Source organism: Nesoenas mayeri, assembly GCF_963082525.1.
Source record: "Nesoenas mayeri genome assembly, chromosome: 3".
In the NCBI taxonomy this organism is placed as follows: domain Eukaryota; kingdom Metazoa; phylum Chordata; class Aves; order Columbiformes; family Columbidae; genus Nesoenas; species Nesoenas mayeri.
The window spans coordinates 107,712,345-107,834,240 of NC_137544.1; the positions used below are offsets into that span (position 1 = coordinate 107,712,345).

At 45.3% G+C, this 121,896-nt stretch overlaps 4 protein-coding genes across 15 annotated transcripts; 2 read left to right on the forward strand and 2 right to left on the reverse strand.

Moving 5' to 3' along the window:
- The first annotated feature begins 46,362 nt into the window (after window positions 1-46,362).
- Window positions 46,363-82,551, forward strand: ATL2 (atlastin GTPase 2). 4 transcript variants are annotated; one of them, XM_080341244.1, is made up of 14 exons: window positions 46,458-46,532; window positions 51,609-51,699; window positions 61,378-61,658; window positions 66,239-66,373; window positions 67,819-67,923; window positions 68,781-68,831; window positions 70,934-70,990; window positions 72,041-72,133; window positions 72,414-72,552; window positions 73,462-73,589; window positions 75,729-75,785; window positions 77,052-77,123; window positions 79,681-80,112; window positions 82,217-82,551. In XM_080341244.1, exons 2-14 carry the CDS (start codon window positions 51,672-51,674, stop codon window positions 82,334-82,336), a joined length of 1,698 nt encoding a protein of 565 aa, XP_080197370.1. In that variant the 5' UTR covers window positions 46,458-46,532; window positions 51,609-51,671; the 3' UTR covers window positions 82,337-82,551. The 4 variants fall into 4 exon arrangements, with proteins under 4 accessions (XP_080197369.1, XP_080197371.1, XP_080197368.1 ...); XM_080341243.1 differs by lacking the exon at window positions 51,609-51,699 and having other exon boundaries at window positions 46,363-46,532; window positions 81,693-82,551; XM_080341242.1 differs by lacking the exon at window positions 51,609-51,699 and having other exon boundaries at window positions 46,366-46,532.
- Window positions 82,552-86,287: 3,736 nt separating this feature from the next.
- EIF4A3 (eukaryotic translation initiation factor 4A3) lies at window positions 86,288-94,204 on the reverse strand. The gene is made up of 12 exons (XM_080342028.1): window positions 93,984-94,204; window positions 93,373-93,445; window positions 92,551-92,617; window positions 91,475-91,537; window positions 90,884-91,016; window positions 89,719-89,799; window positions 89,159-89,300; window positions 88,192-88,330; window positions 87,575-87,690; window positions 86,922-87,029; window positions 86,712-86,839; window positions 86,288-86,484 (listed from the first exon to the last, which is right to left on the reverse strand). The coding sequence occupies exons 1-12, from the start codon at window positions 94,153-94,155 to the stop codon at window positions 86,468-86,470; spliced, it is 1,239 nt and encodes a 412-aa protein (XP_080198154.1). The 5' UTR covers window positions 94,156-94,204; the 3' UTR covers window positions 86,288-86,467.
- Window positions 94,205-94,357: 153 nt separating this feature from the next.
- Window positions 94,358-116,083, forward strand: LOC308038788 (ninein-like protein). 9 transcript variants are annotated; one of them, XR_013921963.1, is made up of 12 exons: window positions 94,532-94,890; window positions 97,893-98,065; window positions 98,329-98,465; window positions 98,549-98,686; window positions 98,985-99,123; window positions 99,804-99,914; window positions 110,339-110,581; window positions 111,498-111,710; window positions 112,504-112,620; window positions 112,714-112,948; window positions 113,433-113,619; window positions 115,651-116,083. XR_013921963.1 is itself a non-coding variant. In XM_080341634.1 (10 exons), the coding sequence occupies exons 2-10, from the start codon at window positions 98,006-98,008 to the stop codon at window positions 112,900-112,902; spliced, it is 1,347 nt and encodes a 448-aa protein (XP_080197760.1). In that variant the 5' UTR covers window positions 94,358-94,389; window positions 97,893-98,005; the 3' UTR covers window positions 112,903-113,358. The 9 variants fall into 9 exon arrangements, 8 of the variants coding, with proteins under 8 accessions (XP_080197760.1, XP_080197759.1, XP_080197762.1 ...); XM_080341634.1 differs by lacking the exons at window positions 94,532-94,890; window positions 113,433-113,619; window positions 115,651-116,083 and adding an exon at window positions 94,358-94,389 and having other exon boundaries at window positions 112,714-113,358; XM_080341633.1 differs by lacking the exons at window positions 113,433-113,619; window positions 115,651-116,083 and having other exon boundaries at window positions 112,714-113,358.
- On the reverse strand, window positions 115,298-118,143 carry GINS1 (GINS complex subunit 1; the record flags this gene model as incomplete). The annotated part of the gene is made up of 7 exons (XM_080341642.1): window positions 115,298-115,366; window positions 115,630-115,704; window positions 116,596-116,712; window positions 117,237-117,327; window positions 117,728-117,823; window positions 117,924-117,988; window positions 118,069-118,143. 7 exons carry the CDS (start codon window positions 118,141-118,143, stop codon window positions 115,298-115,300), a joined length of 588 nt encoding a protein of 195 aa, XP_080197768.1.
- Window positions 118,144-121,896: the final 3,753 nt, after the last annotated feature.

Consider the following 121,896-nt stretch of genomic DNA (forward strand, 5'->3'; position numbering starts at 1 on the left):
AAGAAAACATACAGAAAGCTCAAGCAAATGAGAAAATGGCATGGGATAAGTATGGGTGTTAGAAGAAAGTTGTGACATGGAGGTGTTACTGCATAAGTATGGTATTTCCAGTGGAGTTACAGTCTTCCTTCCAAATACTGATTTCTGTAGGTACATCTACCCTGCCTGAGGCTCCCTTAATCTTGGATTCACCCTTCTGTAAGCAACCCCAGACAGTGCAAGCCCTGACAGGGTAGGTGGTGCTGGCCGAAGCTCATAGGACCTGGCCTGGTGGGTCTGTGTGCCGCAAGATGTGCTCAGGCACAGTCGTGCCACAGAGCATCCTGATGGGTAGAGGGATGGAGATGGAGAGGGCAACACACCCTCCTTGAGAAGATTCAGCGTAGGCATGACTGGTCGCTTCCCACAGTCATTCTTGAATTTAAATTTATTTTGATTTGCTGCAAGAATATGAGTGAACAGCACACTTTACTGCCCAGCCAGAATTTTTACCTGCAATTTGTTGATCAGTTTTATTTTTAAAAAACCCACTGGACATTGCCAGAAATATGACTGAATTTACCAGTAGCCTAATCTTATTTGGCAGTTCTTCTCTTGTCAAGTACAGAAACCAGTGTGTGCACAGGCATGTCGCAAGAAGAGCCAGAGGCCATGAATACAATTGCAAAGAGCAAGCTTTATTTTAGTTACCTCTCTACTGGAGGATCTCCAAAGTGGCACCTAAGCTCCCATGCAGAGGTGAGACAAGCAGGGATGCAGGCGCAGCAGTGATTCAGCCCAGCTAGAAGATCACTAGGCCGACTGTGCTTGCCTATATTTCAAGGCTGAGAGCAGACGCAGCCTCTTGCTGTGCTCTGCTCTTTCTCAAAACAAAGCAGGAATCTCAGACATTATAAGGTGCTGTAGGGTTTCTCTCAGGCCTATGTTATCTAATACAGAGGTTCTACTGGTCAAGCACAGAAGATCACCAAAACAATTAGCGTGATGTATGTGCTTTCTTTATACCCCAGCTGCAGGTCACTTGAGTGTGTTTACATTTCTCCTCCTCGCTCCATCTTCCGCAATTCCCATACACCAGAAAGAGCAGGGCTTTGCCTTTCTCAAAGCGACATGAGAAGTCTCCTTGAGTAGACTCTGCTCTGATGTTATTTTTTCCATGCTCAGTAGGGACTTAAATAGAACAGCAGATTCCAGAGAAAATGGAGTTTGTGAAAGAAGTAGATTTAAAATCAGTAAATTTAATAACTTTTAGTTCGTAGTCTCCAAAACACTGGTGTTCACTTCTCCTGATAAATTTTAAGGAATGAAAATTTCTGTTGTTTTATTTTTTAAAAATCCATTTTTATTTTCACTAGCGAGAAAAGGCAACAAACTCTAAGCTGACCCTTAGACAAAAACAATGACTAGCTGATAAGTTGCTCCATACATAAAATTTAAAGGGCAGTAATCTAATGCTACTCATTGTGTCTATATATAAAACTGTTCTTGCCAAGTAAACTTGAAACTCTTCTAAGTTTGAAAGTCTGATTGATAAAGATGGTTGATTTATATTGACTTCACTAAGACTTTCTTCTAGTTAAAGTTATTAATAAATTGAAAACCAACTAACCAAACAAAATATGTTTATATGTTGCTATCTCTCAGAAGTGGTGATGTTTCTCATTAGGATTCCTGATCTCCTGCCCTTAGCTCAGCACTATTCTGTGCCTTTAATGGTTGTCAAGAAGAGAAAAGAAATCACTAAGGAGAAAGTTCGCAGTGGCAGGAAAATGGGTGACTTCATAAAATAATGCAGGCCAACTCTGCATAAAGGTCTGGATCATTTGATGAGTTGCATGCATTCAAATTAATTATTGCATTTAGCTAGGGACAAGGTCGTGTTTTGAATACAAAGAATATGGGCCACATGCTCAGAGTGGGAGAAACTGTGCCCTGAGAGGTACTGTCTCCCAAAATCAAGTGGGAGTTACTGGAAAAAATTACCTGCATATAAGTTCTCATTATGTTGCTAAAGCAAAAACAAAACAAAACAAAACAAAACAAAACAAATATATATATATATATGTATAAGCAGGAAAATTAAGATATGAGCAGAGAGGAGATCTTTTATACTGGTGACCTCTCTACCAGGCATCGTATCCAAGTCTTGTATGGAAATTTTTTAAAAAATATTTTCAAAACCTAAAAACGGAAAAGTGATGCAAAAATGTTTTGATTCTGTAAAACCTGCCTTGTAGAATGAGCGTGAAGAAATGCAGTCTGTCATTAAAGACAAAACTAGAAAGTGACATGACTGGTGTTAAGAGTTACCTGAAGAGAGCAAGACCATTTTTTAATCTACCAGGCAAAGATATGGGTCTAGTTGCTGGAAGATAAAGTAACAAAGGTCAAACTAGAATTAGGACGCTTGTTTTAAAGATGTAAGTGGGTGGTAAACAGCTGAAATACATTATTAAAAGACACTGAATTCTTTGCCGTTCAGATTCTGTAAGGTGGGATATTGATTTCTAAAGCAATCCTGTTAAACTATCCAATTTGGGCTGTATACCAGAATAACTGGACATGTTGCTGTCACCTAGGTTTTATGGAAAGTTTTATTTCATGGTCAATATGGCTTTCACAATTCAGTTCTGAACAAATTAATTGGTGCTAAGGGCTGGAATCCTGATGTTACAATAGTCAATTTGTAGACTTTTTTAACATCTTCCTCTAATATTGTAATGATTACTATGGAATCCACATATTGTTGAGGAACATTTGGCAAATTAAATAAATGTGAAAATAGCTATCTTTCTTATAGATATGGAAAAGTAATAAATTAAAACTAGTTACAGTGCAATTCTAAATGAACTCTGTAGATTACATTTATATTGCATTTATTTATTCTGTTTCATTTATAATGACTGCAAATATAAATGTAAATATCTCCAAAATCAGTTGTAAAAAAAAAAAAAAAAAAAAAAAAGGAAGTAGCAATCAGTCATTTCCCATTGAAGGCTATGCTTTCGTGGTTAAGTTAGGAGAACAAAATTGTTGGTTGTCTAAGAGGTGCCCTCCTACCTCCACCCCATCCCATCCAGCCCTTTCCCCTGTGCCAGTGTTCATATGACTGCATGGACCTGCACAGGGAGAAGGAAAGTTGTTTTCAGCTTTGATTCATTTCCTGCTTTGGTTCATCCTCCATTTGCACAACCAAAAGCACTGGCAAGCCAGGGTCAGCAGGGAATGCTGCAGCAGGGTCAGCCATGGATGGCTGTCAACAGGAAAAATTGTCATGGGGTTATGGGCTGAAACATTAGTTGCACTAGTTCCTTTTATGTTTGGGAAGGTTCCTGAAGTGCTTCTGCTGGGGTAAGTTAGTGTAAATCAATACTAGTGAAATAAAATTTCAGCATCAGACTTGTAGACAAATTGTGTTTATCAGAAGGGTCCAAGAACAGGGTTTGTATACTGAAAGAGAGGTTCCTGTCTTTACTTCCCATTGTACATAGCACTTGTTCTTGTCAGAATGTAAAATGAGGATTGAAATGAGCATCTGCCACTTCTTTATGATACAGAGATCATTAGCATCAGCACAGGTATCTGTTGCTGAGATCTCCCGTTCTACTTCAGTGAGCAAATGCATATCAGTTGTATATACATACAAAAGCCATATTTTTATATCTTGGTCTCTTGGCTCCTTTCACTTTCTTTGCAGAATGGGAGAAGTTTCCAATGTACCACTCTCTCCCTGGCCTCCTTTCCACAGGAAGCAGCTACAGAGAGGTGATTTCTGTGAAAATGTGGATTAAGCTGGCATGGATGGGGTAAATGTAGTTACGCTAGCACACATTCACTTTCAGTATAGAACATTTTGGTGGGAGGAGGATGGGTGAAAATAGGCTATAATGACAAAGGTGCAATTTTGCAGATGCCAGCGCATCTGCATTAGGAGTATCCTGCTGATATACCCATGTTGACGAAGTCCCTAGTATGAACCTGACTTTGTCTGCCATTCTCATACTTTTTTGCCAGTTTTGAGGGGCAGGTAAGTGGAAGAGTTTTGTTGCTTCTCCTCTTTCACTGTGTGAAGTCATTTTTGATGACAAAATAGAATAGAAATGCCCTGTCAGACAGCCATATAGGTGACATAATCCCAGCCCTGCGCTACCTCTTCATAATGAAAAGCTTCTCTTGCTCTTCCACTCTTTCTCTTGGTTGTGAGTCTCAATCTGGACATTGTGGTGGTCAAGGCTGCTGCAGTTCTGTTGCTCTGAAGGGGATGAACTGGTTCAAAGGTTGTATTTGTTGGGCTAAGTCTTGGTGGTTCCTAGAGGCTTCCAACCTGGACTGTGGCTTTCCTTTCATGTGACAGATTTTGACTCCCAGATCTGTCCTTCAGCTGTTTCCCTGTAGTTCATGTGGTGATTCTTGAAGAGTCCCCAAGAACAGAGGCAGATCAACCCACTTCTCAAATCCTGTGTCCAAATGGCTTTTGAGGAGTATATAGGAAGCTTCTCTAGCTGCTTTTCAGTTACTAGGTACTCAGCTGAGGGTAGGAGTTTAAGGGCAGCTTTCCCCTTCCAGTGCATTGAGGCAGTAGGCACAACCTGAGCTGTCTTATCCCTCACATCCTTATTGCATCCCTCGGTACCCGCATTACCTCCTGCCTTTGCTGTTTCCAAGAATACACGAGGCTTGCTTCCTGCACCAGTTTCCTATGCATTGCATATCTCACGTTCATAGACTCATAGAACGTCCTGAGTTGGAAGGGACCCATAAGGATCATTGAGTCCAACTCCTGTCCCTGCATAGGACAACCCCACAGTTCACACCATGTGTCTGAGGGTGTTGTCCAGCCTCTTCTTGAACACTGTCAGGCTTGGGGCCATAACACCTCCCTGAAGAGCCTGCCACAGTGCTCCACCACCCTCTGGGTGAAGAACCTTTTCCTAATGTCCATTCTAAATCTCCCCTGGCACATCTTCCTTTCATTCCCTTGGGTTCTGTCACTGGTCACTAAAGAGAAGAGTTCAGTGCCTGCTCCTCCTCCTCCCCTTGTGAGGAAGCTGTAGACAGTGATGAGGTCTCCTCTTAGACTTCTCTTCTGCAGGCTGAACAAAGTGACTTCAGCTGTTCCTCATATGGCTTCCCCTCCAAAACCTTCACCAACTTCATAGCCATTTATTGCACCATACAGTCCCTGTAGAACTTTGATCAGCCTCTTGCTTTCCCTCCCTCTGATTTCCTTGGAGGAAACAGTGGAAAATGGCACATTTTGGCACTTGGAGCAGTCTCAGCTCTACATGGAGTCTGTGTGAGGAATAGTGATCATGTTGTTTAAAGGCAGTTTGGTTTCAAAGATGACAGTGGAATATACCATCGATTTTCAGGACAGTTTCACAAGTTTCAAATCCTGGAATCCTTAGGACTCATCAAACTCCTCAAAATTATTGTGTCCATGAGCAGCTGAATGTAGAGAACTAGCACTACCCCTGATCTATAGCTGAGGGCAAACACTTGTGTGCTTGTGGGAGATCATCTGTCTTTCCTGTAAGTGTTAGAGAGTTTCGCTTAGGTCTAGTGTGCTCAAGCCAGATAATCAAGGTCTAGAATACCTGCAGACCGGTCCCTGCTTGTATGGAGACAGTGTGCCTGAAAGTCTGTGTTCGTTAGCGCCTGCTGTATCTATCTGTTGCAGCATTCGCTTGCGAGTCCATGTCTTTCTCTCCAAAATCATGTGGGTGCATTTCCTCGCACATGTGCATCTTGCGCTAGTGTTGAGCTCAGCCGAGTGTGTCTCTTGACGCTTGGTGTGCGTTGGCTGTGCCTGTGTGTAACACAGCACAATCATGAGTGCGCAAGTGAACAGAGAAAAGGAAAATCGCCTAGGTAGAAGCAACGAAGCAAAACCGATTCAGGGTTGACGTTTGCTCGACAGAGACGGATTCCCCGCGCTGACATTTCACAGTTACACCAGAAGAAAGCTGAGCGGTACATCTACCGGAGAAATGTTTCCGCGGAGGTGATGTAGCGAATGAACAGCAGTGTGCGCGGCAGTCAGGACTGTGTCTGAAAAGTGCCCAAACCAGCAGAGCCTGTGTTCAAAAGCTGGTGGCGATGTGACTGCAATAAGGCACGTTCCCAAGTCTGTGACTGTGTAGACAGCTGTTTCATGTTCACACAAAGGCTCACAGTTCACTTTTTCTTCTGTGCGTGCACAAGCGATATCGTTATCTCTTCCGAACACCGCTACCTCTGTGCATGCAGAACGACGTGGTCAAATGCATCTGCCTGTGTTTTGGTAAACAACAGCGTGTACATGTTCAGACAGCGGCTTCTCCGCAGACGTCTCCACAGACCCAGTTCTGAAAGCCCTGCACCTTTGGACTGAACGTAGAAACAACCAATTGCATCGGTGTGCGCAACCACGTATTCAAGGCGGACATCTTTAATCTCACAGAAGCACGAACGTATTTGCGTTCAAGCATGTATCCGAAACGATGTGTGATCAGATGAGCTGCTGGTATTTGCTCTGTTCGGCATGCTTCGTTGTAGCTCTCTTGACGGTCGCAGGCTTATCAGCTTGCTTTGCACAACTATGTATAGGGATAGCATGGGAAAGCTTGCCTTTTGCCTACTTCAGCGCTGGAACCTAGTTGCTACGCCTTCCGTTTGTCTACGTGCACACAAACGATTCCTCACTGAGAACCACGCAGAATCCTTTCCACAATCACCGAGCTGTGTGCACACTTTGCCACGTACATGCACACGCAGCTAGAGAAAAGCACCTACCTTTTCACACACTGATGCGTAAAGCAAACGCCTGGCCACACACATGCACACTTCCGCAAGCGCGCCCACTCCCATCTCTTGACAGAAAGACGTACGTGAATCGTAGTGACATGCTCGGGGGTATACACGTTTGTTGATGTGTAGCGGACTGCACACATGCATACGCGGCTGCACGAGAATACACCTTTGGAGGATATCTGCAGATATGCGCCTGTTCCTGGACCACCCTGTGCGTGAAAGCACCTGTACCTACAGTCGTTTTTCTGTCCACATGTGTGTGCCTTGCTGCAGGCTCCATTCATGCTTAAAAGCTGGAGGGAGTGTAGAGCTGTGCTGTTTCTTGTCAAGGTTCCGCGTGTTGCGCAGTCCTGCATTTCTCATGCGGACAGATGCAAGGGAGCTCTGCTAGGAAAGGAAAAAAGACAGTGGCAGGCAGTACTGAATGCCGCTCCGTGGTACCTCTACATCTCCTATGGCAAATGCTTCACAGTCGCCCCAGGAAAGACGCTTAGCAATCGATTTGCAAGAGAAACGAAACAGATCACGCCATGACGTGAAAGAACAGCACGGCGTCTCTTCCAAGATTACCCCTTATCTATAGCTGAGGGCAAACACTTGTGTGCTTGTGGGAGATCATCTGTCTTTCCTGTAAGTGTTGGAGAGTTTCGCTCAGGTCTAGTGTGCTCAAGTCGGATAATCAAGGTCTAGGATACCTGCAGACCGGTTCCTGCTTGTGTGGAGACAGTGTGCCTGAAAGTCTGTGTTCGTTAGCGCCTGCTGTATCTATCCGTCGCAGCATTCGCTTGCGAGTCCATGTCTTTCTCTCCAAAATCATGTGGGTGCATTTCCTCGCACATGCGCATCTTGCGCTAGTGTTGAGCTCAGCTGAGTGTGTCTCTTGACGCTTGATGTGCGTTGGCTGTGCCTGTGTGTAACACAGCACAATCATGAGTGCGCAAGTGAACAGAGAAAAGGAAAATCGCCTAGGTAGAAGCAACGAAGCAAAACCGATTCAGGATTGACGTGTGCTCGACAGAGACGGATTCCCCGCGCCGACATTTCACAGTTACACCAGAAGAAAGCTGAGCCTGTACGTCGACCGGAGAAATGTTTCTGCGGAGGTGATGTAGCAAATGAACAGCAGTGTGCGCGGCAGTCAGGACTGTGCCTGAAAAGTGCCCAAACCAGCAGAGCCTGTGTTCAAAAGCTGGTGGCGATGACCACGCTTCTCCAGGCAAATGTCTCAGTCTGCTAAGTGGGACTCAACAGTGGTATCGAGACTACTGTATGTGATCCTTCCGCATCCCAAACAAACCGAGACTTTTTACCATGTTCAGCAGAGTATACTCCCACCCCTCTGGGGATCCTCAGATGTTTTTTCAGGAAAATATTATGTGTTATTTTTCCTTCCATGACATCCATCTGTGTCAGGCAAGCAACCATCCACCAGAATGACCAGAATTAAGACTGACCTTCTCAGAGTCATGCATCCTAACAAAGACTCACCTCACCCACACCAGCCCAAGCAGGACACAGCTTGTGAGACACAGCTGAAGAATATTTTGTTCTGAAAAATACTAAGGCTGGACGTCGTGCTGTTTCCAAAAACAGAGCCTGGGAGTACTCTCTAAGGATGGAGCAAAGTAAAAGCAAACTTTAAATTCGTAGGAAAAAGGAACTGAAGAGAGGATCCAAAAGAAGGAACATCTGGAAAAATGAATTTCTTTCATTTTAAAGAAAGAACAGGACTTGAAATGCAGACTTAAAACATAATTGCTTCACTGAAGCAATTATTTAAGTTTGCAGAAATCCAAATGCCAGGTTCAATCCACTTGAATTCTGACTGTAGGAAAAGGAAACGAGTGGGGCTGCATTTCGAAAAGGGCAATATGAAGAAGGGTTATCCCCAAACTAAACAGCATTGACAAGGAAGACCAGTACACAGTGTGTGTCTTTTTAAATGGAAGATGCAGACACAACCTGTGGACCTGCTTCCATCTACAGCTAAAAAGAAAAGGCTTGCAATGTCCAACTGAAAAGACTTATAAAAAAGAGGAAAAAATAGAAGAAAAATCCAGCAGTTGTTTTCATCTGCTAAAGACGCAAAATCTGCTCACTGATCTTTGCTTTCTTCCCACTCTCCAATGATAATCTGCACTACAGAGACTTCGAATCTAGCTCTCACATTGTTAACATTTCTCGTGACAGCAATTAAGCAATTATCTTGCAGATGGAAAAGATGTGCGGACCAAAATGTGTAAGCCTATGATGATAAACATATGATTGTCTAAGCCCTCCTTGCTTGCTCTGGGTTCCAAAATAAGTCTAGAAATGCTCTGACCAAGAGCATGGAAAGCTTAACATGTCCTTATGAGTGACCCCAGATAACACAGTGCTGGTAGAAGGACTGAATATAACATGTCATATAGTGCCTGTTATGTCTCCTGCTCTCACCTGCCCTCCAAGCAGGCCTGCTGAAATAATTGTACCAAGAAACCTGGACAGGGGGCAATATACACAAAACCAAAGCCAGGCAAGGGTGAGAACAGCATTACAGGTTGCAGTTCACAGTAAGCTCAGCATCAGAGACCAGGTCAGCTTCCAACTTGTAGCACTTTATTCATAAAAAGCTTTAAGAATGCACCAAACTGGTTCCCCAGATTCCAGAGAACTGAACTAGACCAGTCCTCTAGAACTACAGAGCTTACATGGCCAGCATTGGGCTCAGCCTCTTTGCTCAGTCAGCCGTAATGCACTCAGTAAGTATTCCAAGCCTGTGGAAAACAGGATTATCCTAAAGGCAAAGAGAAAAAAAAGCAAAAAAAAGCCACACACTTTCACACCTTCTCAGACCAAAGCAAACCTTCTTTCTTAGATTCCCAACTCAGTTGAAGCCACCTGTTGCTTCTCACCTTGCAGAAAATGCAGTCCAAAATAATGACCAAACATAACAACCACAACACGAACAAAAATCACAAAACCTTTCCATGCCTAAGCAGTTGCAGAAGTGAAAAAAAATGACATAAAATTTACTTACTGGCCGAACTTCACCAGTAGTGTTGGTATACTGACGGGCCAGACCAAAGTCTAACATGTAACACTTCCTGTATGTTGAAGGTAAGTCGCCCATGGCAAAATTGGACTAGACAGAGAAAGAATTAAAGAAAGAAAGCACTAAAGAAAGAAAGAAATAAAAAAGTCAGTTTGATACCAGCAACTTGGGTAAGAGTGGCCATTTGTTAACAAAACCTTGTCATATAGCCCCACATGCCTCTAGTGGAAACATAAGTCAAAAAGCAGCATCTTAAGATGCATCCTAAACATCATAATTAGAGAATCACTGCCATTTTAATAAGTTCACCTTGCAGGTAAGTGACTATGGAGTCTCAAAATAACTAAAATTCACATTAGCTTAGCTACATTTCAGCTGCTATAAGAAAGAACTACACTTAACACTACTAGCTTTGCAGTGAGAGCTCCATCACCTGCAAAACAGACTAGAGTTATCGTAGACAAAAGTTTCTGTTCACGGTTCAGCTGCTAGTATGCAGTATTCTGCCCTAACTCCCAGAATTTCCATCCACTGTATTGCATTACCTAAATTAATCTGAACATTCAGACATCCAAAGCACACTGGATTTGCTTCTTAGTTAATAAACTGACACAAACAGAGCAGCTCTTTTTTTACGCCCATGTTGAAGTTATATCCTTTACCATAATGGACAGCTGCTAAAGGATTTGTGGCCAGTCACATTAGTGACTGATTTTCAGCTGAATCTGATCAGCCAAAATCAGTTGATTTTAAAAGCAGCAAATTATTTTACTGGAAGGAAGATGGTCTCAGGGATGGTGTAGCAACAAGTGTTCAGCTGCAGGAAAAAGACTGGATCTTATAGTGAGACTTGAAATTATCATGCCTCACCTAGGCAGATGACAAACACGGTGTGTTTCTGACACTGGAAACTGTGCTCCATTTTTTTTTTGCAATTGCTCAGAAAAGAATAAGAGAATTATTTAACTCAGTCAAATACATTAAATAGCATTTATTCGAGTGATGTGTCATAGAGCATGGCATCCTTTCTGAACTCCTTTTATATTAATAATTGGTTGAACTCCAAATGGTTGTTCAAAATTAGATTGCTTTGGCAGGTACAAGTATGACTGACAGCTACTAACCCACCATGGAGTAGCCTCTTCTGATAAAAACTAGCTTGCACTTAAAGGAATGACAATATGACCACTCTCAGTGGGAGTGTGCAAAGAGGCCTAAATGCCTCCACTGAGATCTGCCCATATTCAGGCTGTCTTTATTGACTCAAGCAGAACAGACAGACATACAACTAAAAGCAAAATTTCCAAAACAACATACAGGTTTGATGTCACGATGCACAGAATCCCACAGAGTGAATGGCTTCTATTGATTCCATAATCTGTTTGCCTAATCGCAGCGTTGTGCTCAGCGTGAAAGTCCCTCGAGGCTGACTCCTTCTGAGATCTGCAAGATTTCGGCCCTGAAACAATCAACAAAACACTTAAACCATCACACTAAAGCATAGCATTTCACAGCTGCAAGTTCTAATACGCATTCCCAAAAAAGCAGAAATGCAAATCAGGCAGGTGCTCACCTTATGTCTGCTTTATTTCTTGTGTATGATCTTCCAATACTTCATTTTAACTTTTAAGTGATGTATTTGCTGATAAAAAGGTACAAGACTGTTATCTTGGGAAGTCAGCTGATGTACTGTTTAGGAAATAGGCTTTGCATAGACAGCAGTGCCTCAGACAGTATGAGCCCAGCATCTCCTTACTGTTAAACCAAGACCATATATTAATAGAAGCAGATTTAAGAACAACTTTTGACTGTTCTCTGAGCCACCTAAAAATTAAAGCAGTACAAATACAAGTGGGTCATGAAGCCACTATGAAGCTCACAGAAGCAGTTTCATCAAAAACTCCCTAGCTCACAACTGTGTGACTCAAGCTCAAGTCAGCATGGTTGTCACAACAGTACAATGGAAAAAGTTGTCTATCAAGAGAATCATACCCAAAATCAGGAGAGGAGGATTTTTTCCATTGACTTAAAAAATACTTACTAAAAAAAGTGGTAATCTACTTACAGTTAATTAAATTTCTGGGGGGAAAAAAAATCTGCCAGTTGTGCATGAAAATAAAGACAATTTAGAAAACATAAAAAAAAGAGGACAGACTAAATACCAGAAGAATCACAGTGTTATTTGATCTCTGTCATCTCAGTTTCGTCTATACCTCTTTAGATTTGTAAAGAGAAAGAAGGTGTTAAAATGAGTATATTCTATAGCAGACTATCCCTCTAATCCACAGAACTAACACATTTATCAACTAATCAGAAACATTAGGAATAAGAGTCCACTTTCAGAGAACATGCATCAAGAGCAAAAGCTATAGGAACATGCTGATTATCACGATGTTACAGAATCTCTTAATTCTGCTTCTGCAAAGACATATATGCTTATAATACAAGTCCAGATGTATTCAAACAAAATTCACAACAGAAGATACATAAAACATTCCAAACATTTGATGAGAAAACAGAGATTGATCTCCAAACTAGTGGAATTCCATCTATTCATCCACTCATTTTCAGTTCTCCATTTACAGACACTACAGGGCCAATGGTAACTGGTTCTTTTAGCATATGACTCAAATTGGCTTGACCTACGTTTCACTTCAGGACTCTAGTCGCTTCTCTTTTTTAATTTTTGTGACAGTTTACTAGAGGCAGCACAGACTTGACATTGCTATCCTGAAAGATGCAAGATACTGAATTGACAGCAGATCTTTCTTTCCACTGTAAAGTGTTTCCTTGGGCACCAACTCTCTTACCCAATGGTAAAAGGGAAAGGCAGATGTTTTTTCAGAGCTGCACACTGAAATGTACCATAATTTTCCCCAACTAGTTTGGGAGCCTATCCAGAAACAACCCAAGGCATGTGAATATCCAGTACTACCCCCAGGGAAAGAGAGAAAATTAGCATTATTTTCCAAACAAACACCATCAGGCTGGCTATGAAACGAAGCAGATGCAGTGAGTTGCAAAGCTTAGAGCTGAAGCCTCAGTCCCAGTGACTGAAGAGAAAGAGAAAATTGCAGTACCCAACAGTCACATGATAAACCATGTTTCAGCAGACCTTGAAGCTGAATTAAAATTTTAGCCTGAAGAGTGATGATGCAAAACTAGTTAATGCTTTAAGTATCAAAGTCTTCATTTGCAAATAGTGAAATGATTTTTAGCTCTGCCTACTCTACGAGCTCAGCTACGTAGTCAAGAACATGCCAGAAAGTAAGAGATTCTGTGCAGAGAAGTTTTTTTCTAAGGAACAGTCATCTTCATCAGGCACATTAAGGACAGGACTGAGGGTTAGAAGCCCTGTTGTTCCATGAGCTCCAAATTAGCTCATTCAAGAACCATATTCACACCCACACTGCAGCAATAGCCAGGGTTGGTTAGAGAACAAAAGCTTTTTTTCTATCCATAACAGCAGTCAGGATGCCAAGCATCAGGAATTTACTGGTTTTATATATCAGCCTTGCAAAATGGAAGTACACTTCAAAAGAATCAGAAGTTTATTTTAAAGAAGTACTGGGCTCTGCTGGTGGCTATTCTACTTCATTCACATTCACTAATTAAAAATAACCTTCCAGTTTATGCGGCAGCTTACTTCTCTTTACTTAGTGTTCCAACCTTCTCACTTTCCTTCAGCATGTTCTGTCACCCAAATTATACATAAGGAAACATGACATGTGCTGTAAGCTCTTCAGGGAAGGGTAGGCTTGTCTAATCATACAGTGCTTTGCACAGTAAAGCCCTGATCATACAAGCTGCAAGAGGGATAGGACAAGTTCCCTGTCAACTCTGGTATCAGGTGCTGAAACAGAACAGCTTTCAAGGCAGCTGTGCCAAAAAGAAGCACCTTTAGTTTGAAAGTATATGAAGAGAAGCTGCTAAAGCAATGTAGACTGTGGATAAGGTACAAAGGACTTACTCATCCTTAACCAATGCCATGAGAAATGCTTTCTAAACACCTGCATAATGAAGGGATATTTTTCAAATGTTATGTCCTCCAACAGGACGAGCTGGAGACAGAAGATTAAGTTGCATAGGAGCAGGGAGCTTAGCTTATGTTTGACTAGAAATTAATAGATGTATTGTAAGTAAGAAACTAATCTTTTACTTAATGTATGTGTGTACCAGTTGCGCGTCAGAGGAGTGCTGACAACATGTAGAGGTCGATCATCAGACAGATGAAAAGACCCTCAGAATCTCCGATAGAGCCTGAAAAATCCTGACAGAGACCTATAAAGCCCCAAAGAACTTGACAGAGCCTGAAAGTGCCTAAATGAGCTGACAAAGCACAACATAGCTCAAAAAAGCCTTACAAAGACTGAAAGAGCCTGACAAAGATAGACAGAGCCTCACAAGGCCCGACAGAGATTGACAAAGCATGACAGAGCCCAACAAAGCCTGACAAAGGAGGACAAAGTCCGGCAAAGCCCAAAAGCCCAAAAGAGCCTGTCAGAGCCTGACTGGGACTGAAAAAGCAAGACAGAGCCTGACAGAATCTGGCAGAGCCTGACAGGGCCTGACAAGGCATGACAGGGCTTTACAGAGCCTGAAAGAGCCTGGTAGGGCAGAAACTGCTCAAAGGAGCTTGACAGAACCCAACAGATCCTGATCCCAAAAAAGCCCGACAGTGCTTGAAAGGGCCTGACAAGGTCCGACAGAGCCTGAAAAATCCTGACAGAGACCTACAAAGCCCTAAAGAACTTGACAGAGCCTGAAAGGTCCTGAAGGAGCTGACAAAGCACAAAAGAGATCAACAAAGCCTTACAAAGACTGACAGAGCCTGACACAGATAGGGAGAGCCCAAAAAAGCCTCACAAAGCCCAACAGAGCCTGACAGAAGCTCACAGAGCCTGACAGGGCCTGGCAAGGCATGACAGGGCTTTAAAGAACCTGAAAAGGTGTGGTAGGGCAGAAAGAGCACAAAGGAGCTTGACAGAGCTCAGCGGAGCCTGACAGAGTCCAAGAGAATCCAACAGATTTCTTGATTTCGGGCTAGGAGTTAGTATGGGTAAGATTTGTTTCCTTATCTTGGTGTGCATATGTGCTCTTGGCACGTCTGTGAGACCTTGGGATTTTGTGGCTCTGTCTATATGTATAGGAAACAGTATGTGTCTAATGGTGTTAGATCCCAACTGTGCATGTGTGTTCAGCTGGATTTGTGATTGCAACTATTGAATGAGCGTGTGTGAAATTTCTTTATACAAGAGCTGTAGCAGGTGCACAAGTGTGAGTATCCCAGAAGGACTGATGAGCGGGTTGGAAGGGAGAGGAGCATGGGCACGTCCTAGACAATTACAAAGGAAAGAAGAAGGAACATAGTCAACACACAGAAATAAAGAGGAAGCAGAGGTGCTGAAGTTGGAAGCCTTTCCTTGCTAGCAGGAATTAGCGCAAGGTCCTTCAGATATGATTTTTGCCTGATACCACGCTCTGCTCTTCTTTGGCTAAATGACCTATTTAGAAACATTCTATATCACTGTGTGCAGAGGTAGGTGCTTTCCGTAGCTGCGTAAGCAAGCAGGTGGTAGCTTTTGCACATTGCTGTGTGTTTGTGGAAAAATATTTGAATAATATCCCTTCATTAGGCAGGTGGTTAGAAGGCATTTATCATGGCATTGGTTGAGGATGAGTAAGTCCTTTGTACCTTATCCACAGTCTACATTGCTTCAGCAGCTTCCATTCATATCGCTTCTGTGTCCACATGCAAGCAGGGGAGAGGTCAGCTCCATATATGCAGAAACTCTTCCCCAAACACTCACAGTTGTGCACATGTTACAGCTCGATTCCAAATAAATACACGAGCCTGTACACCCCATTGGACGGTCTCACAAGTGTGCACAAATACAGGACCATGTCCAAAATTTTGCACCATTACCAACGTGTATAAATGTACAAGCATGTGTATGCCTGTGCAGACTGTGCATTCAGTTCTGCCTATGTCTCTCGCTTATTCTTCATAAACAGAGCTGCCTTGCATCTGTCCACATGAGAAATGCAGGACTGTGCAACTGGATATACAGGGAAGAGTCCCAACAAACATTGCAGCTGTATACTTACTCAAGCTTAAACATGAATTGAGCCCACAACAAGGCACACGCATGTGGACAGACAAGCATTTATAAGCACAACTCCTTTCACACATAGTTTCATCCCAAAACAGGCACCTTTCTGTGGGTACCCTCCAAATGTGAAGCCATGTGTACATGTGTGTAGTGTCTCAATCTTAAACAGACGTGTTTACCCTCCAGCATGAAAGTGCATTTGCCGTACATCCTCCTGTAAACAGAAGTAAGAGGGCGTGCTTGCAGAAGTGTGCATGTGTGTTGCCATGCGTTTGCTTATTTTGTCAGTGTGTGAAAAGGTAGGTGCTTTTCTCTAGCTGCGTATGCGTGCACCTTGTGGTGGGCGCATACACCTAGATGCTTGTGGAAAGGATTCTGCGTGTTTTTTGGTGAGGAATCCTATGTGTGCACGTGGAAAATGAGAAGGGATAGGAACCAGGTTCCAGCACTGAAGAAGGCAGATGGCAAATTTTCCTACGCTATCTCTGTCTTTCAGTAGACCTAGTAGGACAAAGAAAACTGCTAAGCCTGCGATCAAAAAGAGAAACACAACAAAACACACCGCACAGTGAAAAAACAGCAGAGCATCTGTTCATAACCTTGTTTGTGAAGGCAAACACTTTGATGCTACAGTGAGATTAAACGCTTCCTTCTTTGGGGCTTTGTAGGTTTCTGTCAGGCTTTTCTGGTATCTGTCGGGCCCTGTCGGGCTTTTTTGTGTGTTTTCCAACCCTGTCAGTCATTGTTGGGTCCTATCAAGTACTGTTGGGCTTTTGTGAGCCATTTGTGGATCTGTCTATCTGTGTCGAGCTCTGTAGGGCTTTGCCTGATTTATCAAAAATTATCAGGTTTTGACGATCTCTGTTGGGTATGCTGGGCTGTGTCAGGCTTTGTTAGGTTCCATCTGTCTCAGTCAGGCATTGTCTGGCTCTGTCAGACTCTGTCAGGCTCTGTCAGGCTCTGTCCAAGTCTGTAAGGTTCTGTCAGGACGTGTTGTGCTCTCTCAGGCTCCGTTTGGCAACACGGGACTCTGTCCAGATTTGTTGGGCTCTGTCATACTCTGTCCGGCCCTGTCATGCTGTAGCAGTATTTCTCTGGCTCTGTGTGGCTTTGAGGACATCTGTTGGGCTTTGTCAGGCTCATTCTATCCCTCTTGGGTTCTGCAGGCTTTGCTGAGCTTTGTCAGAGACTGTTGTGCTCCGTTGGGCTGTGGCAGGCCCATTTGTACTGTCAAGTCCTGTTAGGTTCTGTCAATCTTTGTGGATCTCTGTTAGTCTCTGTCATGATTTGCCTGGCTCTGTCGGCACCTGTCAAGCTTTGTCAGGCACTGTTGGACTTAATCAGTCTATGTCAATACCTGTCAGACTCTACCAGGCTTTGTTGGGCTCTTTTGATCCGTGTCAGACTCTGTCAGGCTTTGTTGGGCTCTGTGGGGCTTTCTTGCCCTTATTCAGGATTTGTAGGGCTCTGTTGGGCTTTGTTGGGCTTTCTTGCCCTTATGCAGGCTTTGTCGGGCTCTCTCAGGCTCTGTCTATTTGTGTCGGGCTCTGTCAGACTTTGTCAGGCTTTGTCAAGCTCTATTGTGCTTTGTCAGCTCATTCAGGCCCTTTCAGGCTCTGTTAAGCTCTTTCTGGCTTTGTAGGTCTCTGTCAGGATTTTTCAGGCTCTGTCAGACTCTGTCAGACCCTGTTGAGCACTGTTGGGCTTTTTCAGGCTCTGTGTGGCCCTATCGATCTTTGTTGAGCACTGTTGGACTCCTTCAGGCTCTATCAGGCTTTGTCAGGCTCATTCTGTCCCTGTCAGGTTCCGTGGGCTTTGGCGAGCCTTGTCAGACACCGTTGCACTCCGTCAGGCTGTGTCAAGCCCTGTTGTGGTCTGTCAAGCCTTGTTGGGTTCTGTCTATCTCTGTCGAACTCTGTTGGACCTGGCTGCACAGAGCGGGGGGAGTAAAGCTCTCCTTTCTCTGCTTAGCAGCGGGAAAACAGGTTTTTTCTTTTTTTTTTTTCTTTCTTCTTCTTTCTCTTCTCGCCACAGTTCAGATATAGTCAAGGCCATGCAGCTGGTATAATCACTGGTACAAAGTGGGAGGCTCTGGCAAACTCCTCAGTTACAATGAGCTGCACATAGGCCTGGGATATTTTGCTGTTTTGTTTTCCCATTTCATTCCAACTACACTTTATATGCAATTTCAAGTAGCTCAGAAATAGTTACATTCCTTAGCTCCATTTACCTTTTACAATCTAGAGATGTCAAAAACCAGTATAAACCAGTATAATAAACATAAATCCTTTATTCTGTTTTCCTAGATCCAAATCAGTTAATATTCTAGCAAATTTAAATACAACCTCTTCCAAATTCACAGCTATCATAGCATTTTAACAATTTAAATGCTTTTCTAACAATATAAGCAATTACTCTAATGTGTAAGGATGCATCCCTAAGGGGAGCAAGGTGGAATTTTAGCAGTGGAACCGGTTCCCATTTTGTAATTATCCCCAAACAAGATTCTTTTGGTACCAAATATGAATATGCAAACTAAAATACTGAGCTCAGATATGAAAATCATATATCAAGGTCAAATATGCAGATGGATCACAGTTACACCAATTTAAGACAATATCTCAATTTTTTGCATTGCACCTTTGGGCCGCTTACTGTTCAGCCAGGTGGAGGTACCTCTGGGTCTCCCTGACAAAAAAAGTCAGTGCGCGCTGGACCCCCATCGGCACCCGCCCCCATGCCGCAGTGAGCTGGACTGGGCAAGGCCTTTTTTTGTTTTGGTTTGGTTTGGTTTTTGTTTAGTGTCTCATCTGGTGCGCTACAGCTGTTATTCCAAAACCAGGATTCTTTACATGATGTGCATACGGAAAAACCAAATCCAGCACACCGAGATGAGACACAGCCTGTCACATAGTTGCGCAAGTCTGAATGCTGGAATAAAGCTAGCATGCTAGAGAAAAAAATAACAGCTACTACACACAAAATTTTACCATCACATTCATGCAGTAAAGAACTAAATTACTTATGATCATCTGTATTATCATAAAACGCACATTTTGAGTCAATAAATTCTCATGATTTAACAGACTGTGAACTTATTGTACCATATAACAAAGACCTACCAAAATTGCAACATGCTTAAACCGATACCCACAAAGAAAACAGGTTAATGAGGAAAGCATCTTGCAGACTTTAACAAGTTTTCTGTGGCCTGTGTGTTATCAGTTAACTCTCTCTCAGCTTGTTGACGTTCAAATCCTTCCAGCTGTAAAACTGTCTGTAATGATCTAATGATCTCTTGTAGAGATTTATTTTGTCCTGCTCTTCTCACCTTAAAAACAACATTAATTGCAACAAAATTCTATTCTCCAGACATTTTTCCCAATCATTTAATTTAAACAGCAGCGAACACTGATTTCAATATTTAACAAGATCTTCCTTCTTTATAATTCCGAGTGCTTTCCTAAGTTTTAAAACACCTCCCAATACTGATTTTTCAGGAACACAACTGAAAACAATTATTCCTGACCCCATCTTGCAAGTAAAAACCTTGAGAAGGGGGAGGGAGGGAGGGGTGCTACTTGCAGCACGACTGGGAAAAATGGGGAGAGAGTTTTACGGTGCACTTATACCACAAAGAAACAATTCTAACAACAACCAGTAAAACAATTAACTCACATTCCTGACAAGCTGCTTGATTTTCAGAGAGGCAATACACAGAAACACATAATATGTACTGTAATACTTGCAGATAACATGTTGATAGCAAACATTAGCATTCTCTACTGCTAATTTCAACACCAATGCTTCCTTAGCTTCTAAGTTTTCAACCTGCTTATTGATGGCCTCTTGAAGATGGTCAATAAATTGCATGTAATTCTCACTGAGACCCTGATTAATAGTTGCAAATGATTTGGCTGCATTGTTGGTTTCAGACACCTTTATCATAGCTTGATATGCAAGGTCTGTTGACTGCCTGAGGATTTCAGAAAGTTATTGTGCCTGTAGTTGTGATGTGTCAATTAGTGTCTCTTCCAGAAACGCGCAGGGTCCCATGGTTTAACTGTAATCGAAACTGGGGGTAAATCCCAGCTTTTTGGTAAGTTCGGTTTACACTCTGAAACTCTACCCTCACCCTCAGGAATTTGCTCTGCAGCAGCGTGGGAGGGAGGCGGGGGCAGGTTGGGGGGACCCAAATCTGTAGGAATTATGTTATTTGGCTCAGTCTGGCTCACCACGGGGGGGTCCTTCCCACCTAAATCTCCAGGCAAGGGGGGATAGGAAAAAAAAATGTCCATTTTTTTCTTCCGCGACTGATAGTGGCGGGGCAGAGGGTTGAACTGTGATTAATGGCGGTGACGCAGATGGTGGAACTGCGGTTGATGATGGTAGAGGAGAGGTTCGAGCCGTGATTGATGACAGCGGAGCAGTTGGCCGAATGCACTGCTCTGACCGGTGCTCCGACCGGTGCTCTGAGGGCCCCTCCCAAGACCATGCACAACCCAACGCTGTTTTTTCATGTGAGTCTTTCATAGCTTTTATCTGACCTTGGGGCCACACATATGTATACGACTCTTTCATAGTTTTTTTCTGATCTCGGGGCCACACATACGTACGCTCCTCCTTTATTCCTTTTAACTTTCCAAGAAAGTGCCGCGGATCCTTGTCCGTGTCAGATAATATGGACTTGGGCAGTTTTGACGAATCCTTAGTAACACGGGGAGTCGGAGCAGTACTTAATCTTGCTTTTTTCTCCGAATCTGGCCCAGGAGAGCCAGGAAGACCATCCCCCTCCGCCACCTCTGCCTGTTGCTGTTTTAACTCTTTCAGAGTATCTAATAACAAGCGCCACATTGTTAACAGTTCAGTTGCTTCCTTGGACCCTTGGGTAGCACTATCAAACAATTTATCTCCCAAGTCCATCCATTGTGACACACTAAATGCTGTCACAGGATTAACCTCTAAACCTTGTGCTTTGCCCCATAGTAATGTTTTTCTTTAAGTCAGTTCCGGAAGGCTAACACCCTGCTTCTTCAGAAGCAGCTTCCATGTAGATAATATAGTACCCTCTTCTTTAGATAAGTTTCACCCCCCATGTTCCCGGTAGCTCACCTACTCCTTAGCAAGGTGTCTTTTCAATTGATCCGGATCTACGGCAGCTCCTTTGACTGCTCTCATCAGATGTACCAGGCTCCATCCCCACAGCTCTTCTTCAGCTGTTCACAGCTTTCCGCTGTCACCTTGTTATGCGAGATCCTCTTCAGGCAGGATCACGTCGGGGTCACCATATGTCACGGTTGAGATGGACAAACGACATGGACCAAGTTCTTTCAAGATGAAAGTAATAGAGTGCCATTTATTGCTACAAGTGCGTTTTTATACAATTCTACCAGTTCATGTGTCTTTTCACTATTGGTTACAAGTTACAGCACTAACATCTCATTGGTTAATTTTTCTATCATCCATGTTATTCTTCTATCCCCTTCTCTCTCATGGGTACATCTCTCCTCTCTCCGGATACTCCTTTACTCCCTTCCTTCTCAAGGGTAAATCTTAATATCTCAAGGCTGATCTCTACTCTCATATTTTCTGTCAAGGATTCCACAGACCCGCTGCAGTTTCCCACACCCCACTCACCCCACAACCCAGCACAGACAGAGGCAGGTGAAAGGCAGCCATTCTCACCTCTGTCTGGCTCTCCACCAGCCTCTCCAGGCTCCTGGCACTCAATGTCCCACACTGGGCAAGAGAGAAAGAGGGGGAGAAGGTGAGCAGCCATGCCTCTGCTTCTTGGCTGGAGAAGCAGTGCTTGCAGACAGAGCCCAGACCAGAGAGACAGGGCACGATGATGGCTCAGATCCTTCTGCAGGTGTTTGATGGGTGGAAGATGACTCTCTTGGGGTCTCCTGGCTCCTCCTGCTGTTGTGCACACCAGGAAGGGACAGGGAGAGAGCTGGGTGAGCCCCAAGCTGCCTCTTCTCTCTTGTCAGGCAGCTCTGCCTGAGAGCTGCCCACAGCCATGGGGACACTTACTGGGGAGCTGTGTTCCCCCACTCAGGGAAACTGGCTGCAAAAGGCATGTCAAGGAGAAAAAGGTACTGCACTAACTCTGCTCCCTCCACACCTTTCTTCTTCGGGCCACCCACTTATGTGGGCACCTAACAGCAAGTCACTCACTGCAGTTAGGTTTATAGTTAGGGTTCTGAGAGCCACAAAGCCTACATCTCCAGAGACACTGGGGCTGTAAAAGGCATGCTATGGAGGGGCACAGCACTGAAATGACAGTGGTGTCTCCACACCTTTCTCATCTGAAATACCTGTGCATGTGGGGACCTTGCACAAATTGCTGAGTGCAATTAGGATTAGGATTCCAAGAGCCACAAAGACAAAAGCCACAGCTCCAGGAACACTGGGGCTGCAAAAGGCATGCCAAGGAGGGCACAGCACTGCACCAACATTGCTTTCTCCACACCTTTCTCAGCTGGGCAACTCAAGCCTGTGTGGAGCTGAGCCCCAGTCACGGGATGCAATGCACAGTTTTCAAGCTGCTGTACCTAACGTTAGTCACAAGGAGGCAGCACAGATCACGTTCACAGAGGGCCAGGAGCCATGTGCCGTTCCTGCGCTGCAGTATGATGTCTCGTCACCAGGGGGCAGCACATGGCACGTTTCGGAGTGCCACTGCGCTTGAGCCGTGTTCCTGGTGCAGTACCCGAATTTAATGCAACGAGCGGCAGCACAGAGCACGGAAATCGGTGCAGTTGTGCGCGGGCCGTTCTTGAGCTGCAGCAACAAAGTTTTCGTCCAGGCGGCAGCACACAGCGTGTTCAACGATCTCCACTGAGCATGCGCGGCTTTCGAGCTCCAGCACCTAATTTTAATCACCAGACAGCAGCACATAGCATGTTCAAAGAGTGGCGTTGTGCATACACAGGCATTGAGCAGCCCTAAAGAATTTAGTACTATGCAGGTGGCATCACAGAGCATGCTCACCTTAGCATGCCTTTTGCAGCCCGTGTACCTGGAGCTGTAGGCTTTGTGGCTCTGGGGACCCTAACTCTAACCCTAATTGCACTCAGCGACAGGGACTCAGGTACCCACATGCATGGGTGGCCCACATGAGAAAGGTGTGGAGGAAGCAATGTTGGTACAGTGCCATGCTCACCTTAGCATGCCTTTTGCAGCTCTGGTGTCCTCAGAGCTGTAGGATTTGTGGCTCTTAGAACTCTAACACTAAACTTAACCATTTAGCTAATAGCAGCTGGTCACCTTCTCCCCCTCTTTCTCTCTTGCCCAGTGTGGGACATTGAGTGCCAGGAGCCTGGAGAGGCTGGTGGAGAGCCAGACAGAGGTGAGAATGGCTGCCTTTCACCTGCCTCTGTCTGTGCTGGGTTGTGGGGTGAGTGGGGTGTGGGAAACTGCAGCTGGCATGGGTAGCCCAGACGAGAAAGGTGTGGGGAGAGCAATGTTGCTGCAATGCTGTGATCTCTTTAGCACGCTTTTTGCAGCCCAAATGTCCCTGGAGCTGTATGATTTGTGGCTCTCAGAACCCTTTACCTAACCTCACTCCTAACTTCACCGAGAGACTGGGACTGAGGTGCCCATATGCATGGGTGTCCCAAATGAGTCCCCACTGCTGGGCCGGAGCCTGGGAGCCCATGTGCCACCAAGACAGCCTGGGACAGCCCTTGCCCTGCCCTCCTCCAAGCTGTGGGCAGCAGCAGAGGCTCCATGCCTCCACAGAACCACATCCAGCAGCCACTGCCCAGCAGGTGTCCTTACTCTTCCAGCAGATGTCCTTCCTTGGGGTGCCACACCTGCATGGGGACATTCACAGGACAGGTAAGCACAGCTTCTCAAAGCTCTGGCCCAGGAGAGGGGACCCATCTGTCCAGCCCTTGAGACAGAACTGAGGCAGCAGCACCTTAAGCGCTCAGCACTGTCAAAAGGGTCCCAAGGCCTCTGCTGCTCAGGAGTGTCTGAGCCAGAGCCACTGAGCTGGAGCCATGACTCCAGCTGCAAGCTCCCTGCCTGTCCTGCTGCACTGCTCAGCACCACACTGCTCAGCACCACACTGCAGACAGAGCAGGGCAGGGTGTGGGAGAGCTGGCCTGAATGCTCTGCACTGTCAGAACATGCTTCTGGTCCCAGCCCCTTTTGGGCATCTCCACAGCCAAGCAACTGTCCTCCTGCATCTCCTGACAGTGTTCTGCACAGCAATGGCACAGCAGTACCAAAGCCACCACTTGAGGTGTGTGTGTTTGTGTGCACCGACAGCTTGCACCTGAGTGTCCCCCTGTCTTGAGCTTTTGGATCTCTCAGGTTGTGTTGACACAAAGTCATTGGACAAAGGTGTGAATGTGGCACAAGGCACAGCTGTTGAAATAATCTTACCAGTTCTTCTCTTGGTAGGAAGGTGGGAAGGTGTTGGTGGTGAGAGTATCGACTTCATTTCCTTCTTTTAATTACCACGTGCGGCTTTCTACATGAGTGCTCCTATTTTGCCCCAGAGGGTAGTTTCTTTTTAGCTAATGACAAAGGCAAGATGTTTTCTTTCTGGGCAGAAGAGTTGTCAGGACAGGGGATACAATCCTGATGGATAGAGATAGGTCCTCTTTCACTGGGATGTGAGCCGTGACAAAAATCTGGAAGCTCTGAGATGGCTTATCCCATCCCTGTACCCCCTGGTCACATTTTGGTCCACAGAAATGAAGGGCACTAGCATCTGCTCTGGCAGGACAGAAGGAGCCAGGGCTTGGGCAGCAACTCTGTTCAGCCCCACCAGGCTTCATCCTGCCCCTGTGTCCTTCCCCGTGGGGCAGGGTTGTGCTAGTGCCTGCCTATGCCCATGGGCTATGGAGGCAGCTGGCCCCTGATGCTGTTTTCTCCTGTCTTTCTGCAACTCACGGGTGATGAAGGAACTGTGGGTGGGCACACTACTGGGGCAAGCAGGGGGATGCTTCAGGCACAGCCAGCTGGGGGAACGCAGCTCCCCAACTGGAAAGAAGTGCCCCTGTGGCTGTGGGCAGCTCTCAGGCAGAGCTGCCTGACAAGAAAGAAGAGGCAGCTTGGGGCTCACCCAGCTCTCTCCCTGTCCCTTCCTGGTGCACATGACAGCAGAAGGAGCCAGGAGACCCAAAAAGAGTTGTCTCCCACCCATCAAACACTTGCAGAAGGATCTGAGCCATCACCATGCCCTGTATCTCTGATCTGGGCTCTGTCCGCAAGCACTGCTCCCCCAGCCGAGAAGCAAAGGCATGGCTGCTCACCTTCTCCCCCTCTTTCTCTCTTGCCCAGTGTGGGACATTGAGTGCCAGGAGCCTGGAGAGGCTGGTGGAGAGCCAGACAGAGGTGAGAATGGCTGCCTTTCACCTGCCTCTGTCTGTGCTGGGTTGTGGGGTGAGCTAGTGTGGAAGGAGAGGGAGGGTCCCGCAGTGCAACTTGGGGGGTGGAGAGGGTTGGGGAGCTGTGGGAAACTGCAGCGGGTCTGTGGAATCCTTGACAGAAAATATGAGAACAGAGATCAGCCTTGAGATACTAAGATTTACCCTTGAGGAGGATGGGAGTAAAGGAGTATCCGGAGAGAGGAGAGATGTACCCGTGAGAGAGAAGGGGATAGAAGAATAACATGGATGATAGCAAGTTTAACCAATGAGATGTTAGTGCTGTAACTTGTAACCAATAGTGAAAAGACACATGAACTGGCAGAATTGTATAAAAATGCACTTGTAGCAATAAATGGCATCTATTACTTTCATCTTGAAAGAATTTGGTCCATGTCGCCTGTCCGTCTCAACCGCGACATGTGGTGACCCCGACGTGATCCTACCTGAAGAGGATCTCGCCTAACAAGGTGACAGCGAAAAGCTGTGAACAGCCGAAGAGCTGTGGAGATGGAGCCCGGTACAGCTGATAAGAACAGCCCTGGAGAGCTGCCGAAGATCCGGATCGATTGAAAAGACACCTCGCGAAGGAGGAGGTGAGCTACCGGGAACATGGGGGGAAACTTATCTGAAGAAGAGGGTACTATATTATCTACATGGAAGCTGCTTCTGAAGAAGCAGGGTGTTAGCCTTCTGGAACTGACTTTAAGAAAAATGTTACTATGGGGCAAAGCACAAGGTTTAGAGGTTAATCCTGTGACAGCATTTAGTGTGTCACAATGGATGGACTTGGGAGATAAATTGTTTGATAGTGCTACCCAAGGGTCCAAGGAAGCAACTGAACTGTTAACGACGTGGTGCTTATTATTAGATACTCTGAAAGAGTTAAAACAGCAACAGGCAGAGGCGGCCGAGGGGGATGGTCTTCTTGGCTCTTCTGGGCCAGATTCGGAGGAAAAAGCAAGATTAAGTACTACCCCGACCCCCCCTGTTACTAAAGATTCATCAAAACCGCCCAAATCCATGTTATCTGACACGGACAAGGATCCGTGGCACTTTCTTGGAAAGTTAAAAGGAATAGAGGAGGAGCGCACGTATATGTGGCCCCGAGATCAGAAAAAAATTATGAAAGAGTCGTATACATATGTGTGGCCCCGAGATCGGTTAAAAGTTATGAAAGACTCACATGAAAAAACAGCGTTATGGTCTCGGGAGGGGCCTTCAGAGAACCAGTCGGAGCACCGGTCGGAGCAGTGCGTTCGGCCGACCGCTCCGCTGTCATCAATTACGGCTCAAACCTCTCCTATATCATCAGCAACTGCGGTTCTGCCGTCTGCGTCACCGCCATTGATCACAGTTCAACCCTCTGCCCTGCCGCTATCAGTTGCGGAAGGAAAAAATGGACATTTTTTTTTCCTATCCCCCCTTGCCTGGAGATTTAGGTGGGGAGGACCCCTCCGTGGTGAGCCAGACCGAGCCAAATAACGTAATTCCTACAGATTTGGGGCCCTCCAACCTGCCCCCGCCTCCCTCCCACACTGAATTCCTGAGGGTGAGGGTAGAGTTTCAGAGCGTAAACCGAACTTACCAAAAAGCTGGGATTTACCCCCAGTTTCGATTACAGTTAAACCACGGGACCCTGTGCGTTTCTGGAAGAGACACTATACAGGCACGATAACTTTCTGAAATCCTGAAGCAGTCAACAGACCTCACATATCAAGCTGTGATGGGGGTGACTGGGATCAGCAGTGCAGCCAAATCATTTACAACTGTTAATCGGGGTCCCAGTGAGAATTACATGCAATTTATTGACCATCTTCAAGAGGCTATCAGTAAGCAGGTTGAAAACTTATGAGCGAAGGAAGCATTGGTGTTGAAATTAGCAGTAGAGAATGCTCATGTTTGCTATCTGCGAGTTTTACAGTACATATTATGTGTTTCTGTGTATTGCCTCTCTGAAAATCAAGCACCTTGTCAGGAATGTGAGTTAAGTGCGCCGCAAAACTCTCTCCCTACTTTTCCCAGTCATGCTGCAAGCAGCACCCCTCTCTCCCTCCCCCTTCTCAAGGTTTTTACTTGTAAGATGGGGTCAGGAATAATTGTTTTCAGTTGTGTTCCTAAAAATCAGTATTGGGAGGTGTTTTAAAACTTAGGAAAGCACTCAGAATTATAAGGAAGGAATATCTTGTTAAATATTGAAATCAGTGTTCGCTGCTGTTTACGTTAAATGATTGGTAAAAGTGTCTGGAGAATAGAATTTTGTTACAATTAATGTTGGTTTTAAGGTGAGAAGAGCAGGACAAAATAAATCTCTCCAAGAGATCATTAGATCATTACAGACAGTTTTACAGCTGGAAGGATTTGAACGTCAACAAGTTGAGAGAGAGTTAACTGATAACACACAGGTCACAGTAAACTTGCTAAAGTCTGCAAGATGCTTTCCTCATTAACCTGTTTTCTTTGTGGGTATTGGTTTACGCATGTTGTCATTTTGGTAGGTCTTTGTTATATGGTACGATAAGTTCACAGTCTGTTAAATCATGAGAATTCCTTGACTCAAAATGTGCGTTCTGTGATAATACAGAAGATCATGAGTAATTTAGTTCTTTACTGTGTGAATGTGATGGTAAATTTTGTGTGTAGTAGCTGTTATTTTTTTATTTTTCTCTCTAGCATGCTAGCTTTATTCCAGCATTCAGACTTGCGCAACTCTGACAGGCTATGTCTCATCTTGGTGTGCTGGATTTGGTTTTTCCGTATGCACATCATGTAAAGAATCCTGGTTTTGGAATGGCAGCTGTAGCGCACCAGACAAGACATTAAAACAAAAGAAAAAACAAAACAAAACAAAACAAAAGAAGGCCTTGCTCAGTCTGGGTCGGCGGGTGCGGATGGGTTTCAGCGCGCAACTGACCTTTTTTGTCAGGGAGACCCAGAGGTACCTCCACCTGGCTGAGCAGTGAGCGGCCCAAAGGTGCAATATAAAAAATTGAGATATTGTCTTAAATTGGTGTAACTGTGATCCATCTACATATTTGAACTTGGTATATGGTTTTCATATCTGAGCTCAGTATTTTAGTTTGCATATTCATATTTGGTACCAAAAGAATCTTGTTTGGGGAGATAATTACAAAATGGGAATCGGTTCCACTGCAAAAATTCCACCTTGCTCCCCCTTAGGATGCATCCTTACACATTAGAGTAATCGCTTATATTGTTAGAAAAGCATTTAAATTGTTAAAATGCTATGATAGCTGTGAATTTGGAAGAGGTTGTATTTAAAAGTTGCTAGAATATTAACTGATTTAGATTTAGGAAAATAGAATAATGGATTTATGTTTATTATACTGGTTTATACTGGTTTTTGACATCTCTAAATTGTAACAGGTAAATGGAGCTAAGGAATGTAACTATTGCTGAGCTACTTGAAATTGCATATAAAGTGTATTATAGTTGGAATGAAATGGGAAAACAAACCAGCAAAATATTCCAGGCCTATGTGCAGCTCATTGTAACTGAGGAGTTTACCAGAGCCTCCGACCTCGTACCAGCTGCGTGACCTTGACTATATCTGAACTTCAGGAAGAAGAGAACGAAAAAAAATGGAGAAACCTGTTTTCCCGCTGCTAAGCGGAGAAAGGGGGGCTTTATTCACCCTGCTCTGTCCTTTTTTTTTTTTTTTTCCCTGAAATATTGTCATCCATTTTTGTTGTGGCACTGTGTTGTTTTTCGGCTTTGAATCAGGGGTTGTTGGTGTTGTTTATTTTTGCTTCTGTCTTGTTTCCTAGGTTTTGGCACATTTGGGAAAAAGAGCTCATAATTTTACCTCCTTGCTGAAGTCAGTCTTTTCACACTGGTCGGCTTTGGGGGGTCACAGTGTTCAGTGCTTCTCTGGGTCAGACTGGTACTGATTTGGGTGTGGAGTGGAGCCAGATTGGTTTGATGTGGAGTTCAACCTGATGTGTTTTCATGCTGGGCTGGACATCTTGCCATCTCAGATGGGGGCGAGAGGGAAGTTTTATTCCCTCCCGCGCCCCTCCCCCAAGCAATGTTACTGCTAGAGAGCTGTGATACTGCATGAAGGAGTCTGAGGGTGAAATTTAAAGGCATCGCCAGTGGATCCATAGTTCTAATGAAACTGGAAAATTAAACAAAAATTTTTTTTTAATAGACTTATTCTGTGGTAATTAGTTGTAAGTGACTTCTTAGTAAATTCACCATGCTAGTTTTTGAGGTCATGAGAGAGAACAAAAGAAAGGCCATTTTTTGAGACCAATGGAATGCCAAATTTGGAACAAAGTTTAAATACATGAATTCTTATAGTTGTTAGAAACTCCTATACCTCTCTTAGGTTAAGATTTGTTAAGTAAATTGTAAGCTCAAATAATGTTTTCTGAGACTTCTGTTTAGTTGCATGGCCTACAAGAAGCTGCTGGGATGCTGCAGATCTGCTTGCTGCAAGTGAGAAATCTCCAAGGAAATTTCAAATGCTGTATTTCCACTAGTATTAACAGCCAATGTTTTGATAAAGCAAATACTACACTGATTGATCTGAAACAGGACTTCGATCTGGTAAGGGAAAACAATATCCAATAAATATGACAGCCAAAACGGAGTTGGAAACTTTAAGGAATAAATTTATGACAACGTTACAGGCTGACTGCGTTCGATTGGACTTGCAGATTTGTCTATTTATGGCTACAACATAGAAACAACCTGTGGCTATTGTGGGACAGTATGATGAGATTGCTAGCAAACTGATATACTGACTGTTATATACCAATTGTCACTCTACTCAAGAAAATGCAGGGAATTAATTTAAGTTTCAATAGGCCATGATCCTTTTGTCATATGTGTACCATTTGTGAAATTTAATTTTGATTTTTTTTATTTGTAATCTATGTCTCTATAAATTGCACTAGCTGGTTTTCTTAACACCACAGCTTTTGGCATGCATAAATGTAAAATGTAAATTACTGCAGAACCTGCAAGCCTTTAACATCAGGTCATAGGCCATACTTGTATTTGGTCTGATCCTACATACTTGCAAAGTTTTTGTCGATGGTTTTGGGAAGTCTCATAAAGCTGTAGTGGTTTAGTGTGAAGATGGCAATTGGCATCATTCTGAAAGGATTTTTGAGGGTTCGGCCCAATTAGCAGAACTTGGCACAGCTTTGAATTACTTGGAGCTTTTTGGGGAGGAACCTCTGGATTTGATTTGTGGTTCTGGGTGCATGGTCAAGGTTCAATGCACATATCTGCTTCTGAACTGTGTTTTTTTGTTTTGGTTTTGTTCCTTTTTAAAACAAAAAGGAGGGAGAAGTAGGGAAAGTACCACAAAACCAATTGTCAAAAGCATTGTATGTGATGAAATACTTTGCAAGTATGACCCAAAATCATGCTAAATCAGAAAGAACCTACACTAGTTATGGTCAAATCACTAGTCAATGGAAAAGGCCACATTAATTGATAACCTGGGGGAGAGGTTCTGCTTGTGTCTTTACAGATCAAGGGCCGCAATGGTTGCTGGCACGAAACGTGAAACCTGTGTTATCTTCCTGACAATGATTGTTGCAGCTGCTGTGTTTTGGATGCCCGCACAGACAAAGACTAACATGTGGAGTACTTTAGCCAACATGACTGACCAGGACTCCATATGCCTGGCTATGGCATCTCCGGAAAACCCGTTCCACACATGCTTGGTTGGCATCCTCCTTGATGACTACAGCAGCATCACACAATTGTTTCAAAATAATGGTCGATGCAGAGGCATTGCAACAAACTGTAATAATACTAACATGGCACTTTGGATTAACTGTCTCCCGGAAATAGACATTGAACTACAGGAACTGGAATTGCTGGGATCTGTGCCCATAGACGCTTGTATCCAGCTGGTTTGTGAAAAGTGCCAGGACAATATGCTAAAGCATGAATGGATAAGACTGCAAAATGTTAATGCTACCATTGGTGACTATAGAAATGAAACTCGATGGTGTAATGCCTCGCAGAAGAATCCAAGGGTTGTCATTGATAATGTGGAACAGCGACCCCAAAACCTCCTGTATGGTGTATTCTTGATCTGTGGAGATAGAGCCTGACCAGGAATTCCTTCTAATGCTGTTGGAGGACTGTGTATTTTGGGACTATTAACTCTCTTAACGCCCAATGTATCTATGATAATAGATCACAGAAGAGTAAGATGAGAAAAACAGCTTTTGCGTGTATAAGAGTCAAAATGTGATGATAATGTAGATTTTTGGGGATCAAGGTTAAGGGTTTTAGAATCTCTTGTATCTGGTGTTGGCACAGCTAAAAGCTTTAAATATTTTAGAAAATTAGGATGCTGGCTAGTTAAGCAAACTAACAGAACTTAAAAGGCTTTAAGTGGACTTTTGTTAGATGTAAATTCTGTAAGACACGCCACACGGCAGAGTAGGGCCACGATAGATTTTTGTTATTAGCTCAAGGACATGGGTGTGAAGATTTTGATGGGATTTGTTAAATAAATTGCTTAGTGGTTGAGAATTTTTAGGATGGTTGTTATCAGTAGTGAAAACAGGACTGATCATTTTGATGATTGTTGTGGTTGTGTTACTAATGTTGCCATGTATGATTTCTCTGCTGCAAAGGGCCCTGCAGTGGACAATGAGGGCAGCATTTTTAGCACAAATAAAAAAAGGGGGAATTGTGGGAAACTGCAGCGGGTCTGTGGAATCCTTGACAGAAAATATGAGAGTAGAGATCAGCCTTGAGATACTAAGATTTACCCTTGAGGAGGATGAGAGTAAAGGAGTATCCGGAGAGAGGAGAGATGTACCCGTGAGAGAGAAGGGGATAGAAGAATAACATGGATGATAGCAAGTTTAACCAATGAGATGTTAGTGCTGTAACTTGTAACCAATAGTGAAAAGACACATGAACTGGCAGAATTGTATAAAAATGCACTTGTAGCAATAAATGGCATCTATTACTTTCATCTTGAAAGAATTTGGTCCATGTCGCCTGTCCGTCTCAACCGCGACATGGAGCCAACAAGGAAAGCCAGGGCATCCTCACTCATGGTGCTGGGAGGAAACCTTGGGGCAGAGAGCCCAGAGGGGCAGAGGGTCTCAGCTCTGACATGCATAGGGTGCTGGTGCTGGTGGCAGCTCACTGGTGGCCCTTTCTGCTGTAGGGCTGCTCTCTCAGTGAAGCCTGGTTCTTGTGGGCTCATCCCAAGCAAGGGCCTGAGACAGCCCCATTTGGAAATGGAGGGGAACTTGACTGCTTGCCAAGTGAGTTTTAGAGAGAAAGGCAAGTTGGGCCTTCTTCTGATCCAGCATGTCTGCAGAACCAAGTATGCTTCTGCTGCCCTTTGCCCAGAGGACATAGGTGCCCATCATGCTTCAGCAGGAGAGAGCTGAGCCTTCGGGACCCTTTTGACAGTGCTGAGCACTCGAGGTGCTGCTGCCTCAGTTCTGTCTCAAGGGCCAAGCACATGAGTCCCCTCTCTTGGGCTGGAGCCTGGAGAAGCTGTGCTTACCTGTCTGTCGAGTGTCCCCATGCAGGTGTGGCACCCCAAGGGAGGACATCTGCTGGAGGAGCAAGGACACCCTCTCAGTAGCAGCTGCTGGACATGGTTGCCCATGATGCTTGAGTTTGGACTCTTATTCACCAAGATGTCTGCTCCAGCTTGTGTGGGGCAATTTGCCAAGACATCTGTGAGAGAGGGGAGAGACTGTAGAGCATGCCAAGGCCAGCAAGCATGTATGTTGCTGAACACAGCTATGCTTTGGAGAGGGTAGTGTATAAGGTTGTTTCTGCAGAAACCTATCCTTGCCTTGGGAATCCTCCCTGCGTTAGCCAGAAATGTCCAAGTTGGTAAACTTGATGTGTGAATCCCTCCTGCAGTCTTGCAAGCTCTGAGGCGTGAGCTAAGGCATTTCTGCAACCCCTCTCCTAAGAGCAGCATTGCAAAAGAGCTCTACTGAATAACCCAGAAACCTGGATTTATTTCCACTTGTGCAAGCAATTTAATTTATCAGGCAGGGGAGGATATTTCATCCCTCTTCCTTGAGGGAGCTGATGTGCTTCCAAACATGCACAAATGCCCTTGATACTTCAATAATAATGGATAAATGGCAGTCTGGCTAAGGAAGAACAAATCTTGCAAGAGAAATGTGATTGCTTCCACTGGGAAGAGATGGAAAAGGATCCAACAACCAAGGAATGAGCAGTGCCTACAGCGGCCTGGGACCTCTGAGGAGTGTATGTTAAATAAATGCAAAGAGGCGTAGTGAGGGACATGAGAAAACTACCTGTCATAGTGGTACAAGCAGAGACCAGAATAGATCAGGGTCCCCTGTGGGGCAAGACATCTGCCTCAAAGGGTGACAAAAGGGATGCAGGGAACCTGCAGGTTTACCTGGAGGTGGTGGGACAGAGTCCCATCCCCTTTCCCTCTGGTTGCATGCCTGAGGAGCTCTCTGGTGGCTTTTTTCAAGGAGATCTGTGTCGTAATGATGGGCTGCAGAAGGAAGGTGCAGGTGAGGGAGAAGCATTAACAAGTGGAGGCTGCCTTGGGCCAGAGCAGAAGCCAAAGGCTTGATCCCACCAGCGTGTGCTGTCAAGCTCTGTCTGCTTTTCAGGGTTCCCTGGCACTGCCTTCACTCCTGGCAAAGAACAGGGCCAGCTTCACATTTGGAGACAGATTGCTTATACCCAAAATAAAACAGTTGTTTTGATACAAAGTAAATCATGTTGGTGAATCTGGGGGAATTTCCACCTTCTTTTTGTTTTCCATCCTCATTACATGTAACAAAAATAGGCTTTAAACAGGGTTTCAGAACAAGAATGGTGCATCAGTCATACAGCAGCTGCATAGTGCTGTGAATAACTGCATCCATTGGAAAGCTGTTCCTTTGCCCTCCCTTCTTGGCTTCAGCCTGAGCTCGCTCCTGATTTGCTTTCCTTCTGGATTTGCTATTTTTTGGTTTTCCTTTCGTCTGTGTTCCTTTCAGGCCTGGGCATATGTTTTTCAAAGGTCAGCCCAGAGCCAAGAGGTCACAGTCTCTTCAGTGTTTAACCTTGGCCTTGGATTTTTTAACTCTCAGGGGAAAAGAACCAGCCTCTGTTTGGCATCTCTAGCAACCCTCTGCCTCTGCCCCACAAGAGGCCCTGGCTCTGTCTCTCTTGCACAAGTGTTGCGGGGCTGCTGGCAGCATCCCTGCTCTCCAGTCAGCTGTAACAAGTGGGGAACACCCTGACATTTGTCCTGCTGATCTGGGTGAGACACAGGGTCTGGGGGCTCGATCTTTTCTGTGTCAGCACTCCTCTAATACTTGTGACCCTTGGAACACCCCCTGCCATGCAGTATGGCAGGTTGTCCTTAAGGGCCGAAGCATTGCTGGATCAGCATGATGAGATGGCAAAAGCAACGGTGAGCTTCTGCCCTTTGAACAGGGTAGAAATGCCAGCTCACAGAAAGCCTGAGAAGCAGCCTGATAAACACAACCATGTGAATATATGCTAAGGCAGCACTCACACCAGACATGGCTCTTGGGAAAACCCTTTGCCCAGGGCTGTTAAATATCCTGCCATATGGTAAGCATGCTGCCATCCCGAACCCCCATCCTCCTGTGCTTGCCATGTGACCCCAAGCCGCCTTCCTTAGGGGTCTGCTGCCAGCTCTGGTTTGCTATGGAGGCAAAGTGCAAACGCATTTCTTACATCATATTGGAGGGGCTGACAGGGTGACAGCAAGGCAGGGGCTGTCCCTGACAGCAGGAGCACTGCCAGCCCCAGGAGCATAGAATCATAGAATAGTTTGGGTTGGAAGGGATCTTCGAAGCTCATTTAGTCCAATCCCCCTGCAATGAGCAGAGACATCTTCACCTAGATCATGTTGCTCAGAGCCACATCCAGTCTGGCCTTGAATGTCTCCAGCGATGGGGCATCTACCACCTCTCTGGAAAACCTGTGCCAGTGTTTCATCACCCTAATTGTAAAAAATTTCTTCCTCATGTCTAGCCTGGATTTCACCTCCTTTAATTTAAAACCATCACCCCTTGTCCTATCGGAACAGACCCTGCTAAAAAGCCTGTCCCCATCTTTCTTATAGGCTCATTTTAAGTATTGAAAGGCTGCAATAAGGTCTCCCTGGAGCCTTCTCCAGGCTGAACAACCCTAACTCTCAGCATGAGCAGGTGCTGCAGCACTACTTTACTTGCTTGCAGCAAAACCAGGCATAGCCATGGCAGCTTCAGCCACAGTGAGTGTGTTCCTGTAGCGTTACTGCATTCAAACCATGTCCTTGCTTGGTCTGGCTCTTTTGGAAGCTGATCTGAGCCAGAGACCTTGCCTCCCAGCTGGAGCAGAGCTCTTGCACCTCAGGGAGGCTGTGCAGCCTCCAGGTCCACAACACGATACAGCCCAAACCCGCTTTGATCTGTAAAGCACCAGGCATGCATGCAAGATGTATAAGATTCAAGGACCAGCTCCAAAGAAATTCTCCATTGTCTGTAAATGAAGCAGACTAGCTTTGCAAAATCAAAATATTCCTAACAAGTCAAAGCTGCTTTCTCCTGATGAGATTTGACTCACTCAAGGGGAGGGCAGTTTGCCTTTGAAACAGTCAAAATGTTTTCTGCACTAAAGGCCCAGCTTATCCCTCAGTGAAAGCACTGACAGCTTGTGCCACGTATTTATAAGGCAGCTTTGGAGTTCATTGTTTATGTAGCCTATTAAAAAGACATCCATTTATCCTTGTGTTCTTTTCTGCAAAAGAAATTGGTAAGATGTGGTTTCAGGTGAGCTCTGACAGCCGGTTGCTGCTGCAGGGTGCAGAGGAGCCAGGCATGGTAGCAGCTCACAGAGTGAGCATCCCTCTGTGCTGCTCTCTGGGCATTGCAGGAGCATCCCTGTGCCTCGCTGCATGTCACCTTTCAGCTCTGCTACACACAAACCTCAGGCTCAGTAAAGTGGCACCCTGCTGCTCAGAGAGCATCACACCTCTGTAGCTCCCTGGTTAATGGTTAGACTTAATTACATTGCAGCAGCTGGCTTTCTGACCCAGCTGTGGAAAGAGTCATGGATTTATACATTATATTTTCTGATCTTGACCTTTGAACTTGTTTTTGCTGAGGCTGTTGATAAACTGTGCATTCCTGAGCTCAGGATGCTGCAAAATCCTCTATGGGCTGCTGTATCCCTAAGCAGGTACCTCTTTGTAGATTGCACAGCGCGATGTTTGATTTAAGTCAGCATGTATGGCTGAAGGCAGGAGGCTGATTTCAGCTCAGTTTGGTGTAGAATTGCCACCCAAGTTATCATGGACTCATAAAAGTGCTGGTGGGAAGTGGCCTCTGGAGGTCTGAACAGGACTGTTGCCAATGCAACAATGCTCCACAGAGCTAAGGCTGAAAAACTTCCATGGATGGAGACCCCTCTTGTCTGGGTACCTGTCACATGGCTGCACCACTCTTCTGGGGAAGGAGTTTTTCCCAGCACCCTACCCGAACCAGCCAGGCTGCAATCTCTGCCTCTTGCTTCATGTTAAATTATCTTGACCTACTGGACGGACTTTGGCTGCATCCTCCCTGTATCTGCCTTCTGAGTCACTGTAGGCTGCTGCTAAATCACCCCAATCTCCTCTCCTTCCCATCTAACCCAGGCAGCTATCTCCACCTCTCCCTGTAGGCAGCGACTCCTGATTTCAACCAGTGAGGTGGCCCTGCTGGGTCCTTTCCAGCTTCCCAGCAGATCCATGCTCATCCTGGAGGGGTTGTTCATAGCCACTGAGACTGGCTGAAAGGGGATCCTTAGAGCCAGGGCAGGATGAAGTCAAGCTCAGAAACAAGCTCTTTGTTGCATCTGCTCAATCAATGCTTCAGGAAAACTTGGTTTTGATTGATTTCTGAATGAGATGGATCTGAACAAGGTGGCAATTGCCCAGCGGTGATAAGCAAGGCCTGCCCATGTCTGTCTCCTTGCAACATTGCAGCATCCTTCTGAAGGCCATAGGGCACTGCCCTGAGCCATCTCCTCTGCTCAACCACGTGAAAGAGCATCTTCCTGGGAGAAACACAGTTTGGGGACAATACCAGCACAAGGCTGACATACCCTGAGCCTCAGACTATGTGGGGCTTTGCAGAGCAGCGGGCACTCCTCCACTGTCACCTGGACACTGCCCACCTCTGCTGGGGCAGACTCAGGGGGCTCAGCTGCTCCCAGACCCCAGAGACAGTGTGGCTGGACCCAGGGGAGCTGTTGGAGCTGGCTCGCCCTGCCCAAGGCCATCTCATCCATCTCCACCTTACCAGCACAGCTCATCCTGAGAGGGAGAGGTGAGTGTGGTGCTTTATTTAGATGGATACCAGGGAGCGAAGGGGCTTTGCAGGGTCAACCTGGGCATTTCAGCAAGGTCTGGGCTCCAGACCTGATCCCTTGGTGGGGCATTAGGGTCTCTCCTCTTTTTGCCTCTGCAGGACTGGAATGTGTTGGGCAGCACATTCCTGCCCAGAGCTACCTAGTCTCCACTGATCACTCCTCTCTGAAGGATAGCGTCAGATGCCCAAGGCGGCTGCCTCAAGGTCTGAAAGATTAGACTGGAAGTTTTCCGGGTGGGAGATGTCCCAGGGCTGAGGTCAGGGACAGAAATGTAACGGCTGCCCCGTTCTGTTATACAATCCGCTGTTAAATGATCACTTGGGGTCACTGCATCTGCCAGGTGGCTGCGGCTGGTGGTGGGGCTGTCTGGAAAACAGGTTGTAGTTTGCAAGACCACTGTCCCCTGGACAAGAAGAACAAGAAAGAAAAGCTCTTATGTGCTTTTGGGCAGTTGGACCCTTCACAGCAGCTGCTTTGGGGTTCCTTGTTGCAAGATGCTTTTTGGTGACAGAAACACCAGCCTTGCAAGGGCACAACTTATTTGTAAAGCTGGTGGCCTGATGTTCACAGTGGGGAGGTGGCTTTGGCCACTGTGAGAAAAAGAGGAATGCTGTGGCTTGATGGGAACAAGCCTGTCACTGGGGTGTTGAGTCTCCACTGGGTCTGGGCAAGGTGCAGCAGGAGCTGATGGCTGCCAGTTCCTGAGGTACCTTGCCCAGACCTGGTGGAGACCTGGTGTCCAACCAGCACAGTTCTGTGTCCTTCAGCCTCACAGCTGTTCTCTGCATTCCATAAAGCCACAGTGGAGCAAAAGATGGAGCTGAGATCCCATGCAGCAGCTACCAGCACATAGGGGTCGGGTTAGTGCCACAGTAACCAGGCAATAATTTTGGGTGGTTCTCCCTATCTCGGACTGACACCCATTTAACAGGTGCTGCAGAATCAAGTAGCCAAAATAGGCATGTGGAGGATATTGGGAGACCTTTGGTAAGGGCTAGTGATGAACAGTGCTGGCTGCAAATGAGCAGTTGCTGGCGGGAGCTGGGTGATTTGTCCTAGGAAATACAGGCTGAGTCCAGGAAAAGAAACTGTGAGGGTGAGGAAAGCTCCCAAAAGCTCCCAAAGCAAGGCTAGGAAGTAGCCACACTGCGCTCAGAGCCCACGCCTTGCTGCCCTGGGGTTGGCATCCTCAAGTACTCATTTATAGCTAGCTCACCTATTTATACTGCGTAAGTTCTTCCTAAAAAGGATTTTTGACAGGTGGCCATGTTCCCCTTAATGTAAGGGAGAGCTACAAACTGATGTGGGGCAGGGCAAGTTCCTGTTGTTTTCCACTCAGAGGGTGAGTGGGAAATAGAAAAGCTGGGGAATGGCTGACAGCACTGAAGAAGCTCAAGTTATCCCTCCCCGAATGCTGTGCTGGCAGAGCAGGCAGGACGTCAGCATGGCCCTGTGGTGGTGGAGGAAATATGTCTTGGGCTTCTAGGGTTTGCTCTGCATCTCCTGCACACAGGTCAAGGTACCGCAAACAGTGAGGCTGTGGCAAGAACTCGCAGTCAGAGGCCAGTGCTGGTGTGGGAGCACTGGGGGCCTGGGATGATGTGAAACGCTTCATGCACCTGCCACATGTCCCTCATCTGGAGTGACAGCCACATGGCAGCCCTGGTGCTTCTCTCCTCACAAAATGCTGTTTGTAAAGCCAGCAGGAGTCATGAGACAGGTCCCCTGTGGTCTCTTCTGCTCCATCTCTGAGGCTGCTCAAGGACAGTGGGGACTCCAAGCTGTCCTTGTGCCATCCCGAGAGAGCCCTGAATGGGACTGGTAAGGCTGGGGTGGGATGCCAGCTCTGCCAGATCACACACACAGCTCACCTGCCCCAGATGGGACCCTGCCCTGCTCTTCCCATACTCAGTCGCTCAATCCCCAGATGCTGCAGAGCCCTGGCACTGAGTGTGCTTGCCTGTCCCTGCCGGCAGGCTCTTCGGTGCCTGGCTTCCTGGGATCTGGGGAAGCATTCTAGCTTAATGCAGCTATTTTGTGATTTAATCCTGCTTGATTTTCCTTAACACCTTTCCAAATGTTTTAATCTATCCTTTGTGGTGCTCATCCACTTTTTAATCTGAGATCAAATGATGGTATGATGATGATCCCTGGATGTCAAATGAATTTGCCTTTGGTTTGGGCAGCTAACCCTCCAGCCCTCTGCTACAGCCAGGCTGTGTTTGTCCAGGGCAGGGAAAATCAGGAAAGGAATAAAATGCCTTCTCCCTCTCCTTCTCTTGCTATTTCTTTCTTTCTTTCTTGCAAGTTAATGTTACTTGAACTGCACAAAATAGGTGATATCCTCCTGATAAACATTTCCAAATCATTTTATGTTTTGCTTTGTGATGAGCCACTTGCGCCTTCTTTTGTCAAACTATCTAGATGTAGTCAAAGCTAGTGCAACACTGTACTTTTCCTGTCTGTACATTCTTCCTGGAGGACCTAGCCATGCTCACAATGAGCAGTCCCCAGCAGCAACCTGTCACCCTGCTTTTCCCAAAGGATACATGCGCTTCACTTTGGTGGCATCAGAGTGGCTGCCTTTATTTTGATGCACTTGCCTGGCCCACAGGGGAGACCTGCAGTTGCTGGAGCTGCCCTGGAGCCTGCAGAGCAGCATAGGCCTCTACATTCCCTGAGGACACTGAGGTGAACATGAGGACATCATCAACATCAGCCCTGCTGCCTCTCGAGCAAGGCCAGAAGCAGGGCTGCGGCTGGCAGGTATCAGCCCCTGTGACCATTCCTTCCTCACTTTCTTCTGCCTTTGCCATGCTCATCTCTGTCACACAGAGAAGTTTTGTGGCAGAAGAATCTCTGAATCATACTGGTGCAAATCTGAAGAAGACAGAACACTGATCTTAGCCCCATCCTCCAGGTGCTGCTAAAAGGTGGATTCTCATTTTGTTGCAATTGCCCATGGCTAAGCTGCAGGACCCCTGCTCAGATGAATAGGTAGAGGCTTGGAGAAAGATTAAACATGATTTTTCTAAAGTGTGTTTTACATTTTATTGGGAGTAGATTAAATCTAATTAAATTCACATGTTAATCCAGCCAGATTAAATAGCACATTCTTCTTTGTGTCCTTAGCTTGGCCCAGGGGCCTGACTGAATCTGAAAATACAGGCAGTGGAGCTGGTCCAGTCCTTTACGCCCAGACTCAGTCCCAGGCTTCAATTTGATGCCAGAGATTGGATTCAGACAGTTTCATCAGGGTGTTAAGAATCATGCCCCAGACCTGGTTCACAGCAGAGCGTAGCAGTCATCCTGACCCTGCAGGGTGCGGCTGGCACTGGTGCCCTCTTGTAAACCCACAGCACTGGTGGGAGAAGCTCAGGTCCACATCTGACCTGGGGCTTCCTGCAAGTGCTGCTATCAGTGGGTCTCACATCAGCTCCTGCTGACAGCTGTCATGTCTTTGAGGTACTGACTCCTTGGCAAGGTAGCCTGCAATAGTCCAAAACTTCTTCTGAGCTAGGCAGGGTGGGCTGTGACTGTGTGGCTAAATTGCATCCAAACCCATCCTGATGGAGATATGCACTGATGCAGCCTCATCCAAGGGTGTGTGGGGGACGCTGTGTTGGAGGGGGTTTGCCTTCCAGGAAAGGACAATGACAGCTGCAACTCATCTTCTCTGATGCTGTGGGAATTCACAGCAGAATCCCTCTTTTAAGCACAACTCATCCCTCGGCAGCTAGTCTGGACTTGAATGGGAAGAAGTCATGTGAAACCATGGTCATAAACCACCTGCCTCCTTGTGAGGGCCTGTAAATCCCAGAAGACCCAGAGTCATGTAGGATGTAAATAAACTCCACTGTGTAATTAGCACCCTTGGTATGCCAGGGTAATCATACTTAATTCCCATGCTGCCAGGAGTCAGGTCTGCCTGCACAGGGCTCAATGCAAAATATCCTCCCCAGGTGTAAAGCTGCACAGCTTCACTCAAATCAGTATCACACAGCGATGCTTTGCCCTGTAGAGGAGGAGTTAGCTTGCAATATGAAAGATCAGTTAAGCTGCAAGGACAAATGTTCTCTTCTGAAAGCTGCAGCCAGTGCTGATAGGGGTGTTTCCTGGTAGATACCCATAGTACACTAAGCAATGTTTTGTTTTGTTACATTAAAGAGTAAAATGTTTACACAGCATTTTTCCAAGTGAGACTCTGAATTGACGCTTATCACCCTGATAAGGGAAGACAGGGCAGCATGGGGTAGAATGCTCCCATTCACACCGGCAAGACTGCAACTTCCACAGGCAGGCTGCGTATCCTAGAGAGCCCCACTCAGACATACAGCACAGGCAAGCATGCCTCCAGAATCTGCCCACTGCCACCCAATTTAAATCCTGGGGAGATTGTGCAATAGCTCCTTCAGGCTGAGAATAGATTATGCTGGTTTCAAAGGTATTTGGCACTGGGGCTGCACTGGGAGAGCCCAGTAAATTGGCCCAACCCCTCCTGCAAAAGCACCTGCAGGCAATTCCTGCAGCTGGTGCCTAGCAACATGCTTTGAGCCGCTCTGACAACAGCTAAAACTCAACGTTATTTCATCCTTCCTCCCCAGAGGAGCAGCTCTTGAGTCATCACGAGGGGAGAATAGAACGTCTCCCGCTGAGCTTGCTCTAAATGAGTGGTATGCAAGGGGACGCTCTCTTGAGCATGCATGCTGCCAGCTGAAAAGACATCTCCCCTCAGCATGTGGGACAGCTGTAAGTTCAGGAGATTGGTAAATTGTTTTTTCTTTTCATTTACAACTTGCTTTTTGCTCCCAACAGCTTCTCTGCTTCCAATTCTCTGCAGGAAAGCCTGCAGGAGAAGCAGGTTTGGATCCATGCTGAGTCCCACGTTGGATTTGCTTGAGTGAGCCCCAGGTTGTGGAAACACACACAGATGGCTAGAAACTCAGGGCGGTGCTGGGCACTCTCTCATGACACATGGTAACTTTTAGATCACCTATGCGACAAGAAGGCACCCCTGAATCTGAGGAAGATGCTCTTGGGGAATGGCAAACATCAGAAAATATGCCTAGGAAAGCAAGCTTGCCTGCTTATGGGGCTGAGATCCTCGCAGAGGTGGTGAGGCAACAACAGCCAGCCCAGGCAGGGCCAAGTAGCATGTTTCTGCATGTGGGCAGTGTGTGGGGATTAGTGGTGAGAAGGTGGAATAAAGGAGAGGATCCAGCTGCAGAGAATGCAGGGGCTGGGTGGGAAGCACAGCCTCCAACACCTACTGGTACTGTGCAGGGGGGAGAACGGCTCCAGCTGGCAAAGGTGGGAAGCTGTGAATAGATGAAGCCCATGGTGCCTGAGTGCTTCTCAGAGAAAAACAAAATCAGGTGCCTCTGGGAGGGCATAAGTTTGCATCTGGGAGCAAGCCTGAGATCCAGGCAGATTTCCCCATGAGAGGCTGTTAGGAAATCTCAGGCTTGTTTGAGTGATGGAGTTCCCATGGTGATGTGTGGTGGGAGGGCAGCTGACAGCCCTCTGCCCTGGCTGGTCCCAGTGCTCATGCTGGTTCACCACTGCAGGGCTGATCCCTTGGGAAGCAGGGGGCCCTGAGGACTGCATCCAGGAGTCAGAGGCACCTCAGTGCTGTGGACAGTGGGGGCTGCCAGAACTGCCTTTATCTCATGGCTGTCTGTCCTCGTCTCTCAGCTACCTGCAATGCCGCATAGCCTGAAGGGAAGACTTGAGAATCACTGTCACTAGTTTGAACTCTTCAGCCTGAAGCAGATGAGAAAAGACATTGGTAAGCGTGGTACCACCAAGAGACACCTCTCCAGCTCACCCCAGCACCCTCAGCCCTTGAGGATGGGAGACTGCTCTGTTCCCCAGGCCAGGAGTGGTATTCAGCTTGCATTCATATTCAGTGGAGGGTGTTTGCCTCATGGATTTCGCTCATGAAGGTCACCTTAAATAAACACAGCAGCACCACACAGGTTAGATGACAGGGAAGCATTTTACACAGGAAGGCACAAAGAGTCTGTGCCTGACCTGGCCTAGTGTCTAGTGGGAGCCTCTGCCTGCGTGGATCAGAAGCTGTCCTGTCCCCTGCTGTGCCATGCTGCCTGAAAGCCAGGGAACATTGTGGTGGATCTGACTCCCAGCTGCAGGAGGGGACAGCTCTCCCAGCAGAGTGGCTGGGCCGCCCCTGCCATGGGCAGAGCTGGCTCAGTGCAATGACGATACTGGTTGTGTTGCCTGGCCCAAGGTGGGTTTGAGATAAGCTTGGGACAGCAGACTTTTTTTAAACCAGCATGACCAAATGCAGGAGAAGATGCTGTCTGTAGCACAAAACTGTGCCTTTGCTGGATGAGGGGACTACTGACCCAACATGCACTTGCGAGTAAGACATTTCCTCCTGCTCCAGTGGTTTCTTCCCAGCACAGCCTGCCAGTGCAGCTGCTCCCAAGCTCCTTTCAGAGCCACAGCTGGCTTAAGCAGTCTCAGTGCTAACTCCTTCCTTAGCCTGTCTCAGAGGAAAGTGTGGTGGAGATGGGGGACCTTTGCAGCCAGGAGACAACATGTTGATAGCAAAATCCTCAACTCAGAAAACATCTCCTTCCTTCCTGCAAACATATGAAAGACAGAATTAAGGTTGAGCAGCTTTCTGACCTCTAAGTTCTCAACTTCTGTTGTCACATTACAGCAGCAGCAAATCCTGTTGCATGGAGCACAAATCTGTTTGTATATGCACTACTTTAAATGCTTTTCCTTGTAAACTGTTCCAGATTTGGTCAGAAATAAGGCTGGTTACTAACAACAGAACTAGGAAACTTCTTTAGAACTTTTTTTCCCCAGTTTTTTAGTTTTCATATTGAGCTGCTAAAGCTTCAGTCTGTCAGTTAACAGTGTTTCAATTAATTTTACTTCAAGGTATTTTCCTTTGCCTCATTTTCTGTGTATCTCTGAAATACCTCCACACGTAGAGTGTGGTCTGGCTTCTTTCTGATGGTAGGAAAGGTTTTCCTCTTGAGTTGGGCTGAGGTTAGAAGGACAGGCAATGACACGCTCATATTTTCCCCAAATAAGTAGAGGGTATTACATTGCAAAAAGCCAATGGCAGTGTTTTTCCTAGCATTCATACCAACACTTCTGTACAAAGGGGTTGAATCCTGCTTCCATTTATGCTGATGTAAATCAAGAATAATAAAGTTCTTGATAGTTTTACAACTTTGCATATTTTACTATGACAAGTGGCATAACTAGAATTGAATATATAATATTAGTTTTGTCATTGTATCTTTGTGCAGTTCTCACTTGCTGTGATTATGGCATTTTTTAGACATTTAAATGTATTTTTAATGTGTTTTTAACATTGCACTCTCTGTGGCAAGGACTGCCACTGTAAGCATAGCACCAATGTTAGGAAGACTTTTATGTGCCACCTCAGTACTAAAGGACAGGAAGTGGGGTTTGGAGAAGGTTTGGAAACCACTTCCAGGTGCTAAGACAGACCAATGGTTTTTGCTTTCAAGATCTCTTCTGACCTTTTCCTCCACCTCTGTTTAGGCAGAACCAAACTCTGCTTGTTTTTAAGATTGTTGTCACTCAAATGTTGCACCTCCAGAACCGAGTTAGTTAGCATAGCTCAAGACTTTGAGAAAAATGGTTTCTAAAGAGAGCATTACCACGCTGAGGTAGGTTTTTGCAAAGGTGTTGCCTGCATTACATGCTGATTTATCAGACAGATGTGTTGTTATAACAAGCTGGCACCAAACAATTTAATTGTGAAGGCTTACATGATCTTTAGCAATAGGAAACCTCAGAGACCTAAACCCCTTGTGCAGCAAAGGCAGAGAGCTTTAACAGTTGGCCTTTTAAAAGGACTGTAAGGTCTGTTTGGGTTTAGAGAAAAAAGACTTACAAAACCCAGAAACAGCAGGAATGTTTGGTCCCTTGGGAATTTGTGTGGCTTGTTCTGATTCAGAACTGTCCTTTTGTGTGTTTCCAGCCCAAATGCAGCACCAGTGGCACATCGAGTGAGAATTTGAGAGTGAGGAGCTGGTGTTACTCCCAGAAATGCAGAGTGCTTGGGTTGCTTTCCTGGCTCTCCCTGTGGCAAAGGGAAGCAAGGCTCCAGCGGGGTGACAGTGCAGTGCAGGTATATCTGGACGCCATCAGGTGGCCTTAAGGGCTGGGCCGGGTGGCACTGGTGCGGGGCTGGCTGCTGTGGCGGGACAGGTGAGCTGAGGGCGTGCAGGCTCCCGAAGGATACCCACCCTGAGGCATTTCGTGCCACTGGCCTCACCTGCCGCGCCACCTTCATCCCCTCGCCCCAAACACCCTGCTGCCCTCCCAGCCCCCGAGGCCGCCCTCGCCCAGCGCGCCGAAGCCCCGCGCGCTCCGTGTCACTTCGACAGCGGCGTGCGAAGCCTTGAGACACCTGCCCCCTGGTCCGCCGGGGAACGGGTGGGGGATACGTCTGCCTCCCGCAGCAGCGACACGCCTCAGGCGCAGGGGCGGATCCTCCCGCTGTCCCAGGAACTGTGTTTCCCCCCGCCGTGGGGGGGGCCGTGAAGCAGCCGTTGATTCTCGCGCCGCGGGTGGCGAATGGCCGCGCATGCGCCGCCCCGACGGGCAGCGGGGCGCGGACTCCGCCTGCGCAGCCCCACCCGTCTCCGGGCGGGCAGCCAGGGGCGCTAGGACCCGCCCCTGCCCGCGCGTCGCCGCCGCCGGCGGGCGATAAAGGTCCCGCGGCGGAGCTCTGACGTCACAGCGAGTTAATTTTAAACCCGGACAAGATGGCGGAAAGGGACGCGGCGCGGCGCGCGGGTCCGGCCCGCCAACGGCCCGACCCGGCAGGTAACGCGCCCCCCGGGGCGGGCGGCGGCGCTGCCCGCGGGAGGCGCGGGGCTGTGCGGTGGGACCTGGCGACAGGCGGCGTGGGGGGAGGTCCCGGTGTCTCCCCCCTCGTCAAAATGGCGGGGGCGGCCGCCAGCCCCGACGCTTGCCCTCGAGGGGTGGCGGGGGAACCGGCGCGGCGGCCCTTCCGCTCGGGCTGCTCCTCGCTCCCGAGCGGGGTCACCCCGATCTCCCTGCACGGCCAGGGCATCTCGCCGTGCGGACGGCGGCCCAGACGGGAGCGGGGGGCGACGTGAGTGTGGCTCTGGAGCCGGCGGTCGGTGACCTTATTCCCCGCTGCGGCGTGTCCGGGCCGCCCGCCCCCGTGTACGTCACGTGAGGAGCGGGGGCTGTAGGCCCCGGAATGCGGCTGGTGCCGCCCGGCGGGCTGCGGGGCGCTGGCCTGGCCCAGCCCGCTCCCGAGGTCGGAGCGAGGCGGCCCGAAGGGCTTCTGCGTCCTCGGAGCCACGTCTGGCTGCGGAGGGAGCAGCCGCGGGCGGCGCGGGAAGGAGGTGGATGGTCCACGTTGGCCCGTCCTCCACATGGACCCCAGCGCACTCCACTGTCAGCGCTGGTCTTGGGTGTGATAGATCCTCTGATGGTGACGGGACATGGCTCTGGCTTGATGTTTAGCCTCCTATGTGCTGGAGTCTGCGCACTACGTGGTGGTTTTTTTTAAATTTTTTTATTTTTTTAAATACGGTTGTTTCTCAATAATAGTTTAAAAGCTGAGAACTTCTAACCCTCTCTCTGCTGTAGTCTGTGAGGGGGGAACCTGAGACTTGTGAGTACTGTACTGACTTGAACACTCAGTTGAATCCTGTGAGGTTTTTAGCGTTGCACTAGAATACTGAACTATTTTAACATCTTTGTTGTATAACTCTTGCTTGATTTGGAAGCAGAATGGTTGGACTGGGCACGATTAAACAAAATCTAGCAGATGTCATGTGCCCTGTTGATTTCATTGCTTCATTTGCAAGCTAACTAAAGACTGGGAAATCTAACCGCTATAAACTGGTAGGTGCAGAGTGGAAAGGCAGGAAAGGCAAGCTTCTGAGCATGTGGAAATGTTTGATTGTGTTTGGTAGCATTATGATTTTAATAACTTAAGAGTCCAGAGATTGAAATTGAGGAAATGATACTGTTTTACTGTTTGGGTACTGGTTTCCCCCTGCCCTCCAGTACTGCCAAATTTTCTTTGATGGTTCTTTGTGTTTTCAGCACTATGTAGCTGAATAATCTCAAAGCATTAGGCTATTGCGTAACTTTTTCAGGGTCATAAAAGTGCCAGCACTCTTCTTATAAACGGCCTTTAAGGTAGCTGTGTCATCATTAGTAGTGGAAACATGCCCATGTCACTGTTAAGTTGCTTGCGTGCTTTAGGATGGAACAACTTAATTGATAGGGCCTGCATGTGCAGCCATGGATGGTCTGTGCCTGCCCGCAGATGAGCTTTCTGTACAATGAAATGCAAAAGAGTCATACATTAGAATAATTACAAGAAAAGAGATGTAACGGGACAGTCTGATAACTCCTTCTGTACCATTACTAAGTGTTCCTTAAGAGCTGTTATGTTCTAGCTTACCCTACAGTCACTAATGATGTTCCTCCTCAAATAATAGCAATAGCTCTGCAGTGTTTCAACTAGTAATCCTTGAAAGTATGGAGGGGGTTGAGTAAGGCTGTATTCTTTCTTTTCCATGTTCACCTGCCTGCAACTTAAAGACATTGCTGAAATACTTGTAGCACAGAACCATTTTGCTTGAACTATTGTAAAAACATTTATTTAAATATGGTAGTCTCTCCTCATTTAGGAGGCCAAGCTGCTGTTGTTCATATTGGATGGACAGGCGTGCTTGAACCAGGTCTTGCAGGAATGCTGATACTTCTCAAGTACCTTTTGCCAACTACAGTCCCTGTGTTTTGGTTATATATCAGTAATTGTTGTTTGCTTGCTGACTAGACTAATAAAAGTACCACTGACTGGAGCAAGATACTGTGATGGATGAGGGATTGTTTTTCCTTCTTGTCCTAATAAGAATAAGGATGCTACCTCAAGCTGGCTAGACTGGATAAGAGTGGGTCTGTTGGGAGGAGGTCTGGGGATTTTCCTCCAATGCGATAGAGGAGCACTTATCTCCTCGTGGTGGTATCACATCCTTTGCAACTTTGAGTTTTGCTCAGCTGCAAAACCAGACGTAATAAGCAGATAGAAATGCAGGTAAGTTAAATTCTGTGTTCTTCTTGCTTTGGTAGTGAACTGCAGCATTGTTAGTCTCCAGTGCAAGCTGGATTGCAGGTTTCACTTCAGCGCTATGATAAAACTAGTTTTAACTTTGTGCGTGTTGTTAGTAGACTGTTGTACATCTCGGCACAGTCTGTGAAAGTCTCTAACTATTTCAAGGACATTCATAAGGAAAACTGCCAACTCTCACTTAAATCTGACTTTTCTATGTAAGGCAAAGTTTGAAGTTGCTTTTGTTACTGCACTGCAGTCATGAACAGGCCTTTTCCTGGGGATGATTTTTGATATCCTGGCATGGCAGTCTTCAAATGGGAGGTTTTAAACTTTAAAACCAGACTGCATTGTGTTCTTGTTTTTACTGTTGCTGCATACTTTGCCTGCAATGTGATCTGCAGGCTGCCAGTTTGAGTGCAGTTTTCTAACTTTTTTTCTAAGTCCTGCATTCACTTCTCAAACTTACTATACTAATAATTAGTATTTTCAAGTTTTGTCGTTAATCTCAATTATCTAAGGTGAACAAGGCACAAAAATATTTTCTAAGCTTCTGCATAGGCAGAGCGGCTGCATTTGTCATTTGTGAACAACTGGAAGTTTTCAGAAGTACTTATATATGTACTCTTACTGTAGTATGACTGGGTCTCTTTATCAAAACATATTCAGCACCTTGAACTTCTTGAGATGTCCATGAGGAAAGATGAAAGTAGCTTTCTTTGGTTTTGGAAGGTTGTTCTTGACATGAAAGTTATTATCTCATCCTATATCTCATTTTGAGGTAATAGTGCTGTGTAGGGACTGGATTTACATGAATACATTTGTGGGGCTGGGATTTGTATCTGAAACAAGAGAACAAACAGATAAACAAGTTTGAAATATATGTGAAAACTTTGTTCAGATTGCATTTAACTGAAACTGCAGACTTAAAAAAAAATGACTGATATGAAATGAATGATTTCTATTAGGTTAAGGGTCATAATAAAGTCATTTCTAGCAGTGAATTAATACATAATAGGAACCAATGATCTGAGAGCATTGGTAGCTAACTTGTCTGACCTTTTAGCTTCTGTTAATTTCTGAAATAAATTAATATATTTTGTGTAGAGCTTATTCCCGGGAAAGCAAGATTTTGTGCTTGCTAAGCATACTTTTTGAAACAAAAGCGATGTAAAAATCAGAGGAAGTAAGAAGGCATTTAAATTAGGAAGTTGATCCTCTGCTCTTTTAAGAAGCCTGGAATGAAATCTGAGGCATTTGAAGACACATCTTTCCTCCCCCACTGTTAATTCTTATTTGACTGAATATATCTCCTAAGACTTGAAGGTAGCACTGATTGTATTCTGTAGCTGTACAAATGAGTTACTTGGAGAAAATCTAGACTATAAATTAGTGCTAGGCAAGTAACTACCTGTTGATGTTTAACTTGAGTTCTCATTCTGCAACAAAGCAAGTAGCTTACCCTCCCTCTTTGTGTTTGTGAGGGAGTGTACATATGTTATTATAGTGCCATAGCTGGTAAATTCACTTAATGAAATACTTCTGTAGAAGGTTGGTTGTGCACTTAGATATACTAAAGCTATCTAGTTAGTTTGCCTGGAGTCTGTCACTGACACTTCCAGCTCTTCCATGGGGATGTTATTCTTGGAGGAGTGTGAGAGTAGTAGATCTTTGTGCTCAGTGTGATCTGTGAAGCTAAATAAATATATTCTGCCTTTCCCATTAATTAAATAGAAAAAAAATACCTGTAGTAATTTTATAATGCTTAGTATTTGGCTCCTCTTTAAGATTGGAAAAATGTAAAGCAGGATGTTTGCCATCAAACCTGGCATTACTGAGCCATATATCATCCAAGGCGGTCTTACAAAAGTTAACTAAGTTAATGCAGGTAAACTAGGCATTGGAAGTGCCGTTTGATGCCAGCTTGATGAACTCACGAGCAAGACTAATAGGAAATCAAATGTAATGTGAAATAGAAGTCCATTTGGGCCTCTGCAGAAATGATTTATAAAGACCAGCCTCTTTTAATGCTCTTCTGTATCCTGGAAGAATAGATAAGAGAGCTGTCAAAGCTATAAGACTGCACAAAGTGCGTTTTGGGAAAGGACTCGGCTTACAGCTTGATCACTCGGCCTCTATTTACGGTTTGTATATGGTATGAGGAATATTTTGAGAGGAGAGGACATGTCTCATCTATTTTTTTTTTCTTGTTCTAGATGTATTTCCAGCTTTATTTTCAGTGCAGACAATAAGCAAATGACTGATTGCATTTTCAGCACTACATACCAGTGATTTCTGTGTGGCAAGGTGGGGTTTGTGTGCTACTGCAAGTCTTGGCAGGTTTCTCTTAAGAGACTGCAATAGAAGCCAAAACCTGGAAGGCAGAGGAGTTGAAGACTTGAACTAATGAAATGTTGTACATATTACAAACATGGATTGTAGAATGTAATTTCCAGTAAATTGATATTTGAGAGTAGAACTTAATTTGTTGTTTAAGTGAGATCAGAATCAGATTGCAGTCTGTAGTTAGTGTCAAAGTATGGCACATTTTTTCACCGTTGTCTCAGAGATAGTCATATTGAATTTCAAGTTCTTATTGGTCTCGGTAAAGTATTTGAAATGTCTTTTGCGCAACATGTTGTATGATGATGCCAGGACATCAAGACTTTTTTTGCTTGGATTGAAAATTACAGTAACCTGTTGGAGAATGTGTCAACTGCTTGTACTGACATGTTAGGACTAATTCTTGTATGTTGTACGTACTTGGAAAAGTTGTTCTCACCTCTTATCTTCTCAAACAGGGTGGTACTGCTGAGTGGAAGAATAAGCGCAGTTATTTTAACTGACTCTGTAAGCCAAATCCTATGATACTACTGCCTGCAAGCATGCATGGTATGTCTTATTCCTCTCCCCTCCTCAACTCCCTCTGTATTTTCAGCTCCTTAGGTGAATGTAAGAAAGGGTCTTCTGATTTTTGCTTGTGGTTGTTCATTTATCTTGGTCTGTGTGGTATGATCTACTTGGGAAACCTTAAAAAACTGGGAAAAGAAAGGGGCCCTCTGTTAATCCTCTGCCTAATACAGAAATCACTACAGTACTAATTTCAGGGGAGGAACAGTCACTTGAAGCACATGAACTGCTAGGTGTGGAGGCAGAAGCTTGGCTTCCTTATGTATTGCTTAGACATAAAATAGTGAAAATGACTGCTGTAGAAAATTAGAGTTCTTGATATAATCAAATTACTTTCTTAAAACAAGAAGTCATCTTGCTTTTAAGAGAAATAATTTCTTAAATACTTTGTAATTCTGAACTAAGGAATATCAAACTGAGCTGTTCTGTAGTCTAAAGTGCTGTTGACTTCTTATTTCTGTAGTGCATTAGAACTAAGATTAAGCTGTTGTGAGCTTTAAAGAGCAGCACACTGCTATCTCTGGGTTCCTGGACTTCTCTGCTCAGTGTTTGTCCTCTGTATGCTCTAAGGAAAGATCTCATGGATCCACAAAATGAAGCAAAAAATATGAGCTACGAAGACTAAACTGTTGTTTGGAGGTGTTAAACATACGGTCTTCAAACAGTTATATTTCCCTCTTCCTTCTCCACTGAAGTGAAAGATGGACGTTAAACCATTTGTAGTCTCAACATGTGGTGTGATATAATGTCCTATAGAAAAGCAGTTAGATTGTCTAGATGTATTCAGACTAGTCCAAGAACTTGATGTAAAGAGATGTAGTAAGCAACTCCCCTTCTGTGTTTATTCATTTCTGGAGGATGGTGTGGCTTGCTTTAGCTCTGGGATTACTCTCTTCTTTTACCCCTCAATGCTATATACTCACCACTAGGCTTGACTAGCCCGCAGCCCTTAGCATACACATAACAATGCCATTTGCCATTCCAGGAAAATGCTGTTTAAAAATGAAAAATGTTCCTGTTGTTAAGGCCATTGTTTTGTTAGCGGTGGCTGAGGTTTCTGTGGTAGCAAGTATGGTGAATGACATTAAAGAAGCTTAGGTAAGTAGGTAAGTCTTGAGCCCTTTGAACTGATACCAAGGTGATTGTTACGTGGAACTTCGCTATTAAACTGTAAGCATTTTACTGCGTCCTTGTGACAACTGTGGTGATTTTGAAATAGAAATTCTTCTAATCTACTGTTTAGTAGACAGAGTTCTTAGCAGTACAGTATATTCAGTAGTGAATGTTCAAGGGAATGCACCTCTAGTGCAGGAAGGCTTATGCCAAGCTCAAGATCTTCTCATCAGTTACACATCCTAGACTGTGGTGTTGGCAAAACTGAAACTAGTGTTAGCCTCCATTTGCAAAGGAAGGAAACCTTGTTGTTAAGTGAAGGTTAACAAATGTGTTTGCTAGCCCAGCCTAAATCTGAACTCTTTTAGATCTGGACACATCCTTGGCAACACGCAGTCTGATCCAGTTACAGCCCAGTTGTCTACCCATCTTTGCCGTATTATCACATATCACTAAGTCAGTCTCTACATGAACATACTGCTTAACTGTGCTTGTGAGTCTGGAGAAGTTTGAGCTTAACTAGCTTGTAGTCACAAAGCTGAACTTTTATTTTGGCACCAGGGCCTGGTCAAGCAACTTGCACCTCCTCCTCAATTGTGCTGGTGCAGCTGTTTTGGAGGCTGTAGAGTGCACAGCACAACACCTTGTTTGTTCAAGATAAGTTTGTGCTTGGACCTGGGACAGTGGTGCCAACGTAGAGGGCAGAAGTCCTGTACGGTTCACCAGTGCAGCTGGACTGACCCTGTGCCCTGCAGATGAAGCTACATGACTGTGCTTTTTGTCTGTCTTGAATTCTAGTGCTCATTGGGCTCTTACTGAGGTGATGCAGTTCGCAGAAAACTATTTGTATTGGTTTGCTTTTTCTGCTGGTTTTGTTTGTTTAGCTGACTTGACTCTCAGCAGCATTGGATATGTGGCAAAATGAGCAGGAAAGGCAGTTTGTACTGCATGGTGCTGGAAATGGGAAAGGGTGGGAGAGCCATTGTGCGAGTGGGTGGTTAAGACTCAGCTGTGCTACTGCAACAGGCTTGAAGAGGCAACAGAGGATGGAGGAGGAAGAAGAGGAAGCAGTTACTGGCACTGTCCTGTTGGCAGAATAAATGTACTTTGAGCTGTTGCCTTAGCAAGGGACTTCTGTGTAGCAGTAGCAATGATGCCTGGCAGAGACTCAGGAGTTGGGTAAGGTAGGTGTGGGGCTCTGAAGTACGTGGACATAGATAGGTGCTGTATCAGTTATTATGGGTTCATTATAGGAAGGTGATATGGTAGCCCAGGTATCTTTATCCATGTACTCAGCAGCAGGGACTATGATGAAAACTACTTTTATTGTAGTTGTGTGAGAAAAGAAGTCTTCTCCCAGTGCAGGTAAAGTGACCACATGCAAAATGGGAGTGTGTGCTGTGGGTTTGTTTTGCTTGTGTTGTTTTTTGTTTGTTTGGTTTTGTTTGTGTGTTTTTTTTTGTTGTTGTTGTTGTTTTTTGTTTGGCATTTTTTCCATTCTTCCTAAATGTGACTTGTGTGGGGCTTGTCACTTGTATCAGTTTTGCTAGATACCTGATATAGAGAAGGCAGTTTCTTAAGGTAAACCCAGTCTCCCCCTGTACTGCTGTTTGTTTTTTTGAAATGAAAGGTAGAACTTCTTGTGAAAACGGAATTACGGAGTTCAATGCTGGACAAGCTGGATGGGAGGCTTTCTTAGCTGTAGGAACATAAAGGGAGGTGGAAAGCAGAGTGTAAACTGGAGGTTGTGCTAAAAGATGGCTATTGCTTAGACGCTTGAGATTGTAAGAAGCATGATGTGATCAAAAAGAAAAAATTAAAGCTTCTTTGGCTTGCTCTGTTTCCTTAAACTTCTTGCTGTACTGACTGACAGGTTGCATATCCTGGAAGTTAGTGTGAAAATGGGCCCTTTAACATACCTCCCTGTACAGCAGAAGTGAGTGCTTGCTTTGCTGAGCTCCTCTGTGGCCATGGTACAGATGCAGCTGAGTGACTAAACCTGTTCTGGCTGCTAATCTAAAGATCAAATGTGTGGTAATTGCAGTTGGCATCTCTCACTTATTCTTTTCTCCCTGTCCTTGTCACTCAAAATCTTGGTTTGGGTTAGCTGATTGTTTAAATTTATCAGCTGCTGACACGAGGCATACGTACAAGGTACGTAAAATGTAGTTATGGTCTAAACCAATTACAAAATACTGTCTGAATCTTCTTCAGTGAGCAACAACCTTAAATAAAATCACCCTGAAATACAAGCAGAAGTCTGCCAAATTTCAATCTGTGTGGTCTGCAAGGATCTGGTTAGACTGCAGTGTTCACAATGAGATTTCACTTGCCATTTCCAGAGCCCATGGTGAACTAGGGCACTGTCAGATCCTGTGTGTTCTCATTCCTGTTCTCAAGAACCTGGAGGATGGGTAGGAAGAGGCATTTTAGTGCTTTCATCTGCTTTAGTCTTAGTATTCTAAAGCAGTATTCTTTGAGGGGGCTGGAAAAATACTGGTAAACCTTACTGTGGGTAGAGATCCTGTTAGGTCCTTCAGTGAGTGTGCTAATAATAGCTCTGGGTTTGAGGCAGAGTGAAAGAAGGATGAGAAGCATACTTTGTCACTATCCCTACTCTCCAAGTTTTTCCTTGTAGTTACTTTCTTAAGTTCATGCTGCATTTTCAAAAAATAAATCCTTTTTAATATATGAGTTTTGTTGTTGTGTGGGTTTTTTTTTTGTTTGGGTGTTTTTTGGTTTTTTGGGTTTTTTTTTGCTACTTACTAGCTTGTGTCAGGGTTTGTGCTGCTTCTTAGTCTCTTCTTATTGGTATTCTCTTACTTGTATGCATTTGAAAATAGCTGAATTTGAGAGTTGACTGTTTTTACTGCAGATCTTCATTATAATGAAATCTCCTTCTAGCTTTTCTGTCCCCTTAAATGAAGCATGCAAAATGCCAGCTTATCAGTACTCGGTGTAGCTATGGAAGAGCTGTCTGTTCCTGCATGCGTCCAGACCATTCAACAGAAAAGCGATTTTTTATTTTTATTTTTTTTTTTTTTTTCCATTTAGGAATAAGCAGGCCTATTGTTTGATTAACTGTGATCATAGGATTCATGGGTATCTAGGTCATCAGAATATCTTTTTTCCCCTTCTCTGGCAGAATTGTAGCTTTAGGTACTTGTCACTTTTGCTCACAATTTATGTGACAGTTCCAGATCTGTCCCTTAACATCCCATTTTCCTGAAGGAACAGAGAGAGTTAAATGCATCTTTCCCCCCTCCCCTACTCCTGTGTCAGTCTTATTGGATATCCAAACAAGTCTTTGGAACTTAGCTCATCAGTCCTATTTATAGCTGAAATATTGAAAACATTTAATTATTTCTGGCCTTAAAATGAGCTACTTGGCAGTATTTGCTAGTCAGCAATAGGAAAGCAATGATGCATTAAGGTCTGTGGCAGCCTCATAGCTTTCATGTGGGCCTTGCTGTGAGTTTATTACATCGGGTAGGACTGCTGTATAAAGGGGAGGACAATTTTGTGACTTAAAGCTAATGATTTTTTTTTTTTTTTTTTTTCTTTTTAGTAGATGTGCCACAATGTTTTACCTTGTCCAAATAAGGTTTGAAGGTTAACCTATTTTTCTGTGCTCTGGAACTCAGTTCACACATGCCTATATTTCCCTCAGTTCACTACACCAAAACAAGAAATGTTTAAACAGTTTGTCTGCTTTCTCTCTAATGAAAAGTTCCTAGGTGAAGCTCTGAGAGAATGCCTTACATTTAACTGGAGTACAGCAGTTTGCTCATGGTAACTTATTTTAAGCTTTTGATTCAAGTTGTGAACTCCCTCAGGCTGTGGAGGTAGAACAGGATTTCAAGGCAGATGGTTTGAGGTTAGTGTAGCCCACTTCAGCTTACTTTACTGTTCAGGTATGTGAGGGAATGTTTCATGCATCTGTATTGAACTGCGAAGGGAAGATTTAAACCACTTTTGTATGGACACAAACTTGTGGTGTCTGTAGAGCACCAGCAAAAATTATTCAGGGATTCTCAGAGCTGAAGTGGCTTAGGGGTACTAGAAATTTTGATTTAAAGTTGGACTTCTAGCAAAGTGCAGGTTTCTGTACAAACAAGGTATTAAGACCACCAGCCTGAAGGTGTACAGACTTAGAAGTCTTTGTCACTCCTTGTGAGCAAGTGGAAGGAGTACTCATGAGAGCCAGCAACACTAGTAAAAGTAACTTCTTTAGATTTTGTTATTTATTGAAATCTTAAGCCACTAAAAAGCAAATTAGATTTAAATTTACTCTAATGTTGTGCTGCATCTATGTGCAGTTGTCTGTGTCCAACCCACTGTCCAGAGAAGCAATCACTAGTTTTCATTTAGTGCTTGTTGATCAGAAATCTAATTGGGTTTAGAGGCAGTATGAGTCTAGCAATTAGTGTGTGCTTTTTTTTTGTCATGAAAGAATGTGAATGATGTGTTTAATGAGCTCAAGGTGTACTTGGGTTGAAACTTAAAGGCAACCTTATTGGTACTTTATTTCAATTAATGTGCTTGAAAGGAGGAACCTGCATTTAAAGCAGGCTGTCTCTTTTTGTTTTCATAGTATCCAAATTGAGCTGACTGTTCTCACTCCCATGCTCTTACGCTGCAGGGCAAATAGGTCATCAGCTGCTAGCTCTGTACTTAAAAGAATTAGCTTTTGTTCATTTTAACTCATACTTTAAGAAACGGGTTAATTAGTTGAGTTTGTTCAGTTGAAATATTGTCTGTACATACACAAGAAGCTACTGTTCTCAAAATCTGGCTTAGCATTTCAACAAGTGGTGCTTGTTCTGGATACTTAGCTGATGAGTGTTACTAGCAGTCCTGCTGTAGCTGGGTGAAGAGCTTATATGAAACTGAGTGGTTGTATCTTCTCTTGTCTGTATTTGCTTCCATTCAAGTCTGTCTGCTTCTGTGTCTTGTTGTACAGTATTGCTCTTGTATCTCCTAGCCTGTTTGACATGAGTGAGGAAGTGGTTCTGCACAGTTGAAACTGTGCATTAGCTCATGTGCTCTTACTGAATGATTCAGGTTGGAAGAAGCCAAAATAGAGTAGGGACTGACTAGTGAACACACACAATCATGGCCTGAATGGATGGCAGACTTCAGAGGCTCCAGCCAGAGTGGTAGATATGAGTGTAGTCTGGAGTGTGTTAGTTCAGTAGTACAGAAAATTGGAAGGTCAGATGAACATCCTGACAAAAGAAAAAGATAGCTATGGCTTTCTGGGCCTGCAACACTGTGCTACAAGCTATAGCGCCATGTACTTTGAAGAGAGCTTTTCCCTATGTACTAAAAGCCTGAGGTCTAGTCTTCTGTGCATGTGGAGTTTGCCAACTGTATTGAGACCAGCCCTGTGAGTTGGATGAATCTACCAGCCTGTCTTGAGTACTCTGGCAGGAGGCAGCGTTGCCTGGCTGTTCTGCATGCTGTGCAAGGAACCATCATCTGTGCCTCTGAAACAACCACTCTTGGAGTGTGAATGTATGGGCTGGATGTGCTGGGTCTGTAACTCCATTACTGGGATGGAACTAGACTTCTCAGAGTGTTAAAAGGCATGCTATAAAAACAGAACAAGAAAACTAACACAACAAAAAACCACCAATACAACTAAAATCTGTTGCTTTGATTGCCTTTCTAGCAGTACTGAATGTGTTGTCATGGGAGGCTGCCATGAGCTCTGCAAGTCCAGATTACTGTCTGGTTGGCTAGAAACACCTCAGTGTAGGGGTGGTCATGCTGTGAACACCATCTCTTCCAAAGTTAGTCCTCATCCATTCCTATACTTAATTTGCTGGGACTGGACTATTGCAAGAACCTAGAGCAGTTTGTAGTCCTTTTGAGTGGGCTTTAGGACAAATCCACTTAAATTGTAAGTTTCAAGTAGTACAGTATGACCATGCCAGTGCAGGTGGGGGAAGTAAGAAGTAGGGCTTCATGTTCTGAATTTTGTTAACTTTTGGCCTGACTTGACTTGACAGTGCTATCAGCATGCTTATTTTATGAACTACTTGCAGAACTTACCACAAGGCTCTTGCAGAAAACTGGACTGTGAAGTGGATCTTCTTGTTTTGAGAGACTGCTCTGAAAGTAGTTCTTGGAAGTGTAATGTGATCCTTCTAACCAGGGTGCTGAAGCCTTCCAGAAGGGCTTCCAAAGTGCTCCAGTGCTGCCTGAGAGACTAATTAGCTGAAATAACAGGTTAAGCAACCAGAAGGTGGTATAAAGGACCAAAAAGGTTGTGGCATCTGCCCAGGAGCACATGAGAGATTAGCATATGCTGATTATGCTGCTGGGATGAGCAGTAGTACTTGTTCTAAAGTTGACATGCTTAATTTGTGCAATGTCTGCCCTGGTAATTGCTAAGTAGTACAAAATCTCTTGAAGACAAGGGCGTTCTCTGCAACTTGAGCATGAGGTTATCAAACCAGCTCTTCTGGATGGATCAGGTTTCCTTCACAGTTGTCAACACTGAAGTTCTCCACCCTCTAATATGCTTGATTTATGGCAATAGTGGTCTTTTCTGAAGGTCGGTTGGGAGTGTTCGGAAATGTTAGGTTGGCTAGTTCAAAAAACCCCCCAAAACTCCAACAAACCAACCCAAACCAAACAAAAAGCCCAACTTGATGCTTTGGAATTGACTTTCCAATTTCTGCTGCTTAGAATTTAAGCATTCAAGTTTACTTCCTGTTCAAACCAAGTCCTACACTAGCTTGATACATTCAAACCTGTTGGGTGTTTTTTTTTTTTTTAAGATTTAGTGTCCCTGGCCTTTGAGGGCAGCACAGATTTGATGCTTGGAAATTGAAGTGTCCTCTCTGGTTTGCAATGAAGTGAAATGTCAGAACCAGCTAAAGAGACAGTTACTGGAAAAACTCCAGGGTCACCATGTTACCAGTTTTTCACGTTTGTGGTAATAACTCAAATGTCTCATTATATCCACAATGTGTTGTGTTGGAGCACTGTTCATAAATCTTTTGCTGAGGATGGTATCTAGGATGCAAAATCTGGCAGGAATGACTTGGCAGGTCCTGTGGGTATTGGCAGGGTCTCTGCCATGGATGAATTAAACTGTGGTGCATTCCAGGATGCCTCATCACACATCCTGCAAGAGAATGCTGCTTCTGAGCTCCTTGCTTCTGAGCTCCTCCTGCAAGAAGCATGGGGGCTGTGTAACATCCTGCGTGCAGTGCATCAAGTAACTGGAGATGGCTGCTGCTTTGTTAAAGTGGTGTTTGGAAATGCAAGCATGACTAACAGTCCAGTGTACTGAAATTCATACAGTGATGTTCAGAGATAAGTAATTGCTAGGAAGGAGCCTCAATCAGGTTTGTGCACATGGGATTCTGATAGAATATGGCAAGTGTAAATCTGGAGTTAGAGGCAATTCTGGAAGCACAAAACCGCTTCCAGATGCTTGATAGGAAAAGTGAAATCAGGCCAGTGGTAGAGTTCATTTCTGCTATGGGGCAAACTTGAGTGTTGTGATACTTGAACAAGAGACTTGCATCATGTTCAGGCCAGTTTGTTGGGTTTTCTTTTAGGCCTGTAACCCAGTAACTGCTGAATTCTGGAAGTCAGGAAGCTAGGATATTGGTACTATTGTGCTATATGTCTGAAGGGCCCTTTTACCTCAATTTTTCATTAATTAGTAACTTAAATCTTATCTGAGTTATAGTTCTTCCAGCTAGTGATTGATCATGAAGGGTATGGATTCTTAAATTCTGTATAAAATATTCCCTTAACTCTTTTTGAAAGAGTTGGTACTTACCATCATTAAACCTTGCTTAATAATGTGTCATAGGAAGAGTATGAAGCCAGAAAGTACTTCAATGTTTTTTGTTTTTCTTATCTCAAAACTGTTAGGCCTCGCACATACGTGCTCAGGAGTTTATTATCTTGCAAGCAGTGAAGAGGCACGCTGAAGTCTGTGCTGTATTGAGAATTGAAACAGGTGTAATGAGTTGGAATTAGAGAGGAACTTAGCCATTTACTGATGTATGTATTCTTGGGGTTACATACTAGATCAGTGGTCTTGCTTGTATGTGTTGGTAAACAATACTGTCAGAAAACACTGTGGGGTTTTGTTTTGTTTTTTGTTTGTGTTTTTTTTTTTTTTCCTTACAATAGTATAATAAAGTGGTGATCTAAAAATGGCTTTGACCCTCTTTGGAGCTTATTTTGTACTAATTTTTGGCCGATAAGAGAGAAAAGAACCTTGATTTTTGATGGAAGTTATACTTAAGAAGCCCCTAAAAGGGGTTTTGGTGCTGCAAACCAGTTTTGTTTTGTGGTTTATTGAAACGGAGAATGCTGAAGATGTGAAATATAGACCATATTCAAAGCTGATGAAAACATGGAACTGCTGTTGATGTTGTAGTCTGCACATGTGCATTCCCAAGAACATCACTCTTACTGCTGGGAATGAATGCACAGCTCAAGGCTTCACTTCAGAGAAATGTCTGGTGCCTTAAGCTCTGACTTACTAATGTATTGTAACCTGTCAATTTGCAGGTAAGCATTATGAGGAAGAAGAAGAGGAGGATGCCTTACCTGACTCAGATGCCCTGCTGGACTCAGATGATGAGGTGGATTTGGATAAGCCACGCCCCATACAGATTGTTCTTGCTCATGAAGATGACCATAACTTTGAATTAGATGAAGATGCATTGGAAAAAATCTTGCTTCAGGAACACATCAAAGATCTTAACATAGTAGTTGTGTCTGTAGCAGGAGCTTTCCGCAAAGGAAAATCTTTTCTGCTGGACTTCATGCTTAGATATATGTATAACAGGGTGAGTAATTTGTTTTTTTCCTGCAGGAAAAAAGTACCTTTGTATTTGTTGACTTGAGCACAAATATTGCAGATCAATTTTTGCTTACTTGTTTTGGGATGGGGAAGCCAGCTACTGGTTCTACTCTGTGAAGAAGTATGCTTAAGTGATGCTTTTTCAATATAAATTTTTCTGTGGTTACCAAGGGAAGTTATTTGTTTCCCAGTGTAAGTGAGCATAAGAAGAATTTGAATGAGGGAGCATGGTGGCCTTCTAGTTGAGCTTTGAGAAGGGCTTGTCCATGTAGTGGTTTGGAGGAATCTTGCTTTGACTTGATTGCCTGAAATCATATTGTAGCACTAGCTTACCCTTTGTTGCAAAAACAAGAGCCTTGTAGCTGTTGGAGGACTAAATCTGCTTAAATCTGAGGTGTGGCAAAAGGGAGAAAGTCTCCTGTTTGCTGCTTGGAGTATTTCTCTGAACATAACACAGGAACTTTTAAAATCCTTTAAAGACATTGATTAATGAATGCCTCATCCAAAATTTAGTTTATTTTCTTAGTTTGTAGCTTTCCACTGGTGTTGTCTTGTGTCTACTGTAGTTGGAACTCTTGGCTGATATGGTGAAGGTGCGATACGGTCTCCTGTGAATATACACATCTGCCTGTCACAGGTTGTGTTTCTTTGAATCTGCATAGTGAATATTGATAATTCACTGTTTTGTTGCTTTTTGAAGCTCTTAAAAACGGAATGGATTCTTTTTTTGGTCACTGTTCTTCAGAGTTGGAATTCACGGTAGCAGAAACTAACCACAACTGCCATCTATTTTATCTCTGTGCTAGCTGGCTTGAGGAATAAAAGTGAAGCCTGCAATTACAGGAAATAGGGAATATTGCAAAGAGGCTGCTGGTAGTTGGCAGATGAAGGGAACCTTTCTTTCACTCCCAGTAGTGCCTGCTGTTGAATTCCTCTTGCTGATTTGCTGAGAGCTCTGTAAGAAAGATGCTGAGGATGTGGTAGGAGGAATACAGAGTAGCAAGCTGGTGCTCCCAGCTTCTTAAGACTCTAACCTAAGAAGGAATAAATGTTTAATTGACATAACTGTTCCATGGGTGGCCTTTTGTGTGTGTGTATAAACCTGTAGTGTCCTGTTTATATTAAACAAACAAGCCAAAACTAAAAAAAATGCAAACAAAAAACCTGAACTCAAAAGAAGTGTAGCCATCTGAGCTAGATGGCAGCTGGTAGTTCCTTCCAGAAATGGAAAGGGTGGGCTATAAACAAATACTCTTTAACTTTCAGAATGTGAAATAAAACAAAAGTTCATAAAGTAAAATGGATTTAAATGCTGTTTCAGCCTTGTTTATTATCATGCCTTTCTGTTCTCTTTATTGTACAATCACTACTTTCAATTTTCTATAGCTGTCCTTCAAAACACTATTTAACTTAAACTGAAGATGAAGGCAAACTTGACCAGCTATTGTAAACAACTGTCTCTTACAAAAAGTGGAGAGGTCTTGTTCTCCAGGTACTGCTGCAGGCCTGACATTTGCCTTCTGAAGCTGTAATGATCTGAGCTGATCAAACTCAACAGTGCATCAGAAGACACTGCACTGTGCCCAATTGCTTTCCTGCCAGCTCAGTGACATAAACTGGCTTAGGGAGAGTTTGACAAGCATCAGAGCTGCTGCAAACTGATTGATGGGAGTTGGGGATGAAAGAAGATGCAACACCTCTTCTTTTGAGCACTGCTGCATTTGCAACACCACCCCTTTTGAGCACTTCTGGATTGTATCAAGTCAAGTGGTATCCTCTGTGCTTATGCAAATTTCAGTACAGGAAGGGAGGCCTTGGTGTAGTTTCATAGTACTGTGTAGTCTGATCACTCCATCTTCAGTCAGGCTTAATTATGAGTCTGTATTTTCTGTGAAATAATTATTGGATCCCGCACAAAGTACTAAAGTGTCTGCATTCAGTTTGTACACTAATCAAGCAATTTTTGGGTATCCTCCCCTGTGGATACTGACACATGATGAAAAACTTGCCAGGATACTTTGGAATCGCATTTTCTTAACCCAGGAGCTGGAGGTCATGTGTAAAGTTGCCGTTCTAAAAATCTCACTGTGCCAGTTAAGTCACAGGTAGGATTTTGGCATGGCTGAGACTGGTCACTAACTTCAGGGAGGGGCCATCTCATTTCATGCACTGATACTTAGTATTACAGTGGGTGATTTGAAAAGGAACAGAGTAATCTGCTGCAAAACAGCACTGGTTGTGTACTCAGCAAGCTGCTGGAGGGATCCTGTGATCTTTGTTGCAGTTTAAGCCTTATTAGTAGTTGGGTGCAATAATACCAGTAAACTTTTTTTTTTTTTTTTTTTTTTTTTTTTTTTTTTTTTTTTTTTTACAGGGGAGTGACCTTCTTAGCTTGTATTAATCTGTGAGGTGTGTGGTGTACTCATGGCACTATGCAAATAAAGCTGCATTGGTCCTTTCCTTAGTATGGAATGTATTTAGAGAGGTTATCTTTTAGGTGACTGGTACAAAATTGTTCTTACATTAAATCAAGCTAGAAGTTGGACTACAAAATCTTTTTTTCCCCTCCTCCCATCTCTTGAGTATCTTTCAATCCAACTTGATGGGTGAGAAGTGTTAAAGTACTGAGTTCTTACTATGGAACGATGGAGGTAACAAACTAGGAGTGCTTCAGACCGATGCAAAGGTCAGTCAGAGACAGGCTTAAGTGCATTATCTACTTGTACCTGTTAAGTCACCAACGTTTCCTGTCACATGAATCACATATAAAATCAAATGTGGTCCTGTCTAGTGTTCATTGAGGGATTTGTCAAAACATTTGTATGCTTTTAGTCTGAATTGCTACAAACAAGGATAATTGCTGAACCGAACTGAGGAAAAGGATTCTTGTATGAATGAAACATATTGTTGAGTCACGTAACAGATTATTTTGAAAAAAATGAAAAGCTACAATGCATTGACATACACCTGTGAAATTTGGTTCAGCATTTCAAAACTGTATCCTGGAGTGTACTAAAGCCCAAAGCAGGCCGGGAGCTTTGGTTTTTAAAGTGGTCAGTGGATGTATAGCATCTTTTAGGATTAAACACTCCAGGGTAAAGCTGTTCAGGTTTTGCCTAATCTCTCTGATAGGGGTGTATGTGCATGCAAAACAAACAAACCTAAAACAACCTCACCCCCAAACAAAAAAAACCCCTACCAACCTACCTGTAAAGAGCTGTGGTTCTCTTCATCTGGATACCCAAGTTTACTTTCTGAATTTTTATCTGCTTGTCTCATGTACTTTTGCCAGGTCTGATCCAAATAGCAGAGCTGAATGACATGCACTTATCATTTGGGAGAACACTTGTGCAGAGCTGCTTGTTTATCTTTCCCTCTTAGTATGTTTTTCTCTGCATGCTGCTAGGCATGAGGAATGTGTGCAGGTTTTGTGCTTGTTTGTTTTTTTCTTGGTGTGTTTTTTTTTTTTTTTGTTTGGTTGGTTTTTTCCCCATTCACCTTTAGAAATAAACAGTTCTACTTATTTGCAGTAAGTATTTCTGTTCTGTACAGCCCCTGGGTGCTCTTGCTGTTTTCTGAGATGTGAAGAAATGTGTCTTGAGCTCTTTTCTGAAAACAGCTAGTGCTGAGTCTGCAAGGTAGAGACCATAGTCTAGTGAATTAAGAAGTCTCCCCTTTGACCTTCTCAAAGAGCACTTTCCTGGCTGGTGTTCTTCTCTGGGCAGTCAGAGGCAAATTCATTAAACATCTCTTTCTGTTCTGCCAGCATGGTGTGTTCTAATCTGTGAAAGGTTTTTCTTGAAGCCCCATCATCAGTTAAACTATTGTCTATCTATCACTTCTCTCTTATAGGATTTCAGTGTACATAAACCTATGACAGTGAAACTTCTTCAGGGCACGTGTTCATGGACATTACTTGCCCAGTATATAAAGTACATTTCCAGGTCAAATGTGCTCATATGATGGCTGGATTCTTCTTCATGAGCTCCTGCTCTGTGTGTTGGCTGTCACTGAGGACCGAAGACCTCATTACAGTACTGTCACCCAGAAATGTTAGCTGCAAACTGTACTTGACTCTCTGATAACCTTTTCTGAAGTGGGTGATCTGCCAATGAAATTTTAATATGGATGGGTTGATTGACATGTATAATTAAGTCAAGATCAGTTTTTTGTTCCTTGTAGAGGTTTAGCTGTTCCCGTAGTTAAAATACATGCTACTTACAACTTTGCTTGAGTTGTATTTCTCAGCTGTGAGAGAAGAGCATGAGTGTGAAGTGGAATTGATGGACAAAACTCATTAGCTCTGAGTGGGTGCAACTGTACACATATACTCTTCAGGGGCTGAGGAGTTGTGCAGGTGCTGAAATATGGTAGACCTCCACAACACTTTGTGGATGATTCTTGAAACACAGCAGAGCAGTGTTGCGTTTTAATATTTTGTGTAGTGTTGTCAATTGGTTCTGAGGAAAATGAGAGAATAATGTGGAAGTCTGCTAAAACATAGTATGTTAAAAATATAAAAGTCTCTAGCTTATTTTTAAATAAGCTTCTCTTCTTGTTTTTTAGACTTCTCCTTGCTGGATAGGTGGAAACACTGAGCCACTGACTGGGTTTACATGGAGAGGTGGATGTGAGCGGGAAACCACTGGCATTCAGATTTGGAGTGAAGTGTTTGTGATTGATAAACCGAATGGGACAAAGGTAAGTGCTTGACTTAAATAGGTACCTGTAAGGATTTTTGCCTCTGCTCTAATACCATGCGTTTCATGGAGGCAGTTCAAGCATCAATAGCTTTCCTTTGCATTCAATATCCACGTAATATTTTTTGAAACCTTTTAGCAGTGGAAGTACGAGTTCTCCTGCTTGGCTGTAAGATTCAGTCTCTGGCAATAGTCCCATTTTGAGAGTACTTTGTTTTGGCAAAGTCTAATCTGTCCAGGCTGATGGGTGGGTTATACTGTGGATGCTGTAAAACTGTAATGTCTATAAGTAACATGTATAAATAAATGCTGTGAGAACAGCTCTGTAACAAACTGTTTTTTGAGAGGTAAGAATGTGTTCTAGGTTGTTGCTGTTTTCTAATGAAATGTAACACACAGCTATAAGTACCAGGAACAACTTCAGTGTCTAGGAGCTGGTCTTTCCATATGGTTAACTGCTAGTCCATAAAAAGAAGGGCTAACAGTCCTAACAGTGGGATAAAAGGCACTAACTAATCAAAACTGGTGCACTTTTTTCAACTGTAAGTCAGTTCACCTGCAACCAAACTTTAGAGTTACATCTTCATGCTGAAAAGTGTTGATGTTGTTAATAAGTGTTTATTCCATAGTACTAGTGGTGTATCTTGAACTATTAATGTTCTCCTGAACCATGACTTAATTATTTAACTTTCATACCCTTTGTATTTGCAAAGGAAACATCTGATGGCCAATTAATATGGGACACTTATCTTAAACAGATAGTGGCTTAGGAGTGTGCAGGAAGTCTTATCAAATTTCATAGCTAACATTTCATATTTCTGTGGCTGAAAAACAGTTAAATTGCAAGGATCTGTTGGTGCTCTGGGGAAAAAAAATCACTCACTTTTTCTTGCTTATCAGTCATCTCTAACTGAAAGAGAAGGGAATTGTAGTTGATACCAAAGACAGGAATTGGACAGATGAACTTCTGTCATTAAGATGAGTTCATTCCTTATTATTCTAGCAGGCAGTCAGGATTAATTATCTTGCTTTATTCTGAAAATGATCAATTTAAGATAGATTTTTTTTTTTAATTTTTTTTTTTAACTAACCATCTTACTCTTAGTTCTAATGAACAATGCTGGATTATCAGCTGAGATCAAAGTTCTTCAGGGAGTGAAAATTGTCTGTTACTCTGCACTGTACCTGCTTTGGGCTGGGGAGGCTATTTCTGTGGGAGAAAGTAACTAGTGTAGCAAGTACAAGGTTTTAAGCCCCATGGTGTGGCTCTGTAGTTGTTGCTTATTAGGCTGTAGGTGTGTATAGGCATGTGCACAGGGAGCTGGTTGAGGTTTAAGTAGGTACCCGGACAGAGACTTCCTCAGCTTGAAACACTTTATCCCAATGGCCTGGACTTCGAAAGTGTAACAATTTAGTTAACTATTGCTACTCTATAAAACTCTCCAGGTTGCTGTACTACTGATGGATACCCAAGGTGCCTTTGATAGCCAATCCACTATCAAAGACTGTGCGACGGTTTTTGCTCTGAGCACCATGACGAGTTCTGTCCAGGTGAGAATACCTGTGCTGACAAATAATGGCAGCTGTAGGAATACTCTAGCCTGAACATGCAAAGAATCTCTCTCTAGCCATGCTTTGAAAGTTGACCTGCATATCTTCCTCCAACTATGATGCAAGCTTTTGTACTTAAGGCCTTATTTTCAGTATAGTATACTACATAAGTTTCTCTGTGGAATCAAGGTTATCAAAGACCAAGCTGAGTTAAATTGGTGACTAAACTGGGAAATCTAAAATAATAAAAAAAAATTCAAAGTAGCAACCACTTCTATACAGATGTGTTACACAATCTTTAAGACTTTAGATGCAGCTTGGGGTGAAATTACACTGATCAGCTAAACTTACAGTTGCTGATACTGTTGAAATTCTGACAATTCTCTTGCACTATACTCAAAACTACTTTTAAGCTTGTGCCTTAAATGTGCCAAAAGTGAGCAGGTTTTTGAGGGATGACAAATGACCTTCTTCAGACATGCTGCAACATTAAAGTAACAGGAGTATGTAGAACACTACTTTTGCCTTGTGGGCTTGTTTTTGGTGTGTATGGTGGGTTTTTTGTTGCTGTTTTTTTGGGGTTTTTTTCCCTGTGGTTAGGATGAGTTGTGCATTATTGATGTATCTTTTGAGTGTACTGCTGTCCAGTATTTGTGCTATTGAAACAGTGACAAGCTCCCTGGATAAAAACAGATTTCTCTGAGAAGAATTTTAAAGGCAAAAAAAATCTGGCAAACTAACTACCCAGTCATTTATGTTGGAGAAATATAAAATATAAAAATACTCAAGTTATCTAAGAGATTACATGGAGATAATGGTCTCATGTTACACTGTAATTCTTTTACTGTCCCTTGCAGGTATACAACTTGTCCCAGAATATTCAGGAAGATGACCTTCAACATTTGCAGGTAGGAATATGCTGAATTTATATTAAGCTGCTTCTGAACTGGTAGTCTTGATATTGTTCTTGAGAGCAGTATTAATGTAACTGTGATTTGGGAGCTGCCTGCTACTTCATATGAAACACTGAAGCTGACCTGATGTTAAAACTAGTACTACCTGTAATGACAACGTTATTTGCATCAACTCTGTGATGCTTCTGCTGTGCCAGCACAGGGGTAAAGCAATACAGGCTTCTAATCTGGCTAAATCTTATCTTTCTAAAGTCTATTCTCTATATGGTAAGTTCTGAAATTCAAAAAAGGATGAGACAGGAAAATGGTTTATGGAAGTACTTTCTGAGAATATTCCAGTGTTTCTCCTTTTTCCCTAAAATAGGAAAATGGCTGATCTTTTGTAACCAGCTTCTAAGGAAATGTGGGAGCTTGAGTTAGAGCAGAAAAAGTGTCTTCCACATAGAAGCCTTTTCCAGTTTTTCAACTGAGAAACTTCTGCAGAGTTTTATTTCTTAGAAACAAAAGCAGGAAAGGGTTGTCCTCTCTTTTCATCCTCTAATGGAGCATTGTGGTCAAAAGCCAGTGGATTCTGGCTTCACGTGAATGGTGCAAGAACCTTAGCTCCTTAACTTAAAACCTATAGCTTGGAAGGCTAGCTTGTGTATTAACAAATGCTTGCCTGTGCTCAGGCCATGACCTTGTCACAGCTTAAAACTGTTTTACATGTCTTCTGATTGAAAGGCCTTCTGTCTTGGTGAGTGCTGCAAAAGACTGGCTGCCAATACTGGAAGTAGAAGAGCACTAACTAAACATAGTCTTGTGATGCTGTTCTCAGTTAACAGCGTTGTATCACTGGGCCAACAGCAGCCTCACCCCCCAAAATCCAATTAAGCACCACAAACAGAAAAAACCTGGGCTAGTTTTTGAAAGCCAGACTTCCCTCATGACTTCAGTCCTTTGACAGCCTCAGTGCAGTCTGAATAGAGTAATCCCTTTCTGTTATGCTGGAAGGTGAGATTTAAGGGAAGAGAAAGGTGATAAGTATAAGCATTGGGAGGGGCCACCCATGCATTTAAAGTTGGGGCAAAGAAGGGAAGGGCTGAGGGAAAAGGAAATTCTGAATTTGTGTTATAACAGGGATTTCTGTTATTCTGGAATACTAGTAGCCTCTCTGGCTGCCTTTTCTGTGTAGCAGGCAAGTGAATGGGGTAGGGAGTTAGGATCAAAGGTTGCATGGTCACTTGTGGTTGCATGGCCACTTCAGAGCTTCTTTTGCTTAGGGTGACAAGGACGTGGAAGTTCATTTGTGTTACATTAGTCTTGTAAGTTCTCAGATGCTCTTGTGATCAACATAGAGGGAGCTGTCCTTTTAGCCATAAAACTTAGCTGAGATGTTCCAAGAGTTAATTTTGATGCAAAAGAACAGTTGCCTGGTACTAGAGGATACTGATGTGCTTCCTCCTTGACCTCCAAGATCTGTAAGGGGGCTAGCATGGGTCATCACCTGACAGCATTGATTTCTGCTGAAACAGCCAGCACAGTCCATAATTCATGTTCTTGTGGGCTGTCTGGTGCACTCAGTCCAGTGAAGAATGCTTCTGCTGGTATTAAAGGTAGTGAAAGCAACAAGACAGCTGACACTTGCCTTTATACAGGATGGAAAGAACAATTATCAGTTAAGGTCAGGGGCTGAAGTAGGAAGCTGGTGAAGTTGGCTTGTATTTAAATGCCTGATACATTTGCTCTAGCCAACTTCCTTGAGATTTCCAGGAATAACTCTTTTGTTGGAAGTAAGGGGCAAATGTTAAAAAGGCTTTACCTCCTTAGCCTAGGAAACAAGTGTTAGAAACTGGTTTGCTGAGAGACACAGCCATCTTTCCTCTGAGAAGACCCCACAGGCCACCCACTTAGAGCTGTTATATGTGAACAGTTATGGCACTGTGAAACCAGTGGAAATCATGTCTCCTTCCTGAATTTTACTGAGGATCGGTGTACTCGTTCTTGAGGTGTATTGGTCGTTCTCATACCATAATGGGATTTAAGAACAAATGCTTGATTTTCTACAGTAGAAAACCATGTTTTATATGTGACACCCTTACTCTTCTTTCTATCAGTTGTTTACAGAATATGGAAGACTAGCTATGGAAGAAATCTACCAAAAGCCCTTTCAGGTAACTGTCTGTGTTAAATGGATCTTAAACAATTGAATGTGTAGAAAATGAGCTCAAGATAATCTATCAAGAGAAATTAGTTGGGCTGAAGCTAGCCTGTTCTTTACAAGACTGATTTTCCTTTCCTGTCACCACATTTCTTGACAAAAACACAATGGAAAAATGCTGAAGAGGATTGCATTTTGGGCAAGTGCAACTTTTTGCCTGAGTGACAAGGTATAAAATGAATGGAAATGTCAAGTGATGTGCAGACATTAAGGGGAAGTTTTGCACTGCCTTCTTATGCATTACTCTTTGAGATATGGCTGGTCTTTGGTGATTCATGGTTCTGAGTAAAGGTCATGTGGCCTCTAAGAAATAGCATTGAGGAGGGGGATGTTGTGTTTCATTTACTTGAAGCATGACTGGCTTTACCATTAAGTCTCAAAATTACCAGCTTTTCCTGACTGTTTGCTGGGCCAGAGAAGGGTTTGAAGCTTCTTCCGTGTAGTGGAGACAAAGAATGAGATCTTTTCAATCTTGAAATATCCTCCTTAACCTATAGAGTACTAGTTGACTGCTGTTAGTGGTGGGTTTTAAGACTCCTGTGTCTCTAGAATATTCAACCTGTGTGAGTCCCTGATGTTCTTGCAATTGGTGCAGGCATGATGCATTCTTTGTAAAGCACCTCATCTGATATAAGAGTAATGTCAAGGTTTGTTTTCTGTCTTCAGCTGATGGGAGAAAGGACAGTGTAATCCCTATGGGATAGCAAAAGGCAAACCCATGGAACAGGGAAGCTATCTTTTTGAGACTCTTGGGTACTTCCTTTCAGATAAGGAGTGAGTTGTATTTGTGTTGTTTGTGTGGGTTTGGTTGTTTGGGTTTTTTTGTCGTTTTTTTGCCTTTTCTTTTTTTAACAAGCAAACACTTGCACCACAAAACTACAAGGCTACTTCATTTAGAGCAGCCAAGCTTAGACATTTCTTTTACTTAAAATAATCATGTGTGATAGTGTTTTTTGACCTTTGTAATGATGCAAACCATTCACTGCTGTTCTTCCTGCTACAGACACTAATGTTCTTAATTAGAGATTGGAGTTATCCTTATGAACATGCTTATGGCTTGGAAGGAGGAAAAAAGTTCCTAGAGAAAAGATTGCAGGTAAGTTATCTCCAGTAGTCCTAGTGTGGTCTTTTAGCTCAGTTGACAACTTGCTGTTAATATTAAGATGCAAAATAAGCAGGCTTTTTGTGCTAATAAGATACGTTTGTGATGTTCCCAGTCGTGTGGAGTTCTGGGGTTTAGAACTTGGTATTTTTAGGTTCAGGATGAAAGCTTAAATGCATTTTTGTGCTCTTACTACTTTTAAGCTGATATTTAATCTTGATTGCAGTACTGCAGGACTAATAGCAGTTCTTACTGCCGTTATTTTTTTCTTCAGGTAAAGCAAAATCAACATGAAGAGCTACAGAATGTACGGAAGCATATTCACTCTTGTTTCAGTAATCTTGGCTGTTTCCTGTTGCCCCACCCTGGTCTTAAAGTTGCAACAAATCCAAATTTTGATGGGAGGTTAAATGGTAGGAAGCTTTCCATTGTGTGTTTCTTGATTCAAATCACTGAATTAGTTTTCTTTCATAACGGAAGTTAAACACTGAAATGGTTGGCTATTAAAATCCTTGATTGGAAGAATGTAGGGCTAAAAGGTAAAACTATGGAATCTGTGGAACCGTGCATTGTGTATTCTTTTCAGTAGTTTAAAGGTAGAAGAGTTAAGCAGGCAGACAGAATGCATATATAGTTATGTATCTAGCTTTTGATTGTAATCTGATAACTTGAGACATAGCTGAAAGGTCTTTAATTAATTATTCTGAAGATAAATAAGGATTCCAGAGGGAAGAATTCACAAAACTGAAGACTTTCCTTTCTTAAAATTGAAAGGCTTTTCTCTGAGAACTTGCTAAACAAAGATCAGAACTGGAATGACTTCAAAATAGAAGCTGCAGACTTCTGCTACTGCAGAATGAGAGGCAGTCAGGGTTCCTCCAATTGCTGCTTGTCATGCATCAGAGGGAGTGTATCAGAATGGCAAAGGCTAAAAAAGTGGGTTTGTGATAGTGCGATGCCAACCGCTTCTATGCCCAGAACACAGACCTGTGGGATTGCTGGTATAACTGGGTAAATGTACCTTAAATATTACAAGGACTATGGAACCCTGTTCTCTCGGTCTGAATTTAAGACTGAGTGGGTAGAATTTACTACATCTATACTATTTATTTAAGTCTTCAAGTACCTTAGAAATGTAGTGAAGAATTTTGATTCTGTGGATTTTGAAGGGTCACAGGTTATCATTGTTCCTTTAGGAAATGTAACATTGAAAACAAACTCCCCCCCAACAAACAAACAAAACAAAAACCAACCAAGCAAACAAACAAAAACAAACAAAAAGAGCTAACCACTTTTTTTTTTAATTGGTTGATTTTTATTAGATATAGATGAGGATTTTAAAAAAGAACTGCGGAATTTGGTACCATTACTGCTTGCCCCTGAAAACTTGGTAGAAAAAGAGATTAGTGGATCCAAGGTGACTTGTAGAGATCTTGTAGAATACTTCAAGGTAAGCAAACTCATACTAATTATTTCTGTTAATGGCTTAAAAGAGTATTCTAATTTTAGGGCATGTTGTTCCCAGAGAAGATAAGATATCTAGGTTGACACTCACTGATCAACTGACTTTTATTTTCATTATACTGACTTTCCAGAACTGGCTCAAAACTTCCTAACAGTGTAGCTCTTAGCAAGTTACTATTGGCGAAGTTGTGTTGGTATATTTTTCTTTGTAAATAGGCTGAAATACTGTATTAGAGATTTTTTTCCTACTTTTAAGTCCTAGTTTGTCTGGATATGTGGCCTTTTAAAAAAAAAAGTTGCATGTAGATTGTACAGATAGAAAACCAGCTCTTAAACTTATGGGTAAGCAGTGAAAATTTCAGGTATCCCCTTCTGGATTTTTATCATGCAAGGAAGATGCTTTTGAAACACTTGAATGTGCAGTGCCACTGTATGCTCTGAAATATTTGTGTATGATACTTGCAGCTGTTAGACTCTTGAGCTGTTTTGGTATCATGGTGACACCAGCAGAAATGTGATAACATAATCCCTACATCACCAGGAATTGGTCTGGTGTGTAACCTTTTTTTGTATTGGAATGACTTAGACAGTTGGCTTGGTAGGAGAAAGTGGCACACATTCCAGAAGCGATTAATTTTGCACTACTAGTTTTGAGAATGCATGTTAAAGATAGAACAGAGTTGGACTGATGTTAAGAAAGAAGCTATGCGAGGGAGGAATCAGAGACCAGAACTCTTAACACTTGTGAAATGAAGGAATTTTTTATAAAGGAAAGACATGATATGGGATACAGAAGTCATGGCTGCTCTGACAAGCGTAAAATGAACACTTTGGAGCTCGTATGTTTAGTCTCTGTATTACATAGATGCATGTTGCTTTTTATTCCAATTTCTCCTCTAGTAACGCCTGACCCTATAGAGTGTAGGGAGTGTGCGTTCAAGAGCAGTTCAGAAGGGACTGCACCCTGAAAACTGAGTGTAAAACCTCCTCTGTTGGCAAGCTGTGTTACTGATTCCTTGTACCTAGCCTGGGAGCAGTAGCACAGGGTGCTGCAGGAGCATGGTGCTTATGTAACTAAAGAGGACTGCTCTCTGGGGATGGTGCATCTAATGCTGAGATCGTGAAGCCTGAGTTGGAAGGCTGGAGGGCTTTTGCTTGGAGGAAATAGCTACAGAAGCAAGGAGGGTGTCGAGGGAACAGAGTCCTGTATAACTATACATTTTTGTAGGTTGTCCTACAACCTAGAGCAGTGGGTGTATAAGGACCCGGATAACCTTGTTCTCTCATCCTTTAGAGAGAAAAATCCTCAGGGCAGAGGCTTGTAGACAAGCTGGGTAGGGAGAGCAGTACTAGTGTGAAGAGGAATAGCTTTCTGGCCTGGAAAGGGCTGAGAGTGGCCTTGTTGGTCTAACTTGTACAGCTTGTCCGAAGTGCTGAAATGGCTACTAGTGCCCACTGCACCCCTCCACTAATCCGTCCCAAAGAGCTGTGCCATGGGCCCTCTTGTGGGCTGGAGAAGAAGACGTGAAGGACGTGTTTCCAGCCTTCTGAACCCCTAGTGAAAGAAAAGACACTTGAGGATTGGTGGGGTGGGGACCAGAAGGGTAGGCTGCCTGTTTGACTTTCAGAAGTATTTTGGCAGCTCAGCTCTGTCTGCGTTAGTGCTCTGATCTGTTATTTTTCTTTTCCTCCCACACTTTGAGGGAGCAAGGGGGAATGTAAGTACTGATTCTCCCAGCATTGAAGTGTGTTTCAACAGACCTCTTGCCAGAAAGGCTGTGTGAGATGGTTGTCCTCACTCATTTGTTTTGGGTGGAAATTCTCTGCCGAGCAAAGACTTTCTTGAGTATTTGAGGGAGCAGAAACTTGCTGTCAAGCCTGTCACTTCTTGAGATAGTTGCCATGTCTCCTCAGTGTGCTCTGCTACCCTGGGAAAGTAAAGGGATTAAAGCACTAGAGGTAACAGTGAGAATGTGAGACTTGTATGAAGAAATTTGTTTGATTAAATATTTAGTGTTATTACAAAGAAATATTCTGTGAGCTCTGTATATCATCCCTGTTCTCTCCTTCTCCTCAATCATAAATGTTTAGTAATTTTTTTTTTTTTTTTATTTCTCCTGTTTAGGCTTATATTAAAATCTATCAAGGAGAGGAGCTACCTCATCCAAAATCTATGCTGCAGGTATTTTAGTTTTCTTTCAAATAATCTGATAGATGATGTGTATTTCATAAGTTCTTTGCAGTTGAAGGTCATGAATGCTGTGGGTCTGAAGCTCCCATGCACAGAGCTGTAGTTGCTGAGGGAGCTGTGTACTTTGAAAGCTGCCTGAACTGTGTTGCCTTGGTACACGTTTGTGTTTTCCCTCAGTTCCATCTACCAAATGGAGCAGGGGTATGTCTGGTTGGTTGGGCTTTTTTTTTTTTTTTTTTTTTCTGGCTGCTTCAATTTCTAAGCATGTGTTTCCTGTAACTTACTATTTTGTCAGTATCTTTCAGACTGTATTCAGAGGGTTTTTAGTGTCAGATGTAGCAGATAAAATGGAGAAGGCTGATAGTAATATCACCACTATCTAGCACTGTTGTGCTGCTCTATGTGGGCTTGTTAGAATGGATAACTGCATTGAGCTTTCTTTTCTGGGTTGATCCAAAGAGGATGTAATCAGCTTTAAAGCAATCTGAACACAAACCAATTGTGTAAAGCTGTGTGGTGAACCCTTGAATTGTTTGAGATGAAGAGCCTTCACCAAACTGTGGGCTTTAGAGTCAGTTTTAAATGCTTTTCTTAAGCTTCCTGTGTTACTTCATGAAGGCATGGGTGTTTTTCTTGTCTTTCAAGGAACCAAATCTTTAGACCTTTAGGGGAGTTCAGAAAACTCTTCACAATGAAACAAAGGCTGATGTCATTTCCTCTACTTAGCATGCTGTAAATTTGTCTGGGAGATACAGAAGATGTCATCTTGCAGCAGTAACTAACATAACTATCCCTGACATGACGCAGGTCGAAAATAGTCCTTATTACAAATTCTGACACTAAAAATTCACATATATAATGCAGAATACCAGCTTGGTTTTTTGTGTGGTTTTTTTTTGTTTGTTTGGTTTTTTTTTAACCTATCACAGGTATAGTGATGTTTCAGGTTCGACATTTAATAGTTTAGTGATCCTTATTTGCTTATTAACTACAGAGCATTTGTAAGAGATTGCTCATGATGAAAAACCTGTACAAGCATATGGGAGTTTGTCTACAGCTGTACTAGAGAGCTCAAGAAAACATTTTCCTAGTCAGTAGTCTGTTTTAATGTATATTGCTAACCTTTACTTGTTTTCTGGGGCATTTTCCTGGCAATCAGAAGCTTTGGAGGCTGTGGGGACATGTTGGGCAGTTTAACTACATGTATGTAACTAGCTGGCAATGCTGTGATGACACATGGTGCTAAATGTTTTCTAGGCAACAGCCGAGGCAAACAATCTTGCTGCTGTGGCAGGAGCAAAAGACTTGTACAGTAAAGGCATGGAGCAGGTATGATGACACAGCTTTTTCTAACTGTCTGTGTGCAATTCCAGACAGTTTTCTTGTTGTACTCTGTGTTGGTTGTGAGCATGTTAATGGGGAACAGCAGCTTAGGGACAGTATTTGTGTGTTTTCTGCACTGTGCCTAGAGTTTAGATGTCTGCAGCAAAACTAGGATTCTTTGAGACAGAATTTGCTAGGGAGGTATGGGAAATACCAGCTGTTAGTTCCCCCTGCTGCTGTCAACTGGCATCTTAAAATCCTGTGACATGAAGTGAGCAAACAGGTGAGGAGACATTTGGTGGGCCAGCATCGTGCAAGGGTAAAATTCTAGTATTATAGTCTCATGTTTCTGAATTGTGGTCATTAGTTAGCTGTAAAATACAAAGATTAAAATTATTCTAAAGTTCTTAAAAACCCCTTGAAATACAAGAATTATCTTGACTGAAAAAGCTATATATGTAATTTCATACTTGCTGCTTCTCTTGAAGATAGTGACTTATGCCACTTCAAGATGAATGGCTGGATGGACTTCATATTCAATGTAGTGTTATGCAAGGTTTTATCATAGGAAATTCTGACAACAGTTATGTATCTCGTAAAGCTTAACAGGACTATGCTTACTGTGAAAGAATACAACAGGAAAATACCAGTAGGTGTGATAATGTGCTACATAGCTTCTCATTAACTAGGCTAATTCTGGTCTTAATCACTGAAGTAGCTTTCCATTCTGAAATGAGAGCAAGACCTATGCTAGCGGCAGACCAGGCAGTTCCAGTTTTTGGCAGGCTGTTTTGAGAATGCTCTGCTGGTGTAGAGGAACTCCTTTGTTTGTTTCCATTTTGGAAAATCTCTTCAAATAGTAAATGGGTTGTTTATAATAAATGCCAAGTCTGCCTTCCTACCTTGAATCTATAATGGCTGTTGAGATACTGCAATTGTAAGGTTTATTACTTGGAGCAAGGAATAAACAGGAACAGATGTTCTCTTAAACAGACTTTGTTTCCATAGTAATGTTCCCCAGTACTGTATATTTTTATATCACTGTAGAAAGACACACAAATACACACACAAAATATTTTTTTTCCAGATGTCTCAGACGATGTTCTTAATGTGACACAGCTCTGAAATATCTATTTTTAGGAACAGAAGTGGGAGCTCTTTAGGTTTAAGACTGGATTATGTAAAGATCTTACTGTAGCTTCTGAGTTCTCATGAACAAAGGCCCTCTTTCGCTGAGTGTGCCTAGCCAAAATGCTGTCCCCCAATAACCGTGAGTGTAAGGACCAACAGGTGCAGGCACACAGTATAAGGAAACAGTGGCAGTTATTTGTGTGGTCATCTCAATGCATCAGCATCTCCTAGTGTTCAATGCTGTCAGGGGAATGTGAAAGACCATTTTCCAGGGAGTTGTGCCAGATGTGGAAGACTTCAGCAAGGAATAAGCAGGTGCTTGTTAGACTTGAGCAACGGGTAGAGTGGGGATGTCAGCATCTCAACAGTGAGGTTTGCCTTGAAGAAGCTAGCCAGTGAAGCTGTACATTGTGTGAGGCAGAAAGGGGATGCTGTACTCTGATAAAAGTGGCCTTCAATGTGTCCTGCTGAAGGTATAACAGCAAGAGACAGTTAAAGTTTTTGCTGCATTCAAGACATGAGATGACAAGCACTGCAATAAGGATACCTTCAGGTAGCAGAGGGAAGGCTGTTGTTTGACATCATATGGAAAGAATCTTCAATTTTTAGAGTCTAACTGTGAGGGTCTGGAGGAGTTGGAGCTGATTTACCACATATGTCTCTAATGGCCTAGGTAATCCCTAATCCTAGTCCTCAAGAGGTCAGAAGTCAGTCTTAGAGTAGAAGTCCTTGGAGTCTAACCATTTTCATACCCGTGATGATTCAAGGAGAGGAAGATGTTGCATGTCCACATCACAGGTATCCATCTGAGTCCATGGTCTCATCCCTTCATCAGAAACATGCCCTCACAATTTGATCAGAATGAAGCCTGGAGGACAGTCTAGGGAAGAACAGGCTAAAGATGTCGGCAGCTAGTTCATGTTAATTCATATCACCTGGTAAGTTCTGTGGTGCCTGCTAGTGGCAGCCATAAACAGGAACATACTTACTGAGTGTGCAAAATCTACTCTGTCCAAGTTCTGTACGGACCCTCTTGCTGAGATGGTGACCAGGAGTAAAAAGCTGAGGAGGAGGGCTTGTGGAGTTCTCCTTAACCTTCCTCAAACCAAGCTTTCTCTGCCTCTTGGTGTTCATTTTCATAACAGGAATGTATGTGTGGTGGATGTCCTGTCCTTCTGGGCTTGCCCAAAGGGAATGATGAAATGTATGACTTCAGTCATATGCTGTAGCTCTGTGTGTGATCAGACAGATAAGATGCTTGCTGTGCCATGATGCAAAGTACTTTTAGACAGGACTCTAGAGCTTACAGAGCCGAGAAAGCTGCAGGAGGTAGTCTGCTGGCTTAAGAGGGGGCCAGCAAGAAGCAGGGTTTGCTTTCTGTACAGCAGAAATACTCAGGGTGTACTGACCTCATCTCTGCTTGCTCTAACAGGTTTGTGGGGGAGATAAGCCTTACATTGCCCCATCGGACCTTGAGCGGAAGCACCAGGATTTCAGAGAGTCAGCTGTCAGGCAATTCCGCTCAGTGAAGAAGATGGGAGGGGAGGAGTTCTGTCGGCGCTACCAGGAACAGCTTGAAGTGGAAATTGATGAGATCTATGCAAACTTTGTGAAGCACAACGATGGCAAAAACATCTTTTATGCTGCTCGTACCCCTGCCACTCTATTTGCAGTCATGTTTGCCATGTATATAACCTCAGGACTGACTGGGTTCCTTGGTATGAACTCCATAGCTACCCTGTGTAATCTTGTGCTGGGGATGGCTCTTATATCGTTTTGTACTTGGGCATATGTTAAGTACTCTGGGGAATTCAGAGAAGTTGGAACAGCCATTGATCAGATCGCTGAAGCTATATGGGAACAGGTGGGTATCTGTTTTTAATGCAAAATCTTTCTTTTTTAAGCAGACATATCAAACAGTTTCTGTTCAGTGCTGTGAGTGAAAAGCTGGTCTAGACCTAATGGAGAATGCTAGTGCTGCCAAAGGGAAAATCAGTTCAGAAATGTGACTGTTCTCGCTAGTAAGAGATGCCATGCACAAAGAATGTTAAACAAACTTAAGATACTATCAAAAAAGTGTTACTTAAAGGCCTTAATAGGTGCTTGGACAGTAAAGAGTGAAGGGACTCTTTAAAAATCTTGTGTTTTCAGAGTGAGGAATTCTGCTTTTAAAGCTACATTTGAAGTGATAAACTTGCACTGTGGATGTGGTGCATAAAATATCTCAGGTGGTACAAGAAATGGGAAAGGTGAAAAACATTCTTGCCCTCTCTCACCTCACCTGATGGTGTAACACTGGAGGGCTACTTAGACTTCAGAAAGAACTGCCTGGTGACTTCTATCAACTGCTGCAAGAGCAGATTTCTTCCTTTGGGGGAAGGCTTGTGTTGTCTGTGACAACTTCAGTTGGTACAACTGTTGTGAGAAATACCAGACAGACTTAATTCCTGAAAGAAAAGACAATGTGAGTGTAAGAGTAGGAAAGATGGAGGAGAAAGCTTTCTGTGCAGAGATTTTGTTGCCTGAATCCAGTTGATACAGTTGTGCCAGTAAAGCCAATGTGAAGAATTCCTGACCAGCTCTTACAAGTATGATTTGGAGCAGTCAGAGTAGCTGTGTCCAGTACCAGCAGAAAGGAAATACTCTGGTGCTCTTGTTACTTGAAACAAAGGGCTCACTGAACTTACCTGAGATGACGTTAAAATGTCATCTACAAGTCACGAGCACATACCTAACTGGAGCCTTCTGTACAGAGGCTGAAAAAGAACAAGAGCTGAAAAATTACTCTGTTTGAGGCTTGTCATAGCTAGTGGTATGCTAGACCTATCTGAGCAACCAAGTAAGGTTATGAGTTACACTGGAGTTGAAAAAGTAGATTTCTAGTAACAAGAGGAAAATGAGCATCAGGGTACTAAATTTTGAGTTACAACCCTAACTAGCAATTAAAACTGAGGGTCTCTTGTACCACCATAGCTTCTTGTTTTGGAACATGGATCTAAAGAGCACTGTGAGAAAAGCAGATGCCAGTTCTATGTGTAGAACTGAGTGCAGCTGCTGCTGTAGGATACCTGGAACACATAAGGCTTGATATGACTCCTGACCTTGCCTGGAAGGAGGACAATTTGGCTTATGCTAGCAGGAGATTGCCTTTTGGGGACTAGAGGAAAGTGGTCTCCAGAGGAGCTTTCTGGTGGTGTTGCTACAGTTGCACATCACCAACAATATGCAAAGCACCTGCAGGTCCTGTCTGAATCACTCTGACAATAAACCATGTTCTTGTTATTGTTCTTTTCTGAATCTCTGCCTTTTTTTTCCCTCCTTGCTTCAGAGGAGTCCCAGGAAGGTGAGAAGTTACTGGCAATCAGTTTCTTTTTCTGAACTTGATTGACTTTTTCTGCTGCCTTCTAAGAGCTACTTTTCCTAACAGCTGAATTCATGTTTTAGGTGTTTTCCAAACTCTTTGAAGTCCTTAGACGCCGAACGATTCGCCATGCTCTTACATCAGTGCCGCGACAGCGACTCTCATCCAACAATAACAAGAAGAAAAACTAGCCAGTATTTTTAACTTACTGTCTGTATCTGAAGTGTTCACACTTACACATGTAGGACAATAAGCTGGACTGTCTGGGACGGTCTGCATATAATGCTGTAACCATACCAGACTGATGCTGCATATAGGGTATGGAATTGCACATCCATCTTCTAGGAACTGTAAAATGGTTTGAATTCAGTGAAGTACTGCTGTATAGGAGGGATATCACTTGTGTTCATAGCGTGTGACTGATTTCACCTCATTACTGTAGCAGCAAAACTCATTTCTCTTTCAGTTCATTCCAGTTCGTGTCAGACTTCAGCATTCTAAGTTGTTTTTTAATTATTTCAAGTCTCATCTTTTTGTATGTTTTTATATTTTACTTTCCTTAGTTACCTCATTTTTTTGTTTCTTTTGCACGTTTCTCATTCCACAGGTGTTGAAGCCCATGAGTGATAATTTGATGGAGGATCATATGAGGCAGTCTGTAAAAAACTCTATCAAAGCAGGCCTGACCGAGCAGGTGTCTCACCATGCCAGACTAAAGACAGACTGACAGTTCATCTCCTCTTCAATTCTGCCCTCTCATCCTAGACATGCTTGCTGTACCATGAGAACTCAGTAATAATGAAAAATAAATAAAAATAAACCAAAGTTTACAATCAGCTGTAGAAGTAGTTTAGTGTGACTGGCTTCACAGATTGCTGCCATCACTTGGGAAGAGTAAGTTTGTCAGTGCTCTGCTTCTAAGACAAACTGGTGCCATGGAGACTGCTGGGGGTGGGAGGGAGGGAGTATGTGTTACCTGTAGTCCTGGTGAACCCTGCATGTGTGCTTGGGGGGTGCGTGGGATCTTCCCCCGGTGTTTGAGTTGATGCAGTCTCTGGCTTACAGTGGGAATCTGTCCCCTGCAGGGGGTTATTTCAGGGAAGTACAGCGATCAGCCCCATGTAAGGTGTACCCTCACCAAACGTACCATCCCGTCATCACCTCTAATGAGTGTTTCTGTCTATTGAGCTGGCGAAGCTGTTAAAGCCACTACATTACAATGTGTATCTTGCTTTATTGCCTTTTATACCAGTGTTACACAAATGCACGTTTGGTTCCTCACGCCGCTGATGCAGAACTGACTTGTCGGGGGGCAGTGGGTCAGAGCATGTGGTATCTTGCCTTGAACTCGCAGACCTGGTCCCAAGGGAGGTGCATATCGGAACTGAGCTGTCTTTTTCTGCAGTTTAGCCTTCATGTATGTAATATTGCCATTAATTCTACTGGGGGAGAAATTCCATCCAAAAACGTTGCCTACAGCTACCAAGCAATGAGTTAGGATTGTCTGTACAGTGTGTTTAGTTTTTATTTTTAAAAAAAATCACAGATAGGGCATGTATATGAAATATAAATATATAAATACGATTTTGTATCAAAGTTTTGTAGTTTATGGCAAAACCTGGTTCTGTGGTAGCTAAGTGCAGTCCCTGTAAAGGAATGTTTGTGGCTCATGTAAATGTGTGAATGCATCAACAATTTGAAGTTTTTTGATATATTTGTGATATTTACCTGCCTTGAGCACTGCAATCTCTCACCCCTTTGGGAAAATCAGTGGGAATGTTTGTTGTGAAACTCTTGTCTTCTGTTGCATTTTAAAGTTATTTCCTGTAATTTATTTTCAGTACATGATTAAAATCAGTTGTGTACATATGAAACGAAATTAGTGCTTATTTTTAAAAAATGTTCAAATATGTATTCTACTACATAAACTATGTCAAATACTTATCCTGACAATTATATGAACAAATTGTCTATTGTACTTCATAGCTTTCTGTTGAAGCTGATGTTCTTCTCATGCCTGTCTCTGAAAGATGACATCTGTCTAGCTCCTGTCCCCTCCCTGTGTAGGAGAACTTTCTGGTATTCTAAAGCATGCTGCTTGACTTGTGGAGTTGCTTGTCAGCTTCTGCCCTCCAACAACTGTATCATTCTGAAATCTTGTTACAGGTTGTATTTTCACTCTTGACTGAATCAGTATCAATTAAGGCATTTTCAGACTTGGGGAGTGTAAAGGCAGCTAAATAATTAACTGCTGTAGTTTCTGCTGGAAATGACTGTGTGCAATAGCTGAGGTTTTGGGTTGGTTTTTTTCATTCCTAAATGGTAACAATTTCCATCAACATTTGAGCTTTATCAGTCTCCCCTCTCATGAGCGAGGGAAATCATCTGTCCAGGACTACAGCAATTACACTGTGACTTTTGTACCATAAAGAACTGCAGGGGAGTGGTAGTTACCTGCCCTCTGGAGATGAGGGCTCAGCTCCAGGGGAATGATGCTGAAGATGAGGAAGGAATGTTGCATTTTATTGATATCTTCTCTCAAGCTGTACAGATTAAATACAGTTATTTAAACAATCTAATGCTTTGGTGATGAATCTCTTTTATTAGTCAAATGATAGGGGTCTATGTCACATAGGGGGTTGGAGGGCTGTGCTTGCCTTTGCTTCTTGTGCTTCCCCAAGAATGTATGAGTCAGATTTGAGGCTGGGCCGTGCCCTGCTTGCCCAACAGTGATGAGGACAGGAAAACTCCGTCCAGAATGGGGACAGTGAAGCTGGAAGGTTTTATCCACACTCTACCCTTCTAGTAGAGGACTGAAACAGGAGGTATATGGGGGAGGAGGGTTCCTGAATGCTGCCAAGAAGTTGCAGAATTAATGCGAAAAAACCACCCCAACTTTGTGGGTGCGATCAAAGGTGGGGCCAGGGTGATTTTTGGGAAGAGCATGTGTAGGGAAACAGAATTAATAGGACAAAAGGGGCTGGTCATGTGGCAACAGGTTCCTGGTGTGTTCTTGCCTGATGTTGTCTGTCCTGTTTTCTCCATTAACTCCACTTCTTATCCTCCTCCATGTGCATGGAGGTCTAAGCGCCAGCAACTGGAGTGAGACCTGGGGTCACAGGGGCTCCATGTTTGCACTGGCAGCAGGCTGGAGGAATGGAAAGCAAGTGCCAGCAACTGCAGAGTGAGGTGGTGTGTCAGCATGTGAGCATTATGGCCAGCTGTAGCCAGCAAGTAATATAACAGGCCTGGGAGACAGCTATCAAAGCAGTCCTAAGTCTGGGTGGGATGTGCAGCAATTAGTGCACGAGGCAACTGGAGTAGCCAGGAGGTGCAGGCTCGTGTGTCTAGGGTTGAACTGAGCCTTGTTTGTATGTGTGTGCCTCCCTCCAAGGGAGCAAGTAAAAGCACAGGAGACTCCAAAGGCCAGTTACAAGATAGACTTGGGTCTGAGGGCATCCCCAGCAGGTGTGTGCAAGGGTGGGCTGAACTGGCTACTGAAGTAGAGTGTATCCAGCACTACTGGGTAAACAGAGCCTCCCTGCTCAGCTGCTGGAGGGATCAACAGCTTGTGTGTGTGTACTTCTCACTAAGAGAGCAGCCTGATCAGCCAGAGAAGAATAGGACAGAAGTGATGCCATTTATGCAAGCACTGACCGCGGCCTTGTATGGGTGGTGCAAGCACACACTGTATGCATGCACATCAGGAACGCTGGCTCACAGTTAGTATTGCTTGTAAGATAAGGTTAGTATTTCTCAGCATTTGCGTATGTACTCTTAAGAACACCAGAATTGTGCAGAGGAACAGAGGAACTTCACTAGTGGAACACACAAGGGGCATAAAGGAGATGAAAGACACTTTCTCTACCTTGGGCTACTCTGCTACTGACTCAGGAAAGGGGCTCTGAGAGCTGCTCCAGTTCTGAGAAAGCTGGTGGGTATACTGGGGCCTTGCTTCCCCTGTCTTCCCCAAGCAAGCAAAAACCAGAAAAAGCATAGAGTAAACCATGATAACACACCAGCACTATAGCTCTGGCCAACTCTTGCCTCAAAAAGGACACAGCAGAGCTAGGTAGGAAAGCTACACGCAAGATCCTTTGGCTGGCAAAGTATAGCATACTGCTGCAGGGAGACAAATTAGGAGAGATGACTTGGAAGATGTAACAAGCTACAGCATCACCAAGGGGTGAAGATGACAAAAGACACTTGCTCTTTCTGTTACTTCAGGAAATGCTGATTAGAATGTATTTCTCCAGCTGGCATCAAGTTAAAGAGACGCTCAGCCTCACAAACACCTTGCTCAAGTCCCTGGGTTCCTTGGGAGGGGAAATACTCATGCAGGGCAACGGGTGATGTGACTTGTGGTCCAGAAAAGCACAAACAATAGGAAACTTCTGGCTATCATCTTGTAACTCAGTTTTCTTAGGGCAGGCTAGGGCTACGCCACAGATTTTTCCTGTAGATGGCTGATCCTTAAAGTCAAGTTAATGAAACTAAAAACATACAGCAGGTAGCACAGCAACCATTAAAGGGTGGAGAACAGGAAGTCCTGTATTTTATGAGCCTAGGTATACTGAGTGTCCAATATTTTTTTAATTGTGCTAGCCAAGTATGGCAGTACCTCAGAACTCCCTGCCTGTTGCTATTTTGGGTTAAAGTAATTAAGCACAGGTTATGGTAAAACTTACTTTTTTAATTGAAAAACATGGGCAGGAATAAAGACATTATTTACACAAGTTCCCAAGTGCAGCTCAACTCAAGAACATACAACCAGCAATATGGTAAAAATATGTGGGTCCAAAACAGAATTATGGAGGCTACCAAATAGTACAACTCCCAAGAGTACAAACATGGATCTTCAGATAAGATCAGCAACTGCAATGACAGAAAATGAGAGAACGTAAATAAGCACCATGTGTGCAGAGAGCCACGGCCCAGCAGTACAGCGCACCTACTGCTGTTCCAAGGTTCTTCCCCAGGGGAAACAAGGATGGGTCAGGCTTGACAATGAGGCATGGGGCAAAACAAAGCATCTGGCATTTCTCTTCCAATGCAGCACAAGGAGGAGGGCAGCAGCCTCGTCGGGCCTGGCCCGCACTCACCATTCATGGGCATCTCGTCTATCTGGGTGGAGTAGTACTGCTCGATGTCTCGCAGGATGCGGATGTCATCATTCTTCACAAAGTTGATTGCTACACCTTTTCGGCCATATCTGCCTGACCGGCCAATTCTGTGGAGGCAGAAAGAGAGAATGGAGCCAACTTGGGACTGTGTAACCCAGCCACACTGCCACATGTGAAGGCCAAGCTTACCTGTGTATGTAGAGTTCTCTGTTGTTGGGTAAGTCATAGTTGATGATCAGGGACACCTGAGGCACATCCAGGCCTCTAGCCCAAACATCTGTTGAAATAAGGACTCGGCTGCAAAGAGAAGAAGACAGTTACGGCTGTTCCACTCTGCTGAGGTGGGAGTGAGAGGTGAGAAGTTGTGGTGACCACCACAGGGCATGCCCTGCTATTCTGCACTTCTCCCTGTCCACAGCACACTGGCATCATTCACACTTTTGCTGCAAGAAAAGTTGTCCCAAGCAGAATGACTAAACTTCAGTGAACACAGATTGTACCAAGACAGTGTTGATCTTTCAGAAAGAATATGATGCTCTTAAGTTTAAAATACAGAGAACAGAGCCCAAATATTTTTTCCCTTATTTCAAATGCAGCAATTCCCAACCTCTTCAGCAACATAAACCTGAGTAATTCTATGCCTTGAAATATAAGCATCCCTCCTTGGAAAGTGGCAACACCAGAAGGGGATAGAGGGGATTCAGACTTCTTCCTAATTTGACCTGAACAAGGCCTTCAGAAGAGAGGTGTTACGGGTTTCTGAGGCCTGTTCCCTTCAGACACTAGAAGAAATCCTGCCCTGAGGTAGCAATGCTGTAAGCAACACTGTTGAAGGCATTTACCTTGCGCCAGATCTGAACTCTTTCATGATGGACTCTCTCTCCTTTTGTGGCATGTCCCCATGCATGGATGAAACTGTGAAGTTGGCTTCTCTCATCTTCTCTGTGAGCCAGTCTACCTGCGCACACAACCAAGCAGCCTGGGTTAGCACTTTGCTCAGGATAGCCAAATGCGTGACTTGGGCTTCGAGAATGTTTGCAGAAACTGGAGAATGTTTGCTGTTAAGGACTGAAAGACACTTTAACAAGCATTCTGAAGCCAGATGAAGTAAATAATCCTTACAAAGTATCAGCTACATGATACAGGGCTACACAAGCCCTGAAAGGAAAGGACTGAAGAGCATTTATTCAGAAAGTCTGGCTTTCTTTCAGGGGTTACAAGCAATTAGAAGAATAAGAAGTTCTACTTCTCTAAAAAGGCAACCCCTGCCAACTATATCATGTCTGCCTACATCCAGTTGTTTAAGCTAGGCACATCCCAAAGACAGATGTTTAACTTCTCTTCTTACTAAACTATTCCCAAAAGGGGGAGCAACCCAACCCTCTTAAGTGGATTTGTCTTAGCATTCTCCCGAGTCATGCTCTGAAAGTAAATGCCCATCTGATTGCTATTGCTGTACCTTTCTTTTGGTGTTACAGAAGATGACAGCCTGGGTGATTGTGAGTGTGTCATAGAGATCACACAAGGTGTCAAACTTCCATTCTTCTCTCTCCACAGCCACAAAAAACTGCTTGATTCCTTCAAGGGTCAACTCATCACTGTAGAAAGAAAAACAGCTGTACCATATCACAGGTATCATAGTATCACAGTATGTTTGGGATTGGAAGGGACCTCAAAAGATCATCTAGTCCAATCCCCCTGCTGGAGCAGGAACACCTAGGTGAGGTCGCACAGGAACATGTCCAGGTGGGTCTTGAATGTCTCCAGAGAAGGAGACTCCACAACCCCCCTGGGCAGCCTGTTCCAGTGCTCTGTCACCCTTACTGAGAAGAAGTTTTTTCTCAAATTTAAGTGGAACCTCTTGTGTTCCAGCTTGATCCCATGAAGGTGCACACACCACACAGTTAGAAGGGCTGGGTGTGCTTCAGCAGAGATCACACCTCCACCCCACATGCTGGGAGTTGCTGGGTCTATTTGTCCTGACTTCTGCTGAGTTCCAGTGCATGAGGACCTGTGACACCACCAGACATAAGCTATACCTCCGAGAGCTTTCAGGATCAGTCAGCTAAAGGCTTTTTTGGTTTGCAATATGATAGGTAATTAATGGACGAGGCCTAGAAAAGTCCTCTGGAGAAGCATGGGAATTAGGTAGGTATGAAAAGTAAATTTCCGGAAGAGACCACATAGGGAGGATGAGAGGGCAGAAGGGCAGTCAGGCTGAGCAGCAGCAAACTGAACTAGACAAGGATAAAGATGAATTGGCCTCTGCTGGAAAACAGGACATGAGGATGTCTGCAAAAACCTAGGCAAACTGCAACAGTGAGAAGGAACAAGAAAGAGACTCTGCACATTTAAATCAGTTAATACTGTGAAACACCCAGGGCTAGACAAACTTTAGAGCTTCTGTTCTTCCCAAGGAAACTCACCGTTTCACTAAGATGCGAATGGGGTCTGTCATGAATTTGTTGGTCATCTCCAGAATTTCATGAGGTAATGTGGCACTGATCAGAACCACCTGTGTAGCTGGAGGCAAGTATCTGTACACATCATAAATCTGCTCCTTAAAACCTGAAAAGCAAATCAAGTAGCACAGAACAATTAGCACATCTCCCAAATATGCTGCTCTTTCACAATTTGATCTGGAATTCAGTATTAGGCCTACACTACAAGGTGAGCATTAATGAGTGAATCAGTAACTCAAAGCCAGTGTCACATATTGCTCACACCTTCCTAATTTTCCCAAACATCCACAGTAAAGTATGCAGCAGGTCCTCCCGCAGCCCCTCTAAAATTTGTAACTATTGAAAAGTACACTACAACTAAATCAGAGAAGACATATTATTTTAACCTATTACAGCCTACAATTAATATAATGGTCTAACTTTGACAAAACCAATTATTTCTAGAAGTGGGACTGCCAGCTGGGACACCACAGAATCACAAAGAGGTACAGAGAATGGAAGTAAAACGGAGACAAGTATTTTACCTTTATTGAGCATTTCATCTGCTTCATCCAAAACCAGCATTTTGATGGCACGAGTCCTTAAACTTCGTCGACGAATCATATCTGTAAGATTTCACATTGTAAGATGAAAAGGCTCTGAAAGCAAGCAAGCCTACACTGCTCCTGGCCACTGCCAGAGTATTTTGGTGGAGGAGAGGCAGGCACTTCCCCTGTTGCCAACAGAGACTGGTGACAGAAGGCACACCCAAGGGCCACAGCATGCCCACTGCACCCTGCAACCTAGGGCTATGTCTCTGTGGCCTGGCTAAGGCAGCACTGACTGCAGGGAAGCTCTACAAGTCCAAGCTGTGGGACACTATTTGCTACTTGCACAGGACAGATGACCCAGTCTTCCATAGCAACTGTAGCTGGATGTGAGAAATGCCAAATGCTATATGAACTTTTTGTCAACAGATTGGTCAAACCTACATCCTGTTTGAAAGAGCACATGGCTTTGTGGAATCCCTTAACACCGTGATAGGAAAGTATTTGCTATTAGTGTGCTGTTCCAAGCCAGCCCAGTTCGGCAGCTGCCTTTTTTTTCCTTCTTCTTTCTCTCGCTTGTGAAGACTAGCTCCATGTTCTTCCAGTGATGGGTGCTTGTGTAAGAAACTACTGCCTGTTTCTCAGAGATCCAGAAGATGTGTGCTTGAGGGATGACACTAGCACTGTGTTAACTGCCATGAACAATAAATATAGAAATTTTCATGTAATGTAACCAGAAAGTACCAGCTGCAGGTGAACCTGATTTAATAAAGAGAGAGTGATGGCCAGTGAACAGAAAATGTGGACTGAACTTTGACATTCAAATAGACCCAACTCTTGTCTCTTTCAGGATTCTGAAGTATTTCCTGGGATTGTAATATTTCTCCTTAAAAAAATACTCTTTGTTCGCACATCAACATATAAAGAAACACTTCAACAATGAAAAGCAAAATTTAAACAGAGAAAATCCAAATACTATCCCCATTGACATCCCTCTAACCTCTGCCAGCTATTATCACAGTGAGTTGTTACCTTGTTACACTTCACCTTGAGGTTACATTAATGCTGTCTATTTCAAATTTAAGTGCACAGAAGTTGCAGGAGGTTCCCATGGCCCAACTCAGGTCTGAACCTGGAGGTGACATAGCCTCCCACATCTTACCGAACACACGGCCTGGAGTGCCAGCAACAACATGCTGCCCATAATCCAGTTTTCGGATATCTTCACCCACGTTGGTCCCTCCAATGCAGGCATGACACTGGACATTCATGTAGTCTCCCAGAGCAAGAAGACCCTGTGTTAATACAGAGGAATGGCTTAATTAACTGAGCTCTCCTGAAGCTTGTATTTGTAAAGAGATGCATGTCTGCAAAGCCATACAGTATTTTTTAAAATAAATGTAAGCACAAGCAGTTAGAAGAATTTTTTTATGTCCGTTGCCCAAACCCCCTCAACAGTAGGCTTTCAGACACTGGGAACTCAATTCCACAGGAATCACAACTGCTTTAAAAGTGATGTCCTTAAAAATTCAGTTAGGAATGTGTAAAACATGACTACATTGGCTAGCAGTCAAAGGTAAACAAGAACAGATATAAAGCAGCAGAGAAAAACAGCCCTTCATCAAAATTCTTTATTCCTTTCAGGAACAGAACAAAAAAGCAGAAGCTGTGCTTTCAGTCATGCCAGAGAACACCTGAGAACCAGTCCCAGGCCTTGCAACTGCTTTACAGATAGTGATTTAAATGCTCCTACCTTTTGAATCTGCACAGCCAGTTCCCGAGTTGGTGCCAAGATCAATGCCTGGGTCTCACGAACCTGATTACGACAGGAGATCACATGGCAGTTAATCACAGGGCAGCTACCACCCAAGCATAACAGAGATTACGGATCCTCCAGTTCTCTGAAATGTCACATCTGAAGGATTAATTATAGAATTTTGTGCTAAAACCTAGTGTTTGCAAGGGTGAGTACACCTAGGAAGCTCTTCTGACACAGAGCATTTACACATTAACAGCCTCTTAATGAAGTTACTTTTGACGAAACAGCACTTAAGCAGTTGAAAGCTCATTTTTTATTCCAACCTAATTTCTGAAAACAATTCTAAAAGTGTGTGATTTTCGTGCAAAAGATTAGAAACAAATTTAAATCACTTCAAGTTGGTATGTTCAGTTCAGATGAAAACCTGACATTGCACAAGAATTCCAAGTTCACATTTTAAAGTGTCACATTTGAAAGATGTTATGAGCACTTTACAGAAATGAGGGTGACTTTTTCATTTAGAACATGGAACATTTATTTTTATGTCCCCAGGCAGTTACAAGTGAACAATCTAAGCTTTATTTAAGAGAATACTGGCCCACAGAAAATCATCATTTTACACAACAGCATCTACACATTCAAGTTATACTTAAAAAAAAAAAAAAGAATGGACACAATGCACCTATCACAAACATCTGTCAGTCAAAAATCTAGGTTTGATTCTGTGCAATGTGCGCCAACTCTTCAGACGTATTGCTGATGCTGTTAAGACTGAGGACAATTCTGCCTGCTGAGAGATTAATTTAGCCCTCTAATAAGTATGTGAGGTCAGCTGTTTAAGCCAACTTTATGACTACAAGACTTTATCTGAAGGTGGGTTTAACAGATAAATTACTACAGAGTAGAATCAGGTGAAATTTTTTATCAGAAATTTGTATGAAGTTCACTGCTCATGTTTAAAAAGATCTCAATGTAAAGCTTCATTTACTCACTCTAGAAACAAAGGCTTTTAAGATGAACACTGTACCATTTTAGATAAAAAATATTTTTAGTATGTGCTATGACATTACCTGTATATCCAGGCACTGCAGTACAGAGATGGAGAATGTTGCTGTCTTCCCTGTTCCTGACTGTGACCTGAGAAACAGATGTTTGGTGAATACTATGGATGTCTGGACAAACAACAGAAGCAATTTCAGTATATTCCACCCTCTGTTCTTTGCCACTCTTTCATTGCAAGAAAGTCAGTATTACCAACAGGCTATCTGACATAGTGTGATCTGCAGACAGGCAGCTTTGAGAACTGCAATATCAGGGACAGAGCATTCTGTTGCAGGGTCCCCAGCTCTGGCATATCTACTCCTTATCCAACAAGCATTTTCACTTCCTGCAGTTTGCTGTACATATATTTTTTCTTTTAAAGTAAATGATAGACAGGCAAATACAATTTGGAAAGCTAGTAATTTCCACTAGTGACCTAGAAAAGGTTTTTTTTTCATTGGAATGCATATCCTTTGTTTCTAGAGACTATTATACAGTTGATTTTCTTCTGCTTACTCTTCCCCTTGATTGAGAATAAAGTTATCCCAATACTTCTCTGGTTTCACTGGAAAACATTCCCAAGAGTCTCAGAGCTGTATTCACTGACAACACACAATATCTCAGCATAACTTTCATTACAGTGACATGCCTAAACCTAATAAATCTGACATTAACAACTCTTAGCATCATATTCTACGTGCAAGTTAACCCATTTCACCCCGTATCACTCGTGACGTGATTTCCCTGATCCTGACAAGCAGCAGCCGAGGACCTTGAGGCAGCGAGTGTGACCAGCCCGCCCGCCTCCCTCTCCCGTGCCCGCAGCCCCCTCAGGGCACGGCCCCACTTACTGTGCGATCACGTCTCTCCCCTTGATGATCTGCTTGATGGCTCGCTGCTGGATGGCCGACGGCTTCTCAAAACCTGCGGAGGCAGTCGTTACCCTTAGCGCGCCGGGGCGGCCCCGCCACCGAGCGGGCGGCCCCGCCACCGAGCGGGCGGCCCCGCCACCGAGCGGGCGGCCCCGCCACCGAGCGGGCGGCCCCGCCACCGAGCGGGCGGCCCCGCCACCGAGCGGGCGGCCCCGCCACCGAGCGGGCGGCCCCGCCACCGAGCGGGCGGCCCCGCCACCGAGCGGGCGGCCCCGCCACCGAGCGGGCGGCCCCGCCACCGAGCGGGCGGCCCCGCCACCGAGCGGGCGGCCCCGCCACCGAGCGGGCGGCCCCGCCACCGAGCGGGCGGCCCCGCCACCGAGCGGGCGGCCCCGCCACCGAGCGGGCGGCCCCGCCACCGAGCGGGCGGCCCCGCCACCGAGCGGGCGGCCCCGCCACCGAGCGGGCGGCCCCGCCACCGAGCGGGCGGCGGCAGCAGCACCGCGCAGGCGCACGGCCCCGCATCCGGCCGCCGCCACCGACCACGAACCCCCACTCCCTCTCCCCCGCGCCGCCGCTCCACCGCGCACCGTAGGCGTAGATGCCGCGCAGCAGGTCCTCCCGCAGCCCCATGGTGTCGAAGGTGGGCGTCACGTCCACCTCCTCGCTCGTCTCGAACTCCACTTTCGTCATGTCCTCCTCCTTCATCAGCCGCTTCCGCGCCGAGCTGCCCGTCCCGCCAGATCCCGACGACCCCGACATAGTTGACTCCTTTCCCTTCTCCCACCGCCCACCCCCTCACGCACCGTTCAATGGCGCCGCCGCCGCCGCGCACCGAGACACCGCCGGATTGCGCATGCGCGGGGTTGCGTGTGAGGCAGGGGGCGCGGCGTGCGCATGCGCCAGAGCTGTGGGAAGGACGGCAGTTGCGGAGTGCACATGCGCAGGGGGCGTGGGTGGGACTGTTGGCGCGGAATGCGCATGCGCGGCGGCGCGGTGAGTGCGGGCCGTGGGCAGCGGGGCTGGTGTACCCCACGCTTTGATCATCGTGGGTCCTTGGGCGCCGGGGGGGAGGCCGCCGATATCGGCACGACGCGGCCTCCCCCCCGGCGCCCAAGGGCCTGCGCAAGGTGAGGGGGAGCACCTGTACCATCCCTCCTGGCGAAGCGCGGCGTGCGGCCTGCAAAGTGTCTGCAGAGTGTGCTGGGCTGCCGGCCCTTGTTTGCCTCCCGTGAGGATGTAGATCCTTCTTGAAGCGCCGCGAAGAGGGAGATGGAGGTTACGCCTGGGGAATGCGAGTTCACTTCCCTGCTTACGATGAGGGGGATGGGCCCTGGTCTCTCGTTGTGTGGTCATGTGGCTCCCTTTGGAAAGCCATAAGTGCTGATGTCTGTAGGTACAGCCTGTCTCCCCGTGTAAAAGCCCAGTGTCCAGACTCAAGAACACCTCAGGCACTTTGGGCTGGCTGTTGGACTATATCACCTTTTCTGCAAGCCTGTGGGTATCAAGGATTCATTTATAAAACCTTAGATCAGACCAGGCAGTTTAACAAAATGTAGAGGTTCTCAACAGAGAACAAAGGAATAGGACCCGTGTTTTGCTCTGCTTTTCATCACCTTTTCAATTTCTCTGTCAATGTCATGGAAGCGCTGAGATCCAGTTTTCGTGGAGCTGGATCTCTGGATTTGCTTTTGGGGCAGAGGGTTTCACTGAGGGCGTGCTGCACCCCCTTATCCTCCATTCCCATCTGGGATTTCAGCAGGATTTGCTTCTTCCATCTTTTCCCCTTTTTCTCCTCTTCCTACATTTTTTTTTTTTTTTTTTAATCCTTGAAGAGAGGGCAGATTTAATCGTCCTCCCACCACAGGTATCCTGAATACTTAACTGATCTCTGAACAAACCCTTACACTTCTGTTGGGGAAGGCTCTCTCCTGCCTGGTAGACACTCTTCTGAGCTAAAATATTTGATATGGTAAAATGAAGTTGTTATAAAACCCACAAATATTTCCAGTCCCAGTGTGCCTGAGGGTGCCTGAATGGGTCAGGCTGAGCGCTTCACATTGGTTGTTCCTGTTCTGGTTGTGAGCAAGTATGTCAAGAGCTGCAAGTCTGAGTGGAGCCAGCAGGTTTGGGGTGTGTGACCCCTGCCCTGAGGCAGGCTGTGACTGGTCCTCTTTCCTCATTTTTCTTGTTATAGAACCTGAAGGCAAACAAGCTCTTGTGAACACGACGCTGGAGGCACAAGCTATGATGCCTTCCTTCTCCCTGTGTGTAATGTATTAGGAAGCCAAAAGAAGAGGACACGGTGTAGATCCTCTGGGATTTGTGGGGGAGTGTAGGAGTGTGGCATGGTGCTAGCAGGCCTGGTTTGAATTTATGACAGGGCAGCCATGCTGCTTGGTTCCCAGGCATCCTTGTTGTGTCGGTGAAATTTGCTGCACTCTTTGTCCTTACAGGGCTGAATACAGATACAGGGGGCTTGGTCCTCACAGTTCTTTTTACACAAATAGTTGTGAGGAGGCTGTTTTTAGGATGGCTGATGTGTGCTGTGTTTTCATGCGGAAGCCTGACCTAGCCTGCAGCTCCTGGCAGGTGCCCAGCCCTTCCTTGGATGTGGCTGAGGCTCATGCCCAGGCCCACCCAGAGGAGGCAGGTGCAGGAGGGGAAGGCTTTCCTCAGCCAGCATTTGGCTGAAGGAGGTGAGCAGGGAAAGGCTAGGGGCTGGCTTATTGAGAGAGGGGTGGGCAGTGAATCTGTAGAGTCAAAGGACATGACTATCAAAAGTAAGCTTGGCCTTTCCTTGACTGCAGGCTCTGGTCCTGAGCTGGAATACTCCAGCATGGCTGCATTTCCTTGGAGACACAGATGACTTCTCATGGAGAGAACCTGGTCTGTAGTGCCCGACTGAGTCAGGGTTAGGTGGGAAGGGAACTCTGGAGGCATCTGGGCTAGTAACTGTATCTCTTCAGGGTCCCAGATTAGGCATGGGATCTCTCCTTCTCTCCCAAACCTGAAGCAGGATTCAAATGGCTTTTATACCTGTCTGCATCCACTACTCGAACTCACATTTCAGACTTTGTGGAGAGGAGTTTGTTTCTTTGCGTGTGCCTGGAAATAGAGCAACATTTTAGTTTTCAAGAAAAGTTTTTTAATTGTGTTCTATTTGCACTGTAAAAAAGGTGGATTTATTTTAAGAAGCTGTTTGGATGCTTTGAGCTGTGCTCCTGCAGCTGGTGAGTTTCCCTGTACTCATTTTTTAGGAGCTCAAAGATTTATTCACTAAACTGGAGAAGGATGGAGATGGAAGAGTGAGCTTTGAGGTTGCAGTTTGGCTTGTTCAGCCACATGACCACCTTTTTCCAGGGTATGTCAATGTCTCTCAAGCAGCCAAGACTGTCATAACTTCATGGGCTGAGCTGAAAGGCAGAAAGATTTCTTTGTAAAAAGGATCCTGGCTTTCTACTTGTCAGTCAGTGTTTGGTTGTGATCTGGACTTCACCCACTGCTTGGTGACCAAAAGGCTCCCTTGGGAGCTGCCTGAGTAGGAGCAAACCCTGTGCAGGTAGAGTAGGATGGTAATACAGAAAAAGAGAGGGCTGCTGGGCCTCATCTTTTTACAGGAGAGAGAGGGATGCATATCCTAGCAGAAGAAAAAGAGCACCCCAGTTCATTGGCTTCAGAACCACTGACATGTCTGCACCTCTTGTGACTCAGGATGTCCCCTTTTTAGTGCTGCTGTGGTTTAACAACAAGTGCATGAAGCAAGCTTCATCCACATTTTTTTTGTTCGATGTGAAATACTCCTTTTTCCTTAGTGATTTTAATTCCAAGGACTGACAAGGCATTTGAAAATGTTTTTGAAGTAACTGTGCTTTAATGCATTAAGGTAGAAGTGAATAGCTGATTACTCTGACAGCCAGGACAGCTTCATCCAGGATTCTGAGTAAAACAACTCCAAAAAAGAAAAATAAGAAAAAAGTAATTGTTTCAAGTTCTTTTTGCTTAAGAGTTTGAGGTAACAGTTCTCTGAGGATAGGCTCCCTCCAAACCTGGTGTGAAATTGGTACTCTTGGAGACATTACCAGTTCTGTATCAGCTTTCTGGCTTCTGCTTTTTGGTTCAGCTTGGCTGAATCTCATTTACCTTTGAAGCTGACTGCAGCCCAATTTTAACTTCTAGATCAAACAAAATGTGGGATGACAGTCCCCATATGACAGTTTTCACTAGACCCTCTGATGCTATATAACTTTCCACATTATTCTTTCTGTGGATACTGAATTTTCATGGGTTAGTAGGGAGACCGAAGTGCATGGTCTGTGCCTGTCATCCTGCTCCTTAGAGGCAGCTCAGAACATCATCTTCCTGGCAGTTTAGTGTTGTTTTTAGAACATTCTCCAACATTGAAGGGATCCCTGGAGTTTCCTTTCAATATGGAAAGCTGTCAGTTTTTCTCTTCCAGTTTTAACCCACTGACTCACCTCCACTGCTTTTTTCTACAGTGTCAGAGGAGAGTGCACAGGGAAGCAGTTGATCCTTCTGGATGAGCTGTGTGGGCCCACATCTCTTCTCCAGCATTGAATGGCACTAGATTTGCCAAACTTGTCATTGCCATATGAGCCCTGGGAGAACTTGGAGGAGATCCTCAAGGTCTCTGGTACTGCCTTGTGTAGTGGTGAGTGAAGTGAGCAGCAAGGCCTTTCAGCAAGCAGCTGTCTGGAGTGGAAGAAGCACTTGTGGTCAGGTTCATTATGAGGTGGCAGAGTTTGGCCATCCCAGGGCTGGGGCAAATCTGGGGTAGGTGTGACCTAAGCCTGTCTATGAGATGGGGGTGGATCTCTGAAAGACTGGTGGGGGGTCAGATGGTATAGCAACAGAAGTGCTCTTGGCACTGTTAGAACAGGGAGAAAGTGATTTCAGTCTGCACTGTGCTTGCAGAGGCTGAGTGGCAGCACAGAGGAGCAGGTGAACCTGGCAGAGCTGCCTGCAGCTTTGGACAACACATTCATGGTTCCCAGGAGCGGGCTTCAGCATGCAGCTGTCACCTCCTATAGTCACAAACTGCAGTGCCTCAGGTAAGGGTACTGCTCCCTGTGCGGTGGGCCCTTCTGTGGGATGCGTGAGATGTCTCTTAATGTGCTGTTTGCTGTGCCTGCAGGATCCAGGTCAGGCAGATTGCCAGGGAGAGGGACAAGGCAAGGCTGGACTTGGAGAAAGTGGAGAAACACTGCCTAGAGCTTGACAGGGAGTTGGATGAGCTGTACGTCGCTCTCGAGCACATCCAGAGCAAGCTCAAGTAGGAGAGGTCCTTTTGGTGGGGCAGGGAAAGTGGTTTTCCTGTGGCTGCCCACAGCATCTTCCTCCTGTCCCAGTCTCCCTTTAAGAATCTCCCACATGTTTTGCCATTGTGTCAGTGGCAGAGAGTCCCTGAAGATCCCACCTGCCCCTCTCCCCAGCCTCTTCCCACAGTCCTAGCATCCCTCCAACTAAGCTTTCATCTCCTGCCTTGTGCATGGTGAGAGGGGGTGTCTGGAACACATGGCCATCTGAGAACGTGAGCTGGGTGCCCCAGCCATGTTGCTTTTCTTCCACAGGGATGCTCAGGCAGAAACAGAGGCAAAAGAGCTGCTTTTGCAGCAAGCAATCAAACACCAAGCAACACTGGAGGCCAGTACGCAGTTTCTTCAGGGCAAAGAGGACATCCTGCAAGGGAGACTGAACCACACGGTGAAGGTAAGTAAAACTGCCCTGGATGAGAAATTTTCACTTCAGAGGAGGCAAAGCAGAGGAGGTAGCAAAGATGGATGGTTTGTGTCACTCTTACTGGGAAGGACAGGAGTTCTATGCAGAAAAATCATCAGCCACATCCATACTATTAAATTAAATAAAGAGCTTGTTCCCTTGCCTTGACATTATTAAACCCCCATGTTGTCTGTTGTGAACAGTTTGGCCCTTGGTTACACCTGAACACTTGGTGGCTGTGGGTAAAATTGTGCCGGGGACCATTCCAAAAACAGAGATGGTGATGTCCGCGTGCCTGGAATTTTCCCAGTGCTGTTCCATGGAGAAGTACAGACAAAGATAGCTCAGGCCTTGCTGCCTTTGTTGGCTGTGAGGGAAACCATAGTTTTGTGAAGCAGAGGTAGAGATGAGCCTGTGGGGCTGCCTAGCTCTGATTCTGCAAAACTCACTCCTACATCTGTCCTTTGGAGACATGAGTCGAACCCCAGCCCCTGTGGTGTCTGTTAGCAGCATGGTTGTCCAAAGCAGGGTCTCCTGCGAGCTGTGCTGCATTTGGCATGCTGATGAGCCAGTTGTTTTACAGCTTCCTGATAAAGGCCCATGGCTGATGAACTCATTCTGTCATGCAAGGACCCACAACATCAAGAGAATCTTCTCCCTTTTGTCTGCAGGAGAACACAGAGCTGAAAAACAAGGTCGCGGACATGGCTGAGAAACTGGCGGCCTCTGAGAAGCTGTTTTTGCAGCTGCAGAAGGATCTCAGCTGCATTGTGAAGGACAAGGTAGCCTTTCTTTCTCTGTTATGGTTAAACATGAACTTCTTAGGAACTCATAAAAAAAAAAAATTGAACCTTTTCTGTGATTTTTTTTTTTTTTTTATTTTGGCTCAGTTGGTCTGGTTCCACCCCCTTTGAACTCTCCTGCACATTAATAACAACCTGGAAAGGAAAAGTACTGGCTTTTAATTTAGGCCTTTCAAAGTTTGAAAAAAAAGGATGAGAAAAGTTTGCCATTATAGAAAATTCTATGAATCTACAGTCTGCAAGTGAGAACTTTAGAATCTGGTTTCCAGAAAAGTAAGGCTTTCTTTTTCACAAGTATTGAAGTAAAAGGTTAGTTGTAGTGTCTTCCACTCCACTTAGGCACCTGGTAAAATGGATCTGGGGAAAGACATGAGCCTGTGATCTGGTTAGCTGGTTTGGGAAAGCTAGCACGCCTGTAGTTTGGTGTCTCTCACACATGAAGAAAAATGTTTTTCCTCCTCTTTCTGCATCTGACCCATCCTGCAGGTGTCAATAGGAACCCTTCCATTGAATCTATGGGCGTAGCACCATGACTCTGGTGATTTAGTAGAGCTTTTGCCTCTCCGTTTGGAGAGGTGATGATTTTCTTGCTGAGAAGTGTTTCCCTCTGCTTGTGCAGCTGCGTCAGGTGGAGCCCCACAGCCCAGAGCTCCTGAACCAGAGTCAGCTCTTTGCCGAGATTGTCCTGGAGTACGAGCGGCAGTGCCAGGTACAGGTGGGCAGCTCTCCAGCGATGCTGTTGTGGAAGTACAGATCTCATTGGCACATCTCTTGGGCACTTTGTCTTGGCGGAGAGGAAGGAGGCAGTCCTGATCAGAGTGCAGAGGGGTGATCCCTCTTGCCTTGCTCAGTGTCCTTTGGCAGGACACAGTTGTGCCCCCAGTAAAGCAACCTGTCTCCTTGCTTCTGCAGTTGGTTCCCTTGCTGGGATACTGGCAGGGAGGAGTAGGGGTGGGTTATAAATTCTTCCCTTCCTGGCACCCTGTAGCCACAGGCTATTTTGTTTGGGAACCATGTAGCTCTGTGTATAAGGACAGGCCACTCTGGGCTCTGTTGCATTTCTTCTCAAACATGAGTAGAAAGCTGTTCTTCTTTGGAAAGCACGTTGCCAGCTGAATTATTTTTGCTTTTCCCTTCCTCCTTCTTGCCCCCACTTTAACAACCTCTACAAAACTTGTCGCTGCTGGACTCTGCTAGAGAGTCAAGGTGAGCATGCTCAGGTACCTAGTGTGTATGTGGTCCAGGCATTGGTGTTGTGGGTGCTGTGCTCCTGTCCAGGCCTTTGGGCTCTCCGGGACGTGAGCACAGCCTGTTTCCCTTCTCTCATTTTTAAGTGACTTGTGTGTCTTGCTTGTTGTGAGTTGCTGGGTGCTCTGTGCCTTGGCTCCTGAGTTCTGTGCTCATCGCATTGCCTGTTTGTTTCCATGTGCCGTGTGTGGCTGGTGAACACCGCTGAGTAGAGACAATGACTTATCAAATGCCCTCAGCAGGGGCTGAAACATGCATTTTAAGCAACACTGTTTCACGAATGCAGCAAATAGCCCTTCTTGTACTTGGAGGCAAACATGCTGGAGCACTTTCTGGCGCAGCATTGCTGCAGGTGGCACCAGAGGGTCGAAGATGCTTGGTGCCGCGATATAAACTGATGTCTGCTCGAAGCGGACAGTCCAGAGGGAGGCAGGATGCCCTGTATGCCATTGCTTCTGGTGTGGGCTGAAGGGTGTGAAGTGAAACACGCAGTTGCCCAGCTCATGACACCCGCATGGAAGTGGCTCATTGCACTGATGTGGTGGCTCACAGCAAGTCAGCAACACCAGCCGTAGAACTCCCTGCTCCAGGCTGATGTTGGCACTGAGATGGGATAAACTCCTGTGCTTGCCTCTGAGACAGGACGTGCCTCATGCTGTACTTCCCATGAGATCAGTACCTCCTCACCTCGCTTTATTCCTCTGCAACCTGGAGATGTTCCTTTCCAGAGCCCTGTGGAGCTTGCTTCACCATAAATCCTGCTGTTGCTTTATCTGCATACAGCAGAGCTTGTTGGCTAGCCCAGAGATCCACAGGAGCGTCCTCAAAATGTAAATGCAAACCTCTGGGCTGTGTGAGGGATTGTACGGAGATAATAGTGTTTCTTGTGTGTTGGTCCCTAGCAATAGTTGTACTTAGGTCAGGAGGTGTCTCAGGAGGTTCAAACCTCCGAGGTGTCTGCAAAAACCCCTGGTATTGTGTGCTTTTGCATGCAGGGGCAGTTGCTTGTGGCTTTTTGTGCCTTATGGTGTCTAGTGGTGGTGGTCATGGTATTCTGGGCTTGTATTTCTTCATTGGCTCTTCCAAAATCTCTCATCTCTGCCTGTGTGGGAAGAAAATCCCTTTGCCTTATTCTCTGACTGTGCTGGAGAGCAGGCTCTGCTCTTCATGCTGCAAGAGATCCTGAGTACACACGGCTGCTGGGAGCTGTGGATGCTCAGCCCCCTGCAGCCCTGGTGAGCTTTGTAGCTGCATCATGACCAGTCTCTGCTTCAGGTGCTGTGGAACCAGAACAGAGTGCTGCAAAGGGAGCTGGAAGGGCTGCGTCTCCAGCTACAGGAGAGCAGGGCTGTGCGAGGGCTGCCAGCAGGAGGTAAAATGCAGGAGGGTTCAGTGTCTGTCTGTCTTCTCAGCAACAACAGGGTTCCCTCCAGATCGGAGTTCCCATGGGAATATGAGTCAGCTCGTTGTGCCTGAGCTCTTGCTGCCAGTTCTGGTACTGTGCAGCCATGGAAGGGAAGGAAGGGCATGTTGGGTGGCGAGAAGGAGGGACATGGAGGAAAGGAGGCTCTTCCAACTTGAAAGCGAGTTATGGTGACCTGTGGACTAGGCAGCTGGGAATGAACAGGAAGATTTTCACTTTTGAGGTTGTTGAGGAAACAGAGAGGAAGTAGCCTCAAATGGTGGGTTGGGAGATTAATTTTGAACATTAGGAAAAAACTCCTGGCCCAGAGGGGTGATGCAGCACTGGAGTAGTTGCCAAATAGGTCTGGGATCTCCATCTTTTGGGGTTATATGGACTTGACTGGATGAAGCTGCAGCCATCCTGTTGTGTCTTGTAGGCCTGTCCTCAGAGGGCTCCTCTCTGCCAGTGTGCTGCTCTCCCTGCCCTCTGGTTCCCACTTCTGTGTGCAGAGAGAGGTCACTCCCAATGGAGCAGCTCCAAGAGCAGCTCTGTGACCTGAAGGTGCCGCTGGAAACCAAGGTGAGGGGGTGGGGGGAGATGTCCTGCCTTTGTGGTACAAGTGTTTGGTAAGCACCCTGCTACAGCATGGCTGATGGGGCACCTGTTCTGGGAGGGTTTCTGGAGAGTTCAAGCTGGGGAGCAGGGTGGTACCTTCTTTCTCTGCTGGGGTTATTACATGTCCTTCCCCAGCCCATTTTAGCTGGTATGAGGGTTTGAAGCTCTCGATGGCTGGCAAAGGCTTCGTGAAAATCTCTGTCAGCTTGTAAAATGTTTGTGTGGGTCTTGCTCCTTATGGGGAACCAGAGATTAATTCTGATCAGTGTTGCTATTGTAGTAAAACCAGCAACAGGACCAAGAGGAGAAGCAGCCAAGTGTCTCCTGGAGGCATAGGGAGGTATCGGAGTCCTGTCTCCCTGGGCTTGCATCACACTTTAAATCTACTTGGCCTAAGGGGACAGGGTGAGCCCAGCCCTCCTTTTAGACAGCAGTGAGTGCTCATGCAAGAGGCTTCAGTTTTCACCTTCACTCTCCCTTTTGCTGCTGAATTGAGAGGTTGGGAATGCTGGTTTGGTTTCCACTGCACTGCAAGAGTAAATCCTAAACTGTCACACAGGTGAGGAATAGTTCAAGGAGCACAAAGCTGCTTGCAGATCTTCTGCCTGCTTCACAGTCTTGCCTTTGTGCTCATCAAATCTTGGAGCTCTTAGCATAATTTACAGGGGAGTTGTGGGGGGCAGCAGCTACTCATCACCACATCTAGGACAAGGGACCACTCTGTGGAGTGGAGGAAGGATATGAGGAACAGCGGTGGATGATGCCCTGGCCTCTCCCATCTCTCTGGGGTCCCTTGCAAACAAGGAGGAAGGGCAGAGCTGCACTGCTTGCTGTGAAGAGCTGGGACCCACTGATATCTGCTTATTAGAGACTGCTGTGTGAGACTGATTATTGCTTTAAGTTCAGTAGGGACCAGAACTGCCTGTTGAGAGTGACCAATAGGTCGATCTGAGTCAGAGTTATCGGAGGAGAGGGGAGCTCTCAGGAGCATGGTGCTAATATCCAAATCCTGTCTCATCCCAACAGATAAACTATTATGAGGAAGAAATCGAGTTAATGAGGAAAAACTTTGAGAGAGAGAGTAAGGACAGTGAGGAAAGCTTCAAGGCTGAGATGCGCAAGATGGAAGACCAGAAGAGAGACCTGGAAGAAACAGTTGCCAAGTACTGGGTTTTAACTGATAGCCTGAAGGAGCAAAAATGTGTATGGAGCTTGGAGCCGGGAGGGAGGTTTGGGATGGAGCAGGCTGGGTGGGACAACAGCACATTGAAGACTTCTGCCATCCAGGGCAGCAGCTGGACCAGCAGAGATAAGAGCTGAGGATGCAGCCCAGGAACAGAGACAACCTGAGGTCTGGCACCAGTCTCTCTCTGGGGCTAAGCAGGAAACTTATCGTGCATCCCCTGCTCATACCAGAGTAGGTTGGGCTGATTTCTCATAGGGCTGGAGAGCTGCTTTAGTTTGGAAGAAAATCTGGGCAGTACTGCAGGGCTGCAGATGTTTGAAGTAAGATGTATAAACTCCCCTTATTTGAGTGGTTTTATATGAAGACTTTAAGTTTCCCTGCATGTTCTACAAGCTTGTGTCAGAGGCAGTGCTCAGCAAAGATTGTATCTCAAAACAGTGGGAGAAATGAGAGCTTTCTTTAGTGTTTTCTTATTATCTTTCTCATGGTCCTTCAGCAAACCTGGCTCCACTTGCTAGATCATCACAACCTTCTGTTGTAAAAGCAGCAAAAAATGGCTTAAATTTCTCTGTATAGCCAAAAAAGACTGGCTTATGGGAGAGTAAGGTTGTTGCTAAATGGCTGTTTATCATCTCTTCCTGTGCTCGTGGAGCCAGTTGTGCACTCTCCCCAGAGACCAGAATGGCCTTGCAAAGGAGACTGGAGAAGAACTGGACAGGAAACTGTTGCCTGTCCATGCTTTCCCCCTCCTGCTTCCCAGCACACCCGACCGCTGCCCTCAGGCTTTCCTCCTGCCTCTTCCCTGCTGTGACTCCCTTCAGGAGTAAAGTCCCTTATGGCTGTATGCAAACAGAGGATTTTGCTGGGTCATTATCTCAGTTTTAGCGCTGAGAAGCTGAGATCTGTGGTAGGTGTGGGGGGAAGGATGTGACTTGGCTGAAGTCTGTGGCAGACCAGGGAAATAAACTCGAATAACAGGAGTACAAGGCATTTGAGATATGTTACTACCATCTCTGGTGAATGGTAGGGGGACTGGCTGTAGTAGGGAGCTTTCAGAGTTGTTGGAAAACATCTGATGGATGAGTCTTTGAGATGTGTGAAATGGTGTGGGAACTTTCTGTAATATTTAAGTGATTGCCTTGACTTTGTAACCTAAAGAAAACTCCAGCAAAAGTATGTTCTGAGGCTGGCTGAGGTTTACAAGCTGTGTTATCAAATCCAGGTCACCAAAATGGTTTTTATCTTCAGGAAAGTTGCAGGGACTGAGCGGAATCAAGAGTTGTTATGCAGTGAATGCCAGCGTGAGGACAGCTGTAAGGCTTTGTTGCAGCAGCACTGATGTGCGAGGAGGTGATTTCCCAATGATAAAGGCTCCAAGCGGAGACTTTTAAGAGCAGCGTGCCCGGGAGAGGAAGCAGTGGAAGTAAAAGGACATGGTCCCTCTGTGGAAAAAGAGGCAGGTAAAGTTGGAAGAGAAGGTTAACAAGGAACAAGTCATGATGTGTGAGATGCTGGCTGTTGAGAAGAAAAAGAGAAAAAAAACCACCAGGATGAAATGGGAATAATGCAGAGATTGTGGGGCCAAGGGCTCTTGTGTTGGAAGGGACAAGGTGTCTGGAGAACTGCCATCTCAAGGGAAGGGAGCAGGTTGCCAAGACTCAGATGAGCAGGTAGACCAAGATCTGCTGCAACCTCAGCACTGAAGGAACAGAGAATAAATGAAAAATTGTATAATTGATGAACCTGTGCAGACATCTGTTGCAGTGAATGGTCTGCTCTGCTGGAGCCAAAGCTGAAAGCATTGGTCAGTGAAAAATGAAATCTTGATAGACAAGGGGATGTGCTTGGGAAGGATGCAGAGAGAGTAAAGTTAAATGGTTTGCCTGCAGACAGCAGACACAGCATCATGTCAGGACAGAGACAGACTTGATCTGGAGGACAAGAAGAAGGGAAAAAAAGCCCTGGGAGACAGAGTGGCACAGCAGCGCAGGAAGAAACATGACATTCAGGCTGTCAAAATGGAGCTGGATATGGAAAGGGACAGGGTAAAACTGGAACTGATGCAGCTCAAATATGTCATGTACTGGCTGAAAAATGAACCCAGAGCTCAAGAGATTTGCAGGTTTGAGCACAAAGGCAGTTTGTAGAACTAACAACACAGTGCTGCTGCTGCAAGAAAAGCAGATGCCTTGTGAAACACAAGGCTGCTTAACAACATGATGGTCCAAGACACTCTAGCAGCAGCTGTGTTTTCTCTTGACACTCTAACAGCAGCTACGTTCTGTCGTGCTGTCCCCTGCTTGTCTTTTACTAACTGGGAGTGTGGTCAGAGAACTGGGATGTGCTCACATGGCTGAAGCTGACTACGCATTGGTCTCCTCTGCCTTGTACAGCTGCACGTGGGCATCAGAGATGCCACGGGAAGCTCAGCATGTGAATCCTGATGTAAAACTGACTCTGAAAGCAGCTGCTGTGAGTGTTCTGCCAAGCAGGGGGAGCAAACATCATACAGCCCAGGCACTAGTCCTCTCGCTTGTTTGGAAAGGAGGAACTTCCCCATTCAGCTCCTCTGCCTTGCCCATGCAGTACCACAAATTGCAATACTGTCCTCCCTGCCAGGATAGACAGTCTGTTCCTTTGTGCTCTCCCCTGAGGCAGTTGAGTCCTGTGAGGACCTAGGGTTTAGCAGTAGCTATTGGATAGGTCCATCTGTTCAACACAAAACTGAGCTTCCTTCCCACAAGTGCCAGTATTCGTTGACTCATGGGAGACTGGGAGTACCAGTGGGAGTGGAAGGATAATGAGGAAGAGAGGCTGACTTGGATTTGGGGTTGTAGCTGTTGTAGCCAGCACAGTAAAATCACAGAGGCCTCAAGCAAGCTGACTTCTCCAGATGTGGATCTATTGCAGTTGATGGGTTGGGCTCACCACCTGGTTATCCTGTAATGAAGTACTGGTGTGTCTTGATGAGCCAAATCACTTTGTTTCCACTTCTTTGCAGGCTTGCAAAATAATTTCAGCCAGCTGAAAGCCACAGAAATTCAGGGTCTGATGCTGTTTGCCCTTGTTCCCCTTTATTTCCCTTCCCTTGAAGACCTGATTCTTCTCTACCAGGGACTGTTGATTGTCTCCACATATTTTGTGTGCATTGTTGGATGGTTGTTTCTCAGATTTCTTTAGTTCTTGCTGTCCTTGCAAACCAAGCAGGAATGGAACAGGGAGCCAGTGTGGAATGCCAAGAGCAAACTGGGCTTTTGCATGTATTAGAGAAGTTCCTTTTCCCTAGGTTTCTCATAGCAGAGACTCAAGCATGGGTTCCAGAAATTCTTCTAAAATAAGTAATTTATTCACAAGATACTGCATAGAGCAGCTTGAGCTGTGTCCCTCCTGAAGAGGGACCCTCAGCAGGAAAAAACTCGGATGATTATACTCCCACAATTCAAGGCCCCACCCCCATGCGTCACTCTGGGCCACTTGTAAAATTAGAGTCTGGGGTCTCCGTATTCCTCATTGTATCTCTTCATTTTTGTCAGGTGGACTGTCAATTAAAGTTCTGACCTTCAGTTGCTATTTTGCACCTGCAGCTGGAGAAAATAAGTTCTTGGTAACAGCCAAAACATTATTCTGCTAGTCGCAGTTCTGTTGCTTTACTTATCTCAAAGGACACAACTCCCCTTATCTTCTAGCTTGAAGACTCTGTGGTATTTTTTACTTAACAAAGCAGAAAGTTCAAAGGTTCACAGCTTGCAGAAGTTATGCTAAGCAAACTTACTTATGCTAAGTGAATTCTATATAAGCAGTATACCCAATAATTCAATAAGCTAAGGCAGTCCATTCCTTACCACATGGTTTTCTCACTGTGCTGTCTCTCCCTGCAGGGGAGAGCTGTGCCAGCTGCTGGAGGAGAACAGCTTGCTGAAAAGTCAACTTGGGAGACTCCAGCGAGAGCTGAGGCAGGCAAAGGAGAAGGGCAGCAAACATGATGAGTAAGAGAGGGGCCAGCTGTGAGAGGCTGGCAAATGGTGGATAGCTAGTGCGAGAAAAAGGAACAGCCACTCAAGTGCATTTATCAAAATCTAGCTGGCTCACCTGCCTTTTATTTTCTTGTTTCTGAGCAAACCAGAACTCTTACACCCTTCACTCCATGCAAAGACATGCTGGGGCAGGCTTGGTCAGACAAAGGCTTGGGCAGGCCAGAGCACAGGGTCTGGAGCTGGGTTTGGGGAAGACTGTGGGGATGGGCATGCTGAGGGAGGAAAGGATGGGCTTCTTTGCTCCACAGACCTTTTGGCCAGTAGCCAGCTGCTGCTTTGGGAAGCTTGAGATAGGTATTGGGGTCACCCACTGAGCCATAAATCCAAAGAGAGCTAGGTTTCTGGTGCAGATGGTCACAAACAGTCTGCTAAGCTGGTTCTCCCACTGTTTTTCATCCCCTGCTTTTTAGGCCTCTGACAATATTGGAGGACTTTGGATGTCCCCAGCTGTCTGCCCTGGGCTGGGCTGAGTCACCTGTTGGGGCAGAGACACCTGACCCGCTCCTGAATCAATTCAGGACTGTATCTGTTTTGGCGTCTTGTTGCAGGCCAAAAACAGCTGTGTGGCTCCGCACAATGGGGCCTTTCTCTAGGGGGCTGTGGTTTGCTGCTCTCTGGCCTGAAGCTGATCATACCCTTCTCCCTGACAGGAAACATGTGAGCGAGTTCAGTGGAGAGAAGATGGGGGAGCTGGCTGAAATAGGAGAATTAACAGCATCGGTAAGAAGCTGTTAACACTAACAGGCTCTTGGTTAAGGGATTTAGGAGGACAGAAACTGCACGTGCTTATAGAGAGGAACAGGAATGTTTGTTTCGAACATTCAAACCCAGCCTTGCTTTGAAGAACCAGCTTCATTTTATACCTTGTCAAGTAGGGAAAATTTGTGTGACAAAAGCTAGTTGAGGTCTTACAGAAGGGAATATGGATGTTACTGCAAAGTCTCTAATGTGGTTGACTTTGTGTACTTGCAGTCTTTTTCCCAGACACTTCGCTCGCTCCTAGTCTCAAAAACATGTGCTCACAAGCTCTTGGACATGTGTGGACGCAAGGCCTGGCCAGGATTGCTTGTGTGCAACATGGACGAGAATTGCAGGCTGTTAATTCTTCACCTTGTCCCTGAGATTCCTCATGACTGGGAACCACCCTCTTGTTTTTGGACGTGTCTTTTGTACTCTTTGGAGCCATCGGCTGCAGCAGGGTGGCCTTTGCTGGCTCTTACTGGCTTCAGCTTCTTTGAGCCACAAACCTGCTGGCCATTGTCTGCTTTTCTTCCTCTGGAGGAAAGCTGTGTTGGTTGCCCATTTCCTGGGAGGCTAGCAGGGGAATTGGATTTGGTGTGTGTTGCCACCCTACTGTTAGATGCAGGTTTTCTGCTGACCTGTGCTGTGGTCTGGTCAGAGCATGGACCAGAAACTGCACCTTGATCAGCATTGCTGCTGGGGATGGTGTCCTAGGAGCAATGTCTGGGGCATGGTACCATTTAGGGGTAATGTAGGCTGTTCTTTCAGCCCTTATCTGCTCCTTCATCTGGTGTTTTCACATGTGCACAGAGACATATTTCCATTCATACTCTATTCTTACCAATCTTAATATTTGTTACAGATCTGCACAGTTGCCCCGCTGCCCCATCCCTCTCTCCCCTGCATTCCCTAGTGACCTCCTATCTGTGTGGGTTTTCTTACCCAATAAAACAGTGCCTGAACCCAGACACTGGGATTTGGTCAGGCTGGGAAACAAGGGCACTTGTCCTGAGTGCCCGCAAGGCCCTGCAGCGACAGCAGTGTTCTGAGTGGGAACCCAGCAGGGATACTGTGGAACAGGTTATGTTTCTGTTGTCTCTCTTCCCATCCCAAACCTCTGTGCATTAAATGTTTTGTTGTTTGATTTTGTTTGTTTGTTTTCAACCTTTTCCAGAGTGAGAAGAGCAAGGGCGAGATCTCCCACCTGGATGTCAAGCTGAGCCGTGAACTGGCTGAACACAAGGCTGGCCACTGCGCTGGCCCTGGCACTGTCTGGCTGCGGAGCCGAAGGCTTGCAGAGGCTGAGCAGCTACGAGGAACAGAGATTGCCGCAAGGCTGGAGCACCACCAGCAGCATGCAGCATGTTGGATGGAGATGGAGATGCTCCAACAGCAGCACAAGGCCTCGCAGAAGAAGGTGGGTATGATTAAGTTAGTGGCAAGGTGGCAGGCTGCTGAGTGGTCCCTGTGATGTTGGTATTGCCCTGATTGAGGCTGTATTGGAACCTTCCCCAGTCAGAAAAGACTGTCCTTTTCCTCTTTGTGGAGGACAAGTGATTTGCTCTCCTGCTCAGATATGTCTGAAGACAGTTCAGGAGGAGTTTGGGATAGGTCCTTGCTTGCAGCTGCCCCTGTGGTGTCTCCTTTGTCCTTGTCTTGTGCAGGCTGGCTGGGCAGAGGAGATGGAGGCTGAGTGGAGGTGGCTCTTGCAGGAGTGCCAGGCGCTGTGTATGGTTCCCCATAGCTCAGCTGGCAGAGGAGCAGCAGAGTGGCAGGGTCAACTAGGGGCTGAGCAGGAATGACAGGGGCTAGGCAGGCTGTGTCTGAGGGGAGGGAAATGAGGTGATAGGAGCAGGAGAACAAGGATCAAAAAGAGAGAGAAAAGCCAATATGAGGAACATCCAAATGTGTTATTATCCCTCTCCTGCCTTTTACCCTGGGGACAGACTCAGGGACTGGCTCTAGGTACAGCTCTAGGTAGCCCTAGGGCAAAGCTGGACAGACCAGCTTCCCAGTACCAGGTTTGCCCTTTGCTGGTGGCAGGAGGCAGAGGACATGTAGTAGAGGCAGGGATTGAAGCCCAGCTTGCCTGGGATGTACTTAAGACCAAATCCAGGTGAGCAGCCACCTCTGATTTCTGCCATTGTGGCCATTGGTGCTAGAACTCCCTCCTGGAGGATCCCTCCAGCAGCTCCTGCTGTAGCTGTGCTGGTGTGAGAGCCAAGGTGGGGGCTGAGGGTGCTTCCTAATCTCTCCCATCATCTGCAGCACACCCTGGGCCTGTCCCATTGCTGGTACAAAGCTGTAACCAGCTGTCGGTCTTTGTGTTACAGCTCTTAGAAGCCAAAGCAAGCCTGAGCAGGACCCAGGCTCTGCATGCTCTGCAGTTGCAGCAAGCCAAGGCCCAGATGAACAACATGGTGCCAAAGAAACAGTTTGAGCAGCTGCAGCCAAGCTTGAGAGAGGAACAGTGCAAGGCCCAGAAGCTCCAGGAAAACCTCCACCAGCAGGCAGAGCAGACATGCAGGCAGCTGGCAAGGACCCAGGTAAGCAGGGAACTGCAGGAACTCAGTCAGCAGTGCCAGGGAGGGAGCACTTCCAGCCTGGAAGGTAGCTGTGGTCAAAGCCACCAAAGGTTTGGATAGAAGATGTTATATATCAAGCACCCCCGTGGCAAATGCACTTGATCTTCTTCAGGTGAAATTTTCATTCCTCCTGAACCCAGTCACTGTCCTGCTCTCCCCGCTTTAATCCACCTACCCCAGACCTTGTGCCTAGAGGAACAGGAGTTATCCAGGGAGACAGTGTTGTCTCAGGCTGAGGAAAGAAAGTTTGAGCCCTTTCTGTGGAGATGTAGCCTGCACATAGTGGACTGGTTTTATCTCTAGGGGACTGGGCAACAAGGTGTTGGGCTTTTGCGAGTATGTCCTTTGTTTCAGAATACTGTGATTCAATTGAACTAACCTGGATGAAGATGGAGCAAATTATAACCTAAGGAATTAAAATGAGCTGACACAAAAACTGCAGCCAAGGAAACTATGTCTCTCCCTGGGTTTTTATGGACATGGCTGAGAGAGGGGAGGCTATTGGCTTGTTTTTACAGAAGACATTGCTGGGAATTATGTGCCTTGTCTTAATGGTTGGTGCTGACGTAGTCAAGGTTGTACTGCTCTAGACACTTGTCTCACTGCTCTTTGCATCCTGCATCACCTCCGCTGATTCCCCCTGCTCTCGTTCAGGGAATGTAAGCAGAGCCCTGGAGAAATGCATGGTCCAGGATTGCCAGGGGCCATGTGAGTGCTGGGACAACCCAACGTTAGGTTTTGTTGCCTGCTACAGGAGGAACACGAGCATCTGCTGCAGGCGGCTGTGGAGCAGGCAGAGGGGCTGGAGCAGAATCTGAGTAGTGCTGAAGCTGCGCTGGTAGAGAAAGTGGCTCAGCTCAAAGATGCCCAGGTGAGTGCAAGAGGGGTTAGTGGTGTGTGTTCCTGCCTGGCTGGGGCCCCTGTGTGGGAATGCTATACCTTACACCTCCTGTCCCTGCTGTAGGCCCAACTCTCCAGGAATAAACTGCTCATCAAAGACCTCTGTGAGGAGAAGAGGGGGTTTGCAATGGCCCTGCAGGCAGCTGAGCTGAAGCAGAAGAGCACTGAGGAGAAGAACCAGGTGTTAGAGGAGCAAGCTGCAGCGCTGAAGCAGCTCATCAGAAAAATCACACCAGCATCCCTGAGTGGGTGATGGGGCACCCACTGTGGCCACCCTGTCCTTTTCTGGGGTTTGTCAGGTGCGGAAGGGAAGGTATGGCTGGGTTGGGAAATCAGCCTCATCCTCCTTGGGTTTGCCAGGATTTTCCTGGGTAGAAAGTAGAAAACAGAGAAACCAGAGTCCTTTAAGGAAATTAGTTCTGTGGACAGCTGAATTGTCCTATGGAAAGCACCAGCTTTGGTGCCTTTCTCAGTGGCAGTGTGCTGTTGTAACTCAGGTGTGTCTCAAGGCAGCCATCCCACAGGAACCTTCCGCACTCTGGCAGCATGGTTGTTGGTGGTGTGGATGTTCCCTCCCTGTGAGGGTTGATGGTGGGGCCACACGTATGGCTAGAATGCCAGGGCAGGAGGACTTGCCAATTCCTGCATCAAGCTCACTCCAAGCAGGAAAGCTGCATTGTGGCATTAAAATGTTTGTGATACTACAGCACTTCCTGCCATCTCCTGTCTGCTCTGTATTTCAGTAGCCTACCCCAGCTGTTGCTGAATTTTTATTCCCTACAGTTCCTTCTGGGCTCTAGGAGACTTTGGCTCTCCTAAAGCCTGAGCCTAGGATCCAAATCAACCTGTTGCCAGATTGTTGCACCTGCGATGAGCAGGATGGGCTGAGGGAAGAGCCTCTAAGGCCTTAGGGCAGCACTGGTGACCCCTATTCAGCACTGCACTTCTTCAGAGGAGATCAGGAGGCATGGTAAGTGAACTGTGTCATCTTGCCTTCCTTGTTGGCCTTCACACACTGGCAGTGAGTACTGCTTTTGCCAAAATAAGTTATCTAAAAGGCCACAAAGCCAAGCATTCACACCAGCAAATACTCAATTTATCTATTTACCTAGAGTGTTACCCTCTGCATGGAGGATGCATCATTGTCACAGTGTCCCTGCCTTGCTCTGTGCAGAGCAGAGGATGTTTACATGGGGGCTATGGTTGCCATCAGCTGTGAAAGGACTCCTAGGATTTTGGGGGCTCTGGAGACTACTGCACAAGAGACACTAGATAAGCCTGACGGGATCAGGGTAGCAAAGCAGAAGCTGGACAAAGTCACCACTAAGAAGAGGGCTTAAAGATAACGCAAGCTGTCATTGGTTCAAGAATAAAAGGAGATAAATTGGCTATGAGCTAAAACTTAGCCACTGCCTTTTAAGTCCCTGCCTGCCAGGGCAGAGGGGTTCCCTGCTCTGGGACTGTGACAGGAGATGGCTCCTTGTTCTAAACATGCTTTTTCTGTCCTGCTGGAAGGCAGCTGAGGCTCCTGTTTCTTTGCCTTGGGGTCCCTTGACAAGGGCCATGAGGGAAGCCCCTCAGAGGGTGTGGGCTAAGGCAGGGAGTTTCCTTGGCTGGGAGAGCAATGTAGTAGCACCTCAGGCATTTATCCTGTTCTTCTATTCTTCCGTAAGTATTTGCTTTTTGGCTCCTGTCAGAGAGAGGGGCTAGACAAACCTCTAGTTTTACCTAGGGCTTATATTTTTGGATATGTTATCTCTCAGCCACTACTCAAGAGTGAACAGCTCTATTAGAAAAAGCAAACAAGGAGAGCAGCTCTTCAGCTTTGCTCTAGTTTTGTGCTAACTGGAATCCTTAAAACCCTTTCCTCCCTTTCCCACCCCTACTCCAAATGATCCATATGCTCTGCCAGACCTGTGCTGGGAAGGAGACTCTTCATACAGGGACAGAGGCACAGCCCAAACGTGCTGGGAGCAACCCTGGCCAGGCTCATGATTGAGATTGCAGTGCTCATTCACTCAGCACCTTGAGAAACAACATTTACAGGCCTCTGATAGGAGACAAGGCTTCATGTCTAATCCTAGAAAGAAGCTCACGCACCTTGTCTGACACTTGGAAGAGCAGCTCCACTGAGACACCTAAATAACCAGTTGATTATTACCCTGCAGGGTCAAGATGGGTTGGACCAGAGAGCCAGGTCAGCGTGTTTAATGGACACAACATTAACTCCTGAAAAACATTAAATTGAAGGCTGAAGCAGTTCTTTATTTTGCAACCATAGAGCTCTCCTGCCTTCCAGAGCCCAGCCTATTGGTGTTTTAGTCGCACATGCACAGTGTGAAAAAACTTCTCTAAACAAAAAGGAATTCACAAAACCTACTTGTAGCTGTGGGGCTTGAATAATGCCCCTTCCCCCCGCCTCGCCTCCCACTATGCTGGATTCCCAGGATCACTACATTACCAGTATGCATCCTTTGGTCATGAAGAGCTGGCCAGTGTGGTTTGCATACTTTATAAACTGAGGGCTGATCTCCATGTCAGGTATCAAAGGCCATTAAGAGTGGGCAGGGTGTCCACTGCAGAAAAGCTGAGGAGTTCAGTCCCTGTTGTGGGCAGGCCACCAAGCAAGGGTTGTCCATCCTGCACACTTAGGACAGGATGTGCTCGAGGACTCCTTGTCGGATTAGCTGCTCACATTTCCAGCGGGGTAAAAAGTGCTGCACAGAAACAAAAAATCTTCCTTGAAACCCAGGCAGACTAGATTTGTTGCTGCACACAACTGGCTCTGTTTGTCTGCTGCATCCTGGTATGAGATCAGGCAGAGCTGAACTACAGTCCTGAGCCATGCAGACAGTTTGCAATGTGTGCAAGGAGCTTTACAGGCAGGACCTGTGATGTGCTGCAAAACTGGGATAAGCAGGGGGATGTCATGGGAGAGAAAGGGAAGAAAGAGAACAGACCGCACTCTTGACAAAAGTACCTGGCTATTCTTCTTCAACAGGACAGTGGTACCATCATCGATCTCAAATTCTCCATAGTCTCTTAAACACCGCACCTACAACAAAAAAACGCAGCTTTCAGATCATCAGATCTCCCATAGAAAACTAGATATCACTGCTGACTTACAACATGTGCCCTACAACTCTAAGTATGGACACATTCCTACCCGCCTGCAGGAGCCTCAGTATAGAGCAGACCTGGAAATGCAGAACTGCACTGATCCCACAGTCTGTGGACTCTCCCTGACGTTCTCTGCCTGCCTCTGTCTGGAGCAAGAAGCACCAGTGAGCAGATCAGCCTGGTCCTCCACAGAGACTAGAGGAAGAGCAGCACGAGAGACAGGGTCTGGGGAACAGCAGCAGCACTTCCAGGAGAACCTCCACCCCCACATACCAGAAAATGACAATCTGTTAACACTGAAACTGTGTTAACGAGCAGGCTGATTGCCATTATGTGTTCTTTTGAAGAGAACATCAGAACAGAGCACTTCAGCTACAGGCTCTGATTTCTCTTGCTTTGTTGTATCAATTGTATAAAATGATTTATAGTCTCAACTATCAGAATCCATTTAAAATAACAACAAAGAAAACTAGTTAACAATCCTTAGCGTGAAGAACAAGGTTTCTACTTGATCTGAGGGTTTGTTAAGTTTCTGCAAAATGCTGCAAAAACTTCTCTCTGGGATTCATATCATTCACCCCACCACACCAGTTCCCTGTGGACTAGAAATGCCATCTTTCAACCTACTTGGAGCCCTCAGTAGAAGAGGAAGTAAACAGTGGCAGGCAGAGTATAAGGAATAAAATGCAGGAGCTTGTAGAAGGTTTGGTGCTCTTGAAGGCTTTGCTCAATGACCTTCTATCTTGGGATTGAGGTGAAATTCTCTAAAAAAAGATGGTTGGGCAAAATGTTTGTTCACAGACAGAAACAGCCCATTTGTACTTACTTCGATGTACAGGCTTTTAGGAGGTTTTATGTCCTGTGTAAGGTCCAACCCCTCCTCTCCTCCTACTGACCTCATGTAGGTAGCCAGAGACTTTTTGTAGCGACTGAACCACTCCACCTGCAGACATTAACAGTGATCACTCAGGCAAAGCTGAACAGCCAGTGCTGAAGGACAGGACTCCAGTGAGCGAGATCTTATTTATTTGTGCTGTCAGACCACTGTTCCCAAGCAGGGTCATGCCAGCTAAAGGTGAATGCAAGCTGTTCTAAAGGGAAAAACTGTCCCAGAGGTGGAGCAATCTGGATTCAGGGTAGGACACATGTTGCTAATGTTAGCAGCTCTGTACATTGGTCTTGAGGTGGCATTTGAAAGCAGTGTGTGAAGACCTAGGTCTGCTGGCTACAAGGCTGATCTAGTGAAGACCACCTGATCCTTAAAAGCACCAAGTGTCAGTTTCACTCATTATCCTTTTAGGATTCTACCCATAGACAATGAATGAACAAATCAGTATTTACAGGAAGGCACACTGTCATGTTTGTAGTCAGGGAACACTAGTTTACCCTATTTTGACTACTAAATAGATAATCCATCAGGAGGAGTACGCTGAAAGAGGGCAAGAGTTTAAGGCAAGGCTGACTCACTTCCTCAGCTGACATGTGGAACTGGATGGTGTTTGGCAGGACACTGCCATACTCCCACCTTAGTGCTCGGATCCGCAGCAACCGGTCGTACCTGGGGAAAGAAAAAAGAAAAAGGGGCAAACTCAGCATCTTTGCTGATGTGAGCGCTGGCAATATCCCCGGGCAACACTGATGCCCCAGCCTGCTCTCAGAGAGGATAAACTTAGGTCATTCCACCCTCCTTCCTTTAAAATATGAGATTTTTTGGCCTAACCAGTGACTGAAACTTTTAAAGACATGGAGGAAACAGGCCCTTGTCTTTGTGGTGGTGTTCAGTGGTACCAGCAATGAACACCAAGGGAGCCAGCCCCGCTGCTGCCCTGCTAAATGCACCTCACTGGGGAACCACTCTCCTGGGCCTAGAGTCCCACCGACTAGTGTTTGGGGACCCTCCCTGTGCCGTCGGGGATGAACCTGCGCTCCGGGGCCCCGGCAGCCCCCGCGGCACTCACAGGTAGGCCAGGATGCAGCGCTGGTTTCGGAGCAGGCAGCAGTGCCGAAACCGGATGAGGAAAATCAAGTCCGTCCGTCCTGCCTTCGCTTCGGACCTGGCAGAGAAAGAGCCGCGTTACAGAGATGCGGGGCGGCTGGTGGGCACTGCCAGGGCTCTGCGGGACGCGCCGTCCCGGGACTGGCCGCGACACTCACACGTCCGCCTGGTTCTGCTCGTACAGCGCCCGCATCTCTTCCAGCGCCTGCCGCAGCTCCTCCACCTGCAATACCGGGCACGGTCAGCGAGAGCAGGCCGCCCCTGGCCCCGTCCCGCCCCCCTGGCCCCGGCAGCCCCGCTCACCCGGAAGGGCGGCAGATGCCCACCGGCAGCGCGGTGCAGCTCCCGCACCAGCCCCGCCGCCCGCTCCCCCGCCATTCCGCCGCGCGCGCGGGAAACGCGGCCGCTCCGCAGCCAATAGAGAAAGGCGGCGGGGCCTCGCGACGCGAGGGGGCGGGGCTGTGCCTCCCACGGGCCCGACCCGCCGGGTTACGTGCAGCGGGTTGTGCGCGGCCTCAGCCGGAGCGGGGAGTCAGGTCTGCGAACACGGGGCGCACAGGCAGGGCAGGCTCCCACCCCTGGCCTAGGAAGACTGCGGCGGGGCGTAACTGGCCCGACCCGGTGCTTTACAGCAGTGAGCCCCACGGTACTGAGCCCGCCCTCAGCACCCCTGTCCCAGTCAGGGCCGGCAGCGCCCCCGCCCTTCCGGCACCCGGCCGAGCACCGGCGGCCGCGCCCCGGCCTGGAGACCCCCACGGGCAGCGGGAAGAGCCAGCTCTGCACCGGGGCAGGACAAGCCCAACTCATCCACCCCAATCTTGAGGCTTATTTTGAATTTTCACTTTTCCTGGTTTTTTTGGTTGGCCTCCCAACCCCCAAGGTAGCCCCTCTAGGCCAAGAATGACAGGAGCAGCAAGGGAGGGGCCCAGCCCAGCCTTGGCTTGGAGCACGGCCAGACCCGTGCTAGATCAGGTCAGTTGCAGAGAAACCCCATCCCTCGAGATGTCCCCTTATACGCCCGGGGATGATATCCCTTTGCACACCTGGGGATGTCCCCGTGCACACTCGGGGCCACACACCACCCTGCAGGGGTCGTGCAGTGCAAGCTGTGCCAGCAGACCCAAGGACGAGGCAGGTTAAGATGAGGAGAACAGGGGTGAGGGAGTGTCGGGATGCTGCGAGGACCTTACCAAAAGCCGTGGGGTCTTTTCCTCTCCTGCTGCTGTTACTGAGCCTGTGACTTCCAGGTGGTGCCTTCCAGCAGCAGCAATGAGAGCAAGGAATGGGAGACGTTACCACAACACTTTAGGGGTCATGCTGAGAGCCCGTGAGTGGATAAGGTAAAAATTAGCATTTTTACCCTCTTTAAAAAATAAAAAGAGGTGCCTGTAGCAAAACTGATTTCACCATTCCTCTTTTTTTGGTCTTCTCTGAGGTGCTGCACAGAGCTGTCTCTCTGTACTACCCTAGTCCTTCCCAGTCCATCTCCCTTTTGCCAGCAGCATCCTTCAAACCTGAAGCTTGCCAAAGCTAAAGAGGGGAAAATAAAATAAGTGAGGTGCTTTTCTGGATGGGATAGGAAATTTGTAGCCCTCAAAGTCCTAGAAAGGGAATCAATAACCCTGGACCGTGGCTCGTCCTGCTCCAGGCATTTACTTCCCTGACAATGTGTTTCTATGGTTACTAGAGATAAAAAATATCTCGTTTCATACATCACAGTTATGCAGCCATAGTCAAATACTGGAGGAGTGGGCAGAGCACAGTGGGGCTTTTACCTACGAGTGAGACACCTCAGTGTGGTTTCTTATGCCTGAAACATTTACGCTGCTCATGTTTAGGATGATGTGGCACCTGTACAACTGAGCAGGGACTGTGGCTGGCTCTGGCAAGAGTGTTTTAATGCTCACAACAACTGTTTTAATTTACATTTTATGCATAAAGGGAAAATGCCCAGAAATACCCCTGTCAGCTGAGAGCTGGAGAAGGACTTCTGGGGGTTGGTCCCGCAAACAGATCTGTTTATTGGCTGCATGGTGCTGCAGCCAAGAGACATAGTTGTGTCTGAGGGGAAAAAGCGGGGTGACACAGCAGAGCTAGTGAACCCACTGCAGGGGGGTATTGGGTCACCTCTTGTGCCACCACTGAAACAGATTTGTGCCTACCTTGTACTGCTTCTTTCAACAGTGCTTTCCAAAGTATCCGACTGGTATGTGGTATACTGGTGTCTAGATGGGGAGCACATTGCTATTAGCCAGCTGTGGAATAACGCGATCCCATGGCTGGAAACCAAAGCTGGAAAAAAACCCACACACTGCTTCAGCAGACACTGTGGGAGCTGCCATCGTGGGGGATTTTGCACAACACAGTGTCAGGACGGGATGTTGATCTTCAGAGATGTGCTGCAGCTGTGGGGTTAATGAATGGACAAGATGCAGTTTTATGGCCAGGAGGCAGATGGCACTGTTTTGGGGTCCCTTGTGTAAGGATAAAAAGCACCTTGGAGCCAGGGTTAGTAAACAGGATCTCTCTCTCAGCTCTCTGTCTGTGGTGGAGATATCTGCCCTGTCCCTTCCCACTTGACTCGCAGTGTGGTGGAGGTGTGGGGCCTGAAGAAGCTGCTGTAAAACGCCTGGTCCCCAGAGGGCTGTCACTACAGAAGCATCACATGTGACTTGTGATTAATCATTGTATTCTGCAATGATAATGGCCCATCTGAGCCAGAAAAGATAATACCAATAAACATACATCCCTAATTCCAATTGTAGCTGCTGAAAATTGGTTGTTGCATTGCACTGAGGGATAGAAATGTAACTGAGCCTTGATTGAAAAATTCAGGGGAAGCTGCCTTATCTTAATTCTTTGCCAGACTAAAAAAGCCTCATACATAAAAACAGACAAAATGAATGAAGAATTTACAAACATCTATATTTTGTGTTGGGAAATGTGATAAAATCAGGAAAACAGCTGAAGACACTGATTTATACAAGTCTGACTATTTCAGGCAATGAGAATTTTACATATCACGGCTTAACAAGATAAAAGGTCTCCCACAGAATACATAGATGACAGACAACTCATCTGAATTTGACATAACACAGCATCAAGTACACATGTAATGCGATGAACAGTGCCAGGTCATTCCCCAGTTAGGTAACATACAACCTCTTGAATAAGGCAATTCAAATATAACTCTTAATTCAAATCACAACATACCCAGGCAGCATGCAGGGAAAAGTAATTTATTTTGTACATTGGAATGACAGAACTTGCAACATGTTTCCATTTTATGTAGTTAGAGCAAAAGGATATAAACCATTCAAATAATATATATATATACATCAAGTCAACAGTTGTCTTTACTGGAATAAAGATTATCTGGTTTTGGTAAAAATAAAACTATTTTAATTCACTAATTAACAAAATGCACAGTGATCAGAAACAAAATTCTTCTCACAATTGTCTTCCCTGGCTCACTCGTGTTTCCCTGTGATGCAGTAGCTGCATAACCCTGGATTCAGAGAGCTCCTTGCACAGAGGAACACAAATTCCCCAGCACAGGGTTCCCGTGGCTGCAGCCTGTGCCACCTGCTTCATCGTGACACCAGTACCTGATGGATGGCAGTGCTCTCCTCACACCCGTATGCTCCCCATGGTGTGTAAGCTGCATTTCACGTCCCCATTTCTGTCCAATAAAGCACTTGCACACATGCCTGACCTTTGGAGAGTCAAAAGTTGAACTGCACATGGAAACCTGTTCACTGTAACAGGGCCCTCATTTCTTTATTAGCAATTAATTCTTCTGGATCTTTATGACCAATAAATTTAAGAAAGTGTGAACCTGCACAGAAAGAAAAAAAAAAAACAAACCTGAGCCAAATATCTCTCTGATACGATAGAGCCTAACAGACATGCCTGAGGATGTATTTCCACTGCAACAGACTTGGGAATCACAGAAGACAATGAAGGCTTTTCCTATAATTGAAGAGTTCTTTCAAGAGGAAAAAATAAAAAGAAGGGAAATAAGATTTTTTCCCTATTGAAAATGAAGATTTGCAATTTCTGAACAGACTAATCTGGGCAGCCTCGCCCTGGTAAGGGGCTGTACGTCCCCCTGTTTAACTGTGTACCTGC

Coding starts and splice junctions, on each gene's coding strand:
- ATL2 (XM_080341242.1), top strand. CDS start 46,472: ATGGCGGAAAGGGACGCGGCGCGGCGCGCGGGTCCGGCCCGCCAACGG. Junction 67,924..68,780: donor CCATGACGAGTTCTGTCCAG/GTGAGAATACCT, acceptor TGTCCCTTGCAG/GTATACAACTTGTCCCAGAA. Junction 68,832..70,933: donor ATGACCTTCAACATTTGCAG/GTAGGAATATGC, acceptor TCTTTCTATCAG/TTGTTTACAGAATATGGAAG.
- EIF4A3 (XM_080342028.1), bottom strand. CDS start 94,155: ATGTCGGGGTCGTCGGGATCTGGCGGGACGGGCAGCTCGGCGCGGAAG. Junction 89,301..89,718: donor AGATGAAATGCTCAATAAAG/GTAAAATACTTG, acceptor TTTGCTTTTCAG/GTTTTAAGGAGCAGATTTAT. Junction 87,030..87,574: donor GAGTTCAGATCTGGCGCAAG/GTAAATGCCTTC, acceptor TTCTCTTTGCAG/CCGAGTCCTTATTTCAACAG.
- LOC308038788 (XM_080341634.1), top strand. CDS start 98,006: ATGAGCCCTGGGAGAACTTGGAGGAGATCCTCAAGGTCTCTGGTACTG. Junction 98,687..98,984: donor CACATCCAGAGCAAGCTCAA/GTAGGAGAGGTC, acceptor TTTCTTCCACAG/GGATGCTCAGGCAGAAACAG. Junction 99,124..99,803: donor GACTGAACCACACGGTGAAG/GTAAGTAAAACT, acceptor TTTTGTCTGCAG/GAGAACACAGAGCTGAAAAA.